This window comes from Antechinus flavipes, chromosome 4, assembly GCF_016432865.1.
Source record: "Antechinus flavipes isolate AdamAnt ecotype Samford, QLD, Australia chromosome 4, AdamAnt_v2, whole genome shotgun sequence".
Classification (NCBI taxonomy): domain Eukaryota; kingdom Metazoa; phylum Chordata; class Mammalia; order Dasyuromorphia; family Dasyuridae; genus Antechinus; species Antechinus flavipes.
This window is the reverse complement of record NC_067401.1, coordinates 420,532,975-420,677,153: the sequence shown is the minus strand read 5'-3', so window position 1 is coordinate 420,677,153 and position 144,179 is coordinate 420,532,975. Positions and strand designations below refer to the sequence as shown.

Genomic DNA, 144,179 nt, shown 5'->3' with positions numbered 1-144,179 from the left:
CTCCTTTCTTCCCTCTCTCTTCCTTTTCACTCTATTAATCTTTCCCTCACTTTAAACAATCTATTGTGTACTTTCTGTCCCTCTTTGAAATATAAAATCCTTTTTCACACCCTTTATAAAGGTACATATGAACTCTGAAAATCAATGGCACTCCAATGCAATGAAGTTATTCACTCTCTCACTGAGGAGAGAAGGGACCTTTAGCATGGAAAGAGAGAAAGACTCAAGCACACTTTACAGAATACCAGATGTTGAATTTATGTGGAAAACTATGGCTTTTACCATCACATTCAGACATTTACTTCATACCAGTGAACAGGAATCTAAAATATTGGGACTAACCTAAAGCCTCTGTCATAACTTATATCTAAATCTAAATCTATATCTAAATCTAAAAAGGTTAGATTAGAAGGCTGGGATGGACAGAGCCAAAAGAGAGACAAGTGGAGAGTATCATGGCCAGAGTGCTGGTGCTGAAAGAAAAAGAAAAATCTTTGATCAGGATGCATTTATAAGGGAGTTGAGAGGGAAGGGGAAGAGAAACCAAGAATGAAGGTGATATCAGGTAACATAATCCAGTCCTAGCATTTAACCTCCAGTTAGGTCAAATTTCCACACACAACTTCTATTGAAAGAGTTTTGGAAGATCTAATCTGGTAGCAAGAACAAAATGAGTTGAATTCAGTATAAGTTGACCTCTGAGGTCTCCTTCAACTCTTTGGAGTTCTATGACTCTTAATTTGCCAGGACTCTAGATCTTCATCCACACAGAAAGCATAATGATACATTATAAGGTGTACAAAATAATCAGACAGCCTCCCTCCAGCATGGGCCCGCTGGGAGACATAGAATAAAGACAACCCCTAGTTAGAGAATAAATCAACAACTCTATGGGGACCAACATCTGGCACTTCCTTGGCAAAGAAGCAGGCATTTTTTCCTAGTCATTTCTTTGGCAGATGAGCCAGTAGTCATTTCAGCCACCTTGTCACAGTAAGATACTTTCCCAACTTCTACATACTTTTGTAAGGAAGAGAGAAGAGGTTAGACTCCTCGTTTATGATTGAAACCAGCTCTGCAAAAATGTCTTATGGCATGGATGTTAAGAGATCAAACACTGAAAGCTAGAAGGGACTTTAAAATTCATCAAGTACAATCCCTTCTTTTACAGATAAGGAAACTGAGGCCCAGAGGTAAAGTGATTTACTCAGGATCATACAGCTGTGCCAGGATTCAAGCCCACACTACAAAATCAGAGGGCCAGAGGTGGAAAGAACTTCAGAAACTGTATAGCACAACCTTCTCAGTTTATAGAAGAGAAAACTGAGAACTATAGTGGTAAGGAGGCTTGCCAAGTGCCACACAGGTAGGAAGTGGCAAAATTGAGATTCAAATATAAGTCTTCTGGCTCCAAATGCAGGGCTCTTTGCATTATTCTTTATACAGATGTCTTGGGATTATTCATCCCAGAACTGGAAGAAATACAGTTCAGAAATTACGGCAGAGGGAGACGTAGTTCCAGAAGATTTGAAACTAAAGTTAAGGCCTATAAAACAGATGGGCACTCTGGATTTAGGCTGGGAAATGTTCCACCTCACAGAAAGGTCAGTCTGGGAATAGCCACTTGGCTAGATCATGGGTATTCACATGTCCCTTGGGATGAGCAGGACCAAATTCTGCATAAGCACTGGTGAGCCAAGATTTTACAGTGAAGTCCAAAGTCGCTGATGTTGATCACGATAATGATGATGATAGGTTTTATATGGCATTGCAAAGGTACTTTGCAAATATCTCATTTTATTCTCATAAAAGCCTCGCAAGAAAAGTGCTATTATTATCCCTATTTTAAGATGAGTAAACTGAGTCAGATAGAGGTTGAATGACTTGCCATTGGTCACATAGGTAGGGAGTGAAGAAGACTAGATCTGAACTCAGGTTTCCTTAACTTCCGGTTGTACTTGAGTACAAGGAATAGTGTGATATAAAGATTTGAAGTCAAGTGATCTAGCTTTGAGTCCTCCTCCTACTGCTTATTTCCCAGGAGTTTTTGAGAGAAAGAATATCTATATATTTGGTCCAGACCTTTGATTTCATCACAGTGTGAAAGCTCTTTCTACCAAGATAAATACTCTCTAACTAATAGTCTTAAAGTATTACCTGGAGCTATGAGAGGTTAAATGGTCATTCAGCTAATATGTGTCACAGGAAGGTCAAAAACCTTAAGCCTTTTTCACTCTAAGGCTACTCTTCCACCATGAGCCACTAGGTAGACAATGCAAATAAAACATCAATAGAATGAAACATTAAAATGCTCCCTGAAAAATGATGGGAATTCCCACTTGCCTCTAAACATCTCCCTAGCCTAGATATTACAAAGTCTGAAAGTCTGACAGTAGATATTTATTCGTAGTTACTTTCAGTGTCTTCCATTAAAATTTAAATACTCCCAGAAAGGGATAATACGTTAAGCTCTTAAGGAAGCATCATGTTCAGTTTCTGGGATTTGAAGGAACTTTACAGAAGAATTAGATGAGACAGATTAGACTGCTTTCAGGGATGAAACCCATAGGCCCTTTTATTTGTCATATTTAAGAGAATATCTCCTAGCTTAATTAGAGATACCTAAAAAAGAATGCAGGGAGAGGAAGGGATAACAAGAAAAAGATATTAGGACATCATCCATCCCACCCCACCCAAATAGGACAGCAGATGACATCTCCCAACCTGGAAAAGGAGTACAAACAGAGATCTCTACTGGAGGACTGCAAACATGATGTTTTTAAGGACTCTTAAATAGGAAGGGGAAATCCTATAAGAATCTATTTGCAGACCTTGTACATCATTAAGCCAAACCGGACACAGATGACAACTCTCAAGCTGTAAGAGAAAAAAATACAATCAGAGATGTCACTGGAGGACCTCAGGCAAGATGTTCATATTCCAAGTTCATACTCTAACGGATGGGCCTCTTTAATCCATCAAAACTTTCTATGTTGGGGCCACTCAGGAGTTCTGAAAAATTATCATAAGTTTTATAGAGAGGAGTAGAATCTTCCTCAAGCACATCTAATTGATTTTCTACCTTAGATATGAGAACAAATTATCAAGGAAACTTTATTCCTAGCTTGGAAATGTCCAGACATAGGAGATAACTCAAATATAAAGAGTTTGAAAAAAAGAGATAGCAGGGCAAGAAGGAGATGGTACCAGACAAGAGGGGAGGACATGGTTAGAGCAGTGGCAATTCACCAGATTGGGAAATCCTAGGTGTGAAAAATCAGAGATTTCCTGGACAATAAGGAAGCAGTATAGTGGGTAAAAAGAGGTTAGATTGAGAACTGGAGAACCTGAGTTCAGATCCTGTTTGTAGATTATTACTTGTGTGAACTACTCCTTCAACCTCTCTGGGCCTCAGTTTGTTCATTTACAAATTGAGGAGTGTGAACATGGTAATCTCTAAGGTCCCTGTGAGCTCTAAATCTATGATATTAAATTAGAATTAGTTGACATCTAGCCTAGAGCAAGGTGAAATTGATGTAGAAGAGAGGAAAGGTACTGGAAGGGAGAGTGGAAGTCCAACCAAACCAAACTTTCCTTGTTTGCCAGTTTTGCGAAAGTCTGGCCGTATTGACCAGGCTCTTGGAATGAAATACTCTCTTCCAAGTTAAGATCCAACAGAAGAAAAAAATCTGGGAAAAATAATATTGATTGAATTGTAGCATCACTGAATGGATCATCTTATAAAAAAGCTTTGATCTGTAAAGTTACCTGTGCTCTCTGGACATTGTACTTAATGGTCTGGCATAACAGGGTATCTCCCCAGAATGCCTCATAGAAGTGATCTGTCCCTGGATAAGAGTAAAGGTCCATGATCACCTTTGGAGCCTTAAAGGTAAATCCAAGCCATTAACTATATCCACCGCCTATTCTCAGTGACTCTCAATGCCAGCGTGCTGCTCAGCCCCATGCCATCACCACCTTGACCTTTGCTTAGCTGGCGAACTGAAGGAGGGAGCTGTTCTCTCAGCACAGCTGGCACAGAGGGCTTACAGAGCAGAGTCATCCTATTTTGGGAAGTGGCAGAGCAGTGCCCACGTGAATACACCCTAGCCTCCCCATCTCCTTCTGAGGAAGGCACCCACCTCCTCCTTCCCTATCCCGTGCTTTTCCTGGGGTGGTACAGAAAGATTCCAGCTGCAAGGGACCCAGGAACACTCTCCCAATTGCAGGCAATATTGCCAGTAAAATGCAAGGGACTAAAAAGAACTGGGTGGATGTCCCAGGCTGAGGCTTGGCCCTGCCACTGGGGATCATTATCTGTGTATCTGAGAGTGAACTAGCCTTCCCAGACTGAATTAGCAGAAAATAAAGCATGTGTCTCCATTCACAGCACTAAAGGATTCGATGTGGATCCATTCTACCTCCTTACCCTTCAGTTACAGACAAGGGCAAAATGCAGTCTGCTTCAGCAAACCCAGAAAGCCATGCCCTGTCCTTTCCATGCTCCAGCCCCTTAACCCAGACTTTCTGGATTCAGAATCTAAGCCTGAACCCTATCCCTTCTCCTCTGCTGGTTCTCCAGTGTCTGGACATTGAAAAGCACTGAGGCAAGATTTCTTCCCTTACCCCCTTACTTCCTTTCTACCCTCACCTTCATTCCATTTTAAGAAGATCCTAGAAAGCTTTCCTCAGTCCAGTATCCATAACTCCAGTTTCCAAGACAAGAAAAGGCAGACCCAGCCACCTTCCTCACCTTTTCTTGGTTGTGAACCCCCTTTGACAATCTGATGGAGTCTATGGACCCTTTCTCAAAATAATGTTTCCAAGTTCATATAATAAAATATGTGGGATTTCAAAAGAAATCATTTTTCTTGAAAAACAGTGATAAAATATATAGTAATATATGTACATATATCTTTATACACATACACACATACATATAGACAACCTTTTAATTCCAAGTTAATGTCCTAGGATTTATGAATTTGGTAACATATTATTGCAAATGTCTATATGTAACAAAATTCATATACATAACAAATTCATGAACTCTGGGTTAGTAATTCTTGCATGAGGAACCTACATATATATATTTTGTTACATATGTGCATATAACAAGTTATTGCATAAACATGCATAAAATATATGTGTGTGTCTCTCTGTGTATAAGAAATTCATGAACCTTTGATTAGTAACCCTTGCATAAGTAACTAACATAGATACATTTTGTTACATATGTGTATATAACAAGTTATTACATAAACATATATAAAATAAGCATGTCTCTGTGTATAACAAATTCACAAACCTTAGATTAGTAACTCGAGTTAGTAATTTACATATATTTTATTACATATATAATTACAATTTTTACATACACACATATGTATAAATGTCTGTGCATGTGTGTATATAACAAATGCTGAGTGAGGTAAGCAGAACTAAGAGAACATTATATGTTAAGGACCATGCCCAGGTGAAGGGGCAGGTCAATTCTCCGAGAGCCTCCATAGCTGTGGATCCTAACACCTGAAGGAGGTGCAAAGCAGCCTTTACTGACACAGGTGTTGCTTGTAGATTGGGAATGAAATAAATTGAAGGCAGAAGAAAGAGGAGAGAGGTCAGAGAACACAACTGCCTCTCAGTCTCTTTGTATCATCATCATCATCATCATCATCCTCCTCTCACATGAAGAGATCCATTCTATAGGTCTGAGTTAGACCTCCAGCAGCCACTGGCAGGTGGCTCCAGTATCACAACAAACTCTAGATCAGTAAAGCTTGAGTTAAAACATTTTATGTCCTCTTCTGGTAACCTTATGTCAACCCTCATTCTCCAAGTGCTTCTATAACAAATAGGACCCCAGTAATATTCTCTACTCAATAAACTTATATCCTGCCCAACTTTCCAATTCAATTCAACAAGTATGTATTAAATGTCCATTATATCCCTGATGCTGTTCCAAGAACTAGAGGTAGAAAGACAAAAACTAAATAGTCCTTGCCCCTTAAAATGCTCACTGGGAGAAAAGAATGTACACAAAAATAAGAAAATACAAAATAAATACAAAGTCACGGGGGACAGGGGACATGACCAGATGAAGAAATCAAGAAAGGCCTCTTGCAACTAGAGGTCAAGGTCAGGAGGAAGAGTGTTCAATGTACTGGGTATGACCTAAATAAAGGCAACAGAGAGGAGAAACAATATCAGGCACAGAGAATAGCAAATGGGACAATTGGACTGGAATTTATTGAGCACAAGGAAGAGTCATGGGTAATCAGCCTAGAAAGGGATAATGCAACTGGATTGTGAAGGACTTTAAATACCAAATAGAGTACATACATGGACACACATACACAGACAGACATACGACCTTCCTCTGGACATGGCATTTCTCTCTTTCCCCTGTGTAAGAGAAGTCCTCTCTTCCTGGTATAGGACCTGGTTCATTCCCTTCTAAGACCTCTCTGATATCTCCTCTGTGCTTAGCATCTTAAAAAATAAAGTCTCTTTTCACCAGTTTTGCTGCTTAAAATTTACCAGCCTGCCATAGAATCCTGGAAGTCTGACAGAACTCTCAAGTCAATCTTTCCTTTCCAATCCAGGCAAGATTTTAATCACTCCCATGATACTCTGCTTCTGGGAATGACCTCTTCTTTTGATAGATCCATTCTTTGATTCTCTTATTAATACTTCCTCCCCTACCTATTGACTCTGGGTTTCTTAGTTTTCCTTATTATTATTGTTTACCCTTCGTTCTGGAAGAGGATCATGACATCAGGGAGGTGATGCCATGACATGCAAGTGAATTGGATGTGAATGAGGGAGAACTGGTCAAGGTCCCCTGCCTCACTTTCCCCTTGAGCCACTGTGTTCAGTGGCAAGATATAGATCAGGATGACTGGAGATGGCCCTTGATGCAGTGGGAGACGCTGGCCTTTTTAAACTAAAGTCTTCAACAGATTTCAGTTTAACTGAGGCTATACCCATTCAGTGATTAAGGCTAGGTAGCAATTCAGTAAAAGAACCTCCTCTTTTATCTAGCCTAAAACTATCTAAAGAATGAATGAATGAATCTGGAAGGGGAAGGCTCTCAGGGTTTTTGGACAAAGCAGAAATGACTGCTATTTACATTCAGCCTGAGTCAATCAGGACTCAAACAATGACTAAATAGGGCTTGGCCTAGGAGATATTAGTGCCTAATAAGAATCAGATTGGTTTTGACTTAAGACCTGGTCCTTAAGAGAAAAATCTAGACAAAATATCCTGGGAGGCTTCAGAGATGCAAAACAGAGTGAGGAGGGTCTGTGGAGAAAGCAAAAGCCTTTTTTTAACCTAGTTAAAAAAAAAAAAACTAAATGAATGAATCTAATGAGACTGTCCAAAAATGAGACATGCCTCCTCTCCTGCCTATTGATCTTAGCTCCTTTCAAGGTTCATTTCAACTCTATCTCCTTTAAGTAAACTTTCTTGATTGCCTCCACCCTCCATCCCTGGGGAGAAAGTCATTCCATTTTATGTATGTCATGCACTTATATGTGTACCTGTATTCCCCAGAAGAATGTAAGCTCCTCATTGGCAGGCACTCTCATTCCTAGTTGTGCAATGCCTACTTCATCATTCTTAGTGAAAGCAGGTTGGTTGTTAATTGCTAGATAACTTGTGGCCCAGTTTTGTCCTCTGACTCTTCAACCTAAATGTGTCCCACCAATTCAGTATTCTGAATTCAGTTTAATTAAGTTCTTCTATCTGCAAGCTCAACACTGGCCCATGACCCATTCCCATTCTTGGATCACCTCCGAGTTTCCCATCCATTCATTACATTATCATAGTTTTTTTTTTTTTTTTCAAGCAGGGATTGCTTTATTTTATCTTTATATCCACAGTATTCCACTCCCTTGAGCTTAATAGGTAGTTCTTGAATTGAAATTTCCTGTTACATAGCTCCAATTCCACAACTCCAAACTGAACTCATTACTCAATTCCTATTAAAGAGGCAGCTAGATGATGCAATGAACAGAGTATTGGGCCTAGACTCAGGAACAACCTGAGTTCAAATCCAACCTCAGACTTCATTAGCTATGTGACTTTGGACAAATCATTTAACTTCTCTCAGTCTTAGTTTTCTCAACTATGAATGGGAATATAATAATATCCACCTCATAGGGTTATTGTAAAGATAAAATGAGATGATATATGCAAACTGTTCTGCAAACCTTAAAACACTACATAAATGCTAGTTGTTATATAATATTATAACGGTATAGTAAAAAGGCACTAAATGAAGAGTCAAGTGAGCTGGGTTCTGGTCACTGACCTGTCATTTAACTATGTGAACTTAGGAAAGTCATTTCATCCTCTGCCTCAGTTCCCTCATCTGTAAAATGAGGGTATTGGATAAGAGATGATCTCTCAGATCCCTTTTAGCTCACTTCCTTCCCCTTGTAATCCTATTTCTGTGATCCTAGTTAGTCCAAGTTTTATAAACCAATGCCATTTTTACATTGAAGCATTGATTTAGGATATACCTCTCTTAGGTTTGACACCCATCAGCTCAATTTTTTTTTCCTTATGCTCATCAGCCACTCTACTTCCTGACATCCTAATCCACCTCTCCTCCAATTTCCTCCTCCCTCCTTTCATTTCCCTTCCCCAGGCTGGCACTCTGAGAGGCCTGCTAATCCTTCAGCCACAGGGCATCTGTCTTCCTGACCTCCTGCTGGCACTGGTAACCTGGATCAGCTCTGAAGTTATTACCCTTTAAAGCAGAGGGTCAGCTGCTACTTTTGCTCAAAAGGCACAAAAAAACAGAATAAATTTTGCCAGAGGCACTAAGTGACCCAAGGTACATTTTTTTCAATTTTTGGACAGATTTCACCACTGTGCACTAATATCTTGGCATTAGATTTTCTGTATCTCCCTAATACATTATTTTCCACTGTCATTCCTTTATAGCTTTTGTCCTCTCTATTTAAATCTTCAATCAACATTTTAGTAGTATAAGCAGCTAATGTATTATATATAATATTAAATATAATATATTAATAAATAACATAATATATAATATTAAATATAAATATATATTGTGTACACATATGATTTTAATTAATCAAAAATCTAATTAATTAATTTATATAATATAAATATTATTTACACACACATATATAATTTTAAAATTTTCAAAACACTTTATATGTTATCTCCTCTTAACCCCTCAAAAACCCTGTGAGATGAGCTTTATTACCCTCACTCTCATTTTACAGATGAGGCAACTGAGGCTGACAGAAATTAAGAAACTTGCACAGGTCACACAACTAATAAGCATTTGATGATATAATACTATTCTCTATCAGGTCAATCAGTGCCAAACATTGAGCCAGTACAGTTCAGCTAGAGTCTAATCACAAGCCTATCCCCACTGTACCCAAAGAGGAGTTCCAAAAAAGAACAGGAGTAAAAGATATCATCAGATAAATGCCTAAGAAGAGAATATGGACTATTCATATGGTTAGGGTTAGTCTAAGCTTGAATATTCCACTATTATCCTTGATATTTCCAGAGACAAGGAAGTCACTATATTGGGTGAGTCTCCTGTGGCAAATGCTAGGGAGGACGTGGACCTGCCTCTCTCCTGGAAATTCCTACAAACCTTAATTCTCATTTTCTGCCATGTTAGCCAATCTGGTGGGTGTAAGGTGATATCTCTAGAGTTGTTTTAATGTATATTTCTTCAATTATTACTTATTTAATTTTTTTCATATGACTGTTGATAGCTTTGATTTCTTCTGAAAACTGTTCATATCTCAGATGACCTTTTATCTTGTCCTTTGGGGGATGGATGTCTCTTATTCTTGTAAATTTGGCTCAGTTCCCTATGTGACAGAAAAAAAAAGACCATTATCAGAGAAATTAATGGCAAAGTTTTCTTTTCCCTCACATTTCCTGCTTTTCTTCTTACCTTAGCTGTATTATTGGTATTGTTTGTGAAGGGGAAAGCTTTTTAGGTTTTATGTAATAAAATTAATGAAATAACATTTGTAAAGTGCCTATCCTACTGCCTGATACATACGAGGTGCTCAATAAGTAGCCTTCCAATATTCACCCTGTGCTTCTCCATTGCATTCTGATAAGCATCTCAATTTTTTCACACACTGGGCTGTTCCATATCAGGCAGTCAGTCATCTTATAATACCTATAGAACACTGATGTTAAGAACATGGGCTCTTATTTGGAGTCATTAAAGAAGCTTTTTAGTTTCCTAAAGTCAATCCAATATACTCTCCTCCTTTTGTTTAATTCTTAGACCAAGTTGATGTCCCAAGTAAACATAATCATGAAACAAATTCTATATACTACTTATTCAAATGCATGTCATAATCTGTCCAATAGATATTATTTATGTCAAACTCATCCAGTAGACTTTGCAATGGTCCAGGATTTGATGCAAATGGCATTATCACCTACACACAAAAAGAACATTTGAAAAAATCTAACTATTCACAAGGAATTTATCTTCAACTCAGCTAGATTTCTGAGGAGTCATAAGGTTTTCGAGAAAGATTCAAGATACAAAGATCCATACTAGGGGCAAGAACCATGTCATATAATTCTGTAATTGTCATGGCAAGTGACTTACCACCCTCCCTCCCTTCTCTTACCCCCCCCCCAATAGAGGTGCCTGGGAAAGCGGAGTATATACTCTATCAGATAGATAGATGGATGGCTATATTAATACATTGATATACTGATACACAGAGATAACAATAGATATCATATCTATAAACATATATGATATATGCATATCGTACATAGAATTATTCCCTTATTACTGGGAAACAGTACAAAAAAAAGATCAGGTCCCCATGAAGTCAGAAGCTGGATAAATTAAGAGAATAAAAGTTCCAAGAGACAAAGCCATGATATTATTCTAAAGTTCATGAAAAGAGTAAGCAATGAAGAAACCTCTAATACCTGACAGGGCAGCATATGTCAAGTAGTCAAAAGGTCATGAAAGCAATTGGACACATGGGATAGGCAGAAACTGGGGAATCAAGAAAAAGTAGGCAGATGAACAGATGTAGGTCATCAAGACAAAGATCCTGATAGTGAATTCTTTTACTCAGCTGCTTTTCTTCCTTTCTCACTGTGATGAGAGCCAACCCCAATTCTAGAAACTTGCAGCTCATCAGGGAATAATGTTTTAAAAATTAGACCTAAGAAGGACACTGTTTTCTTGGTCCAGAACTGTATTTTCATAAGTAAAGATGAGGACCTTCTCCCAATGCAGACTAATACCTAACAGGCAATTTAGAATCTGAGAAATCTGCCTTGGAACAATGAGAGATAAGGCAACTTGTCTGAGGTACACAGCTAGTATGTATCAACAGTATTTTTTTTTTCCAAATATATGTAAAGTTAGTTTTCAACATTCATTTTTGTAAGATTTTGTGTTCCAAATTTTTCTCCCTCCCTTACTATTTCCTTCCCAAGACAGAAATCAATCTGATATAGGTTAAATATGTGTAATTCTTTTAAACATATTTCAATATTTGTCATGTTGTATAAGAAAAAGCAGATTAAGGGGGGAAATGAGAAAGAATAACCAAACAAGCAAACAATAACAACAAAGATGAAAATATTGTGTTGTGATCCATATTCAGTACTCACAGACCTCTTTCTGGATGCAGATAGTTCTCTCCATCACAAGTCTATTGGAATTGTCCTGAGTCACCTCATTGTTGAAAAGAACCAAGTCCATCACAGTTGATCATCACATAATTTTGTTTCTATGTACAATGTTCTCCTGGTTATACTACTTCACTTACCATCAGTTAATAGAAGTCTTTCCAGGCCTTTCTGAAATCATCCTGTTCATCATTTCATAAAAAACAATAATATTCCATTACACTCATACATAACTTAATCAGCTAATCCCCAACTGAAGGGCATCCATTCAGTTTCCAGTCCCTTCCACCACAAAAAGGGCTGCTACAAACATTTTTGCCCATGTGGATCCTCTTCCCTTTTTTATGATCTCAGACTAAGTAGTGAGACTGCTGGATCAAAGAATATGCACAGCTTTAGAGCCCTTTGGACATACTTGCAAACTGCTCTCCAGAATGGCTGGGTCATTTCACAATTCCACCAACAATACAGTTAGTATGTGTCAAAACAGGACTTAAAGTGAGGTGAACAAGGCTACCTTTTTTTTTTTTAAATCTGAGATAGCTAGAAGGCTTAGTAAATAAAATTCTGGATTTGGAGTCAGGAAGACCTGAGTTTAAATTCTGTCTCAAAAACTTACTAGCTGTGTGACCCTGGGCAAGCCATTTAACATCTCTCTGATAGGCAAAGTGGCAAAGATGGTGACGGAATATCAAGTTCACATCATAGAGTACATCACTTGAAAACACTATGAATGCTTCACTTGGGGAAAAGAAGAATGGGGAGTGAATAGGAGTCTTCATGTATTTAAGGCTATTAGGCAAAAAAGGGATTAGATTCTTTTGTTTAGCTTCAAAGTCAAAAATAGGAATAATGGGAAGAAGTTCCACAGAAAAAAATGCAGGCTTCATGTTAAAAAAAAAGTTTCCTAATAGTAAAAACTAACCAATTATAGAATTGGCTACTTTCAGAAGAAACATATTCCCCTCACTGGAAATCTTCAAGCAAAAAATAGATGATGACCATTTTTTTTTCTTTTGATGTGTTGAAGATACGGATGCAATGTTTCTTCCTATTTCTGTAATTCAGTTTTATCCTATGTAAAAGGGTATATCCCAGGCATCCTTGTAGAAGGAGACTTCAGAAGTCACTAGATGAAGTTCACCACATTCCCTTGCTACTAACATTGATGGATGGAAGAGGGGAGAGGTATCAAGATTACATTTATATGTAAGCTTAAGGGCATCCCGGAGGCAGAGGGAGAAATCCCAGACTTGAAACTCAGAGATCAAGACCTTCCTAAATTGAAATACCATAGCTGAATGTGAGCTTAACAGCCATCAATATATATATATGTGTATATATATAAATATATTTATATGTATATATACACACACATAAACATAAAACCTATATACACACATACAAATGTACATACACATATGTGTATGTATACATTATTATTTTGTATACATATACATATATACATATTTAGTCTTGCTGCTTTCTAGTTGCATCAAGGGTAATAAAATTCCATTTCACTCCCAACATGTATTTAATGAACTGAAGTGAGGTGAGAATTATCTTTCCCCTTTTTAGACTTGGACCCTCAAGAATTGGACATGGGGTTTGTGTCTGTTTTTTTTGTTTGTTTTTTTTTGTTTGTTTTTCAGTCTTTCTCAGTTCTAGATGTAAGCAGAAGAGTCTCTGCCATAGCTGGAGTTATGGTAACATTGGAGTCAGGATTCTAGGCCACATGTTACTTTTGGCCTATTAGGAAAGCCAGAGAGCTTAGTATATGAGCCAAGGGGGTTTCAGTCACTTTGGATTTAGAACTATGCTATAGAGAAATTAGGTGAAGTTGTGACCTTAATCATCCCTCCTTCCCCAAACCCTAAAGTGGTATAGGTGGGGGAGATAGAGATGCTATGTCCCCCTGATTTTGAAGAGGATATTTGCTCTTGATTTATATTTAAAGTAAATATATCTTTGTCAAAGATACTCTGATTGTTAAATGGTTAAATGGAAGTAGAGTGCAGGGGACCCTAAGAATTGGGGAAATGCTACAGGTAAAGTTAAGGCCAGTGGTAGAAACTAGAACCAGTTTCCCTATATGGGGCTCTCAAGTAGTGAAGGCTAGAATAAGCACTATAACACATGTAACAGAAAATCCCTCTCTTCATTGAATCAGATGGATTCTGTGTTGGCTTCTAGGTAATAATAGCTCACATTTACATAGAAATTTAATATTCCTTTATAAATATATTAATCCTTTTGATCTTCACAACAATCCTGTGAGACAGGAATTATTCTTATCTCTATTTTACAGAAGAGGAAACTGAGACTGAGTTTAAATGGCTTTTTCCAAAGTCACGCAGCTAGTAATTATTTTAAGGCAGGATTTGAACTTGAGTTTTTTTGACTCCTTACCCCTTTGCTCTACTTATTGGGCCATTTGGTAAAAACCTAGTCCCCATTCTTCATAATGAAGGAAACTGGATGCTGAACCCCAAATAAGAGTTCATAAAAAAGGCCCCATGTGGGAAAAGTCAATTTCTCTCTTGCATGGTGGAGATCTAAGAAGATATACTGACATGGTTAGGGATAGTTCCCACTTTCCTCACTCAGGTTGACACCTGGCCATGAGCACATAGGTTTCCTGTTTTTTGCCTCTTCATATTTATTCTTTTCAGATCTCAGTGCAAATGTAAGAAACAGAATAACCTTGTAAACTTCAAAAGGATTGAAAAGCCAGTAGCTGAGCTCAGTAAATAATCAATCCTGACAATCAACCTATTTGACCCAAAGCATATAGAAGATGCCAGTCCTGTAATCAAGGGAGTGTCTCATCTATTGGTGAGGTTGTATCTGGAAATGAATTCAGTGATAGAAGGAATGTCTGGATTAGCCGTTTTAAGTTTCAGATCTTCTCAAAGACCAATGGGATAGATAAGAAAGTATAGTCTCAAATATAGGGAGGGGGGGAAGGCAGTTAATATGTTCGTATTTCTGTTCTTGCTATATTTTCTCAGCAAATATCAATTTGTGAAAGCTAATTGGTTTAAATTGTTTATCAATGATATCAAGGAAGATAGCATCTGGTTAAATGATACTTAGAAGATACTAACTGGCACTGACAAATGATATTGGTAAAGTAATCATTGGTGATTGATGCTGAAAACATCCCAGAACTGTGGCTCAAACCAAATGCATTAGAAAAACCTCATTGTCCTTCTAAGGATACCCCTGGAAACTTGAAGGTGAAATGAAGCTAGATGGATCTAGGAACCTAACATTATAGTGCGTATGTGGTTGGGAAATTAACTCCAGACTTGCTAGATGAATGACATGGAGTCAGAAAGATACAAATTTTGCCTTTAACCCTTTCTCTCTAGGTAGCCACTAGGTTCTCCTCGTCTCTCTGAGCCTGTTTACTCTTCATCAAGATAATGGGAATAGATTGGCCCTAAGTTAGTTAAACTAAAACTGATTTCAGGGATAAAATATTATATAAAGTAGAAAGAAGTTTTATTTTGTAGAACAACATTAAAAAAAATGGAAGATAACACAACCTTAGCAATTATAACTTTAAATGTGAATGGGTCACACCATACATTAAAGTGAAAGAGTGGAACAATAGAAAATAAAGTTTAACTCTCTATATTTTTCAATAAATGTCTAAAATACATATAGGAAAATTTCTATTCATTTAGTGAATCTAGAAAAATCAGAAGTTGCAATCATGCCATTAGTCAAAGCAAAAATTTTAAATATATATATATATAACATTAAAAGAAATAAACAAAGAAATCATATTATGCTTAAAAATAACCCATTAGATAATGAAACAGCAACAATATTAAACATTCTTGCACCCAATGGGAATTAGGTGAATTGAATAGAAAAAACCAAATGAATTGCAGAGATAGACACAGAAACATAATGATAGTAGTAGATAGCCTAAACTGAACAAATTTAACAGAAAGATAAGTAAAAGGGCAAATATAAAGTTTAAGCAATTGCTAGAGAATTTGGAGCTGAATGATTTATGGCATCTTCTGAATGGGAATATTAAAGAATATACCTTTTCTCAGTGCTAAATTGTACTTTACAAAATTTTCTAGGATGCAAAAAAATTAAAAACAAATTTCCAAAAAGTAGAAATATTAAATAAATTTTTAAGAAACTATAATGCAATTTTGAAAATGATAATTAATTCAGGGCATACCAGTAAGGAGTATTACTTAAAAGAAGTCTTAATTATGATGCTCTTGAATGAGTAGGTAAAAGAACAAATTATACAAACAATAACTATATGAAAGGAAATGACGATTAGACAATGTACCAAAAATTTTAGGGTCCATTAATCAATTCTCAGAGAACAAGTGATATCCCTAATAATTTACATATGTTAACAAAATAAAAAGAGACACATAATTAACTGTGTCCAATCTTTTAAAGTTAGAAAATCTTCATCTTGTACAATATAGAAAGAATCCCTTAATTACCTCTATAATGAGGTTGTTACAAAGGTCAAATGCAAGAATACATATGAAATAATTTACACACTTTAAATTATGATATAAAATACAAGTTGTTATTGTCTGATTTCTAAAAAATACATTCAATCTCCTATGACTGAAAATGAAGGCAGAGGCTTAGTCTTTGACAGCTTATGACACCCGAGATACTTACTGCCTTTGACATATATACTTGAAAGTCTTGTATATATGTACAGAAGTGTGTATTTACATGCATGTATCATACGTATGCCATACTTTGCATAGCCAATGGATTGTGGAAAATTGCTTTTCAGTTAATTAGAGAGGTCTTTCTATCTCTTCCTTCAAAGACTGGTGATTATAAGATTAGAAAATGAAAGTTAAAGAAGACAAGAGCCTGGGCTAGATGAAGTTGGAGAAGACAATTTTGAAAACAAACTTCTTAGGGTGGCAAGAAAAGATCCTTCTCAGGTAGCAAGAAAAAGGATGTTGGTCTCAGAATAGCTTACACCTGGACTTCAAGACAGAGGTATCTATATTTGGGGCAAATTATATACTCAATGGAAGATCAAAGTTGGAAGGAACTTGAAATCTTCTGGTCTGGCCTCATATCCTTTTTACAGGTGGGAAAACTACCCAGAGTAGAAAAATAACCAATCCAATGTCACCTGGCCAATCATTGGCAAAATCAAGACCAGAAATCAGATCTCCTGATGGTCTATCCATCCAGTGTTATTTCCATTAGGGACAGTAGGGTATCCTATGAAAAAAAAATCAATATGCTTCTTTAAACATGAGTGAGGGTGTTCATACATATTCTTTGAATTTATAAGTGTCCGTTTTAGTTACAAAAATAATTCAAGGTATTGGGTTTAAGAATGTGCGGTATAGCCAAACAAGACAATTCTAAGTTGTCTTAAATTTCTGTGGCAATGATCTAATCATATGGATCTACTAACAAAAAGACACTGAAAAGATTCCAGGTTTCTGATACCTAGACTTTAAAAGTAAAGGATTTTGTTTTCAGTTTCTATCTAGTCTCCAGAGTACCTTCTCAGTCAACAATCTCAAAGTAAAACCTATATTCAATACCTTCATTAGAATGTTCTCTAGCTCTTTATGGATTCTAGAATAAAATACAAACTATTCACTCAGCATTTGAAACGTTCACAATCATCTTCTACCCTTTTATCAGATTATCCCCTTTTGTTCTACATTTCAGGCAAACATTTACTTTATTTTGCTTGCTCCTGGTCTTAACACTATGCCCCATGTCTGAAATATGTTCCTTTCTTGGCTCTGCCACTTAGGATTTCTGGCTTTTTTGGTTGGTTGCTCTTCATTTTTGAAGAAGATCATGACATCAGAGTGGTGCTGCCATGACATACAAGTAAATTAGATTTTAAGTGCCAGAGAGCTGTGCAAGGTCACCTGACTCACTTCCCCTCCAGACCTAAGGCTCAGCTGATGCCTCTCTATCAGTTGTTTTTTTCTGAGTCTCCCACTTGATGACATTTACTCCCTCCTCAAACTCTTATGGAAGAATTCAAAGCCCTATAGTTTAGTCTTCATCCTATCACTTTCCAAGTGTGTGATACAGGATAAATCAGTTCACAGAGTCTCAGTTTCTTCATCTGTCAATGAGGGTAATGAGACTTAACTCCATCTGCTCCATCAGATTTGTCAAAGCAAAGTGTTTTGTTTCTGCTAGGACAACACGAAGGCTTCTCGCAGGGGTCCTCAAACTTTTAAAATAGGGGGCCAGTTTAAATGGAGGGCCAGACTATAGTAAAAACAAGAACTTTGTTTCATGGGCCTTTAAACAAAGAAACTTCATAGCCCTGGTTGAGGAGGATAATCGTCCTCAGCTGCTGCATCTGGCCCCGGGCTGTAGTTTGAGGACTATAGTCAGGTGTAACCAAACCAATTGGAGTTGAAAATCTGTCCCTGACACTCACTAGCAATATGTGAGGGGCACTGAGAGTCATTTTATTTTTCAGTCTTGTTTTCTTCATCTATGAAACAGGTTTTGGCCATTTCACAAGATTATTAGAGGAATCAAAAATGAAACTACATGTAAAGTGACTTGTCAGCTTTCAAACATCATATACATGTGAGCTCTTATTATCATGTTAATTCCTATTCCAGAGGTCTACTCCCCTGCAATGCCTCATTACAAAACCCTATGACACAATTACTTAATATAAAGTCTTTTTCCAAAGCTCCCTTATGGCATCTCTCAGTGCCCCTCCCCTAGTAAACATTGCTGCTGCTTCTCCCCATCCCCCATTCCATTAATCTTGATGAGTTCTGAACCCCTGAGCCAGAAGCAAAAGGCCCTCCAAATACCTTATCATTTTCTGCAATCATCAAGTGCCTCCTGTCTTGAGCTTAATAATGGTAACAGAAACCAAAAAGGAAGGGAATTTGAGGGCTGTAGCATTTTACTTGCTTGAGAAAACTGTGATATATGAACAGGATATCAACATGAGACAGTACTTATTAGGATGTGCAAAGTACGTGGGCACGATGCTGCCAAACCCTGTCTATGTCACATCCAGTAGTCTGCCGGAGTGCTGAGCTAGAAGGCAAGACCAGTAATCGTTACGATTGCCTCCAGAGGCAGACCTTGAGAATCTTCAAGTCCAGGGGCTCACAGATATATGGGTAAGAAGCGTGACTGTGCTATAAAGTGAGTGATATTAAGAGGGTTTGACTGTAATCTAGAAAGCAATAAACTGAAATCTTTAAATCCATCTAATGCCCTACAATCAAAAACCAAATTATCTGGTATCAAGAACAACTGAATAGACTGTAAGTACAGACATGGAGGGGTGGGTGGGAGAGTGAGTCTATTGAGGAAAAGAAGATGTCAGTCAATGGGTGGAAAAGAGAGCAGAGTAAACAGGAGATTTGCCAGGAAGCCCAGGAGAGAACAAAAGATATTTAAACAGAGTGGAGGTGAGGAGTGGGGGAAGGGTAGTTGGCATTTCCTGCCCTAATATAACATGGAAAGGGAGCTTGAACATTTTTAAAGAGATCTGGATACTGTAGAAATGAGCAGGGCTGGCTGGGTCTATGATTGTAAAACACAGAATGTCCTAGTGAAGGAGTTCAAACTTAGAGCCTCAGGAGAGTCATAATAGGAGGTTAAAGAAGATCATCAGATTTAGAACTAAAGTGGGCCATAGAGTCCACAACACTTCCTCCATTTTACTGATGAGAAGATTAAAGTATAGAGAAAATAAATGATTTTTTTCAGATTCATGAAACTGGCAACTGTCAAAGGTAGCTCTTCCTGATTCTAAGTCTAGCCCTCCATTTCCTATAACATAACATAAGTGATCAACAAAGAATACTAAATATAAAAAATATCTTGTCCCTATATTCCTCAAAGATGCACCAACGTCTTTGTCTCCCACCCCCATTTTACACTATTGCTCCATGAGGAACCTTCAAATCTCTCAAAACCTCAAGTCCCTCTGCATATGAACTATTGTTCAGCCATACCTTTCTCATTTTACTCTTTTTTCTTTTAAAAGTAACAGAGTAGTAATTGAATGTTTTTTTTTTAAGAGACATTTCAAACTGGAACAATAAAAATATCAGACTGAGATAAAAATGTCCATGAAACTAATTTACTGGTTCACTGTGAAGGAAAGAAAGAAAGAGGAGCTGAGATGAGGCAGGACTCATGAAAAAAAAATCCAACTCATAATGAGTCTTGGATTTTAAAAGGTTCCCTTCCTAAATTTATCACAAAGCACTTTTTACTTTGAGTGCCTATGTTATAAAGTTTGGAGCCTTAAACAAGTGTGGAAGGGGAAAAGGGTTAGATTTGTGCCACTGGTGCATTCAGAAGTCTTCATGCCTCAGTTACTTCCAAAGTTATTAGTGAAGAACCTTCAGGAGATCTAAGAGAGTTACTAGCTTCTAGATTCGGGCAGTCTAAAGTATCTAGAATTAGAAATAACAGTTTGAAATCATCTGTCTGAAAACCCTGATTTAAATGAGTACCAAGATGCAGAAAGAGGAAATTACTTTTTTCAGATCACACAGGGAGCAAGTAACAGAAGTGGAACATAAAACTGGTCTTCTGATTCAATTCAATGAACAAATATTTATTAAATGCCTACTATATAAAGACCGATGTCTTTGAAGATTGTCCTTAAAGACCTTAGAATCTTGCAGGTAGAGATAACACATACATATATATGTCTATATAAAAGAGATACAGCCTAATTTGAAGGGAAGGGTGCTAGTATCTAGGGAGCACCAGAAAGGTTCTAAATGTTTTTACTCTGCCATATATCTTCTCATATGCATGTAATGTGTTGAGGGCACATGCATATAGGAAAATACCAGGCACTCTCAGTACACATACCAAGAATGAAACCGTTCATATTCTCCAAGGTAGAGCTAGAATAGTGGATAATCCATAGCTAAATTCAATGTCCCAAAGGCCATCTAATCTAACCAATAATTTCCTCTACAACATGGCTGTAAGATGTGGCACAGTATCTAGTTGAGGGCTTCTAGTAATGAAAATCCCACAAACACATCAATGTAGCTAATTCCAATTTTGGACAGGTCTTGGTACTAGGAATTTTTTTTTCCATTGAAACAAACCCTGCCTCTCTGCAGTCTTGCCCAAGTTGTCCTTGTTCTGCCCTCTAGGATCAAAGAGAACAAATCCAAATCCATTTCTATAATTTAGTCTTTCAAATACAGCCATTAAGTCTGGCCTATGTCTTTCCAGTATAAGAATCCTTAGGTTTTTTTTTTGCAAGTCATCATCTCCAATCTTCTCACCTTTCTAGTCCCTTTTTCTCTGGAACTGTTTGTCAATATCCCCCCCAAAGCCTGGTATCTAAAAGTGAACACACTACTCTAGATTCAATCCTACCTAGATTCAAATCAAGTAGAAAGTTTTGGGATCATAACTTCTCTTTTTCTGGACACCATACCTACTCCAAGATTGTCCAAAATTATACCAACACCCCAACCACCAGCCACCACTTTTTGATACTAACTCACATGGAACTTTAAGTCCATCAAAAAACTGATATTTGTCTAGGTTTCTCCCTTCCCATCCCTCTTCCCCACAATCCTAAACTTCATTCATTTTCTTTTACAGAAACTGCTCATAGCTTCCTTTTACCATGTTCTTTGGTATACATTTCCAAGTTATGTTCCTCTCCCCCAACACACATACACCTATTTCCTGAGGTAAATTTAGTTGTTTGTTTTTTAGAGATATTTCAAATAGGAAAACTTTGATTTCCAGCTTGATTTAAGCAGATTTTTTAATTGATGTTGTCATTGTTGTCATTTCAGTTTTGTCCAACACTCTACGATCTCATTTTGGCCAAGGTACTGCAGTGGTTTGCAAAGTTTACCAATAAAAAAATTGGGACAAATATGGTTAAGTGGCTTGCTCAAGATCATACAGCTAGGAAATGTCTGAGGTTAGATTTGAATTCAGGAAGATGACCAGCACTTTATTCCCTGTACCACTTAGCTGCACCTAAATAGGTTTCTAAATCTACCCTAATTTTATGTTAGAGCCAATTCTGGCTTTACACAATATTCTTTCTGCAGGGTTGTAAATTCAACTCTTGCCCAACATGTATAATTAATATAGCATGAAAATAAGCATAAACCTGAAACCTAAAAGAAATCTAGGTGTACCTAATGGGTATATATATCTCATGGGAATCAGGTGGTAGGCTGAGAGGAAATTTTGATTCCACTTCCTTTTCCCTGATTGGTTTTCATAAAACTCCTTAATGTGTTTCCTATAGACAGATGCTTGTCCTCTGGGAAATAACCAGGAACAGGAGTGGGTATCACTGATTAATTTGAGGGTAAAACAAGTTTTATTGTATGAGACAAAGGTGGAAATATGGGATGCCTAATCATTTTATCTGTAATTAAGGATCATAATAGCAAGTCAATGCACACAGCAATTTACCAATGTGCTTTATATATATTATTTCATTGATCACTATGACATCTATGTTATAGTTATTTTTGTATTTTACTTATGAAGAAATTAAGATTCAGAGAATTTCAATGACCAACCCATGGTCATACAACTAGTACCCATAAGATGTGGGATAGAGAACAAGACCTCTTGACTCCAAGTTAAGCACTTTTTAAAAGTGCACTACCAAGCCATTATTAGGATAAAGATAGACTCAATCAGTGAATAAGTATAGGCTCTTTTGTCAATCTTAAGTTCTTCAAATCCTTCAAATCTGGCCTTTTGCTTCACATAATAGCAAAGGGTTCATGAGAAGCAGTATTCCAACTTCTCTTGAGTAAAGTAAATGTAAAACTCTCCTTAGTTGTCTCTGAAAGCATATCTCTATGCAACAAGTCTAAACTTCCTTAGGCCAAGAGATCTAGCTAATAATAGACTTCAAGACATCTCAAAACTCTCAAGTGCCAAAGAAGTGCAGAATAGTAACCAAAATGAAAACTAGCAGCAATAGTAAGAGATGTGACACTTCTTTCTCAAGTACTATAGAAGAGATGAAGGAATCATGGTAGATATACTCAGAAGGAGACAATGAGTTCTCTAGTCTGATGATGTTCAATCACCTGCTCACAGATTATGGGATGTTGAGTCACAAGTGAAAAGAGTGCTATCAAGAAGGAGTGACTTAGGAAAAGGAAAAGGAAAAGATTTTAAATCAATAATTAGTTGATAATTATATAATCAATAAATGTTGATAAACAAATAGTAATCAATAATTAATCAACCAAATAGTTACTCCACTTTTAATATACAGATGACACTAAAGTAGCCACTCTGGGGAATAAAAAAAATATAAAAACATGGTCTATATCCTTAGCAGGTCAATTATTTGAAGAATAAATTCTATGAGTTACCTACATAGGATTATTCAATTCAAGTACATCTAAATTAATTTGACACTTAAGTGCCTACTAGCCTCAAGACACTATATATATATTTTTTGGTGCAGAAGATATCGATACAAAAACCAAAAGTCTGTAGCACACTTATGAATAAGTTAACTCACAATATAAAAATATGTGCAATTATACAAAATAATTTTAAGAGAGAAGATATGATAAAAATAAGAAAGAGTAGATATGGTCTTCCCCAAATTCATCTTCTACTCTAATTAATGTAATCACAATCCATAATCATAAATTAAAAGGTCTTTTCTAGTTAAAAAGGTGTTTAAACACACTATTTTTTTATGAGACACAAATGCATGACTCAAGAACGAAACAGGATTTGTTGAGCAAACATTTTAAAACCACCTCTGAGGTCTTTAAATAGCTAAACCCTGGACAGATCCAAGCCAGGAGCCAAAAGTGGAGAAAGAATTGGGTCCCTGCAAGAGACCTGGGAACTACTCAATGAGTAGAAAATAGTGTATACAGCAGGGACCAAAGATATATATCAGAAAGACACATACACAGAGTCTGCTCTATACTAGCATGGCAGTTTTGTGAAAGAAGAGAAGGGAAAATATACGAGAGATGTAAAGATCAAAATGACAAGATTTGACAAGTGAGAAGCTGAGGATAACACTAAAGTTCTAAGCCCGGGTAATTGGGAGAGTGGTAGTGCTCTTAACAATAATAGGAAAATTGGGAAGGGTTAGGATTAGAAGGGAAATACTTAGTTCTGCTTTAGACATGTTGAATTTGAGATACTGAAAAGACATCTAGTTCAGAATGTCTAAAAGGCAACTAGTGATATATGACTAGAACTCATGAGAGAGACTAGGGTTGGATATACAGATCTGGGAATCATCTGTATATATTATCATAGATAAATTAATTTCATAAAACTGATGAGATCAAATGAAATAGTAGCAAGAAATTAGAAAAAAGGACCCAAAAAAGGTTTAGGGAACAACCACAGTGAATAGACATGACTTGGTTAAAGATCTAGCAAAGGAAACTGAAAAGTGATTAGATAAATATGAGAATGAGGAGAAAGCAACATCACAAAAAACCTAATTAGAAGAACTTCTAGGAGAAGAAGATCATCAACAGCATCAAATGCTTCCAAAAGGTCAAAAATGGTGAGACTTAATTTAAAAGACCACTATATTTGGGAATTAGGAAATCACTGATAACTTTGGAGAAAATGATTTCAATTCAATGACCAAAAACTAGATTGCAAAGAAAATAGAACAGAGAAAATAGAGGTATCTAACATGAATAGATTTATCAAAAAATCGGAGGAAAGATATAGGAAGATAATTAATGAGAAGAGTCAGATTCCATGTTAGGTTTTCCAAGTAATTGGAATCAGGGAGGAACATAAATAAATTTATATAGGCACCAAGAAAGAACCAGTAGAGAGAGAAATTTTTAAGATTAGAGAGTGTAAAGATGTCAATAAGGGGAATCTGTTGGGGAAGGTGGGAGAAGATAAGATCAATGTAGAGAAAATGATTTTAGCTACTAGAAGAACTCTCTTCATCTGAAACCGTAATAAAGGAAGAAATGGTGAGAGAAGATTTCTGAGTGACATGAGAAGAGGAAAGAATAGGCAAATGATTTCACTTTTTTCAATGAAATATATTCCTTATTTACAAAGGTTGAAGAAAGATTACTGTGGAAGGCTTGAAGGAAAAAAAAAAGTTGGAGAAAGGGTGCTGTGAAATTCTTCAAGAGCCACTGTAAAAAATATTTAAATGATTAGAGAATAGATGCTCTATTACTGCTGCATAAGCCAGTTGATATTAGAAAACAAAGTTGTAATGGACTCAAGAAACTTGGATTTGTGATTCTTCTCTTTCAAGTAGCATTTGAATAGGAGTGAAGAAGATGGATGATATGAATAAACCAGAGTTAGGGTTTGACAAAGCATGATCATTAATAAGACAAAAGAGTAAGAGATTCAAGAATAGAAAATACTGTAGAATTAAACAGATTCAATAAATGGTTGAGATAAGAAAGGGAAGATAGTGTAACCAGTACAGAGTTAATGGGAACAAACTGAAGAATGGATAGAATGAAGGCTATGGTGACATGAGGAGCAGGGTAAGAGATCATAAACCATAAGGAAAGACATAATCAATTATTATTATGAAAGTAAAATACTTATGGATGAAAGAAAAAACCAAAAGTATGACTAAATATATATACAACTGAGATGGAGTGGAGAAGGTCATTGAAACTGAGTGAATTTGAGAATGAAGAAACTGGAGTATATGAGGGTATATATATGTTGAAGTTCCCTAATACAAAGGCAAGAATTGGGATAGAAAAAAACAACGTAAACAAGCCACTGACCTCATTGAGAAAGGAAGACAAATGCCATTAAACGTGTGGGGGGAAGAGAAGGTGAGAAAGAAAGAGAGAAAGGTAGGGGGGAAGGGAGGGAAGGGGAGAGAAAAGGAGGGAGGGAGAGAGGTGAGGAGGGAGGAAAGGATGGAAGAAGAGAAAGAGAGAGAAAGACAGAGACAGAGACTGAGGGAAAGACTGACAGACTGCGGGGTGGGGGGGGGGAGGGGGGAGAAGGGTAAGAGAAGAAAGAGAGAGAGAACAATCACCAGGATCTAGATAGAGTGATAAATGTAGATAGTATCAACCTTGATGAATTTGATGAATGATAGTAATAGGAAGAGAATATCAAAGTGGCAATAGGAACAAAGATTATTCCAGCTTTTCCACACAATCAGTGAGGTAGGGGATTTGTGAGAAATGCAGTAATAGAAAGGGTAGCAAGGGGTGCATTATCATTAAAAGGAATCCAGGTTTATCAAGAGTGACATAAAGTGGAAGGAGTAAGAATGGAAAAGTGTGAATTTTATGAAAGTTTGTTAATTATAGAGCAGACATTCCAGAGGATACAATGGACAGAGGTAGGAAGATCTCAAGCAGAACACAGAAGAAATAAGGTTGGGTCGTTGGCAGCTTTTCTATATTTCAGTTTATGATAAATATTGAAGGTGATTGTAGATGATATAGGACTCATACACCAAAGTCACTATTTGATTTTGCAAATTGAAATTGATGGGACACATTCACTATTGGTAGAATTGTGAACTGATCCAATTGTTTGGAGAGTCTTAGATCTGTTTTCAAGGTAAATAGCAGAAAAATTAAAAAAATCATATGTTCTAAAATATTTATAGCAGTTCTCTTTGTGATGGCAAAGAACTAGAAACTAAAAAAATCCTGCCAATTACGGAATGGCTAAACAATTTGTGGTATCTGATTATAAAAGAAATGATGAGCTGATTGATTTAAGTAAAACATGGAAAGACTTGTATGAAATATTGTAGATGAAATGATTTTAAATACTCAAAATTAATTACAAAGAACCTATGAAGGAGGATGGTATCCAAACCCAGGGGAAGAACTGATAAGTACAAGTATATATCCCATGGTTTTACATGTATACATATATTTGCATCTAATGATCGTCTTCTCAGAACAATAAGAGATGGAGCAAGGAAAGGGGATTAAAAAAGCATACAGCAGAGAACAAAAGAAAAGTTAGAAGGAAACAAAAAAAAATCAAGGTAGTTTTGAAAATGATGTACACAATAGTTTTTTTTTTTAAGCAAATGGGTTTTTTTTTAAAGCAAAATGGAGATTTATGATTTTATATTGTGTTCTCTTTTTACATTTTACTGTGTTCATGGAATTTTTTTTTACTTTTTGAACTTAAGTTCAAACTGAAATTTAAAAAAAAAATGAAATTTGGGATTGAGAGCTAGGAGTCCGTTTTGAGCAGTTTGTCTTCAAAGCATTCTAAATATTCTTTTTTACTCTGAATTTTAATGGATCTATGGCTCACTGATATGGATATTGCTTCTAATGGTCCATATCATAGCTCATCTATGCCTACCAGTATTGAGAAACTTGTATTCATGTTGTTTCATAAATCTGCCACAAGTTACATACCTACCATGATGGGAACTCATTAGAAAGATATCAGTGTAGTACATAGGGTATCCATCAGCATTTATACCTCAGTTCACCTTGGGTTTGACCCGTCTCTTCTCCCACTCATACAAATTTATAATAATATCCTTCATATCATTTTTTCTGTCTAATGTTCTTAAAGAATATATTGGAGTCTCCTCACCCACAAACACACCATATGCTTCTTCATTAACCTTCAGTAAGCTTCAACTTCATTTCTTCAGAGACTATTGTATTCCATACTTTGCTGCCATGCAATATAACTAGCTCAAATTTGGTGGTAGGAAAAGTTAAACATTAGTTAAAAAAATAAAGAAAAGCCATCTAGCCTTCCAAGTTCTGGTTGAAATTGAAAAGATAAATAAATTTGGAAAAGAGAATGCAATCCATCCTGGAATAATCACATGATTGAGGACACTATATCTAAGATCCAAACCAATTTTCAGCTATGCAGAACAAATTCACAGGATTTGAAACAGGTACTTCCTAAGGAGAGTGAAACCCAAGGAGAATACAGATCTTCAATGGCTTACTTTAGTTTAATCTCAGTTTTTAAGTGGTGCTGACCAAAGAAATTCATGACACTAAGGGAGGTGCATATGGATGTAAGAAGTCTGGGCTCCCCAAAGTAAAATAGAATTTCCATTAAGGGAAAGAAGAGAAAATACCTGGTTACCCGATAAGCATTGATTCTAGAAGGCAATTTAAAAAACAGGGAAAAAAATAGAAGATGGTCAAAGTTCAGGACAAGCTGACTGAATAAAAATAGTTCTTAGTGCTCAGAATCATTCTAGGACAGGATGTACTTATTTTCTCTTCAATTTATATCTGCCTCATTAAAAATCCCTGAAACTCACTGATATTTCTACTAAGAATTTTAGATATTTCAGATCACTTTCATATGACCCAGCCTCTCTTGTTGGAACACAAAAGAGAAAGCATAAGTTTGGAAAAGGAAAAGCTCAGAGGCTCTGCCATCAAACTCTGCTAGAAGTAGAGAACCTGCTGCTTAAGGATAATAAAGACATATCATATTAAAAAACACACACCATATAATGTAGAGGAAGTATTAGTCATAGGTAGTCTGAGGCATCATCTTATCCAACTCATCCATTTTACAGATGAGAAAATCTCCAGATGGAATGTGAGTGACTTTAAGAACTTTACTCATATGTCTAGAATCTGGAAACTGAAATTCAAGGTTTAAATAATATATTTTCTCACTGGTGTACTAATGCATTGTTGGTGTACTTGTGAAATGATCCAACCATTTTGGAAAGCAGTTTGGAACTATCAAATTGTGTATACCCTTTGATCCAGCAATGTCACTATTACAAAGGGATTATTTAAAAAAGGGGAAGGGTCCATATATGCAAAAGTGGTTTTAGCAATCTTTTTTGTAGTGTCAAGGAATTGGAAGTTGAGTGGATGTCCATTAATTAAATGAATAAGGTATATGAATATAATGGAATATTATTGTTCTAGAAGAAATAATGAAAAGGCTGATTTCAGAAAAACCTAGAAAGATTTACATGAACTGATTCGGAGTGAAGTGAGCAGAACCAGAACACTATATACAGAACCAATAAGATTATGTGATGATAAACTATGATAGACTTGGCTTTTCCTAGCAATATATTTATCCAAGACAATTCTAATAGACTTTGGAAGGGAAATGCCATCCATAGCCACAGAGAAATTGAATGTAGATGAGGCTTAGTATTTTCACTTTTTTTGTTTGCTTTTTCTCTTATTTTTCCCTTTTGATCTGATTTTTCTTGCATAAAATGATAAATATGGAAATATGTTTAAAAGGATTGTATATGTATAACCTATATCAGATTGCTTGCTGTCTTGGGGAGAAAGAGTGTAACAGAAGGAGAATGAAAAAATTAGAATACAAAATCTTACAAAAATAAATGTTGAAAACTATCTTTGTATGTAACTAAAAAATAAAATACTATTGAGGAAAAAATAATATATTTCCCCTCATAGTATGTCTCCCTTCAAGTATAATAGATGGAAAAAAGTCAAGAAAATAGCAATATAAATCAATCAACAGTTATTTATTAAATGCATACTGTGTTGCATGATCTTTAGAGAATGTCTATCTTTAGATCTTTAGATAAATGGGATAAAAGGCAAAGCAAGACTAGTCCCTTCCCACAAGCAACTTACATTCTCTGGAAGAGATAACATATATAAACTGGTATAAGTAGAATACATAGCAAGTAGATGAAAGGTAGCTTTAGAAAAGAAGGTATTGATAATAGAAGGGAAAAACAAACTTTCTACAAGAGGTGGTGAGTGAGGAGAGTCTTAAAGAAGTCAGATTCTAACCAAAGATGGGAAATAGACAGTATAAAGACAAGGAGATGGATCATCATGTGTGAGCCACAAGTGGGGCTACTATTTCTGGAGCATAAAGTATATGGAAGACAATGTACAATTAATTTTAAAAAATGGAAACACAATAATGGACATTGTTAATAGCTTCAAATACCAGAATAATTTCTATTTGATTCTAAAGTAAAAGAGTTTTTGAAGGGTGGAGGAAAGGTGATCTGGACAGATTTATGATTTAGGGAAATCTCCTTGGAAGCTGTGTGGTTGGATTGGAATAAGGAAAAACTTGAGGTAGGTAATCTAGTTAAAAGGCTCTTACAATGATCAAAGTGAGAAGTGAAAGAAATTTACACCAGGTTGAATAGAAAGACATAGCTATCCATGGAGAAGAAACTTACAAGACATTTTTAAAAATTTAAACATTTTTTATTAAAAATTTTGAGATTAAAAATTCTATTTCTTTCTTCTTGTTGTTCAGGTTATACATGTACAATTATGTAATACATCTTCATATTAGGCATTTTTGTGTTTTTTTATTTTTTATTTTATTATAGCTTTTTATTTACAAAACAAATGCATAGGCAATTTTTCAACATTGACCCTTGCAAAATCTTCTGTTCCAAATTGTCCTTTCCTTCTCCTATGCCCCTCCCCTAGCTGTCAGGTAGTCCAATACATGTTAAATATGTTAGTATATATATATATATATCTGTGTGTGTATACATACATATTTATACAGTTATCTTGCTACACACACACAAAAAAAAATGGATCTACCAAGAAAAAAAAAGCTAGGAAGGAAAAATAAAAATGCAAGCAAACAATAACAGAAAGAATGAAAATGCTATAGTCCACACTCAGTTATAGTCCCACTCTCTCTGGGTGTAGATAGCTCTCTTCTCTACTGAACAAGTGGAACTGGTTTAAATCATCTCATTGTTGAAGAGAGCTACTTCCATCAGAATTGATCATCATATAGTCTTCTTGTTTCCTTGTATAATGATCTCCTGGTTCTGCTCATTTTACTTAATATCAATTCATGGAAGTCTTTCCAGGCCTCTCTGAAATCATCCTGCTGATCATTTCTTATAGAACAATAATATTACATAATATTCATATACCATAACTTATTTAGCCATTCTCCCATTGATGGGCATCCATTCAGTTTTCAGTTTCTGGCCACTACAAAAAGGGCTGCCATACAAAATTTTTGCACATGTGGGTCCTTTTCCCTCATATTAGGCATTTTGAACAAGAAAATTCAAATAAAAGAAAAAAAATTAAAGCAAGAAAGTGAAAATAGCATGTTTCAGTATTCAATCAATATCAGCTTTTTCTCTGAAGGCAGTTAGTATTTTTCATCATTAGTCCTTTGGGATTGTCTTGAAATAAGAGATAGAGCTGGAAAGGTAGGTAAGCAACACATGGTGGAGAGCATTGAATGTCAAGAATAAGAGGTCTATCCTTACTTAGTAAGAATAGAATCACCAAAGCATCTTAAACAGGAAGGATTGTGATATAAGGAGATCCGTACAGAAGATAGGTTAGCCTGGTAGTGATTAAAGAGAGGAAATGGAGGCAGGAAGGTCTGTAAGAAGGCCATCACATCACTCTGGATAAGTGGCAACAAAGAACTGTAATGTAGATTTTAATATAACACAAAAATCTCCCATTTGGGCCATGGGTAGAAAATGAGATAGTCAAAAATGGCATAGCAACAGATAGATATAGCCTTGACCAATGATCCTAATCCCTTTCTTGCTGGATCAGTCTCACTGTATCTACTATTCAGCAAAAGCCAAACAGCCCTCCTGAAGTGTCTGAGCTCACAAGACAGCTTGTTTTCTTGCTGTCCTAAGGGAAAGGACCCCTGAGCGGGCTCAGGATTTACTAAGGAGCTTCCACTCTCCTCTCCAGCCCTCTACAGAACAGACAACCACAAATCCAGAGAAAGTTGCTGATTAATGCAGACTTTTGCAGACAAAAAGAAAAGGAAAAGTAATCAGGGTCATTGATCTCAAGTCATTAGAAAGTATAATTCATCATAGAAATTTGGAATCTCAGAGTAAGAAGAGACCTCAGAGGTCAACTAGTCCAAACCCTACTTGGTACCCTGCAGTATTATGGGATGATAGAGTCAAGACTGAAAGGAGCCATATATGTATCACGTGGTCTAATCCCCCTTATTTTACAGAATAAGAAACTGAGACCCACAGAAATTAAAATTTTCCCATGGATAGTGAGAAGCAAAGTTGGAATTCAAATCCATGACATCTGACTCTAAATATAATATCCATTGCACCACATTTTGTTTGAATACTTCTTTGGAAAACCCACAGCTTGTTGCCACAACCTGTTGTATTATTAAACTTTGGTTGTTAGTAGTTTTTCTCTATGTAGCTTTTCTGTGCTATTTCATACTTGAACACCCAGGAAAATTACCCAAGTTCAAGGCGTTTTGAAGTTAGTATCATGCCTCATAACTACATTGGTTCAAAACAAAAAGAATTTAAACAAACAGCAGGGCAAACGGAATGACACCTAGACAATCAACACATACTCATAGTTACCATCACACCAGTGGCAGAGGCAGAAAATGTGTGTGACCAAGAATCATATAAGAAACACATACAAGGAGCCATGTTGCCTGGATGCAAATGGCTAGAACTAGCATCGATGTTGCAGACTATGAATGACATTTGGGGATGTCATCACACTATTCTTTATTCTCTTCTGAATGCCAAATCTTAACTCGATACTACTCATTGTGCAATTTCCAATGAAAGCCATACTGTCTCTGATGATTACCCCGGTTGATTTTGTGATCAATTTATTTTCCCTGTTGCTATTTTCTATGCTTCCTGTTTTTAGGATCATTTGTTTATCTGTTCCTATCTAAAGGGATGAAGAGGTTAGGAAGTCTTGTCTTGCCAAAGATAGATTAAAGCTGAGTACATAACCAAAGCCATGAACCTCTTTATTCAACAACAGATCACCCCCAACCCTGAAAAAAGAAAACAAAATCAGCAGAATATCCTCAGGCTTAAATTAAATTCATTCTTTTGGCTGCCTTTGTCTGATGCTTAAGTTTCATGGGTCCCATAAAAATAGCTGATCTATGATTAAAATTCCTTTTACTTCCCATTTGATTCTTAATTGTGAACCTATGTCCTTAAAACCTAATTCAGAAAATATGTTCCAAAAAAATCTACAGGACTAGAGTGATAAGACATATTTTGATCCCAAGATCTTTCCAGATTAATACCAAAAGAAGCTAAAACAGTAATAAAATATAGTAATAAAAACACATAGTATTCGCATTTCTATCTAATTTATCCATATCTTCAAATAGCAAAACTAGTAGTCCTTTATATATCCTTCAGTCAAATTAACACACTGGTCTCCCTACACTTATATCTCTTCCTCTATCACCCTATTTCTTTATTTCTGTCATTCTAACTTCTTCTCACTGTTCCCAATTCTATCCTCTGGAGTTAAGCAGAACAAGTTTAGTTCTTTCCACATGATAAACCTCTAAAGATGGCTATCATGTCTCCCTGAAATCTTGTATAGATAAAGTATCTTTGGTTCCTTCAGTCATTCTTCAGATAAGATGATCAAAAACTTTTCCCACCCTTCTTTTGGGCATGCTCCAATTTATCAAGATTTTTCCTAAAATATGGTTCCTACAATTGAACACAATACAGATGAGATCAGTCAAGGACAGCTTTTGCGATTTTTGACAAAATATATGTAATCATTAATATGCTGGTAAAGTCAAAATGGGAAAATCTAGGACCTGGAGGAAATTTACTTGGGAAACAAAAGAACAGAGAATTTAGGCATTCCTCAAAGCCATTACCCCTGAATCTTTTACCAAGTGCCTGGAATATAGTAGATATCTAATAAATATTTTTTGATGAATTGATTGATTCCATAGTAGTTCCCAAGCAGTCCATCCTGGTTGAAGGCAGTCACTCCATTGTACTTGTCACCATCATGAGGCAAAGCTTTGGTCATATCATACTAATTACTAATCTGGATATAATTAAAAATTTTGGCCTCAATTTAATCTTAAAAAGAAAACAAACATTAGGACCAGCTCAAAGGACATGAGATACTGCTGGCTCTCAGTCTTACTAATGGTTCCTATCATTAGGACATTGGGGAAGCACCCGAGGCTTTTAGATCAGGGCCAGAAGTTCTGAGAAAAGATTGATAAACAGGTCCAACCACAACTCCTGATGTGACCCAGAAAGGAAGATAAGTCAACAGGGAACAGAATATGCCAAGTGATGCTTTTCATGATCTCTTTTCATCAAGGCGCCTTTCCTAATATGGTTCAATTGTGAATGTAGAAGGTGGGGAAGGAAGGGGAAAGGGAAAGACAATTCTGTTTTAGAGGTTATAAGAAAAGGAAGATTGTCAAAAATAGACTTTAAAGATATCCATAACCAAAACCAAATTGTAAATGATCAGAATTGGCAGCACAAAGGAAAAGCTCTCTCTTGACTTTTTTTTTCTTTTTTTTTTTTGCTGAGGTAATTGGAGTTAAGTGACTTTCCCAGGGTCACACAGCTAGGAAGTGTTAAATGTCTGAGATCACATTTGAACTCAGATCCTCCTGACTTTAGGGCTAGTGCTCTATCCACCTGCACCACCTAGCTGCCCCTCTCTCTTTATTTGTACTGAGACAGTCTGAATGCCCCCAAATTGTGCTAAAGTATGGAAAAATATAAACACACCAAAAAACTTACAAAGCAAACTTTAGGTAACTATTTTGGATGGCAAAATAAGGATAAATTTCAATTTCAAACAAAATATGATAAAATTTGGAAACTGAAAAAAAAGTGGATGGAATACTAAACTTTGTTTCAGGAAAGCCTGAATTCAAACCCTGCATCAGATACTTAATAGCTGTGTAATTCAAGTCAACCACTTTACCTCTTGTTTGTTTCCTCATCTCTTTTTAGTCATTTTGGTGAGGTCTAGATTTGGGGTACCCAAATGAAATTAGGGTTTAATTGAGGTCTAGTGGCAGGTTTGGGGTACAGGAAGTCAAATAGAGCTCCCCTGCAACTCCTTTGGATTCTGCACAAGGATATGGAGTTAAATGAAATCTAGTAGCGGTGCAAGAGTCCCCTGTAAAGGAATCTACAGACCCAAAAGCCTAGATTGATAAAAGACTGGGGCAAAAAGGATTAAGTGACTTTCTCAAAATCACACAGCCAGTGAAGTCTGAAGTCAAATTTGAATTTAGGAAAATATATCTTCCTAAGTGCTGTGCACTATGGTGCCACCTAGTTGCACTTTCTCATCTCTAAAACAGGGATAATAATAGCACCTACCTCCCAGAAGATTTTTATTAGGATTAAGATGAATAAAGAATGTAAAGTCTTTGAAAAGTTTAAAATATCATATTATTGTTAGCTGTGATTAACCCCACACATACAGCATCATAAGTGGAGTTCAGGTTTGGAATCTTTTTCATTTGCTTCTTCTCAATTCATTTCTAGCATATCAGGTTTGCCTAAATTTCCATTCCCAATTTGCTACTGCCAGCTGTGTGTCTCTGGGCCAGTAATTTGACCTCTCAACTTCGGTTCCTTCATCTATAAGGGGAAAAAAATGATACTTACTGAATGATTTCCTCATAATTCTGAGAGGTAGTGTAAGCCTTGAAGCACTAGATAAATGTAAATTATTATTAGCAGCAGCAATTAACCTACACACTCTCAGTATTTTAAAGGGAATTTGGAGTTTTGGGGGTATTGTTTGAGGGGGCTAATTGCTATTCATTTCCAAAAGAAAGAGCCTCAGTCTAATAGTATTTTCTTTTAAAGGCCTCCCTCTATATTCCCTTTAAAAACTTCCTCAATCATTTATCTGTTCCTCTTTCCTCCTATCTCCACCCCCACAAGATCATACACCACACTTAGTTTTACTAGACCAAATGAAAATGATGGGGGGTGGGAGGGGAGGAGAGAATTAACACAAAGGAGAATTAACACATCAGTCATTTTAGTTTCCCTGTTCCTAATTCTGCAATTCTGATTTCAGAAGAGTTTCATTTCCCATAGCTCCCATGCCCCAGCTCTACCAGATGGGTTTCCTAGGGCCATTCACCAATGATGGAAGGCTTCGTGACCAAACATTAAAGTCAGTGGTAAGCAGCACAACCTGGGAACTCTGATTCATCTCTCTCACTTACACACAGGGAAAAGGAAACTGCATTAGTAATTAGGCAAATGGCATTATTTATAGTCAGAGATTCAAAGATCAGGCTTCAAAAGCCTCTCAGGGATTCTGGAGGATCACAGGTTACAGACCCCCCAGAGATCATTTAATTTCACCTGCCACTGAGAAAAGACTACCTATGGAAGGGGGAGGGGGAAGGGAGAAACAGTTGCACCAGTTTGGGGATAGTAGCATAATTAAAGCAATTGCAGACTGTAAATTGAAGGGAAATGTAATTACAGTAGCCAAGAATAAGAGCCACAGTTAGACTCTACTAAAGGATTTGCTGGATAAAGGCAGGGGCTATGTCTTATCAAAAGTATACATCTCTCTAAGGGTTTAGGACAGTGCTTTGAATACAAAAAGTACTTAATAAATGTCTGTTTAAGAATGCATGGTTTGTGGAATTCCAGCAGGACTCAAGTCTATCTAGAGTAAATATTCCACCAATTTGAATATAGAGGTTCTCACCTCAAGAAAAGGATTATTTCCTGAAGAGATCCTCCTGGTCTTTGATGAGTTGAATTAGGAAGGGTAGATTTCCACAAGGGACTGGAGAGGCATAAGAGCAAATACTTGTGTGATAGAGCTGGGTTAGTTGGCAATGTGACTTGGAATCACAGAGTTCCCTTCAGATTTCATCTCAGGAGCTACCTCCTACAAAATGCCTTTCTTGATTCACTCAAACAATCAACATAGTGTTTGCTGTGTGCTAGGAACTATGTTAAAAGATAAATATATCAAGGAAAAAACACTACCCCCCCCCAAAAAAAAAAAAACCTGCCCTTGAGGAGTTTACATTCTAATGGGGGGCACCATATGAATACAAATATATATACAAGATAAGCAGATGATGCAGGTGAACTCTGAAATTGTGTCCCTTTTAATCTGTAAAAACTATGTTCCCTTTGATCTGTAAAAGAAGGGATATTTGAGGCCTCAGACTCCAGAGAATCAGGGAGGAGTCATATTTTCCAGACAAACCTTTTCCTAAGATAAGCAACATAATTTAATTGGAAATCTTGGACAAATCACCTCCCATTGATCTTTGGGTAGCCAGATCCCCATTCAGGAAACTCTAAATTCTGAAGAAAAAAAAGCCTTCAAAGTGATTTTCATTCAATTGGGAGATCCTGTCTGATAATCAGCTCAAATTGCCCGCCAAGATCTACTCATAAAATAGGTTTCTGTTAACTCATTCTTTCCAAATCTCCTCATCAAGAGATTTGTCAGCTAACAGAGCTTCTTAGTGAAAAATAAAAACTTCCTTTTGATGCGGGAAAGATTCCTTTCTAGATTCCCACCCTCTCCTACTTAATAATGTAAATTGCCCTTTACCTCACAAATCCTGGTCCCTTTGAATTCCAATAGAAGATCTGACCTGTTCCCAGCCCCACCCGGATATGAGCCAACTTTGGGGCTACACCCGAAAGCCCCTCGAGCTAAGTCTCCTATTATAAAAAGGCCACGCTGGGAACCCCTCTTTGCAGAGATTCCAAACATGGCTACCATGTTAGGACCCTCTGTCCACTGGACCCTCTGTCCAGTGCCCTCCTTATCTCTACCTTCGCCTATACTTGAACTTTTCTTATCTAATAATAAACCTCTTTTATCAATCTAGCTCTCCGGGCCAATAAATGCTTTTATTGGGAACTCCCGCCGCTACTAGACCCCCTTACGCCGAATCTGTATCCCAAACCTGCCACTAGACTTTAACCCTAATTTCATTTAGGTACCCCAAAGCTAGACCTCAACACTTTTTGCCAAAGACTTTGGGGGTTTGAAAATTCTTTTACATTTGGACCTGCATCTCTCCAAGCAGAGGGGATCTCTCCCTCTTCCCACACAGCATCACACAGAGTAGGTGGAAAATATTCTCAGAAAGGAAGGTGCTATTACTTTTCTAGCTTCCTAATAAGCTAGAATAATAAAGACTTCCTAACAGGTTCTCCCAATTGGTAGTGTTCTCTACTGCTATCTCAAATTTCTTTGTAGGTATTTTGTATTTGCTTTATGTGCACATTTCCCACTTCTTACCCCTGCCCCCATAAAATATGTCTCATTTTTGTGTTTGTAGCACATAGCATAGTGGCTGTCACATAATATTTGCTTAATAAATGCATGAATCCACCCTGCCATGTCTCATAAAAGAAAATTTATAATTTCACTTTATACAAGGTACCACAAAGAATCATCCTGAGTCATTGGGGAAAATATTGACTTTAGAGTTAGAGGACCTGTTGTGAAATCTTTACTCTGCTATTTCTTAGTTTGAATGACCTTGGAGGAGTCATTTCTTTATATGTGACTTTCCTTCTTTTGAAAATGTGGGTAGGCATTAGGTGATTAGATGATCTTTAAGATTCTCTGCAGCTCTAAACCCAAAGAAGACCCTTAACATGTTCCTCTTCATCAATTCTACTTCCTGACTGCCACCATTTCTGGCCTAAAATCTAGACCTTTTCAATAGAGAAAGAACAAAGTCCAAGAAATCTTAAGATCCAAAGGCACTTGCTACCCTTTTTGTATTCAGACTGCAGATTCAAGACAGAGGAGAGTGGGAAGTCAAAAGTGCTTATTCTTTACCAACCAACTGGAGATTTTCTTATAAACAGCATTGCCAATGGGTCACTAGTAGATTAAAAAATTAATGCTTCTGCAAGAAAATTAAAGGATGCCCTGATACACCATAGGTCAATCTGTTAGCTTTTTATCACCAGGAGCTAGGTTATAATGAGACACTACAACTCAGTTTAGTGCCCTCTGGACCTTCACCCCTTTCCTTCTGTGTTAGATGTATCTGGCCTTTGGCTGCCTAGTACCAACTGAGATTGTTCAAGCAGAAGGGACAAGACAAAGCTATTGTGGGTGGAAAGGAGCCATGATCAGAATCACTTGACTTGGGTGGGGGGGAGTAGAAAAGAAATTATATATACACACACACACGCATGTATGCACATATAGATATATATGCAAAAGAAAGAAAAAAAAACAAGGCAACCCCAGCTTTCAAGGAGCTCATCCTTTAATTGAAATAGCACATATAAGATATTGCATCTGAAGACAAAGGAAAGTCCTGGTACTCTTTAGTGCAGATTGAGGGGCTGGGGAAGTCTAAAGAGTGTTGTGGTGTAATGCCAGAGAAACTGAGGCAGGAGAGAGATTAGAGAGTTTTTAATAGTTTATTAATTGGAGAGCATAATTGACTGAGACCAAATGGATCCATGGTTGGTCCTAGGGCTGGACGAGACTATCATCTCTAAGTATCCAGCGATGAATGGGAGAAGCCCAAACCCCTAAATACCTTTTACAAACAAAGAAGGGGACAGAAGTGGGAACCTTTCTCCACAGACCTATTTGGTTCTGTCAGGATGGGGGGGAGGCCATAAATTCTTACTAAAAGCTAAAGTCAGGATGTCTGAATAAACAGAAGTAAAGATGTCAATGAGGTATCTGGGACAATCTTATCTCTTGGAATATTTTAGAGGGATAGTGTAAATTCTTGAGGACAGAAAGAGTCAGGAAGCCTGATCTTCCCCTCTTATCTTGAGTCTTACATTGACAATTTATAACCTTAGAGCAAATGGTCCTCAGTCTTAATGAACCAGGAGGGGTTTACAACTAAGCAGATGAGGCAGAACAGTTAAGGAAACTGAGTCAGGACAGTTAAAGAGAACTGTGGCACAACAGTGGTAGGATGAATGAGCAATCTCTCTCACTCCATCTTATCAGAAGGATTGGAGCTGGTTATTCCATCCTCAATTAAGTTTTATGACCAACTTTCTCTATCCCACAGTGGGGTAGGGGAGGAATTGAGAGTCCAGCCTATACCCATTGAAAAGGGGGAGTGACCTGAGGAGTAGAATGAAACAGAGGCTTTACATTTCTTCCTATGATTGTGGGGGTCAGCTTCCAGCTGAATTGGTATTGGCAAGAAAGTTGGAACAGGAGCACCTACATAGTATGTACTCTAAATTGGGATCAAGTACAGCATATAAAATAAGCATCATGAGAAGTGAGTTAACTCTTGCCAAATACAGGAGACCTTTCCAGCAATAAAACATTTCATAGAAAAGTGCCAGAACCTGAGTCCATGTTATTTACATTGAAGAAGAGGTAAGACCTGGTTCAGAGTCCCTCAGGCTTCTGCTCAGAGGAGCATCATAATCACCCAGATGAACATGGGCTCACCCAATTTGTTACTTTACCTAATCAATATGATCAGGCTAATGGCTAGCAGTGTCACCTAGTGATTATTTCCATAAGAGACTCCATATGGAATTTACATTTATGAGTAGACTGATCTTTGGATTTTAGTTCATGAAATCATAGGTTGAGAACTGGGATGTCTAGTCTGATCCCTTCACTTTACAGGTGAGGAAACTGAATCCCAGAGAGAAGTGACTTGCTCAAAATCATGAGAATTGTAGAAAAAGGATTCTAACTCAGGTCCTTTTAACTCCAAATATAACATTCTTTTCACTGAAGAGATGTTCTTGGTTGAAACTCCTGTCCTGTAATAAATTATATTGTTGAGGTTCACTATCTCCCTCACTGCCCTGCAATCTCCTAATCTACCTGAGAAAAACTATGTAATTCAATTTAATGCAATGCCATTGTTGTTTATTAAGTATTTACTGTGTGCAAGATCTTGACATTACCAACATATATGCTCACCCACACACACACATATACACACAGAGTCCCTACTCTCCAAGATCATAAATGCCAAGGGAATTCAACAAATAAACAAATGGAAAAATTCAAAATATATTCAAGTTATAGAAAGTGAACACAAAAGGAGAATATTACCACTTGAGGATGGTAGGGGAGGGAAAAATCAGAAGAGACTTCGGTTAGGAGATGCCAGCTGAGATGTGCTCTGAAGAAAACCAGAAATTCTCCGATAAAGATAAAGAATTGTTTTCCAAGCATGAAGGACCCACTGTGCAAAAATATAAAGGCAGGAGATTGGATTTCACGTATAGGAAATAGCTAGCAGACCAACTTGACTAGAACAGAGATTACATGAAGGGAAGGAATATGAAATAAAACTCCCCAAAAAGGTAGATGGGAATCATATTGTGAAGATTTTTAAATGCCAGGCTACAGATTTTGTATTTTATGCTAAAGATACTAGGCAAATTACTGGGCATATAGAAGTCCAAAGGTGCGAAGGTGATAATAATAACAATGGGAATAGTAACAAGCATTTATTATAATGCTTTAAGGTGTACAAAGCATTTTAGATATATTATCCCAGTTGGTCCTCAACAGCTCTGAAAGTTCTGAGTTAATTATCTTCATGTTGCAGATGAGGAAATGAAGGCATATTCCAGGGTTGCACACTAATGAATACGTGAGACTGAATTTGAACTTAGGTATTCCAAACTCCAGATGAAGTACTCTATCCATTGCATTCCTAGTTGCTTCAGCATACCAGAGCTGAGGTACCCAGATGGACCAACGTACATGCAATCATATAATTCTGTAACTGGCTCCCTATTACCTCTAGGATCAAATATCAACTCTATTGTTTGGCATTTAAAGCTTTTCATAACCTGGCTCCAACCTATGTTCCCAGCTTTATTACACACTGCTCCCTTTCCTATTATTCCATACTTCAGTTTAAAAAGTCTTCTTGTTCTCTCCCACACAAGATATTTTATTTCCCATCTCTGGATCTTTGCCCAGATTGCACTTATGCCTGAAATGCACTTCTTTTCAAGTCCAACTTTTAGAATCTTTGTTTTCTTTGAAGATTCAGTTCAAATACTACTTTTTACATTAATCTTTTCTAAATGCTCCCCAATTGCTAATGTCTCCCTGACAAAATTACCTTGTATACTCATATATATAAATATATAATGAATAAATGTATGTTATATGTATATAAACAAATTGGATCCATGAAATAATGAGAAAGAAAAGGTTCAAGATTCCAAGCATCTCAACTTATTAAGCAATATATGCCAATTGCTCAACAAATGGACCAGACTCCCTCCCCCAATTTAGACCCCAAACCCAAATACATAGGGAGACAGATTTTTATAGATTAAAAACAATGGACAAAATAAGGTCAATTAATTAAAAGGAAATAATACAACATTATATAATTTGATTCTGGATTGGATGAAAAATTAGGGACTTTTGAAGTTAGGAAGGGGAGAGTAAAGAGGTATGATTCCCTGAATCCAAAAGCAAAAGAGGTCCCATTCCCTCAGGTGTCTGTAAACAATGAAAGAAACATGGAAACAATAAATGATTGGTCAGTATGGGGACGTTTTTTGGATAAGACATATGCACTGATTAACATGTACAATTATGAGAGAACTCCTTGCAATGATCTTAAGCTCTAACCAGATTTCTGGTCAGCATAATCTAGGTCCTTAGTTAAGGGAATCCAAACAGCAAGTAGAAATAGTACAGTTTCCCAGTCATGTAAGGCTAGATTCAAACAATGCAATAAAGGTTTCTCCCAATTCCCACAACTGAATAAACTTTTCTCACAAGACAGAATTTGGACGAGATCCATAATTAAATAGAAAGGGAATTGAGCTACCCCAGAATTGAGTCACAAGATGGAGTTGTGTGGTTCACTGAATTCCCGTCACCATTTGCTTTTCTAACCCCTTCAATTCCCTCAATTTCTTCATACACATCTGATTACATCATCTATGTGTGTACATTATAGATAATATACACACATGAAGAATGTATACATAGATATACACATATGTATATGTCTACACACATACAAACTCACTGAAGATAGAGACTATCACTTTTTTGTTCTTCTTGTTGTTGCTGTTCAGTAATTCAGACATGTTCTGACTCTTCCATGAGACTGTGAACCCAAAGACACTGGAATGGTTTGCCATTTCTTTCTCCACTGATTAAGACCAGCCTTTTTATTTGCCCAGTGTCACACCATTAGTTAGGTGGTTCAGTGGATAAGAGTTTTAGTGTTGGAGTTAAAAAGATCCAAGTTCAAATCCAGCCTCAGGTGTGTGTGAGCCTGAGCAAGCCACTTAATTTCTGTTTCCCTTAATCCACTGGAGAAGTAAATGGCAAACAAAGTAAAAGGCAGCATCTTTGCCAAGAAAACCTCTGATCAGAATGGTCGTTTGATGGATGGATTGATAGGATGAAAAATAAAGCAAGAAGATTATTGCTACTATTTTAGAATAACACAGTAAGATGCAGAATAAATGTTTATGGGTTGAAAAGTATAAAGCAAGAAGATTATTGTAATTATTTCAGAGCAATGATCTCCAAAGTTAGAGCAAAGTCATTGACAAGATTGGAAAATAAGTCACATCTTATCTTCCTCTTGATAGACAATTTCCCATATAATCACATCTACCTTAGTTTTTCAACACTCTACTTTCTCCTAATATTCATCTTTTCAATTGCCTCACCTCTCCATTTAGGGATTGGTTCCTCAAGAGAATTTCCAGCCAATTTCTAGATACCTAACCTTTGTCATCCATTTCCCATCAGTTACTGCCAGGTGACTTTGGGGGAAATTTTGTAGCAAATGTCACTTGGAGGTAGGTAGACTCGTTGCTCAGGGCAGAGACAGATGAAAAAGGCTCATTCTTCTTCCTTTGCATTTTGGATAGGCTATTTTAAGTTGCACAAATGAGAAGGCTTAGATGAATTGAAATATCCATCAAAGATCTTATTCCATTACCTTTCTCCAAAAAAACTATCCTTTCTTCCAAATTTCCTTTTTTCTCTCAAAGATTTTATTACATTTCTGGTCAGCTATGTTTACAACTTCAACATTAACCACTCTCTCTAACCCATACTTGCCCTCATCTGATAAGGTGATGACTTATGGCACTTCTATCTCCATTGTTTATATCCATAATCTTCTTTCTTCTTTTGCTCTTTTCTTTGATTTGTTTTTTTTTAATTAAGCTCTATCTTCTTTCCTTACCACCCCTATTAAAAAGAAAAACAAAATCCTTGTTACATACATAGACACATAACATGTACAAAAATATATACCACTGTACACATGTACATATATAATATAAATACACGTATGTGTATATATGTGCATAGGTATATGTGTATGTATGATGTGTATACATTTATGTTGATACATATATATTTTCAAGCAAAACAAATTCCCAGATTGGTCATGCCCCCAAAATGTCATATTCTATATCCTGAGTTCACCACCTCACTTTCAAAAAGTAGGTAGCATGCTTCATCAATAATCCTCTGGAATTATGTTTGGTCCCTGAGATTCTCAAAGTTCTTTAGTCTTTCAAAGTTGTTTCAATTTACAATTTTGTTATTGCATAAATTATTCACTTTTCTTTAGGCACTAGCCTGATCCAGATGCTCATCATTTCTTAAATGTACTTTTGCAAAAGCACAACTCTTTCTCAAGATTCTTCCCACTCCATTCCATTCTTCATAAAGCTGTTAAATGTAGGTCTGACCATGTGACCCTCCCTAGATATTAAAGTCCAATGAGTCCATATTGATTGATCTACCAATTATCATTTCATTTTGATCTATCTTTTTAAAATTTCTCTTTTTGTGCAAGCTTTATAATGTATATAATAGTTAATACAGAGATAGACAGAGACAGACAGATAGGTGTGTGTGTGTGTATGTATGTATATATATATATATACATACATATGCATGCACACAGGAGATACAAACTCAAATTTTTTATTTATAGGAGTGTGATCAAAAAAGTTTAGAAATCATTGCTCCAGAAAAAGTTTACTGCTTTAAATGTTAATCAATCCTGTCTCCTTTTTCCTGCCCCATTCACTTTTTAAATTTCCATTTGCCTCCAAAGGAAAGAGTAAACATCTTTAACTCTAGAAAGAGTTAAAGATTCTAAACAAGTTCATCATAGCATGGTCCCTACCCTGTGGGAGATGATGGAGATAGGAAGGAGTACAGGAGTAGGGATTCCATTGATATCCAAAGAACCAGCAAACTTCAAAAGTCACTCCCTCTCACTGTCACAATGTCTCTATGCTATTTAAAAGGAGGTTTAGATTTCACCAGAAATTCTCAGAAGCCCCATTTCCTTCCTGTTTCACTGCAAGGAGCTGCATTAAGTACCTCAGAGCTGCCTACTTAAAGTGCGGCTCCTTCCATAAAACCTTACCTTTATGTCTCTTTGTTTCCCTCTTGGGGACGATGAGCAGATATTTACCCACTGCTTAGATTAACACATGATGGAACCATCTCTTTTTTCTTAAACAATATCCCATCTGAGACTCTGGCAGGTATCTTTTACATTCATCTGAAACCAAGGGGGCAGCTCTAGTCCAGTTGTAGGAGGAGGATGTGGAGAAATTGCAACCAGATAGACCCTTATTTCTACTGGTTGGTCACCTCCCAGGCAAGGAGATGATGGGAGGAAGAAATCACACCTTTCCTGTTCTCTAACATCTTCACTATTGATAAACCATTTATCTCTGCAGATTTTGGTTTTGGGGTAGAATTAGGAGATGTGATAGGGGACTATTATCACCCTCATAGAATCTAAGCCTGGAAAGGATCTTGAAGGTCACCTGGACAACCCAACATGCAAAGAAGGAACTTTGCTAGGAGCTGGGGAGACAAAAACCAGAAATGGAAAATAAATCCTGCTCTCTAAGAGTCTATATTTTGCTAGGGGATCCAGCATACAGAGAGATAAATAGATAGGAAATTATTTTTTTAAACTTAAGATTAGCACTTAATGGTTTTGCCATAGTTGTTTCTGCATATAATCATCCACATCTTTGTGGCACCTGAACTATATCCTAGAAAAAAATTATTTATTTAGCAATCCTAATTATGCCACAAGGTAGGTGAGTTCCAGCACATTCCAACTTTATTTTTTTTAAAAAGGGAAGAGAATAAGCTTTTATTAAGTGCCGGCTGTATGCCAGGAACATCATAGCAGGAATTTACAAATATTATATGATTTGAACCTCAAAACAATCTTGGGAGTTAGGTGCTCTTATCTCCATCTTAAAACTGAGGCAAGTTAAATGTCTGAAGCAGAATTCTTTTTTCAAGTTTTTGTGACTCTAGAGACAGTACTCTACCACTGTTAACACCTGGGACAGCAGGGAAAAATACTAATAATCAAGGAGAGCTTTGTTGTTTAATGAAAAAAAAAATAATGCTGAGTTTGGAGCTGGAAGACCTAACTGTTATAGTAGAGAGAGCACTGGACTTAAAGGAAGATACAAATCTTTTCTCATAATTAACTTAGTTTAAAATGTAATATTATCTGTTTTAGAGATATTTTTATTTATTTTGTTAAACCTTTCCCAGTGATGTTTAGGCCACCCAGGAGAGTTGTGAGCTTCAGATAGTGATGCATTTGACACCTCTGCCTTAAAGGGTGCTAGAGATTCTCAGAGGTAGAGGCAAATGAAGAGTGCATTCCAAATATAGGGAACCACCTGTGTAAAAGCAAAGGAGTCAGTGATGTGATACTAAATTCAGAGAAGCTAACCACAGGTAAACTGGTTTAGTTTTATAAAAGGGAATGATATGAAATAAGAATAGACTGGAATCAAATCATAAAAAATTGTAAATGCCAACCTAATTATTTTTTGTTTCATCCAAAAAGGAGCCAATGAAGATTCTCAAGTAGGAGAGAGAGATGGGGTCATATCTGTGATTTTTGGAGGATTCTTTTGGCAGTTTTCTAGAGGATGGACTGGAGAGAGAAGAAAGTGGAGTCAGAGAGACTTCTTAATGTACTTTTTCAATAATCGGGGCCATAAGTAATGAATGGTAGATAGATGGGTGAGAAAGGAGAGAGATGCCAAAAATGTTGAGAGACATAATAGAATAAATAAAACCTGCCAAATAGAATAGCATCATAATTCTTAAAGGAAAATTTAAATTAATTATGGGAGAAAATAGATAATGACACTATACTAGTAAGGGACCTTAACTTTCTTCTCTCAGAGTTATAAAACACATCCATAAAATAAGAAAAAAGTCAAAGAGGTAAATAGAAACTTCAAAAAGTTAGATACAATAGACCTCTGGAGAAAATTAAATGAAATAGGAAGGAACATACTTTTTCTTACTTATGCATAACAACTTGACAAAATTGACCATTTATGCAGAAAATCAGAAATATTAAATGCACTCTCAAAACCAGAATACATTAAAAGTTAAATTTAATAAAGGTCTATAGATTAAAAGCTATTTGGAAACTAAAAGAATTGGGTCAAAGAACTAATTATATAAAGCAGTCAGTAATTTCATTAAATAGAATGACAAGAGAAAACATTTCAAAAATTATAGGATGCAGTCAATATAGTAGTTAGGGGGAAATTTATATCTCTTAATGCACACAATAATAAAAGAGAGAAAGATCAGATCACCGAATTGAGCATACAACTAAAAAATCTAGAAAAAAATTAAAAATCCACAATTGAACAACAAAATGGAAATCCTGAAAGTCAAAGGAGAGATGAACAAAATTGAATGTAAAAATAAAAAAAACCCAATACTATACTAATAAAACTAGAAGCTAGTTTTATTTTTTAAAGCAAATAAAATAAACCATCAATTAATTTAATTCAAGAAAAAAAAACAATTTACTAATATTAAAAATGAAAAGGATGAGTTCATGAACAATGAAGATGAAATTAAGGTAATTATTTGGAGTTATTTTGTCTGATTATATGTCAGTAAAACTGACAGTTTAAGTGAAGATAGATGAACACCTACAGAAATATAAACTGTCCAAATTAACAGAAAAGGAAATAGAATACTAAATAACCTTATCTTAGAAAAAAAAATTGAACAAGCCATAGAATCACAACTGAATTCAATCAAATATTTAAAAAATAATTTAAAACAAAATAAACTTTTTGGGGAAAAAAACTAGGTAAAGAAGGGGTCCGACTAACATTATTTTATGGCACAAATATGGGTTTGGGCACTTAAATCAGGAAGAATAAAAACAGAAAAAGAATAGACTGATTTCCTTAATGAACATTAATACAAAAAATTTCAATGAAATAGAATGAACTCAAGTTCCCTGACTCAAAATCACTGTCTCTTATTTATGAAATATGGATAATAAGGTCTACCACCTACCTTGCAGGGTTGTTGCATGTATACAGTTAGAGAATGCATGAGTTTAGAAAGGAAATCAATCATTCAACATAGTCCCTTCAGGATCAGACTTGGAATCAGAAAGGCTTGAGTTCAAGTCCTACTTCAGAAACTATATGGAGGGAGGGGGTAGGTATCACAACCTCAGAATGTCATAGGAAATTCTAAGATTAAATTAGAGACAGTTGCTAAGCTCTATTAATGCAGGAAGTTTCCACATTGTAAATTCTTCACACCAACAAAATCACAATCATATACCAAAAAGCATAAGAGAACTAGGAAAAATAGCAAAGGAAACCATATAATTTTTATTCCTTTGTTTCGGGCCAGGACCTCCTATTCCATTGCTATATAGAAGACTATGAATGAAGAAACTTTTTTTCTTCAAGGAAGATTGCTACCTACCCTGCAGCTATGGTTCTTAAATGAGGGGATATTAATCTGGGATCTATGAACTTAGTTTTTGAAATATTTTTATGACTTCATTTCAATATGCATTTCTTTTGAAATACTTTGAATTTTATTTTACATATTAAAAAATACATTATTCTGAGAAGGGATCCATAAGGTTTGCCAGACTGCCAAAGAGTTCCATCACAAACACACACACACCACACACACACACACACACACACACACACACACACCATCTTAGAGAGCTCAAAAGGCAAGAGATTGTGAATAACATGGTATTTTCACTTTTTTGTTGTTATTGCTTGAATTTTGTTTCCTTCTCATCTTTTTTTTCCCTTTTTGATCTGATTATTTTTGTGCAGCATGATAATTTGGAAATATGTATAGAGAAATTGCACATGCTTAATATATATTGGATTTCTTGCTGTCTAGGGGAGAAGGTGGGGAGAAAGATAGGGAAAAAACTGGAACACAAGTTTTTGCAAGGGTGAATGTTGAAAATTATGCGTGTTTTGAAAATAAAAAGTTTTAATAAGAAGATTATGTGACTTGCCTATGCTCACATATATGTTAGTTAAAAGACTGGCCCAGAAATGCCAGTGTTACACAATTCTGTCTCTCTGCTATTTATTATAGAATTATTATAGAACAACTTGTTTTATTAACTTGGTTTTCATACTGTGTCTCCCTTCAGATTCTGTCCTTATTATGCCCCCTCAAACTCAAAATTTGAGAAAAATAGAATATATATATATATATATATATATATAGTTTCCATATAAATTTCCCCCTAATAAGCTGCCATTATCAGTAGCCCATAATTTTGAAAGTGTGAGCAATTGTAAGAAAGTAAGAGCAATTGAAGAGCTCTGAACTGTGTTTAATTAAATCCTGTTTGCTAAAATAAATGAAATCTGCCCTGGTCAGACCACATCTGAGGAATTGGGTTTAGTTCTGGGACCCAAATTTTAGAAGGGGCATTGACAAGCTAGGGGACACCAGAGGAAGCTGGCTAGCTTAGTAAGGGAATTTGAAACTATGCCATACAAGAATCAATTGATACTGAGGCAGGAAAAAGAAAAAAAAAAAAAGAATGATAAAAGCATCAATGAAGCATTTTTTAAAAGTGCATTGAGCAGAAGAGGAGGTTCTGAGGGAAACAGACAAGCAGTACAGTTTAAGAGCTAAAGCACTGAATGTATTATATCCTTTTAAAAAACTGCATATAACAGCTTCATTGTTTCAAGTACAATCCTCTTTTTCTATTCTCTTTGTATATGGATATGTTCATATTTGTGAGTGCCAAGTTCAGAATAAGGGTGGAGGATGGTTTAGAGTTTTTAAAGAATCTGTTGAAAGAACTGGGAAAAACTAGACTGGGGGGGGGATTTAGGAAGGGCTATGATAACAGTAGAATATAAATTTCTTCAGGGAAAAAATATTATTTTTTTTATCCCAGCACATAACACAATGCCTTGAAGAAAAGATGCTGAATTGAAGTATTTCGGGAATTGATATTATTAGGATCCTATGACCACTGTCTTTGATGTTCTCACATCTTCTCCCCCCATAAATACCTTAGGGAAAAGGTGATGGCTTAGGAGAACTTGTCAGAGATACAGCATCTTTGATGTTCTCATATCCTCTCCCCCATATATACTTTAGGGAAAAGGTGATGGCTTAGGAGAACTTGTCAGAGATACAGCATCATCACTGCCCAAATTCTGTAGATTAGGTTATGATTTAAGACTTACAGAAATTTGCAGAACTCTCTGGATGAACTCTTCCCAGGGATATCTGGCACATAGAACACAAACACAGCCTCACAAGGCAATTCACCCAGTAAGCTGGCTCCTCAGAGCTTCACTGCTCTGCCCCATGAGGAGAGCTCACCTGAAGTTCTAGGTGTCTGTCAAGATAACACCATGAGCTCTGCAATGTGAGAGCAGATTTTAAAACACCAGCCCTGAATGGAGGTGAGAGGTGGGGGGAAGGGGAATAGTTTGGCTCAAAACAGCCTGAGAATGGGAGAGAGGCTGGTGCCCTAAGGAGATTATTGGCAACAGCTGCTGTCTCCTAGCTTCACAGATCAATTATTTTCTTGAGTGCCAACAGCTATGCATGTGGAAGACAAAATAGTCTTTTTCATTTTTTTTTTCAGTTTGGATCCCAAAGGCAAAACTAAAGGTAATGAGTGGAAGTTACAGGGAGATAGAATTCAGCTCACTATAAAGAAAAGCTTCCTAATGATAAGAGTTTTCCCAGAGTCTATTGTTGGGTAATGAGCTCCTTTTCACTGGAGATCTTCAAGTAAATGTTAAAGCAGATGGGTGGCTCAGTGGATAGACTGGAGAAGCTGGAGAAAGAAAGATGAGATTTTGAATCCTGGCTCAGACATTTAACTAGCTATATGTCTTTGGGCAAATCACTTAATCTCTGCCTCAGTTTCCTCATTAGGGAAAATTAATAGCACCATCTTCCAGAGTTGTCAGGACAAATGAGATATGTGTAAAGTCTTGTATAAATCTTCCAGAATTGTCAGAAGGAATTGAGATATTTATAAGGTTTTATATGAATGCTGGCTGTTATTACTTCTTTTGAAGATGAAGGCAGGATTGTGATATGAGTGAGTGTAGGACAAGATGAACTCAGAGAACTCTTCTATAAGGACCTGAGCCTGACTCAGGCTGGTCCCCTGATGGTTTAACTAGACACTGGAAGAAATAGAAAATAATTGGTAATTCATCAGTTCACATCAGGAGATGTACTTAGCCCTAGCATAGAAAAGATATTCAGCAAATATACATTAGGACCACCTCCCCCTTTCAACATACAAACTTCTGTGACCAATAGAGAAACTCACATAACTTTGGGATATTTACTGAGTCTTCAAACTTCAAACTTCAGTTAGCTGGCTTGGGCTTTCATCCTCTGAACCAATCAAATCTTAGTGATAGCTTTCTTGCCTTTTAAGGAAAGAACTAGCCTGAATTACATGAAAAAAGGGAAAATTCTGGTAAATGTTTATCCTATCATACCTCCCAACTCTAAGATTCATTTCATTGCTCTCAAACTGTTTCATAATATGTTAATTTGTTCTTCTAGATCAGTCCTGATTATTAAGATGGGATATAAGTGAGACATTCATGGATCACATAACATTTAACAAAAATTTGATAAAATCCTTCAAATTGTATCCACTGTTTCAACTCCACACAAGGTCTAAACTCATATATTTTAACTTTTATTAATGCAAGCCTTGATTGATTCCACCTTCCTCAGTCTCCTTAGCCCTCTCTTTGGAGGACTGGAGGGCAGAGAACTCTTAATGCCTTCCCTTATAGAGAATGGAAACAGGCCACTTTATATCTATTCCTCTTTAAAGCAGCATATCCAATCAGAAGGGCACCTTAACTTTCAGGGGAGCAAGGAGTTATTTAAGTATAAGAAACCTTTCTTGAAATTCTTTATGCCTTAGACAATGGGAAAGTTATATCAACAGCATGAGTCTTGGTCTTCTGAACCAATGACTTCAGTCAATGACTCCCTAGAAAAGAAGGAAACCACTCAACCTGACTTTCAGATTATCCTATATGTAGCCAGTGTGACTTTCAAATCATCAGATCTCGGAGGAGCTCTGGAGTTCAAGGGACCAATTTTAGATCTCCCCCCAGATTCCCAAAAATGATAGAAGGAGGAATAGGTCCCTTCCCCATCACTCAGTTAGAAATTTCTATGGCCTAGAATCTGGGGATACAGACGAGTATTTGTTATGACAAGTTTAGCTCAAACCCTAGCCTTCTAAATCCTTGTCCCAAAACTACCAGTTGGGTAGTGGCCAGAAAAATGCCTTGTCACTGTAGTCTTAACTCATGGAATCAACAAGAATATTTCCCAAGTTAAGTGAACCAGCCAGAGTAAAGACTAGAGGAATGCACCCAAGAGCCATTGCTTAGCATGCATGTCCCACAATCAGTAGGGATCATCAACCATGTTTACCTACCAAGTCACAGACTCAAGATTAGGGGAGGCAATTTAAAGTAAAGGATAGTAATTTCTATAAAATGGCTGATTCAGGAAGGAATAAAGCAGACCTAATCCATAAAACTCAGGACAGCACTGAAGATAAATGCAATCTTCATAAAAAGCCAAAAGTTTGGGGGAACTGGTTGAGTCTTACAAATATTCCTCTTCCTAGTATTCTAATCTATCTACTTTATCTGATATTGATCTCCCCAGGAAAACTCTATTCTTGCAATTAAGCTATTGCTTCCATATTAATCTCTTACATTTTGACATTCTGTAAAAAATAAAAAGCAAAAATTCTGTACTTATTCAGCGTAGGATGTAGTAACTTGACACAGTAGAGTGAAACCCTTTATGCTTTTAGATGATCAGGAAATTTCATCAACATAGCCATGTGCCACTCAGAAGCTGGTTCTAGGAAAGCATAACTTGAGCCTTACTTAAAACTCTAAACAAGTTCTATTGCCTTTTAAGTAAAGTCTAACCTAATTAACATGGGAAGGGTGAGGGAAAATTTTTGTTAAATATTTAACCTCTCAAACCTCTGTTAAGCTTTAAAATAAAGTATGCTACTCACCAATACAAAAGAGGAGTAGAGAAGAGAGAAGGGGGGAGGAAGAGGATATAATAATAGCATAATTGTGAAGGATATTATAAAAGAACATTGACATGTGAGACAAGAAAATCACCATTTATATTTCAGAAGAAGAGAAATATTGTATTATAAGGCATCCTATAATACGGCCATTTGTTCCTACCCATAGTACAAGGTTTATACCCTACTTCCTAGTTACTATCTCCAAATCATGCAGCTATAAGCTGTTCCTTCAATTTGCTTTCTTGCTCACTTTTGACTGTTACCTCCCCCAACTAAAAGATAAACTTTTTGGACTCAAGGACTGTCTTCTTTGCTTATATTTGCATCTCCACAATTTAGCACAATGCCTGGCATCTAAAGATTTGATAAATGCTTTGACTGTTTATCAGAATGTAAAAGGCAGCCCTGAAGCAATCAAAAAGAAAGAATCATTATGAATTGAACTGATACTGAGATTAAAAGATATAAAGATATCAGAGATGAGATATAAAGATAAAAACATATTCTTTTTGAGACGTTGAAATTACATTACAGTGTAGACACATAAGAGGTTTTTAATCTATCTGCAAGAGGAAAAATGTCTTCCTTCTTTCCTTCTCTTTCCTTTTTTCTGCTCCCCTCTTTTTCTTTCCCCCACAATTATTAATTGTGATCCTTTTTTCAGTAACTGAATTCTGTCACTGAAATGTGAATTCGGCAAATGGGGTGCAATAGAGAAGCATGGACTTTGGAGTGGGAAGATGAGTTCAAGTACTGATTCTGCCACTTGCAAGCTATGTGCCTTTGGGTAAAGCTTTATAACAGAGCATCTTGACCCCTTCTCAGAATAATATTTTTGAATGCATAAAATAAAATAGATAGGATTACAAAGGAAGCCAATTATATTGAAATGAAGATGTAATATTTTTCCCATCTGAGGTCAAACTTTAAAAACAATCTGTGAACTCTAGGATTTTTGCTCTATATCATTATTATGTTGATCCAAGAGTTTGTCTTCAGGAAACCTAATTTGCCTGGTAGGCTAACCAAGTCTACCCAATATTAAACCTTAGGTCTAGAACAAATGAGGTTGTTCAAGGTGATTTATAGGAAATAAATTAGACTATGTTTGGGTAATGTATTCTTTGTTCTCAGATCAAGATGGGAAAGGTCCTTGCTCTCCTTTTTGCTGTAACCTGGCTAATTTCTCCTTATACAAACTGCTGGGAGATGAGTCTCATCAACCCAAAACACTAGTCATGTGAGGTCTTCTCTTTCCCTAATTTTCTTCCTCCCTCCCTTCTTCCCCCTCTTTTCTCTCTGTCTCTCTCCCCCTCCCCATTTCTTTCCCCCTCACCTCCTCTGTTTTTAAGTCCCTACCAGATTCCTTTTCTGACTTACTCAGCTGAACCGTTCAATATCCCTAAAGACCTGCACTTGCCATAAGATAGTCCTCAAGGGACCACATTGAAAAAGTTATGGAGGGGAGTACTCTTTCTGCCCCTAGGCTTGTGCTTGCTCCAGCTGTGATAAGGTCTCTTGCTTCTAATGGGCCAGGGACTGGGTCTGGGAATGATTTCAGGCTAAATTTTAGTTTTACTTTATGAAAAAAACCAAGCACTAAATTTAGAATCTAGACTACAACAAATTCTCTAGGGAGTCCTTGCCCTTTACATAAAAATTGAGAGAAATATCTCTCCTATTGGGAGAAATCTACCCATGGGAGGGGAGATGAGGAATTGCATCCCATCTTTCTTCCTCAACAAGGAGCTATCTGATACATTAGGGGGTCATTAATCTAATAAAACTTCCTCAGCCCTTGTCTTCTTCTTTTCCTCCTACCTAGATACCCATTATACACATTAAGATATAATGTCATTAACATAATATTCATCAATCTATACAATCTAATCCCATCCTTCCATTCCACTCTTACCTGTATTTTTTCCTACAAAATGCCCTCCTTCTACTGAACTGTCCCCCCAAGGAGGTGTCAAACATTCCAATCTGCTCCTTTGCTCAACACTTATTCCTATACTAGGAATAACCCACTGCTTTCCTCATTGGTTTCCCAAATCTTGGCCATCTTTCAAGAGCCTACTGAAATTTTAACTGCGTTGTGAAACTTCCCCTGATCAGAGTAATCAAAGATAAGAATAGGGTCAGATTCTATCCCCTGCAATCACTCTGAATCATGGGTGATAAAACTCATGTCTGAATTTCCTTTTCCAATGGAGGGACCTCAGGAGGACACTAGACAGCCTTACAACAAGACTAGGTGAAGTTTTGAGAGAATGCCCTTCCTTTGCTACCAAGAGGCACCATACTCAAATCACCTTAGGAAAGATAGGAATACACTCTCTCTATAAAGCCTTTTGTATATTACACAGTCCACTCCAAGGCATAATAGCTTTCCCTACATCTAATTTACAACCTATCCTTTAGTTTTAGCTCACTTTTTTTTCTATGTCATCATAGAAAACCAGAGATGGATAGCCTTCTTTCCCCATGCTTCAGGAAACATGTTCCTCCACAAAGGTCTAACCTCTTTAATATTTCAAAAAATTGTTATATTATTATGTATTATGAGCTGCTTTTTGCTTCTTGTTTCTCTCTTTTGAATGACTACTTTGTTGTCTTGTGATCTTGAGAAAGGCAACCTATAAATGAGAGTAGGAGATAAGAAGAAAAAAAAACTGTAAAAACTACAGGAAATCAAAGGTCATCAAAATACCTGGACATGGAATTCTTCCTTTCTACATACTATGAAGGTGTCTCCTACATTAATTTAGGGTTCAAGTGACAGAGTCCCTAAGTCAATAGCTCCATGGGGCTAGTTTTTATGAAGAATCACTGTCATAAGATTTTTTTTTTACAGGATCACTTTGTACTAGCAACATTCAATTAATCTTGATGAAAAGAGGAAACGTGAAGAGAGGTTCCTAAAGGAAAGATTAAGTTGATTCTAGCTATTCTCTAGATTATTATTTTCCATGGGTCCCAGTCTAGAGGAAATGGAAATAATGAAGATGGAAACACAACACAGTAAATAGCTCAGATTCTACTACTATACCTCAAAATTTGTGATTGCAGGAGAAGATGCTTAAAATAATCTTCCAGTGAATAATGTGCTTTTAAATACTCTGGAGTGTGGTTCTTTTTAAAGGGTCCATTTGCATACCAATAATTTATAAGTGGATTACAGATAATTCTTATCTAGTCATTAAAGTGGACCCCCTATTGATCCAACCTTTTTGGAAAGCAATTTGAAATTAAGCTTTAAAATAAGTGTGAAAATATCCATTTCCTTTGACCTAGCAATATCACTGCTAGGCATAAACCCTAAAGAGATGAAAGAACAGAAAGAAGCTCTCTTGTATATCAAAATATTCATAGCAGAACTTTCTAATAGAACTAGAAACGGGCCAGATGGCCTTTGATTGGGGAATAGCTTAACAAGCTATGGTATGTGAATGTAACAGAATATCATTGTGCCCTAAGAAAGGATAAACATGAAGAATTCAGAGATGCATGGAGAAAAAAACAACAACAAAGAAACTAATGTAGAGTGAGCTAGGAGATCCTGTGAATATACACTATGTATAATTAAAACAATATATATTGGAAGAACAAAAGATAAAGCAAAAGCTATCAATTTATTTTGGTGAGCCCCCTCATGGTAACTGATTTGCTTTGCTGTTTCTATTCAATTTGTTTTAAAAACTAAAATCTCATTTCATTTAAAATTCTCTATAATTCATATGTTTCAGGAATTCACAAAGATTTTTCCTCTGGGACCCAGAAGTCTGAATTAGGGAAATTTTACTGAGCTGCTTTAGCTTCTTTTTCTATCTCACCTAGAAGTTAATTCATTGGAGGATCTCAAAGTTCCTATACTCCTGTTTTCTATGTTTGTCAGTTATGGGAGAGATAAATAAGTATGCAGAGTTACAGCTAAAAAAGGGTCAGAGATGTCAGGCAAGAAATATCATCAAGCTACAGCAGCTATAGGGTCAATAACAGAAAGAAGCTTTGTATAACCTCAGCAACTCATAGTGACAAGGCAACCCAGGAGACGTTATCATCAGCAATCTTGCTCACTCCAAGGCCAAGAATCAACCATTCTGAAAGATTGGAAGAGCCTGGGGAAGAGCTGGAGGGCTCAATCTGACCATTCTCATTTTCAGGAGAGGCAACTTTGGTACAGAGAGGATGACTGAATTAGAAGAGGAAGCTTTTAAAGCTCTAAGGCCGTCAGTCAATGTCTTTCCTCTGTTGATTATTTCCTATCTAATCTGTATATAACTTGTTTGTGCATATTTATTTGTATGTTGTCTCTTCCAATAGACTGTAAACTCCTGGAGGGAAAGATCACTTGATCTTTGGCTCCTTACCTTATATTCAGAATAGCAGCCTGTAGAGCCCATTCCAATATCCCACAACACCTCTCTTCTCCCTCAATGCTTTGCACATCATAGCATGTCATTAGAAACTGCTTCCAAGCATGTCCCATCCCTGAGAGCTCAAGCCATGGCCGTAGCTGTCACCCTCAACAAAGGGGAAGCTCCGGTATCCACCTGCCAACCCTACCTCCTCTTGGGAAATGGATAGGGCAGAGGGATCCATCAGTGCTGTGAATGGGAGAGAGAGAACCTGGGTGCCTTTACCTTCATTCACAGGTATTTTGTCCTTCTTTACATCCCCAGCATTGTTCCTGGCACATAGTAGGCTTACTAATTATTGCCAGATACTACATGCTTATTAAATATTTCTCTGGGACATTAAAAGGATAAATGAGTTTGACTATGGAAAAACAGTCAGATATTTCAGATTAGGATTATAAATTCTCTTTCCCATGCCAAAGCTGATCTTTTGTCCACTAGACCAGGATTTTCTTCATGTGATTAAAAAAAAATTGCCCACTTAGTGAAAAATCAATACAGTGAGAGAGACAAGCTGAGAGATGATAACTGGGAAATAAGAATGAGAGGAAAGATAAAGACAAAAAGGGATAACAGAGAAAAAGAAGAGATAGAAATAGAGATATAGAGTAATGAAAAGATCCAGAAAACCATGGACCAAAAGGGAGATTGAGAAATGCAGTCTTGATCAGCAGAATGATTTGAGAAAGGCCTGGAGACTTACATGAACTGATGGCTAAGGGAAGTGAATAGAATCACGAGAATATTGTACACAGCAACAACATTATAAGATGATCAATTCTGATAGAAGAGGCTCTTTTCAACAGTAAGGTGATTCAGGCCATTTCTAAAAGATTTGAGATGGAGAGAGTCATCTGCAACCGGAGAGAAGATAATGGGAATTGAGTGTGAATCATAGCACAGTATTTTCACTTTTGTTGTTACTGTTAGCTTGCATTTTGTTTTGTTTCTCATTTTTTATCTGATTTCTCTTGTGCCTCATGATAATTGTGGAAATACATGGGAGTTGCACATGTTTAACATATATTAGATTACTTACTGTCTAGAGGAAAGGGAAGGGAGGGAGAAAAAAATTTAAAACATAAGGTTTTTCAAGGGTGAATGTTGAAAACTATGCATGTGTTTTGAAAATAAAAATGGTTTATAAAAAAAGAGAAATGCCGTCTTGGGAAATATGGGAGATATTGATTGGAAAAGGGAGAAAGTGAGGAGGAAGTGGGTAAGTTGGGAAGAAACAAGAGAGGGAGAAAGAAATCAGAAGGGGAGAGGAGTAATAAGTCAGGGTGGAAAGAAAAATGAGAAAGAAAAAGGAGGGAAGGAGAGAGGGAGGATAGAACAGGAAAAGGGAGAGGTGAGAGAAATTAAAATGGAAGAAAAAGAAGCAGGAAAGGGGGAGGTAAGAAAAGGAAGATGAAGAGGTAGAAAAGAGGGAAAAGGGTGAGAGCAAAAGGGGAAAAAGGAAAAAGTGAGGAGAGAGGAAGAAAATAAAGGAAAGGACAGAAGGATGGAGGGTGGAGAAAGCCTAGATATGAAATTACGGAACTCTACATCTTTAGTAAAAACAGCAACAACGATCCCAAACCTGAAGCTGTTTAGAAAGCAAGTGAGCCACACCAGACTGTACGCTCACAAGCCATTTGCAAGGCAACATAAATGTCAAGAGTGGAAGAGTCTGATTAAGTTTACTCCCAGGGGTCTCCATGCCCTAGCTTGGCCCAATACTTTCCAAAGCTTTGTCTGATGCTGTTTAAAAACACAGGCAAAAAAAAAAAAATGTAATACAAGATTTTGCAAGGGTGAATGTTGAAAATTATCGATACATAAGTTTTGAATATAAAAAAGCTTTAATAAAATTAATAAAATAATAGCGACTGAGCTCAGTGAAGACTCCTCATCCCATGTCCAATTTATAGAACAGTTCGCTGAGTCTACTTCATCCCATTAAGTCAGCAGCAACCGCTTTGGATTAAGCAAATAGGCCCATTTCCCCACTATGTATTCATTGCTACTCTGAGCCCCGTGAAGTGTCGCCCTGACCCCCATCCCGTCCTCTCCAAGCGAGGACTTGTGAACGAAAGTAAAGGCACCCGGGATCTCCCTCCTACTGACAGCACTGATGGGTGCCTCTGCTCTATCCGTTCCCCAGATACGTCCAACAGGAAGGTCCCCGAGCTCAGGAGGAGGTAGGGTTGGCAGGTGGATGCCGGCGGCCTCCCCTTCGCTAGAGGTGCCAGCTGCGGCCGGGGCTGGGCTCTCTGGGGGACAGGAGAGTGGAGAGACTTGCTTGAAAGCAGTTCCTTAATGAGGCGCTAAAATGCGCAAGGCAGCGGGGGAAAGGAGTGTTGTGGGAGCTCAGAAAGCGCTCTTTGGGCTGCTATTCTGAATAGAAGGCACAGAGCCAAAGATCAAGTGACTTTAGCCAGCCGAGACCGGGAATAATTACCCCCAAATAGCTGATTGCTTAATTACGAGCTGGGATGTAAACATATAAATATGGAAAACAGTGCGCTGGGAGGGGAGAGGGTAGCGGGGGACCTCTGCGGAATCTCTCTGTGCACCCAAAGCCCAGCTGCTTACGCTGTGGTTCTAGTTCAGGAAATCCAGCTCCTAGCTGCCGCTCACCGCGGGGCTTGATGGGGTGTTTTAACAACGCTAAATTATTCCGAGGTTCCCAGAGCTGGTTTTAGATTGGGGTAATTTCTCCCTAGAGGTCAAGAATCTGAGTGTGGGCCAGCCTTGGCTGAGAGGTCCAGCAGATAAATGAATGGATTGAAGAAGGGAGAGAGACGGAGACAGATAAAAAAAGGACACTTATTAAGCACTTACTGTGTGCCGGGCAGTATCTAGCATGCTGAATTTAGAGGCAAGAAAATGGGCTTGAATTTTGCTTTTAGGTACTTACCACACACTTCGGGTGTAAACATGGACAAACTTCTGTAAATTGGAGATTGTTGGGAGGATCCATCAGCTAGCATTTATCAAGGCAGGATGGTTCATTGTGGGCATGCGCGCGCACACACACACATACACACACACACACACACCACAAACCTGCTCTCATGAAGTTTACATGTTATTGAAAGAAACCATATTTTCATTTACAAGTATTTTCAAATAATTCAGAGTGATTCGAAAAAAGGGGGCACAAAAATCAGAGCTGAGCTTTGAAGGAAGCCAGGGATTCTAAGAAATAGGAATGAGGAGGATACATTCTAGAATTGGGGTGCGGGTGCCACAAAGGCACATATTTTCCAGACTTTCAAATACTATATAAATGTGAGTTGTGATTGCGGTGATTGTTGTTCCTGGGAGGAAAATGAAGTTTTAAGAAACTGAAGAACTTGGTTAGGATATTGAACCTGTATTGGTTATTATTGCTGGTTCTGAATCCCTTATAATACAGTCGAGGACTTTTCCTGTGGCATATGGTGGAGGGGGATGGATGAGGTAAGGAAAAGAGGAATATTGCACAGGCACATTAAAAGCAGTTGATGAGGGTATCTTTCCGGATATAAAAAACTATTCCTAACATAGTTGACTAGAAGAGGTTTCCTGGTTTTGTAATAAGGATAAGAGATATAGACCACTAGGTCCTAATTAGGGCAAATCATGGATTCCCTTGAAATGGTTGCAAGGATTCAAATTCACACTAGTCAAGTTATAATTATGTAAAATACAGCCATTTGTTCCATATCAGTGGAAATATGCAGGATGAATACCAATACTTTAACCACTTGAGAGAATACATTGAAATATTTGGGAGGCATTACTATGTAACAGATTGGCAGAATGGTGAAGTGGTAGATGGATCTATATGAGTGGCCACACCTGTACCCATGAGCTCACTCTGGGCTCCAAGTAAGCCAATACAAGTCCTTGATGCATGTTTATGAAGTTGCCTGATTGGTTTTATCACTTTTTCATTCAATTGGAAAAGTTAACAGAACTCTGAGAGGAAGGTATTTTCAAATTTCAAATCATATAGTCCAAATATCCCATTTTAGAGATGCAGAAGTAGAGGCCCAGAGAAATGAAGGTCACATCTATAGAAAACAAGAGACCCAGCATTTGACTAGAAGATAAGAAAAGCATAGATTCAGAGCTTAGGAATTGATGAGAGTACTTATTGTACATTTAGAAAGTTGACAGGGTATCCTTATCCTATTTTCAATTCATAGAGAGTTGGAAATTCATAGTGTTTAGACCTAAAAGAGATCCTAGAGATTAGACCACATCTCCCATGTAACAGATGGAAAAAATGAAATATATATAGATGAAGTGTCTTGCCCCAAAGTCACTTAGCTGATAAATGGCAGAAGTGGAATGCTAACCCAAACTCTCTGACACTATACAAGTTACCTACATCTCTAGGCCACAGTTTCATCATTTGTAAAAATAAAAAATAAAAAAATAAATGATAAGGTTGGATATCCTCTGAGGCATTTCCAACTCTATATTGATAATGCAAATCAGCACTCTTTTCACCATGTCCTTCTATCCAGCAATGTCTATTTACAAAACCTCGAATGCTCATCATGATTTGGTGACAGAAGAAAAACAGAAAGCATAATCCCTGCCCTCAAGAAGTTTACGATAAAACTGAGAAAACAAAACATTCAAAAGTAAAACATCAAAATAACACAGCAGCAGATGACTAAATGCCAAAATGAGTTCTATGCATGTAATGAATGAAACCATTGCTCAGTCCTTGACAATCCTTGAGGTCTATAATTAACTTGGGAAGGATTTGAGTGGGGTGTGGATAGGGGAAGAAAAAAAGGACATTTATCTCTAGGGAATAGTAGGAGCAAAAACTGAGGGAGATGAGCATGAATATGATTCATTTAGGGATGGTGTAGAAACTGGTCAGATTGGAATAGTAGCAGAAGATTCCTCTGGGGAAGGGTGAGGAAAAAGTGGGGGGAGGTAGGGAAAGAGGGTAGGACATTATTCACAAAAGCCCTTACACATAGATGATCTTTGGGATATCTCAGAGTATGGAGAAGGAAAGATTTGAAAGCTGGCCACAGGAACATAGACTTTATTTTCTGAAAGGTGATAGGGAATTGTTGATAACTGAGTAAAAATAAATCACATAATTATAACCCATTTAAATTCAAAGGGAACTTAAAAATCATCCAATGATAACCCATCATTATACAGATGAAAGAACTAAACTAAGACCCACAGAGATTTTTTTTTTACTGGCAAAACTGGGACTACCACCTAGATTTCTTGATAAACAGTACAGAGATTTTCCCACTGTGGACATGTTACCAGCCTTCAATTTAAGTCCCTACAGGAAAGAAAGGTGATGTGTTAGGTTTATGAATGCTTTTCTAACAATGATGATCTTGATAGCAACAAAGGAGCCCTAACTTAAGGCCATCGTTGTTCAAAATCAATAATTGTAATTTTAGAAAGGTGCTCAAGGGTTTTCAAAATGCCATTCCTCACCTAGAAGCCTTGTTTGCACTGGGAAAATTAAAACTGAAGACTCATTAGTCATTTCTACTTTAGTATAAGTTAATTGATAATCAGCTTGTCTCCTGTGAGAATGTTCTGATGGAAGCTAAAGTTATGAAGGCACCAGATACCCAGACGTGGTTGGGAGTTATTGTGGGAAAGCTCAGAGAAAGAGACGCTTGGGAGTGTCAGATTCAAATTTGGCCTATACCACAAATTGAAAGAGTTACAACCAAACTTTTATCTCAGGCCAGCTTGTGTAACCTTTCTTGCCTCTAACACGTTTCCAGGCTTCCTTGAAACTTATTCTAGGTCCCTCTAGCTCCTATTCATATGAATTTCATAGGTTCATGGGCTTTCATGTGGGAAGCAATATCAGAAAAAAAAATCACATCCAACCCTTTCATTTTCTAGTCTTGGTTTGGTAAAGTGATTTGTTGGCATTCACCCAGATAATAAAGACCAAAGCTAGAATTCAGACCCAAATGCTTGGACCCTCAATCTAATTCCCTTTAGACTACCTAGAACTCTTTAGATGGAGATGTCTGGTTTTTATCTATTTCCTGAATGAAAAGGACACTCAATTCCTGCAAGAAGGAATTGCTGCCCCATTAACAATCCCATTCTTGCTAATAGAACAATTATGACCATTGGCATGGAATGGAACACTTTAATCAGGGACTTATGAGAGGAGGGAGAACTACCCCTTTACAAATACCAGAGCTGTATAACTTCACAAGGTAATAAATCAAAGAATCAGAGGATGTCAGAGTTGGAAAGGACTCCAGAGACCATCTGGTTCAATCCATTTCTACAAAGATTCTATCTCTTCCCTGACAAGTGGCCATCCAGCCATTACTGGAAGATGTGACGATATCAGGAGACTCAGAAACCACAGGGCAGAACTGCTCAGCAGGAAGCTCTGGACATGCTGAGTCAGATTTCAAAGTGTGTCTCCAGTGCTTATACTTCTCAGCTATGGCATTGTGGCCCCACAGGACAGATTTGGGAGCAGTCAATCAACAAGAATTAATTAAACATCTATGTACCTGGCACTGGGAATATAAAGACAAAAAAGAACAATTCTTGTCCTCACAAAGCTTACAATGTATCAGAAAAAAAAAACAGGAATATACAAAATAAAGCAGGTAGATGGTACAGTGGATAGCGTGCCAGGGCTGGAGTCAAAAAGACTCATCTTCCTGAATTCAGATTTACCCTCAAATACTTATTAGCATAAAGGACTGCTTGCCATCTGGGGGAGGGGGTGGAGGGAGGGAGGGGAAAAATCGGAACAGAAGTGAATGCAAGGGATAATGTTGTTAAAAATTACCCTGGCATGAGTTCTATCAATAAAAAGTTATTTAAAAAATACTTATTAGCTGTGTAACCCTAGACAAGCCAGTTAATCCTGTTTACCCCAGTTTCCTCATCTGTAAAATGAGCTAGAGAAAGAAATGGCAAATCACTCCAGTATCTTTGCCATGAAAACTCCAAATGAGGTCATGAAGAGTTGGACATGACTGAAAAATATTCAACAACATTATGTAACATATAAGTATATATTATGTATGTATATATACACAAATGTAGATATCTGATCATATTAGCTTCTTTGCCTGCCAAATCACATTGCTGATTCCTATTGACTTTGCCATCCACTAAAATCCCCTTTGTCGTTTTCACTTGAGCTGTTGTTCTCTAATCATATGTCCCCTATACGCTCTTCTGGACAAAGTCAGATTTCCCTGCAGAGGACTTTTAGGGACGTATTTAGTTAGTGACCTGAATTGAGTAAGCTCACTTTTAAGGGGGAGAAAGAAGTGAGATACTGAGGGCCAGGAAAAGTTCTAACTGTGCTCTTAGTAACTAATAACGTAATAACTTACATGTATGTGTGTGTAAGTTATTAAATTACAATTTATCTTACTGAGTTCAATCCAGCTTCAGATACTTGTGAGCTGTGTGATCCTGAGCAAGTCACTAAATCTTGATTGCCTCAGTTTACTTATGTGTAAGATGAGCTGGAAAAGGAAATGGCAAACCACTCTAGTGTCTTTGCCAAGAAGGTCCTAACTGGGGTTACAAAGAGATGGACAGGACTGAAATGACTCCAGATGTTTTTGAGTCTCTTCATCACTCTAGCTGTTCTTTTCTGGATTCCTTCCAGCTTGTCAATATCTCCCTTCAATTATGGTGCTCAGAATTAAACATAATCCTCTAAATAGGCTCTGACTAGGGCAAAGTACAGAGGAACTCATGCCTCCCTTGCTTTGGGCACTATTTTGCCATTAATTCAGGCCTGATCATATTAGCTTGTTTGCCTGCCACATCACCCTGCTGATTCCTATTGACTTTGCCGTCCACTAAAACCCCTTTGGTCTTTTTCACATGAGCTGTTCTCTAGCTGTATGTCCCCTAAATGCTCTTCTGTACAAGGTCAGATTTTTCCTGCAGAGGACTATTAGGGATGTATTTAGCTAGTGACCTGAATTGAGTAAGCCCGCTTTTTAGGGGGATAAAGAAACCAGATACTGAGGGCCTGGAAAAGCTCTAACTATTCTCTCAGTAACTGATAACTTAGGAATTAGTGACTGTAGTAACCACTCTGCTTTTGTGGAAGATATCTTCAGGAGAATGATAAGCCAATAAAAAAGTGGAATAATAACGTTGAAAATCCACCTTCTCTTTGTTTTTCCTTGCCTTATGAACGTTGTCAGGTCAAACATGGATGAATAATAATAATTATTATTATTTAAATCAATTCGTATTTATGTAGCACTTTAATGTTTGCAAAGTGATTTACACAGGTCCACTCGTTTGATCCTCACAACAACTCTATGAGGCAGGAGCTAGTATTATTTCCATTTCACAGATAAAGAAACTGAGGCACAAAGGACCATGGCCCAGGATCATGGCTAGGAAGTTTCTGGGAAAGGATTTGAACAAAGTCTTCTTGAGACCTCAAGCTTGTACTTTATTCATTATGCCATCTAGCTGCCTAAGTAGAGAGGTATCTAGGCAAGAGTTGAATTTTTCATTTCATCCTAAAAGAAAGACTTGCTATGAGGCTTTTGGATATCTCATGAAGTATACACCAAGAACAAATGGATACCAGTATTCAGATGTGGGATGTGTACTGACAGAAGCAGCTTCAGGGGTGAGGGAGCCAAATTTAATAAACCATTTTTAGAAAACTAAAAAGGACTTTTCTTAAGTTGGGGAAAAGATGAAGAGAAGAAAAAAGAAACATCTAAAGAAAGAATTCAGTCGATGATACGATAGTTTAAGAAACCACCCAGTGGAATTTCCTTTTTATTTCTTTTTACTAGAATAAGCTCAATGGTTTAGTAAAGGGAATACTGGACTTGGAATCAAGATCAGAGTTCAAATTATGCCTCATACACTTGCAAACTATGTGATCTTGAGTTCTGGTCTCTTGACCATTCTCAACTTCTTCACTTTCCTCATTTGTAAAACTAAAGGGCTCAATAGCCTCTACGACTTCTTCCACTTCTAGATCAAAATTCCTGCAAACCCAGTTTTATGAAATTCCTCCACATTACCAATGGCAATACATGTTATTCTGATGAATAGCTCTAGCTCTGACCTATAGTCTGGAGACCTGGGATCCAGACAGAGCTCTGTAAAACCTTGTTTGGACAAGCATATGGAAAAATTTGATTTGTCTGTATCTCGTGTCCCCCCTCCACCTCTATGACAGCACTGTCCTGTGTTCTTCATAGGGTTCCTATAAATAATAATGATACATAATTAATATAAAAGTACTGGAGAGAATGGAAAGTATGTAATGCATGAGATTCTTGGTGGCGATAGGTTTGGGATTTCATTTGATGAGGGAGATTGCATATATTATTTTATCAGTGTGGAGAATTCTAGGCATGGAAACTCCACCAATGCAGATCAGCAACCTTCTGGAACTTCACAGTCTAAAAAAGGTGCCTGGGACACAGATTATGTGGGTTACCTACTTACATGTTAGAGGAGGGGCCTGAAGCTCACCAAAGCAGACCTCTGTCACTACTTGCCTTTTGCTGTTATTATCAGAGGGAATAGAGAAATCTTGAGCATCAAGGATATGGGGGAACTGAATAGTGAGGGAGGGCAGCAGCCTCCATGCAGAAGGAAGCCTGAGGGAGATAAGCAGGGGAGGAAAGTTTTGCAAACTTCAATGGGTGGCTGAGGGCTGAGCTCCTATTCCCTTAACAACCTGGCTGCTCTGCTCATCCACCCATGGGGAAGGATACTCAGCAGAAGAGAAATGGATGGACTTTGCACAGCTGGAGCTAATCTAAGATTAAAGTCAAATCCCTGCTGGGCTCCTCCTGCCACAAACTCCCATCTTCTTCTGAAGTGAACAAACCGATATGTTCACAGCAGGTCTGGGGGGAGAGGGACACTTGCCAGTTAAACTCCCAGCCCCAAGTGAACACAGTCTGCCTGGACTAACTCTTTCTAGTCCAAACTGCTTTTCCTCATCACGGCCCCAGGGAGCTCTGATGACCACAATGCAAAATGTGAGGGATCTTTTTTTTTTTTTTAATCAAGTGAGAGACAATGTGTTTCCATGGAAAATGAGCTGACTATGGAATCAAAATGTATTCAAAACTATCCTCTGATACTTATTGTGTCTGTATGGCCTGGGCAAAATACTTAACCTTTCCTGGTCTCAGTTTCCTCACCTGTAAAATAAGTGAATGGGATCAGATGGCCTCTGAGGTCTAGAGTGGGGATTGAAATGGATTTTATTTCCCTTAAGTGAGCAGGGCATATAAGAATTTAAGACGTCGTGAACGAGAGAGAGACACACAGAGAGAAACAGAGACAGAGACAGAGACAAAGACACAGAGAGACAGAGATAGAGACAGATGGAGATAGAAATATGAAGGACAGAAATAGATACAAAGACAGAGGCAAAAAGTATATAAAATCATGCTACTCATGTGAATATAGGTTCATATCACAGTCATGTATTACACATATGTTGGTGCTATGAGAGATGAAATCTGAAATGACTGAGGGAATAAAGGCTCAAGGTCCCAAGCTATCGACTTATTAGGCAATATATTGCAATTGTATAATAAATTGGGAGCAGGCCTCCTTATTTTGAGACTGGATCCCAATTACAGGAAGAGAGATTTTTATGCATCAAAAGACAACAATAAGCAGGATACATGGCAGGTAATCTGATTTCTAATTGAAGAAAAGATTAGGGACTTTTCAAGTTGAAAGGGGAACAGCAAATAGTTACATTTCCCTGAAATCAGAAAAATAATTGTTCAGTCATCTCTACTCCCCAAGCGTCTCTATTCAGTTTAAGGAAAAAGGAAATGATAACTGATTAAACAGTGTTCGGTCAGTTTTCAGATAAGACATATGGGTTGCTTAAGGTATATAATTGTGAGAAAACTTCTTGCCTGAATCTTTGGATCTGACTGACTATCGGGTCAGCATAACCCAAGTCTTTAGTTAAAGAAGTCTAAGAACAGGTAGAGATGGTCTAGCTTCCCAGTCATTCTAGGGCTATGTTCCAACAATGCAATAAAATTTTCTCAGAAGGTAGAAATTGGACTAGACCTAAAGTTAAATAGAAAGGGCACTGAGCTAGCTCCAGAATTGAGTCACAAAATAGAGTTAGTGTAGTTCATTCAATTTCCTTGGTATTGACTTGGTATGTATGATACGGTTTTCCTTCCTCTAATTAACCAATCAACAAACATCTATTAAGTGTTTATTATGTTTCAGGGGCTTTGAGAAGCACTAAGAGTAAAAATATTTATACACTGGAAAATATCTTGATATAATATCCAGAGATAGCAAAGCCATAGTTCATAACTGGTACTCATTGGGCTACTTACAGAGCCTCAACTTATGGTGATAATATAACAGAAAATAGCTGCTAACAATAATTTTCATAAAGGACAAATGAACTTTGTAACTCCCCTTACTCAAGAATCCTCAGTAGCTCCTTATTATCTCTACCATAGATATAAATTCTTCCCAAGATATTTAAAGCTTTGGACAATCTGGCTCCAGGAAACATTTCCTATTATACTGCTTTCCACAATTTGCCTTTCAGCCAAACTGGCTTATTGACTGTCCCCTAAACTTGATCTGCCTGAGATACCCCACAGTGAAAAGGAAAGCAGCTCTTTTGTGCAATAGTATCTGTGACCTAACACTAAAGATTAGTAAAAAAAGAATATTTGCATTTTTAAGCAGATTCCAGAGAGCAGAATATCTAACTTAAATTAATCTCTAAAATGGTAAAAATAGAGCCCCTAAATTTTAAAAAATTCCATTTAATATATTCATTTCCCATAAAGACATTGTTCATGCCTTTGTACAGGTGTTGCTCATACCCCGCAAAACCGCTTTCTCTTCCCCTTTAGTTCTTAAAAAATCTTTAACTGCCTTTAAGGTTCAAATAACATGCCCCCTGCCACAGAAATCCTTTTCTTAATCTCCTTTTTAGCATCATCTCCCTTCTCAAACTGTCATGTATACCTCTTTTTTAACATACTGAATTCCACTAGTACAATTGGCTTTCCTTATGGAAAGAGACAGCTTTTCATTTTCTCTTAATATTTTCCAAACCAAACACAGTATTTTCTCTTGTTTTCAGCAGTGTCCGATTCTTTGTGATCCCATTTGGGATATTTTTTTTAAGATATTGGAGTAGTTTGCCATGTTCTTTTCTAGCTCATTTTACAGATGAGGAAACCGAGGCAGATAAGATGAAGCAACTTGCCCAGAATCACACAGTTAATCAGTGTCTCATGTCAGATTTGAACTCAGGGAGATGAATTTTCCTGACTGCAGATCTGACATTTTATCCACTGTGCTATCTAGCTGCCTTACAAATAAGCATTTAATAAATATTTATTAGATCAAATTGGATTCCTTTCTTTATAAAGAAAAAAAAACCAATTGTTTAGAGACTAGCAGCACTAATAAATGTGTCATAAACGCTAAACTAACATTAAATTCCCCTGATATCTATGGAAATGTACATATAAACCCCTCTCTCAAAATGGATCAAAATCAATATTCTTTTCTAAACCCTCCAGGAAAAAGAAATCAAAAAATTCTGCAACCCTGCCCATCCTAACCTGAAAATAACAACTCACAGTTAGGTAGCACTTTCAGATTTCCAAAACACTTTTCTGATGCCATCTCTCCAGGTATCTAGAATATATAAGATTATCCACATTTTACGGAACCAAGATTCAAAGATGTATATACAATAACTTGTACAAAGTGTCAAGTTGAGTACATTATTTGAACCCAGGTCTCCTGACTCCACATTGTCAAATATAGACCGTTTTTTTGGATTCCCATGATGAAGTGAAAAAGAGGATTTGAGAAAAGAATAACACTTGGACTCCAGCAAGTGCCCAGGACAGAATAGAATTGTTTGTTCCTGATTTCCTGACCTGCTCTAAAGAAAGGAATGGGGAAAAGTAAGGAATCGCAAGGGCATGAGTTTAGGGGAGTCATGAGACAATCTCAGTGGCTATTTAGCATGGGGTTACAGTTAATCCTTCAATTTCTAGATTTTTTTCCCCATATAAGTTTTAATATATTACAGGTTGGCATATAAAATTATGGGATTTTAGAGGGAGTTTCTAGAAACTGTAGATAACACACGGAACACAACACCTATGACTAAATACTTAAACCAAACTATACGATACAATTGCATAATAAAGGAGGGAGAAAATTAGATTCCTTCTCCCGTACTAAGAGAGGGCCAATTTTTAAATTTAAATTTTCTAAATTTATTTAAAACAAGTACAAAAGGAAAAAACATTCATATGTACAGCAGAATATAAGAGAAGATTGAAAATATGAAACAATAAATTTCCATTTCAAAGAAGTCTATATAATAAATACCGCATATTGTGTACAGAGAAGTCCATTTTTTCCTTTGCTTCCTTGTAGGTTTTTCTTTTGCTCTGCACAGAGCCAAAAAACCTTATATGAATTTTCTAGATCATGGGGGTATTGCACCCCTAACCCCTGTGATGTGGAAGAAATAATTATACATTCATTCTCAGTTTTCTTTAATTGTTGTTCATGGATGTTTCCCAAGCAAGATTGTAAGGCTCTTGAGAGAAGTCATTCAATCATAGTTTTTAAAATTCCTTTATGAATAGCATAGTTTCTGGACAAGTTGAACTCAGTAAACATTTAATAAAGGATCTCCCCTTTTAGTTAAAAGACTTCTGTGGCCTAGGAGAAAAGAGTGAAGACAAAAATGGGTTGATTTGTCTCTGCCAGCAACATCACAATAAAAGTATCTTATTGACATCATCTAACATGATTCCAAATCAGATCAAACTGTGACAATAGGGAGATTTGTGTCTAGTACTAAACCATCTCCCTTCCCTGTGTAATCCCTGCCCCCATCCATTCCAAGGTGTCCAATGCCATCTGGATGCCTACCTAGGCATCTTTTCTCTCAGCAGCCTTGTTTACTTTCTACCCACAATCAAAAATTGGTAACACCATTATACCAAAGTGATAGCCAGCTAATCTGATAAAATAATATGTATTTATCTATATCAATGGTTTCTCTTATAGGTCTCTTTCCAAATATTATAAACCAGCTAGGAAGACAGATAAGTGGTACAGTGGATAGAATGTTATACTTCTAGTCAGAAAGGCCTGACTTTGAATCCTGAGTGAGATACTTACTAGCAGGATGACCACAGACAAATCAATTAATTTTTCTCAGCCTCAGTTTTTTTCATCTATAAAATGGGGATAATAATTAGTATTTTTCAGTGTCATGCACTAAGTGCTTTATAAATATAAATATTTATTTATTTAAAACTTAAATACAAAAGAAAAAATATTGCCATGTGTATAGCAGAACATAAGAGAAGATGGAAAATATGGAACAATACATTTCCATTTCAATGAAAGCCTCATTTGATCCTTATTACATAATAGCACCGAATTAAGATAGATTGTGAAGATCAAATGAGAGAACAGATGTAAAGTATTTTGCAAATCTCAAACAGAAGTGTTGTATAAATGTGTATATTAATTGAACGGTATCTTAATTTAACAGAGATGACTCTAAGGATGGCAGTCTCCAGCCTTGTGACAAGCAGAAGAGAAGATATTAAGAGATAAGCAAGTTCCTGGGGGAACTTCTCAGATTATACCCAGTAAACCAAGCCACAGTTCTTCCCTAATTCCAGCTTCTTATAGGAAAGAGAAAGAGGGAGCAAGAGGACGATTGGGGAGGCTGATGAAGTCAGTTCTCTGTGGCAGAGACAGACCTACTGCTGGGTTTTGTTGTTCACAATCTTCCAGCTCAGATCTTGGACCAACTGATTAAGTGCTCAGCAAAAATAGCTATGTAAGTGCCGGGACAGCGACAGAATTTTAAATAGCCACTAAATAAAAAGCAAAGCCTCTTACATCATTGTCTGTTCCAGAAAAAATAATAGAGGGGGCTGCAATGACCCACTGGCAAATAGAGAGTTATTTCGTAATATGTATACTAGTGTTATGTGGTGAGTTCAATATTAGCACAGTGAACACCTATGTCTGTTTTGATCCATTAAGCTCCCAAGCCTAAGAAACCTTTTCTGGAATGCAATATGCTCTCATTCTCTTTCCAGATACTACTTAACACTGATCTTCAGCTAGAAAATGAGATCCCAGGATGACTTCTGTCCATGTTAGCCTATCCATAGCATATCCCAAGAATTGTTGATGTGGGAGAAGGGTTTCTAGCACAAAATGCATTAGCTCAGTTTATGTCTTTCCCAGTATCTAGAATGATCTGGAACCATAGCAATAAATCCCTATCTTACATCAGGTAGCTGATGTGCCTTGGGAAAAGGACCAGTGGCTCTAACTCAGCTGGGATTGCAGATAATTGTAACTTACTTGGATAGTTTGCTGTACATTTTGCACAGCACTTTATCTCCAGAAGTTTTGTGCAGCAGGGCAATCATTAATATGTCCATTTTTATAGATAATCAGAATATGGCTATAAGACATGTGACCAGGATTTGGTCTAAGGTAGGATTTGAACTCATGTCTCCTGATTTCAACTCTAGCACATTATCTCTGCATAATGCCCATATCATACAAGACATTATCATGTTCGACTCTGCCACATCCTCTCTCAACTGATATGTTCCCATTTGTTGGTTATCTGAAGACAAGTTGTATCCTTCTTTTAATGGGCATTGAGGATAAGGAACTTTCTCCAGGCCCTTATACATTTGTGGATGTCTTTCAACACCCATTTTTGATCCCATCTGCTCCAAGGCATATTGCTCCCTTTTCTGAACTTCCATTTGCAATCTATTGAGTCTTTCATATTCCCCAATTGTTTTTTTTACCTATTTAATTTTGTGTTCCCAAAAAGTAGATTATATGCTTCCTGAAAGTAAGACCTGAGTCTTATATTTTGTATCTGTAATCAGAGCTATCCCTGAGGTTAGTGGGGAAAAAACTCTTGACACTAGACTTATATAGACAGGGTCATTGGGAATGTTGGCAAATCTTTGGGAGACTCAGAACACATAATGAATGACCTCAGTCTACTCAGAAAAGGAAGAATTAAGGTCATCTACTAAATAAAAATGAAGAATGGGGGCTGGGAACTCACAGTGAGTGGAAAAGATTTGGAACAACTGCTATGGGGAATTTGAAAAGATTTCAACAAGAGATGAAGAAAAAGATTGCTAAGAAGGAGTGACAGTCCTGCTGAGGTTAGATAGCTGGCATTTACAGCGAATCTAATCAGTATAGGTCCTCCAGCAATGTTCAGTAGTCTGGGAAGAGAAGAGATAAAGAAGATGAAGTTAGGGTGTGTTACCTTAGCTTGGGTTTTGTCTTTTTTTAAAAAATAGAAAAGTAAGGTAGAGGTCAGGAGGATGAAGGATCTTGTAGTGTTAGTACAAATATTGTTAAATTGGTTGACTTTAGGGAAGGGAAGGAGCTATGGGAGGCTAAAAGAGAGTTGATGAACTGAAAAAAAAGAGAAAGAGGAAGAGAGAAGAAAATTATGAGGAGGACAAAGAGCGTGGTGAGGGGATAGGAAAATTTAAGAGAAGTGAAAAAATTGGCAGGTTGGTCCAAAGAGGTAATTCCAAGAGAAGATGAGGCCCAAGGGCGGACCCTACTTGGTTTGGGGATCCAAGATAAGTGATGTGGGTAAAAATTAAGGTTATTCAATTGGAGACTAGGCGGGAAGTAGAAAGTCAGGTTGTTGGAAGTATGACATCCATTCTGCTGAGATCACCTAAGATCGCAGTTTGGAGTAAAGAAGAGAAATGGGCACAACAGGGACTAAAGTCAAAGATAGAAGTGGGCTGCCATCCCAGGAATCAGGAGATGATAACTGCACATAAGCAGATACATTTGAATACAAATGGCAGGAGGAAAAGTTGTTGGTGATGCTTCAAGAGAAGGAATCTGGAAGCTAGAATAAAATAATGCACATTTATGATGCCCTTTACAGAACAACCCTATAAAGTAGGTCATTATTACTCTCTCCATTATACATCTGGGGAAATTAAGTTGGGATAAATGATGAGATTTTCCCAAAGTCCCACACATAGTAAGTGACAGAGCTGAGGATCAGATTCAATTCTTCTGATGCAACATTGCCTACCATAATGAGTACAAAATATAGTTGTCACCCACTATCCTGGAGAATAGTTTTCATGTGACCTTTTTAGCTTGAATTTCAATGAAGTGTACCCTTCTTTGGACATTCCATTTCTTCTCCTCATGATTTTCCTTCCTATTCGAGGCAACTAGGTGGCATACTGGAGAAAGCATTGGGCCTGGAATCAAGAAGACTTGAATTCAAATCCAGTCTCAGATACTTACTAGCTGCATGACCCTAGTTATGTCATTTAACCATTCTCTGCCTCAGTTTCCTCAACTGTTAAAAGGAGATAATAATAGTATCTATGTTTCATGGTTATTGTGAGGCTAAAGTGTTCTATAATCTGAAGTACTGAATAAATGCTAGTTATTATTATACTGTCATTAGGGGGATTAATCCCAATTATTGTAAAGGTGCTTTCAGCTGAAAATGTGATGTTGACTCTGAGAGAAACAATGATATAATAGATAGAGTGTCATTCTCGGAGCCAAGATCATCCAACTTCAAGTTCTGATTCTAACACTGCTGGCTGTGTGATCTTAGTGAGGTCCTCAATATCTCAATGTCTTGGACAGCTCTCTGAGGGTTCTTAATCTTGGGATGCCTCCTATAGAGGGAATTAGAGGCTCCATGAATAGAACACAAAGATATTTTTACTAATCTTGAGTTTCTTTTGTAATCCTGGCATTTCATTTTATACATTTAAAAATTTTATTCTGAGAATGAGTCCATAGGTTTCAATAGACTTTCAAAGGGGTTCATAACACACAAAAAAAGCTCAAGAAGAACAGGTACTGACTTGCAGAGAGAAATGAGCTTCATCACCTAGAAGCTCCTCCTCTGATGAAACCTTAGGATCATAAGATCATAAATTTAAAACTAGAATGTTTCTTTGAGGCCATCAATTTACTTGTCTGATATGTGAGAAAATTGGGGCATATAGCAGTGAAGTGACTTGCCTGGGGTCACACTAAATGTCTGAAGCAGATTGTGAACTTGAGTGTCCTGACTCCAAGCCCAACATTCTATAAGAAAAAAAATTCTCTGATTATAATTTCACTTCCCCAAAATATGTCAGAAGGCAGTCCTTAATATAATGTACTCTAGCATGTGGTACTTCTCACTAAATAGCTTTTCAAGAGGAAGAAATCCAAGATACTTAGAGATCTCTGTGGAAGAGTCAAATGAAGAAAAATGGAGATCTCCAGTACTTCCTTTTGCTCCCCCTCTTCTTTTCTTTACAAATGCTTAAATAGAATCTTCTAATTTAGATGACATTTTAGGTTATTCCTTATTTTCTACTGCTCTCCAGATACATCAAGAGCATCAGCAAAGTGATTTGTGGGTAAAAGGATGGGAGGATTGAGGAATGCAGGTACCCCAATGATGGAGATGGGTTGACTGGTGTGTCTTTGATGTTACAATCTCATTAGAGAAAAATCCCAATACTGTCACCCTGCTCCTCCACTTTACAAAGCTGAAACTACAGGATAAAGAGGAAGGGGACAAAGTGACCCTCAGATGTAGTGACTAGTTCATTTTTTTCAATTCAGCAAAGATGTTGGATGAGCCATTGATGCCCTCCAGCAAAGCTTTTTCTTATCTGGAAATGAGAAGAATTCTCACTGCTGGAATTCCTCCTTACCATTCACTCCTTCCAACATTCAATCTGCCAGGGACACGGGCATCATTCAGAATAGTTGACATCTGTGTGTATGGAGGAAGCAGGGAAGGATGTTTGATGGGGGTTGTTATAGGTTCTTTGCCTTTATTCTGACTCATAAGGAACAACTCACTTTTCTGCATCTCTGAGTCAGAACCTGTGGGGCACAGTTCTGAAAGTAGAAACAGCAGCAGTGGGAAAGGGGGAGGGAAGCCAAAAGAAAAGAGGGGGAGGAAGAGAAGAGAGAAGTTGAACTTGAGAGAAAAAGAGAGGCTCCTGAAAGATCAGTAATTGATGGATCTGATAATATCACCTCGGTTCTCTCAACCTTGACAGGCAACATTCCTTAGTACATGGAACATTGCAGCCCCTTGGTTGTGTGGAATCCATTTCTGTTTCTCTCCTTACAGGTTTATTTGTCCTAGAAGCCAGGGTGAGGGTGAGGAGGAAGGCAGAGGGAGAAGACTGGAGGGAGAGCAACCCCAAGGCAGCTGTGACAAAGGGACTGCACCATCAGCAGTCCCTCCCGGAACATTTCTGAAATAGCACAGATGCTCCAGTCCCCCTGTCTGTCACCCCCAAGCTCCAGAATAGCCAGCCATAGGCAATGGCCCCAATGAGACGCAAAGTTACTCAGGTTAAGGAAAAGACAGACAAGGATTCTTCAATGATAAGGAGTCTTAAAGGATCCCATTTATCCAAAGGATAATGACCATTTTCTCTATCACAAGTAACTGCTATGGGACCACTAAGAACAAACATATTTCCTTCCCTTTCTCTTCTGCTTTGAATTCCCCCTTAAGATCTGGACAGTCTTTTTAGATAGTCTAATATGTTATATCACCCTAAATAAATCATTTAGCCTCTCTATTGCTTCCATTTCCTTATTTGTAAAATAAAGGGAGGTAGACCTGATGACCTCTAAGGTCCCTTCTGGTTTCAAATCTATGACCTTATATCTTGTGAATATAAGAAGTCTCTGCAATTTCAATTAATTTTCCCATTTTCTTTTCTCCTTCCTTTTCCTAAGACCCTTATTATAAGGAATTCCAGGCTTTCTCTCCTCATGGGTCCCTTGGTCCAAGCAACATGGTGAGGAACAGGGATACGTCAGAGACACATGGATTGATTGTGCATTTTCCCAAGGCCTTCCGATGCTATGACTATGCACCTTCCACTTTTCTTCTCCTTAAGCTTTTACAAATATGGCTAGGTCTGTATTCCTGCATCTTGGAACATGGGTAAAGTTATTGCCACATCATCATTTTAAGGGGTCAACCATGGGATGGCCCCGAGCTCAAGAGTAAGAAGTTGTGCTGATAAAATGGATCTGAGTCAGGATGTGTAGAACTGTCAGAGGACAACAGAGCCTTAATGATTATGCAAACATGCCCCCTGAAGAACCCTAGCTCATCAGAGAAAATGAGCCAAGGCAGGTTGATGCTGGATAGCACTGAGAAGAAAGGCAACTCATCCATGATTTCTTCACAACAGTGACACTCTAGGCCGCATTCTTCCACATCTCAGGGATATCAGGGAGCAACTTCAGCTAGTGTATACAGTATATGTTGTACTGTATATGCCATAGTATATGGTGCATATATAGTACCACATATATGATAGTATATGCAATATATGTTGTACCATACACATCATAGTATGTACAATATATCATGTATTATATATACTGCATGTCTATGCACATATATGTGCACGTGTATATGTGTGTGTGTGTATAGACATACTTTGCTTTGCAAGCTGCAAAATCATCATTCTGGCTCTTCAAGATTATCTCCAATTTATCCTGTCTATATAGCTATCCACAAATTGTCTCTACCATTAAACTGTGAGGTTCTTGAGAGCGGGGCCTGCTTTTTCTGCCTTTCTTTGTATCCCCAAAACTTAGTGCAGTGCCAGGAACATGATAAGTGGCTAATAAAATACCTGTTCATTTGACTTGACTTCAGTTTCCTATTTTTAAAAATATTTATATTATATTATATTCCTATAAAAATGATCTCTAAGTTTCTTGCCAGTCTTAAAATCTGTGATCCCATGATGAGGGCTCCCATCTAAAATTGTCTAGGCAAATGTTTTCCTCTCCTTTTGTAGTTGTGATCTATCTAGGGATACTTGACATGATAAAAGTTACACTTGTATGATAAAATAAATTTAAAACAAATTCTTCTTGGAATCAAATTATTTGGAAATGCAGGCAAGTAGATGATACATTATATCAAAAATTAAATACAATCATGAGATTTAAAATCCTAGTCCCATCTCAGACTGTTTTAACTAATTGTTTGCTTTTCATCTCTCCCCCCTTCTAAAACTTGATTAAAGAAATGGTGATGGTAATGAAAACACCATCTGTGCCCATAATGTCTTAATTTTCCTGCCCAGGACTTCAATAGTCCCTAGAGATGATTTTCAGGTTCACTCTATCATTTATTGCCACATGAATCATGACCAGAAGTGGGTAGGACTCATAAGATTTCATAAGACTCAGGAGATCCTCCACTATGTCCCAGAGAGAAAGAGTATCTTTCAAACATTCATGTCAGTTTGAAGAAAACAAACTTGTGAATGGAGCCACAGGCAACCATCTCCTTTTGCCAGGATTACTCATTTTCTCTTTTGCTCATATCTGTAGGGGTTAATTGGCATTTCATGGAGCATGGGAAACTTCTACTGCTTTAGAGGGCCCTAGTCCACTCCCTGTGTGAATGGCCTTGAACCCGTTACATTCCCCCAAAGTCCAATATTTTTCTTATAGGAAACTGAAGTCAAGATAAGGTGTTATAGCTCCTAGAATAGATACAGCCATCTAATAATAGTCTCTTAGAGACAATGGCTTAACTTAAAATATTGTCTGTAATAATAGTGATTTCAGAGTTTGACAGGTTAGTAGAGAGGGGAAGGAGGAGGGAAATACTCATTTATATAGTATAGTATATACTATATATAGTATATATATAGTACCTACTATGTGCCAGGTACTATGTTAAGCACTTTTGACAAATATTATGTCATTTGATCCTTACAATAACCCTAGGAGATGGCTGTTATTTTTTCCATTTTCTAGTTGAAGAAACTAAGGATGAAAGACGTAAATTAAGTTGACCAGGGTCACACAGCTAATATGTATCTGAAACTGGATTTGAACTCAAGTTTTCCTGACTCTATGCACAGCACTTTATCCACTCCATCACCAGCTGCCTTTATTTGCGGTCTCTGAGTTTCCCAAATATCATCTTGTAACTACTTATTCCTATTTTCCTTGTATACATCAATATATTTAAAATCATGCAATTATATTAATGTATCTCTTTATATATCATTTATATACATATATAAATGCATTTATTATAGCAACATGTATTGGTATAATCAAAAACATGTGATAAGTATATATTAATGTAATTAATCATGGTGATATGAACATATATGTTTATATACCACCTTTGCATATATATGTACATTTGTTATATTAACATGTCTTTACAGGATTAATTATACATGTTAATGTATGACATATTAATATGTCAATCAGCAAACCATGAAATTTTAGTAATTCAAACCACATCTGACCCATATACATTGTCATTGTGGTACTCATTAAAATTACTTTGAAATTTCTGGAACAATCTCTAATGGATGTTGGAGATATAAGAGAGGGTCTATATGTGCGAAAGTCATCTGTAGTAAGCATCTATAGTGAAGGAAGTAAGAATTAGTACATATTTTATACACTGTAGATTTGGGATGGAGAGAGAAGGGAAGGAAGCTGCCTTTGAGACTTGGGATTTCATTTCATGAAAATGTCTTTCATCTATTCAGATTGGCAACTTTTCTGTAATTTATACTTTTAGACAGTTACTTGAGACAGCAAGATGATAAATGACAACAAATGTGACTTTCCATGGTCACCAAGCCAGAATGTGTCAGAGGTAGGACTGAAATCTGGGTCTTATTGAACCTGAAGGCCAAACACTTCCAGATTTCATCCATAATGCATAAAATTAAAATCCAAAGAAATCTCCTGGCTCTTTTATGCATAGTAGCTAATACTTATTTGTTAGGTTTATTTTTTAAATGTGTTATTTTACAGAGTGAAATATGAAATGACTAGTTAACAAAAATCAGATGTGTTGCAGACTTGGGAATTATTCTGGGAAGCAGAATGGCATATAGAGAGTTGACCTTGGAGTCATAGGATTTGAGTTTAAATCCCAATTCCATTTACTTCTTTTGTGACCTCAAACCAGTTATTTAATTTCCATAGCCATTGCTTCTTCAACTGTAAAATGAGGGGGCTGAATTAAATGGCTTCTTGGGGGTCCCTTCCAGCTCCAAAACTATGCTCTCATGATCCTATGAATCACTTCCTAAAAATTAGATCTGTACAAAAATAGAAAAGTTTGTCTCAGGAGCTGGTGAATTTCCCAATGCTAAGATTTATTCAGCAGACCACATGACTTCCTCACTTATTAGAGATGTTGCAAAGAGGACAGGCATGACATTGGACCAGATGACCATTAAAATCCCTTTTAACTCTAGGATTCTATGATGCTTTAACAGTGATTCTTAAATGAGCCCCTGTATATTGCAGTTCACTAATAAAAGAAATAAAGAAGGAGATAGTGGCAAGTTTATCAGTATTCAAGGAGAATAGATGGATTTTTCAATAAATCTCATAGGATGTTACCAATTCCCATTTGTCTAAAGAAAAGATCCTTTTCAATGAGGTAATTCAAGGTAATTCCAATAGACTTGTGATGGAAAGAGCCATCTACATCCAGAGAGAGAACTATGGAGACTGAATGTGGATCAAAGAATATTATTTTTCCCTTGTTTGCTTTCCTTTTTTCCTCTTTTTACTTCATCTTTTGATCTGATTTTTCTTGTAGAACATGATGAATATGTTTAGAAGAATTGTATATGGCTAACCTATATTGGATTGCTTGCTATCTATGGGTAGGGGGAGGAAAAAAATTGGAACACAAGGTTTTGTAAAAGTGAATGTTGAAAACTATTTTTCTATGTATTTTGAAAAATAAAAAGCAATTTAAAAAAGATTCTTTTGCAAAATGACCTTGGTCCTGATCCATTGCACAAAAATGGGATTTTATTAAGAGTTTCATTTCCAAAAAAGTATATCTAAAAAACATGTATCATTAAAGCCATATTAAAGATAGCCACAATTTTTTTTTTATTTTAGCTACACACCAATAATGGCTAAAAAAAGGAAGGTAATGCTATGCCTAAAGATATTTGCAAACCAATTGGACAATCATTTTATTGAATCAGATTGGATCATTTTAATCTGTTGGTACTGTACTGATGGCTTGGGCATCAAGTCTGGAAGCACTTTTCTAAATTCACGCCCCAACACATATACACTCTTTTTCATAGATGGTGCTTGTCACCAAAACATTGGCCTGCCTCCCTGTCACTATTTCTACAAGATAAGTCTAAGGGACAATTTCCTGAAAAAGATAGATACCAGGTACAAACAGCCACATGCTGCCCAAACATCTTGATAATACCCTTCTGGTTTTCAATGCTCTCACTGCCAAACTCACCAATTAAGCAAGATACTTTCTTGGAAAAACAAAATAAAATAAGAATGTTTCTGTTTCTCCTGTAGACCTATATTGACAAATGATTGTTTGAAGTTCATAAGATTATAGATAGAGAGAAGAAAGAGGCTTTGATTTAAATTCAACATCTCTCTTATTTTATGAGGCAACAAAAATCCAGAGAATTTTGTATGTTGACCAAGTTCACATAGCGAGTAAATTATCTGAGGCAGGATATGAGATTTGGGTCTCCCTGCCTCCAAATCCAGTATTCTATCCACTTTACCAAAACCAATATGATTCTCATTGGTCACCAGTAGGTCATAGGCCAAGTCCCATTTAGTCACTGTTTGGGTCCTGGTTGACTCAGATTGAATATAATTAGCAGTCATTTCTGCTTGGGTCAGAAACCTTGAAGGTCTTTCCCTTCCAGGTTCATTCATTCATTCATTCATTTAGATTTTTTTGGATTAGATAAAAGGGCAGATTCTTGGCTTCTATTGCTATGTACCCTTCAACACTGTGTGGGTACAGCCTCACTCAAATTGAAACCTGTTGAATATTTAATTTAAAAAGGTCAAAGTTTCCCATTTCATCCAGGGCCATCTCAAATCATTCTGAGTTATATCTGGCCACTGGATCCAGATGGCTCTGGAGGGGAAAGTGAGGTAGGTGACTTTACATAACTCTCCCTCACTTCAATCCAATTCATTCACACATTATGGCATCATCTGCCTGATGTCATGGCCCTCTTCGAGAAGAAAGAACAAATAACAACAATCCAATGCACCATGCTGCCTGCCTCTGATGAATGGCTTCTCAAAGAGTTTAGAACTGGATGTTACCGTGAAGATTCCCTCATTCCATCATCTTATTTTACTAAGGAAGAACTGAGATCAAAGTAAGGGAAGTGATTTGCCCAAAGACACATAGGAAATGGATAGCAGAATGGAGATTGGGACTCATAATCTCAGACTTCAAATGTTTTGAATCATGCTACCTTCAAAACCATTGATCATTTTCTTTGAGGTAAGCACACAAATATACAGACCAACCTATTGTTCTGATCTTGCTAGTTATCTTATTCTGATCACACTTGACTTACCATCCACTTGATTTTTTATTTTTTTTTCAAATACCAATTGGAAAATAAGATCTAATATCTTTTCTATGTACAAAAAGCCAAAATGCTTGGAAGACTCAAAGGTGTGAATATTATTTTTGGCCAAGTAGAATGTGTGGTATAATGAAAAGAACTGAAAATTCGGCAAACCTGGATTTGAGTCCTGACAACAATACTTTCTACCTGTGTGACTTCAGTCAAGTCTCTCCCCCAACTGGGTCTCGGTTTTCCCATCTGTAAAATTAATGCATTAGACTAGATTTGCTCCAAGGTCCCTCAAAGCGCAAAGTCATTTGGAAAAAAATAACAATTCCTAATGATACAAAAATCTCTTATGGTAGTGTCAGGTACAGAATAATCTACTCTCAGTTTTGGTGGCACAATAGATAGAACATTGGACCTGGAGTCAAGAAATTCCGAGTTGAAATATGACCTCAGACATTAGTTAGATGGCATAGAGCAAATCATTTAATTTCTATTTATCTCATTTTTCTCAATTGCAAAATGGGGATTATAATAGCATTTATTTCTGAAAGTTATTATGAGGATCAAATAACATAATATTTATAAAGTCCTTCCTTGCTCCCTTCTTTATCTCCTTCCTCCCTCTCTTTTCTATCTTATTTTCTTCCTTCCTTCCCTCCTTTCTCCCTTCTTTCCCTGCTTCCTTTTTTTAATCTTCCATTTTTTGCTCCTTCCCTTTTCCTTTGTACATGTCTTTTCAGGTCAGGGGAAAACATCACAAAATACATTGAGACAAGCAGCAAAAAATGGGGGCCTTCAAATCAATTAAGATAACGTCAGTTGAAAATAGTAGGCAGAAACTCAGAGAGTCTTCCATAAGGTGGAGAGCACGCTCACCTGGGAGGCAGTAGCCAGGGGGAGGAACTGCATGTCACTTAGATGTTTCAGCTTTAATTATTAATTATTGCTAACTCGATGCTCAGTTATTTCTGCATTATTAAAATCGAGTAAAAGCTGTCAGCACTCTACTACAATATAGCCTTATTCACCCTTCCATAGTTATAGCAATGAGTTGATGCATTTCTAATGATCATGTCATACTCATCATATACAAAGATAGATTTCCTGATTCCACTACCAAGTTTCTTTTTTATAGTGAGAATTGGTTTGCACTGAGCTATCCACACTCACAGAACTCATTCTCCTCATTAACCCTTACAAGTATTTGTAAGACAGCTGACCCAAATCAGGGGAGAACGATGGAGTCATGGACCAGATGAAGTAAATTTTATCCTACCAGAAGACAAAACCAATGACCCCATTATATCATATTCTAACCAAATAACACCCAGCTGCCATTTTCCCCAAAAGGTAACCTGAGAAAAACTGCCTAATATATTAAAAAGTCCAACATGCAAGTCTATGGACCAAAAATATAGAAAACCAACTAGAGAGCACCATAGATTGAGAGCTAGAAGGGAATTTAGAAGCCATTCAGTCCATTTTATAAATGAGAAAATAAGGCTTAAGGAGATTCAGGGATTTGGTTAAAGCCATGAGTCCAATATTCTTTCCATAGAATCATTCAGATAGAATAATACAGGCAACATGGTATGGTGGAAAGACTCCTGGATTTAGAACCAAAGGACCCATGTTCAAATTCTGCTTCTGCTATTTTCTATATTTGTGGTACAGAGAAAGTCAATTTAGCACTCTGGACCTTGGTTTTCTCCTCTGTGAAAGGGGCAATTGGGTTGAATTCTAGTGTTGCCCTAGTATCTCTCCCTTACTGTACCAATATACAATGCTGTTCCTTAGCACTATGCCTAGTTTGTAGTAAATATTTAGTGATTGTTCAGTGACTCATACTTCCTCCTTGTTAGCTTGTGTGCTAACAAAACTCCAAAGATCTTTCCTTAAAGAGTCCAAGAACTACTTTGGCTTTGACTACTTTTGATTCTTCTGCAAAGCCCCTTTAGTCCCAGTAGGAGATACCAACTCTGAGATACCTGAGTTGAAAAGTATAGTCTGACAGAGGACGTTTTTCTGATCTGTGAATGGAAAAAAATTAGGTGCCATTGGGATTTTTCTCAGAAAAATCTATAGATGACAATGGAGGACAAACAACATACAGTCCTCTAAGGTTTTAAAAGGAGGTTATTAAGAGTAGGAGAGTTAAAAACACTTCATAACAAAGACACTACCATCATCCCCAATAGAGTATTTAGTGTAATTTATCTTGTTTAAAGAATCTCCCATTTTTAATAACCATTTGTGGGAGCCCTCCAGGCCCTCAATTGAGTTGTGAGCATTTTAGCAGTATCCACATGGGGCTATGTATGCTGCAGCAACTCACAAAATCTCTTCAGCCTTTTCCTAGCACAGACTAGACTGGAGCTCAGCTCAAGAGATCAGTCATTCCTTTACTAAATAAATAAAAAGCACCTAGAATCAGATTAGATCAACAAGTGAACTAGCATATATTAATTGCTTACAGTGTGCCAGGCATAGTGCTATGTGCTGAAGATATAAAGAAAAATAAAAAATAGACCCTGACCTCAAAGAGCTCACATTCTAATGGAGCAGTCACATAAATAGTTACTTGTGCAAGTAAGATATCTAAAGTATAAAGAAAAAGGATTTTATTGGATAGATAGATGTCCTCAATCTCTCCAACATCAATGGCATTGTTTGCTTAAGAACTTTTGGATTGTGTGTGTGAGAAAGACAACAAAAGAGAGAGAGACAGAGACAGAGACAGAGACAGAGAGAGGGAGAGAGAAAGAGAGAGAGACAGAGACACAGAGACACAGAGAGAGAGACAGACAGAGACAGAGAGACAGAGAAAGTCAGAGAGAGGCGGGGAGGGGATGGGAATGGGAGGGAGGGAGAGGGAGAGAGAAGAAGAAGGAGGAAGAGGGAGAGGGAGAGGGGGAAGGGAAAAGGAGAGGAAGAGGGAAGGAGAGAGAGAAAAGGCGGAGGAAGGAGAGGGAGAAGAAGAAGGAGAGGGAGAGGAGGAGGGAGAGAGGGAAGGAGAGAGAGGGAGAGTGGGAGGGGGAAGGAGAGAGAGAGAGAAGGAGAGGGGGAAGGAGAGGGACAAGGAGAGGTGGAGGGGGAGGGAGAGGAAGAGGGAAAAAGAGATGGAGGGGGGAGAAAGAGAGAGAGAGAGAGAGAGAGAGAGAGAGAGAGAGAGAGAGAGAGAGAGAGAGAGAGAGAGAGAGAGAGAATCCTTCAAACAGAGAGCAAGGGAAACCCTTCTGTTTACTACATTAAGGTCTTTTCTCTATGTCTTTTCTGACAATGTAGTAGTTATGTATGTTTCCCAATTGACCCCCCCATGGGTGTTTTTGGGTTTTTTTTGTTTGTTTGTTTTTGTTTTTTTTTTTAGTTTTTGTATGTTTTTTTCTTGCAACATCTGTAAAATAAGCATTTCTTTGCAGAGTTCAATTGACATTGAATGACATAGGAGATACTAGTCACTATTCTCCTAAAAATGGGGAAGAATAGTAATAGGGACTCAAATTAATAACAAAAAAGATAAATGCCCTAGATCCTAATCTCTTGGAATCCTAAGGGTCAAAACCTGGCTGAATTTGTAAAAGGATGCTAGAGCATACATACACATTAGAAATTCTAGATTCTCTAATAAGCAATTGAAGGTAAAAGTCAAAAGCTTGAAACAATATAGGAAATCAAAGCAGCACAAAGAACAAGACAAACCATTCAGTATCAATCAAAAGCTTCAATACAAAGGCTTGAGAAGTGAAGAAATCAGCTGTCACAAAGACTTCCAAAAGGAGGAGTATATTGAACACATATGGGCATTATTATATAGCAAGAAATTCAACTCGATGAAGGCTAACGTTGGGATCAAGCAAGAAATAGAAAATAAGCACATCCATTGAAGAACTCAATTGTATTAGAAATAACTACAAACTTGGAAATTTGGAAAACTTGGTCTGGTCTGGGGTCTAGGGCCAGCTATATAGTAGCCTAGGTAAGCTTGCATTCAGCCCTTAATTAAAATAACTGCAGTACAGGTCAGAAACGCTGAAAGAAAATATCTAAAACATGAAAGTAAGATGAGAGTCAGCAAGATGCAGGGGTAGAGGGTCAGCCTTGGAATAATGATGACCTTCAGAGCCTTCTCTGACTTGTCTAAGTTTATGGCACTCAGCAAGTCATATAATATCTTCATGCCCAAGTAACTCTCAAAGACAGTTATTGATAGATTGAATATCCTTGGAGGCAGATTCTACAACACAAGGAATGAACAAAATCACCCTTACCTACTCTCCCCCAGAAGAACTTTATTTAGTCTTTTAACCAACTCTGTGAGTTGACCATTATAAGCATTTTCCTCTCTTTTGCAAATGTGGAAACTGGGGTTCAGAGGGTTAAATAATTTACCCTGGGTCATATAGCTATTAAATGTCAGGAAGAAGATTTAAACCCAGGTAATTTAAGTATACATCCAGCATCCTACATGTTATAAGAAATTCTCTTGGATAGAAAGGGATCAGGGAAAGATAGACTCAAGACCAAGGGACAGAACAGAGCTAAGTCAAGTTCTTGGCAGACAAAGATGAAGTCACCATTTGCTAAGAATGGAGATGATGGGAAGGGAAGTCAACTTATCTTCTCCATGATTTTGTCCAGAAACAGCTTGTCTTCCCCTGGCAGGCCACATCCCATTCTCAGAGCAGGTGCAGAATTGCTCAGGTTTTGCTCAGGTGTTAGCCACTTTGCTGAAGTTAGTATAAACACAGCAAACTGTAAACAGAGATGTCACTCTAGAGTACCTACTGTTGAGTGCAAGTTAATTAGGGCCTCCTGGGGTGAAAGAACAGAAGCACCACTTGCAACTCAGTTAAGAAAAATTGTAATTAAGAAAAGAAATATAATAAAGTTCAGCTGCCTCTCAAACTGCCTCTTCAAGTCAAATATCCATCTGCTCTTCGGGTCTGAAGTTGGGAGCACAGAGAGCTCATCTCCCTAATACAACTACCTTACAGACTACTGCTTTGAAACCTGTGGGCTAACAGATGATCCTATGGGTCTCCAAATCATTTTCTGTATGAAGAGCAGATTTTGGTTATAGAAGAACCGGGAGAAGTAGAAAATCAATAAATTCTGGTCAGATAAGGGGATCTGTAATTCATGAACATGGAACTGATACCTTTATGGGTGGTTAAAATATCAACAGCAGGTGCATCTTTGTGTATGGCTGAAGCGTGTGGAAGAAGAGGTCATAAGAAGTGAGGAGATTGAAAAACTGAGTGGGTTAAAGTGTTTGAGGGAAGCTAAATTTTCATGTTAAAATCCCTAGTGAAAGGGTAGAAGTTGGAGAGAAATTGTGAGCTAAATACCAATCGCATTGAGGCAAAGTGAATGACTTGAAAAGGTATACAGAGAATAGCAGCTAGGATTTTGATGGATAGTAGACAGAAATTGCATGAGCCTTAGGAGGAGAGGTTACTAAGTGATGGAGATAAGGAAAGAACCTTGTAGTGTTAAGGGGAAGCAAACCAATGAAAAACATTCCTCAACTGTTGGACATTCTCTTAGTTTACAGGAGGAGTTTTCGATATCACTAAAAGAGCTCTCATAAATATTTTCATACATAAAGAACCTTTTCCTCTTTGATCACTTTGAGTAGAGGTCTAGCAGTGGAATAGATAGTTCAAAAGGCATGTGATATTGGTAACTTTTTTGTGTTTGACTACACATTCCTTTCCAAAATGGTTACACATTCACAAGTAACAATGCATTAATGTCCCACATTTCAACACATATCAAATTTCTTTTTGTAATCTTTGCCATTTAATGGGTACAAAGTACAATCTCAGAGCTGCTTTAATTGGCATTTCTCTAATAAGTAGTAATTTGAAAGAATTTTCATATGATTATTCCTCCCTTGAGAATTATTCATCCTTAGACCATTTATAAATTAGAGAATGATTCTTTTTCTTATAAATTTGAATCATTTTCTTACAAATCATGGAAATGAGACTTTTATCAGAAATTTGCTGCCAAGATTTCCCCTAAGTTAATTGTTTCTATTTTAATCCAACTTTATTAGATTTGTTGTGCAGAAACCTTTTTTTAATTTTATGTAATCAAAATTATTCTTAACTAGTTCCTGAATCCACTTGATCGTACTTGAGATGCTATCTACTGTAGACTATAATGGAAAAACTGCTGGACTTGGAATTAAATGAAACCAAAATTTGAATCTTCCCTCAACTGTGGTCTAGCTTTTTTTCTCGATGTAAAATGGAGATAGTAATATTTAATTCACAGAATTATTGAGAAGATCAAATATATGTGGAGTGACTCATATACCTTGTTACTATCCAGTCCACTTCTCTCTTCTGTCTTTGTAGACACTTACAAAGAAATGGACAGAATTAATTTTTTTTTCTGAAATCCAGGTCCATGACATTTCCATGATCTGCCAGTTAAACAACTCTATCAAAAAAGGGAACTGAGGTTGAACTGGCAAGACTTTGTGTTTAATGAAATTGTGTTAGTTTATGGGAAATTGTGTTTCCTGTCTAAATGCTTTAAAATTATCCTTTTGATAATACTTTCTTGAAAGTTGTGAGGAATCAATATAAAGCTTACTGGTTTATATTCAAATATCTACCACCTTTGGAAAATGGAGGAAACATTAACTCATTTCTAGTCCTGCCATCCCTCAGGGGTTCTCCATGATTCTGCCAAGATAACTGATAGTGGTTCAACAATCCTATTCACAAGTCATTTGAATGACATGAGATTGAGTTCACCCAGGCCAATTGATTTGAATTCCTGGAAGATTAAAGGGTGGATCAGAAAAGCCTTCCTGAAGGACGTATCATTTGAACAAGGACTTAAAAAACAAATAGGATTGTAAAGTCTAGGGATAGTGAAGAAAACCAATTTTAACAGAAGGAGGGAATGTAGTAAGCAATAGCATAGAAGCTAAAAAGTGCTGGACATATCCAGAAAACAAAAAGTAGAAATAATTAAATTAATTATTAAAACTTAATTTTCTGAAACTATAATGGCCAAAGTTGGCCCCAAAATAGAGATGTGAGAAGATATCCTTGCATCTTTGTAGAAGTGTGGGTGTGGAAGATTTTGCATCAAGATTTTTAAGTATGTTGGTTAGTATTACTAAACTGTTTTCTTCTCTTTAATAAAAAAAAATCTTTATTATAAGTGTTAGCTTTTGAGTGGGGGTGGAAGTGGGCATGTTTCCCCAGAGATAGTGAGAAATGTAAATGAGGTAAAAAATTCTAATCAACAAATATTTACTAAGCACTTACTATGTGCTAGGCATTATACTAAGTGTTGAGAACATAAATTCAGAAAAGATTATAGTCATTGCCTTCAAAAGCTTGCATTCTAATATGAGACACGGCAACAAATAAAAAGGAAGCCAAAAAGTCAGGGAAGGCAAGAAGGTATTCAAGAAAAGACATAGTGGAGAAATGAGTATGAGTAGTTGGGAAAAGATCTGGTAAATGAGTAAAATAAACATGACCAGCTTAGGAACTTCCTTAAAATGGAACTTCCAGGTAGAACTCACCAACATAAGAGAAGGCTACAGAGGCAGAGGGATCTTCCAAGGTTGTAAAGATACAGGAACAGAGGTATCATCCAGAGATAGAAGGCTGCTGGGACATGGTGACAAGAGCATCTTTCTGGGAGAGAAGGCAACTTCCTTCTATGATTCACATGTGGTCTTGATACCCACAGAGTCAACAATCTCTATTTTCTGTCATAGCTCAGTCCCTCCATTTATTCCTCAAAAGTATACCAGAGATGTTCCCTTCCAGAAATATTTTCCTAGAAATGCTTGCTCCAACTTTTCAAATCCAGAAGATATAAAAAAAATTCTTAAGACAGACAGTATACCAGTTTGACTGCTCAACAGTATTCATGGCAGAGAGAAGGGAGAATTAAGGCCAGTTCCAAGTTGTGATTAAGGAAACTGGGTAAAGAATGTTCAGTTTATGCCATATTAGAATCAGTTAAAGGAAGTAGAGGTGCTTAGCCTAGAGAAGAAAGGACTTAGGGAGACATGATAGATATCTTCAAGTATCTGAAGAACTGCCATAATAGGAAAAAAGCATCAGACTTAGTCTGCTTGACACTCTAAAGCAACACTAGAAGCACTGTGTGACAGCTGTACATGGGTAAATTTAGTACTAGTTAGGAGGCTATAATAATAGTTCCAGTTAATGGTAGTGAGGGACCTGTGTTACGAAAGAGGAAAGAAAAAATGAAAGAAGTTATGAATGGTTGAAATATGGTAAAGATAAAATCAACAGGGCTTGATAATTTCTTGGATTTCGTATCCTTTTCATACAAAAGTCCACTGTTCTAGTTCAAGCCTTCAAACCTCTCATTTAGAAACTTACAAAAGCTATTGTTGATTTTACTTCCACTCTCTCCCCTCCCCAATCAATGGATTCAGCCACCAAAATCATCTTTATAAAGCACAAGTTTGGTCATATGAATCACCTGGTCAAGAACTTTCAGTGACTCCCTATTTCCTTAGTATAAAAATAGAAAATTCCTCAGTATTGTTCCTAAAGCCCAGGACAATGTCTCTAACCTGAGTTTCCAGACATACTCCTCTTTGCTGTTTAGTTGTTTTCAGTCATGTGCAATTCCTTATATTCCCACCTGAGGTTTTCTTGACAAAGATGGTGTACTGGATCATCCTTTTCCACTCGTTTTGCTGGTGAGGAAACTGAGGCAAATTGGATTAAGTGACTTGCTGAGCATCACATAGTAAGTGTCTGAGACCAGATTTGAATTTGAAAGTGAGTCTTCTTGGCGGCAGGTCTGCCACTCTATCCATTGTTCAACCTCGGTCCCTCACTCCCTTTTACCTACTCTGTTCCAGATCATTGTCAACTTGCTATTGTGAAAATTCAGTATTCCATTTATTATCATTGTACCTTTCCATAGGTTGTATCCCCTGCCTAGAATATACTTCCTCTTCATCTGCATCTCATAGAACCCTTGGAATTTTTGCAGGGTCTTATAGGATCTGCTAAGATGCCACCACCTATGGGCAGATTTTTTCCCCCAATCTCTTTAGCTGACAGTGTTTTTTACCTCCTCAACTAATTTTTAAAATCCTTGTAAAATCTCAACTCCTTAAGCAGACAAGGATAATTTTTGCTTCTCATACTCTTCATGGTATCTGAACATAGAATGTTATTTAACAACGTTATTGAATTGAATGGTATGAGGAAGATAAGGGAGAAGGAGGAGTTAATGGTAGTTTTGAGACAGCTTGACTGGGTGATACACTTCACAGAAATAAGGGAGTCAGGGAAATAAATGTTTAGAGCAAAAGATATTAAGACATGTTTTGGGCATAGTAAATTTGGAGATCTGCTAGGACATCCAAGGGGATTTCGACTAACTCCCGGTAGCTATAAATACTGGTATAGAAAGAAATTCAAGAATCATGTGAATAAAAGTGGCAGTTGAAAAGGCAATATTTACACATTAAAAAAAAACTTTTTTCATCAAGGAATAGAAATCATTCTATAATTTAATTCTTATTTATTAAATATGAATTATGTTTTAGACACTGTATGAAGCATTAGGAATATAAGAATACATATAAGAATATTTTACCATATATGTTACCATTGGGGCAGAAGAAGAATCAGGACCTTATTGATATTGATGAATTTGGGACTCCTTCAGGAAGTTGTGCTGCTTAGGCTGGAGGATTTCATGCTTGATAATAATGTGACAAAGGTGAGCTCACAGAGGAGGTGTTGGACAGAGGAGGAAGAGATGGCTCAAACCTCTGTTCTATAGCACCTTATCATCTTCCATTGGAATGATATCCCGGGGATTTCATGAGTAGTTCCAAGGGGATCACAAAGGCTAGATTTGTTCATCTAGATGAGTTCAGTCAATCACAAGATCTTTATTCCACAAATGCACTTGTGTTTATGGTCATTTTTCATTATATATATGTGTGTGTGTGTGTGTGTGTGTGTGTGTGTGTATTCAATCTGAAGAGTTACAATAGTGAAGAATAATTCTCTCCCTCTGAATCATAGATTTATCTACACTGGGGAGATTTCTAGGATCTTCTTTTTGAAGAAGCAAGGTAGAAGATACCAATGTGAAGATTTTCTCTTTTGTTTGGGGCCAGATCCATATCAATACTCTTAAATGATGGAAGTTGCCTAGATCCCTAGCTTGGAAAGCTGATACAGTAGGTGGAGAAAAATAATTCTTGATATACAATGGATTGGAAAGTGAGTGTTTTCTGTTTTTTTCTATTTATAAATTGTTTTGTGTTTCAAAGCAGAGAATCAGACTATTCAAAAGTGAAAGAAAGCTCAGAGCCATCTAGCACCATCTATACTTGAGTTATAATCTCCTGCACAACAAACCCAACAAGTGGCTATCCAGTCTTTTCTTGGAGGACTGGAGGGAGGGGAAACCCACTATCTCCTAAGGTAAGCTTTTCCACTTTGACTGACATAGCTCTAATTATTAAGAAGTTTTTCTTTATATCAATCAAATGCACTGCACTCTAGCCATCTCTCTCAATTCTCAAACTTGCTAAATTGATTTGTTTTTAAAATTAAATATATACTCTAACTTTTATCCCTATTAAACTTCATTTTATTCCATTTAAGTAAAAGTTCTAGTCTTATTTTTTTTTTCTGGGGAGGAAGGGAGGATGAGTTTCTATTATTCAAAATGTTAGCTCTCTCTCTTAGTTTTGTGTCATCTAATAAGCAGGCCATCTGGGCCTTTATCCTAGTTATTAATTAAAATGGTAAATAGTACAAGGTCAATGATAGATTTTCAGGACATAATACCAGATACTTTCTCCTAAGGTGACAATGAACTACTAATAGATTATTCTTTGGGTCCCATCATTCAATTATACCATTGTCTAGCTCACATTATTATAATTTGTCCACAATAATAGCATGAGAAACGAGCAAATATGTCATTAAAATCTGGCTAAGTTATATGTGTATATACATAAACTCACATCCATTTATAATATATACATATTATATATATATATATATTTGCATATAATGAAGCATATATACATATATATGTACATGTATTTCTAGATAATCTATAGAATACACCAAAGAGAAAGACAATATAGTTTTCTTTCTTTTTCTTTTTGCCAAAATGATTTTCACCATGCTTTCCCTTTCTGATGTCTGTGTTTTCTCATACAATTGTAATTTCTTTTTAAAATAATATTTTATTAAAAAGCTAACAGAGGCTTCTATTAGAAAGTTAATATAGAGCTAAATCTAAGAGATAATACATTGTAATGGATACAGGACTTGGAATCAGAATGTGGTTTCAGGTTCCATTTCAGACAAATACTGATTTTGTGACTCTGGGAAAATCATTTAACCTCTCAGTGCCCCAGGATACTCTCTAAAACTATAAATTGTGGAGAAGGGACCAGTTGTATTGGCAGTGAGGATTTCCTCATCAAGTGTTCCTTGTGGTAATAAAGTCACAGGTCCATTCCCATTTCACTGTAAACCTGATATTGAACAGTACAAGCAACTAAAGTTGCGTAGTAATTATTTATAGGACTGGAACTTTTAGAGGATATAGAAAGCTGTCATATTTTATGCATGTGTAACCATTGTGTGGTGTGCCTGACATGACATACCTTCATGGATAAGCCCCTTTGATGAGGTATGTTCACCTACTCTCTCTGCGTTGCCTCAATCACAGCAATTTGCCTTCTCCTTGGAAAATTTGGAAAAATTTCCCAGAGTCCTAAGGGAAATTCTATTATAAGGGAGTATACTGTTCATAGTTTCCTTGACTATTTAGCTTATGAATCCCCAGCAGCATATTTCCCATCAATACAAAACCATTCTTAATGATGATATCATTAACTCTTCAATATAAAGTAATTACTTAATAAATATTAATCAATCACTAACAATGATCAATATATTACAGTTATGCAATATAAAATAAACAACAATAAAATGATAACAAATAATTAATCCATTAATCCATACCTAAGTCTAGATCATACTTTTCTACCAATACAATATTATTTATGAGGAAGAGTTAAAGAAACTTAGGAGGGAGATAAATAAATAAGGAAAACTCATATGCTGAAAGAAACTCACAAATATGGGCTAAAGGCTTTTATGTCTAGTTCCTTTATGAACCACTTGGACCACACAAAGATGTTGCTCAGCTAATTACTTTCCTTCTGGTCCTCACCAAGGTAAATTTGCTCCTTTTCTGCTTTAGAACTGATGAAGCAGTGACAAGTTATTTTAGTCACAATCACCCTTAAAAGGCTAAGTTTGTGCTATAAAATTTTGATGATAAGCACTTCTATTAAGCCAGAGGATTATAAAAACTCAAATGACTTTCTGTGTAATACTGACAAGTCCAGGCATCTGTTCACTCAATGAGATGCTGCATCATCCAATCAACTTCATCTAATAAAAGACAAAGCCTATTGTAAAACTCCTCAGCTTGACTCTCTGGGTAATGCAGACAAGCCTAGCTTGATGTTCACTCAACGGGATTCCATATTGTCCAATCAGCATCTAATGACCTATGCTTATAGCACAGCCATATACTTTCCCCACCTCAAGTCAGAGGGGAAACCAGAATACATCCAAAGAACTTCTTAGAAGTTCCCCTTCTCTCAACCTGAAGATGGTGCTAAAAGGCAATTCAGCTGTTTCCCAATAAGTTTCTGCTTTTCTCCAGCCAATTAGCACAACAATGAATCCTTCTGGTTAAGGAACTATATTGCTGCCATATTCACCCAGCTCCTGATTTCTTAATTCCTCTCCAGCTGGTTTCTTCAACATTCTCAATAGCTCAGACCAGAATCTTCTGATGTTATAGCTCATCTGTTTCTTATGAAGTAAAACTCACAAAATTCATTTTCCTAGTAATTATGCAATCAACAATTCTTCATTATCCTTATGGTCTCCAAAGAATTATTTGATTTATTACATCATGACTTCTAACTTTTCAAAATCTTAAAATGTTACATGCAAATGAATTCATGGACCACAATGCCCTATACCCTATTTCTCTTCCTCAAATAAGCCGTCAGATCTCTACTCAGTTCTTCTGTGTCTGTTCTCATATTTAACAGAAAAACTATTTCTTTACACTTGGATTTCATCACTTTTCGTAAACAAATATTTTTGTTCTTTCTGTTTTCACAACCAAAATTATAATAAACAAATGAAAAGGCAGTATTTACAATCTCCAGAAGTTTCATTCCTTTTCATTCTTTTTTTTTTCTTTACGTGGCAATTCATTTATTACTCCAAAAGTTCATTTTTTTGTTCCTTTCAAAAACCAAACTTCTTACATATGAAAGGGGTAGTACAGTACCACTTTAACTGCTTACAACTTTTACCTATTCTGTTCCATTTAAATAAAGTATGGCCTTCTAGAAGTATATTCCTGGAGCCTTGGAAAGCTATTTTCTTCCTCACTATATTTTCAGCAAAAAGTGCTACCTTTTCCTTCTAGAAGAAAAATAAATGACCTGAAAAGGCAGAGAGGAAACTTGACCTGTATTGGTAGATTGGGGGAGGAGGGATGTGGTAAAGATGAGAAAGGGAAGATGAACTTCCCACTTGGAGGTTTTTCACAAAGAAGAGAGAGTTAACCTATATGAGCAGGAAACATCTACTTATATTCCAAGAAATGATGATGTAGATTTACAGGTACTATCAGGTGTGAAATCAGCCATTAAGAGTCAAAGATTGAAAATGAGGTGGGGTTAATATTAAATGATCTTCAAGCTCTCTTCCAAATCTAACATTCAGTAATTCAATACTGTGTTCCTAGGATAATAATCAGTGCCATGAACCATTTTTAGAAGAGGACTTGTGAATGTATATAGGGGTGAGTTTTCTCTCCAACTTTTTCTCAGGGCCATCTAGATAAATCCAACAACTGAATAATAAATCAATCTTATCTGCTTGATGGATGCCGCCCGATTTGGAGAATACATTTTCCTGGAAATCAAATTAAGTGGCCATTCGTGTTGAGCTCATCTTACATGTCACTGTAGGTCAGATGCATCAGCACAGAGAGAAGCTGCAGGAATGGAAAAAAACAAAAGGCCCAGCTGGGTTTTAAATGCCTAGTTTGATTTTAATACTTGGAAACTGCTCATCATTAGGAAATGAAATCCTGACAACCAACAGATTTCAGCATATCATCTTCCAGTTTGGATTATTCCCAGACATCAAACAGACTTCTGACAGCTGAAGACCATTGGTCCAAGAGCCTCTGCACAATAACTGTGAACCACTCCCTATGAGACATGAATGGAATGGGGGAAGGGAACTGTCAGTGGCTGTTACCATTCATTCTTGATTATCTGTGCTAAAGGAGAGATTAATGACATAGATAACCACAAATGGAAGATAATAAACCTAAAATTTATATTTGGTATGATATGACTTATTTTTTCCAGCAATCATCCTTCTAATTGTTAACCTAATTGTTGATTACACTAACATTTAAATTCATTTGCATTACTTAAGCTATTCAGTAGCCAAGTAGGCTTGAGGTGGTGAGATGAGCCTAGGTTTTTAAAAGTGTTGTGGATAATTCCCTTCCTGAAAGTCCCCTTTGATGCCACATCACAGAGATGAGATTATCCTGGATTCTTGAAAGAGATTACAATAGAGCTCAAAAACTGACTTTTAAAAACTAAACTGAGAAGCCTTACCAACAAGTTGCCAGTTTGAGGGTGCTGTATGTGATTCTTTGTGACCCACATTTTCTGAACCTTAGTTCACCAATCAGTCCATAGGGCTTTCTTGGCAAAGACATTAGAGTGGTTTACCATTTCCTTCTTCAGTAAATTAAGGTAAACAGAGGTAAGGTGACTTGCCGAGGGTCGCATAGATAATGTCTCAGGCCAAATTGAACTCAGGGTATTCTGCTTTCAGGCTCAGCTCTCTATCCACTGAGCTGTCTAGCTACTTAGCTAGATTTCATTAACCTCCATAGGATTTCTCAAATACTTCCTTTTCTTTCTGTTCTCACAACCACCATTCCAGTTCAGAGCCCCTTCCCCTTGAAGATGAACTATTGCAATAATCTAACTGGATTTCTTGCCTCAAGTCTCTCCCCATTCCACAAATCCACAAATTATTATTCTGACTAGAAATTCAATAGATGCCTCTCAGTTGGAGAATGGCTGAATAAATTATGGCATATGATTGTAATGGAATATTATTATTCTATAAGAAACAATCATCAGGCTGATTTCAGAAAAGCCTAGAAAGAATTAGATAAACTGGTGCTAAGTGAGCCAAGTGAACATTTTATATAGTAAGATCAAGGGGGAAACACTTGCCCACTATCACCATTACTATTCAATATGGTTTAGAATTGTTAGCTTTGGCAATAACAGAAGAAAAGGATATTAAAGGAATTACAGTAGGTAATGAGGACACAAATTATCACAGATGATATGATGGCATACTTAGAGAGCCCTAGAGAATCAACTAAAAAACTACTAGAAACAATTCACAACTTTAGCAAAGTTTCAGGATAGAAAATAAATCCACATTTAATGGACAATGTATTAGTGTCTGAGTTTTCCCACATCCCCTCAAACATTCATCAATATCTTTTCCTGTCATTTTAGTCAATCTGAGAGATGCTTAGTAGTACCTCAGAGTTGTCTTAATTTGCATTTCTCTGATCAAGAGTGAGTTAGAGCACCTTTTCATATGATTTTAAATGGTTTCAATTTCTTCATCTGTTCATATTCTTTGATCATTTATCAATTGGAGAATGGCTTGAAGTCTTATAAATTTGAGCCAATGCTCTATATATTTTAGAAATGAGGCCTTTGTCAGAACCCTTGAATGTAAAAATGTTTTCCCAATCTATTGCTTCCCTTCTAATCTTGTCTTCATTAGTTTTGTTTGTACAAAAACTTTTTTAAACTTAATATAATCAAAATTATTTAGTTGGTGTTCAATAATGAGCTCCAGTTTTATTTTGGTCACAAATTCCTTCCTTCTCCACAGATCTGAGAGATAAACTATTCTATGGTCTTCTAATTTGCTCATAATATCACTCTTTATGTCTAAATTATGAATCCATTTTGATCTTATCTTGGTATATGGTGGTAGGTGTGGGTCAATGCCTAGTTTCTGCCATACCAGTTTCCAATTTTCCCAGCAGTTTTTGTCAAATAGTGAATTTTTATCCCAAAAGCTGGAGGTTTGGGGTTTATCAAACATTAGATTGATATAATCATTTAAGATTTTGTCCTGTGAACCTAAGTTATTCCATTGATCAACTAGCCAGTACCAAATGGTTTTGATGACCACTGCTTTATAATACAGTTTATAATATAGTTAGGCCACTTTCATTGGCATTTTTTTCATTAATTCCCTTAAAATTCTTCACCTTTTGTTCTTCCACATAAACTTTGTTATTATTTTTTCTAGATCTGTAAAATAATTTCTTGGGAGTTTGATTAGTATGGCACTAAATAAAGTAGGTTAATTTAGGTAGTATTATCATTTTTATTATATTCACTCAGCATACCCATAAGCACATGATATTTTTCCAATTGATTAAATCTGACTTTATTTGTGTGGAAAGTGTTTTGTAGTTATATTCATATAGTTCCTGACTTTCCCTTGGAAGATAGATTCCCAAATATTTTATACTATTGACAGGTATTTTAAATGGAATTTCTTTTTGTATCTCTTGCTGCTGGACTTTATTGGTAACTTGTTAAAATGCTGATGATTTATATGGATTTATTGTGTATCCTGAAACTTTACTAAAGTTGTGAATTGTTTCTAGGAGTTTTTTAGTTGATTATCTAGGATTCTTTAAGAATACCATCTTATCATCTGCAAAGAATAATAATTTGGTTTTCTCATGACGTACTCTAATTCTTTTAATCTATTTTTCTTCTCTTATTGACAAAGCTAGCATTTCTAATACAATATTGAATTGTAATGGTGATAGCGGGTAATCTTGTTTCACCCCTGATCTTATGGGGATTGGTTCTAGTTTGTCCCCATTACTTATGATGCTTGATGATGATTTTAAACAAATTCTACTGATCATTTTAAGGAAAACTCCATTTATTCCAGTACTCCAGTGTTTTTAATAGGAATGGGTGTTGGATTTATTCAAATGCTTTTACAGCATCTATTGGGATAATCATATGATTTTTCTTAGTTTGGTTATTGATATAGTCAATTATGCTAATAGTTTTCCTAATATTGAACCAGCTATGCATTCCTGGAATAAATCCTATATGGTTTTGATGTTTTATCCTGGGAATGACTTTCTGTAATCTTTTTGCTAATATTTTATTTAAGATTTTTGCATCAATATTCATTAGGGAAATTGGTCTATAATTTTCTTTCTCTGTTTTCACCCTACCTGATTTAGGTATCAGCATCATATCTGTGTCATAAATGGAATTTAGTAGGACTCATTCTTTTCCCACTTTTTCAAATAGTTTGCTTATAATTGGAATTAATTTTTCTTTAAATGTTTGATAGAATTCATATATAAATCCATCTGGCTCTGGAGATTTTTTTCTTAGGGAGCTGATTAATAGCTTGTCCTATTTCTTTTTCTAAAATGGGACTATTTAAATACTTTACTTCCTCTTCTGCTAACCTGGGCAATCTATATTTTGTAGAGTATGAAATTTATTGACATATAGTTGGGCAAAATAGCTCCTAATTATTGCTCTAATTTCATTTTCACTGATACAAAGTTCTTCCTTTTCATTTTTTGAGACTAATAATTTGACTTTCTTCTTTTTTTCTAATCAAATTAACAAAGGTTTATCCATTTTGTTGGTTTTTTCATAAAACTAACTCAGTTTTACTTATTAATTCAATAGTTTCCTTACTCTCAATTTTAATAATTTCCATTTTTATTTTTTATTTTTAGAATTTCAAATTTGGTATTTAATTGGGAGGTTTTAATTTATTCTTTTTCTAGGTTTTTTTTTTTTAGTTGCAAGCTCAATTCATTGATCTTCTCTTTCTCTATTTTATGCAAGTAAGCATCTAGAGATATAAAATTTCCCATAATTACCACTTTGGCTTCATCTTACAAATGTTGATATGTTGTCTCATTATTGCCATTCTTTTGAATGAAATTATTGATTGCATCTATGATTTGTTGTTTCATTCATTCATTCTTTAGGATTAAATTATTATTTTACAATTAATTTTTGGTCTATTTTCCCCTGTCCTTTTATTGCATCATGATCTGAAAAAAAAATGTAATTACTATTTCTGTCTTTCAGCATCTGATTTTGAGATCTTTATACCCTAATATATGGTCAATTTTTGCATAGATTCCATGAACCACCAAGAAAAAATGTACTCTTTCTGCCTCCATTCAATTTTTTCCAAAGATCTATCATACCTAATTTTTCTAAAGTTCCTTTTTTTTCCTGCTAAGGCAATTGAGGTTTATTAATTGACTTGCCCAGAGTCACACCCCTAGGAAGTATTAAGTGCCTGAGGCCAGATTTGAAGTCAGAACCTCCTGACTTCAAGGTTGGTGCTCTATCCACTATGCCACCTAGTTATGGTTTATTTTGTGGTTAAATCTATATAGTTCTGAGAGAGCAAAGTTGAGATGCCCCACTATTATACTTTTGCTGTCTATTTGTTCTTGAAGCTCTCAACTTCTCCTTTACGAATTTAGATGTTATACCACTTGGTGCATATATGTTTAGTATTGATATTGCTTCATTATCTATGGTACCCTTTAGCAAGATATAATTTCCTTCCTTATCTGTTTTAATTAGATATATTTTTGCTTTAGCTTGATCTGAGATCAGGAACAGTGCCCCAGCATTTTTTACTTCACCTGAAACATTATAGATTCTGCTCCAGTCTTTTACCTTTACTCTAAATGTATCACTCTGCTTTAAATATGTTTCTTGTAAACAACATATTGTAGGATTTTAACTTTTAATCCAGTCTTCTATCTGCTTCTGTTTTATGAGAGAGTTCATCCTATTCACATTCACAGTTAAAATGACTAATTCTGTATTTCCCACCAACTTATTTACCCCAAATTATGCTTTTCTTTTTCCTTTCCCCCTTTCCTTCCTCCTCAGTATTTTGTTTCTGACCACCACTTTCCTCAAACAGCCCTCCTTCTCTACAGCTACTCTCTCTTTCTTATACCTTTCCCCTACTACTTCTGTTTTCTCTTCTATTAGCCACCCCCCCTTTTCTTTCCCCTTTCTCCTCCCACATCCCTATAAGGCAAGAAGTTTCTCTGTGAAACCAAATATGTCTAATATTCTTTCTTTGAGCCAAGTCTGAAGAGAGTAAAATTCACACATTGTTCATCCCCCTCCCTTCTTTCCCTCAATTATAATAGGTCTTCTTTGCCTCTTCATGAGATGTAATTTCTATCATTTTACCTTCATTTTCCTCTTTTACCACCTCTAGTTTCTTTTTTTTTTATTATCACAGTAAAATCAAATTATACCTGCATCCTCTAAGTATACCCATAACAGAGATATAGTTTTCAAGAGTTCTTTTCCTTTTCACCCTTACATGCTTCTCTCAAATTCTGTATTTGAAGGTCAAATTTTTTGTTCAGCTCTGGTCTTTTTGTCATAAATAAATGTAATTTACCTGTATTGAATGTCTATCTTCTTCCCTGAAAGATAATGGATAGTTTATTCTTGGCTGCATTCCAAGTTCCTTTGCCTTTGAGAATATCAGATTCCAGGTACTTTGATCCTTTAAGGTGGAAGCTGCTAGGTCCTGGGTAATCCTGAGTGTGGTTCCTTGGTATTTTGAATTGTTTTTCCTTGGTCCCATAGTTCTGAAATTTAGCTATGATATTCCATGAAGTTTTCATTTTGCAGTCTCAGGAGATGATCAGTGAATTCTTTCAATGGCTATTTTATTTTCTGATTCTAGGATATCAGGAAAGTTTTCCTCAAAGATAATGTCTAGACTCTTTTTTTCATCATGGTTTTTAGAAAGCTGAATAATCCTTAGATTGCCTCTCTGGATCTATTTTCTAGGTCAGTTGTTTTTCTAATGAGGTATTTTACATTTTCTTCTATTTTTTTTTCATTTTTTGGTTTTGCTTGTCTGATTCTTGATGTCTCATTGAGTCATTCATTTCCATTTGTTCAGTTCTAATTTTTAGTGAATTATTTTCTTCAGTTACCTTTTTAGTTCCTTCTGTATTTGGCCAATTGAATTTTTAAATGAGTTGTTTTGTTCTATGGATTTTTTTTCCATTTCACAAATTATGTTTTTCAAGTTGTTTTCTTTTTCCATTTCACAAATTCTGTTTTTCAAGTTGTTTTCTTTTTCCATTTCACAAATTCTGTTCTTCAGGGAGTCGGTTCTTTTTTTTTCCATTTTGTCAATCAATTTTGTAGGAATTATTTGCTTCTATTTCACTAAATACATTTTGTAAGGAGTTTTCTTCAGATAATTTCTGTGTTTCCTTTTCCAAACCCTCTTGCAAAGTTTTTATTTCCTTTCCCCATTTCTTTTAAGATCCTTTTTTTTTTTAATTCTTCCAAGAGAATTTTTGTAAGATGGGGACCAATTCATAACATCTTTTAAGGCTTCATCTGGAGATGATCTGCTTTTAATGTCCTCAAGGTTTGAAACCTTTTCTTCTCTTTCTCCATGAAAACTACGGTCAGAGTTCTTTTTGCTTTTTGTTCATTTAAGATTGAGGTCTGGTTTAAAGGTAAAGGGGAGATTATCCAAGCTTCCTCTACAGGCAACAATGGGTGGCTGGGTCAATGCTGATTAACTTCCATTTCTGGGTGGGCATGGTTAAGTTCCATGATATTCTGGGGTTTAAGGACTCACTATTTGCCTTTTGTATTTGTGTTGTGTCTTACAGCTAATCTGCTAATCTATTGGCTTGTTACCAGGACAGAGAAGCCAACACTGTTGTAAATTCCTCCTGCTAGATTCTCTGGTAAAGCTAAGCCCATATCACCCTGGGTTCCTGTACTTGCCTGCGCTTAGCCTGCCTCCCTCTGTGTTGAAACAGATCATTTTCTGGAGATCTTCCAAATTATTTTCTGCTGGAAATTTATTACATTCCAAATATTTGTTGATTCTGTTACTCAAAAACCAGTTCATAGGCTGGATTTGCTGTTAATTTGAGGGACATAGGGAGAATTCAGGAAAAAAAATGTGCCTTCTCTCTGCCATCTTGGCTCCACCTCCCATTACTGAAAATTTTTAAGGAGAAATGACATTATCAGACCAGTGGTTTATGACTATTAATTTAGCCACTACATAGAGGATAAAATGGAGAGCTTAGAGGAATCAGGAAAGCTTTTATGGAGGTATTGTAATAATCCTGCAAGTGGTGGATTGGGTGGATCAATTCTGTTTTTTTAATAGTATTTTATTTTTCCAATGATGTATAAATATAAATTTCAATATTCATTTTTGTAACATATTGTGATCCAGATTTTTTCTCCCTTCTTTCCTTACCTCCCTCTTGCCCAATACAGCTAGAAATTTGATATCAATTATACTTGTGCAATATTTTAAAACATATTTCCATATTTGTCATGTTGTGCAAGAAAAATTAGACTAAAAAGGGAAAAAAACTATGACAAAAGCAAAAAAAAAATCCCTTTCCCCAAAGAAAGGTGAAAATATTGTGCTTCAATCCATATTCAGTCTCCAGAGTGCTTTCTCTGGATGTGAATAACATTTTTTGCAAGTCAAGTCTATTGGAATTGTCTTAGATTAATGTATTGCTAAGAAGAGCCAAGTCTATTATAGTTGATCATCATATAATCTTAATGTAACTGTGTACAATGTTCTCCTGGTTCTGCTCACTTCACTCATCATTAGTTCATGTAAGTCTTTCCAGGCTTTTCTGAAATCACCCTGCTAATAATTTCTTATAGAACAATAACATTCCATTACATTCATATACCATAATTTATTCAGCCATTCTACATTCTACAATAGCTAGATATCCATTCAATTTCCAATTTCTTGTCACCACAAAAACAACTGCTACCAATATTTTTGTATATGTGCATTCTTTCCTCTTTTTCATTATCTCTTTGGGATAATCAAAGGATATGTAGTTTTATAATTCTATAGACATCATTCCAAATTGCTCTCCAGAATGCTTGGATCATTTTGCAACTCCATCAATAATGCATTAGTGTCTCAGTTTTCCCTCCCTCATTCCCTCCAACATTTATTATGATTTTTTCCTGTCATCTTAGTCTGTCTAAGAGGAGTGAACTTGTTTCAATTTGCAAATTTCTAATCAATAGTGATTTAGAGAATTTTTTCACATGACTACAAATGGCTTTAATTTCTTCATCTGAAAATTGTTCATATCCTTTAAGCATTTATCAATGAAGGAATGATTTGCATTATTCTTTTTTTTTTTTTTTTTTTTTGCTGAGGCAATTGGGGTTAAGTGACTTTCCCCGAGTCACACAGCTAGGAAATATTAAGTGTCTGAGCCTGGATATAAACTCATGTTCTCCTGACTTCAAAGCCAGTGCTTTATCCACTGTGTCACCTAGCTGCCCCATGACTTGTATTCTTATAAATTTAACTCTGTTCTCTATATATTTTAGAAATGAAGCCTTTATCAGAATCATTGCTGTAAAAAATATTCTGTCTGCTTCCCTTCTAACCTTGACTGCATTTTTTTGTGTGTGTGCAAAACCTTTTTAATTTAATATAATCATAATCATCTATTTTTCATTTCACAATGTCCTCTAGTTCTTTTTTGGACATAAATTACCCAAAAATCTGACATGTAGATCAGGATTGATCAAGTTTTTAATAAAGATTTGAGAAATGATTGCAAAGGCAAAATCAAAAAGACTTGATAAGCTCTTGAATATACTGAGAAAGTGACACAGATGTGAAATAATTGAGGATTCTTCAAAGGTTTCAAGTCTATATGATTATAAAGATGCTGGTAGCCTCCACAAAAAGAGTGAGGTTTGGTGGAAAGGTGATTTTAGGAAGAAGATAATGAGTTGTGTTTTCAATATGTTGAGTTTAAGATGTCAAGGAGACAACCAACTGGATAGGAACACAGAGAGTTTAGGTCTAGCTATGTTTAGGAGTCATTTGTATGAATTTAAGAATTGAACCAAAGTGAGATGATATCAAGGAATGAAGGAGAGAGAGAAAAGACCAACCCTTATAAGTGAGCCCTATGGGATGATGGTCCAAGAAAAAAGAGGAAAGGTAAAAGGAAAACCAGGAAAGTACACAGAAGTCAAGGAAAGAGAGCATATTCAGGAAGAGGCCATGACTCTTTAAAAACTGGAAAGAACAAGATCAAAAGGATGAGGACAGAAAAAAAAATCTTGCCTTTATCAGTTGAGAAATCAGACTTGCCTTACAGAGAGTAGTTTCAGTAGAGCTGTAAGGTCAGATGACTATAAGTAAGTCAAAAGGTAAAGAGTATATACAGATAATATCTTGTAGAGGTTATATTTGATTTCTTGTCTCAAACTACTCTGCTACCATTAATGGCCTCTCTACAATCTTAAGTGATTTCTGTTCTCACTCTGGACAGAAATCTATGTCTGGGGGGCTAAAGAGGTCTTCTAGGAAAATGGCCCTTCAGAGAAGAAATTAAGGTTTCTTAAATGCCTGTAAATTCAAATAAAGTTCTTTATAGCCTTTATTTGTTTAATAAAGTCTGTTTTATGTTTCATACTTGAGAACTTGAGGAGACCTAATGATACTTTGAGGAAATTACATGTGCCATTCCCTATGTGGATGTGGACAGATGATCTTAGAGGATTTTCCATATGTTTTCATGATGAATTCTAGATAATGATATCTCCAGATTTCATCTGGGTAAATGTCTGATAAGTCAAAGGAAAAGTGAAAACCTATTCCCCCACTCCCCACAAAGTATACTGGGAGGAAAAATCAGAATTTAGCTATTTATTTATTTATTATTATTATTATATTCTATTATATATATATTCTATCATTATATATATTATTATTATTATTATTTATTATTTTTGCTGAAACAATTGAGGTTAAGGTTAAGTGACTTGCCCAAGGTCACATAGCCAGGAAGTGTTAAGTGAGGCCAGAGATCAGGTTCTACTGATTTCAGGGCTAGTGCTCTATCCACTACACCAACTAGCTGCCCTATGGATTTGATAGAAGCTATATATGTGTACACACACACACACACACACACACACACACACACTTGCTGCTCTTTTTCTTTTTTTGACTTTTTATTTGTTTTTTGCTGAGGCAATTGGGGTTAAGTGACTTCCCCAGGGTCACACAGCTAGGGAGTGTTAAATGTCTGAGATCAGATTTGAACTCAGGTCCTCCTGACTTCAGGCCTGGTGCTCTATCACTGCACCACCTAGCTGCCCCAGAATTTAGCTTTTAACAAAAGGAGTACAGTGCTTTGGATTTGGGAGTATGAAAGTTTTTGAGTCAAGAAGTCTCTCTTATTCATAGATACAGTACCTTAAGATTATGTTAGCTGAAGATAAAGAGGTTCTTGGAGAATAGGATACAATTCCTTGGATCTTGAGAGGTCCTTTCCAGAGATAAATAAAATCTTCTGACTTTTTATTACTTGAGGTAATTCTTCTTCTCTATGAGAAAGAGAGGTTGGAACTCAGGTTCAGAAGGAGATGAGATACCTCTATCTCCTTCCAGTGTGTCAAACCTCTTTTACATTATCTATGTAGAAAGTACTACATAACTCTGGATGGGGCTATACAGGAGAAAGGTGCACATTTGTTGCTCCCCGTGTTAGACCACTAATCTTTCATTACTCCTCAGTCAGCCTCACCTGCAATCATTGTTTGATCATTCTGTTTGATAACGTGGCCTATTTCAATATCTCACTGCTGCCATTTTCCATTGTCAACAGGTCTTAAGGAATTTATTATCACTATTTGGGTCTTTCCTTTACCTTACCGCCTTAGCTCAGAAGTGCTCACCATCCGGTTGTTCTCCATGGTTAAGCTTCTAATCACTACTATTACTGTTTCCTGCTTCTTCTTTCTTCCCCCAAGAGATAGTGCCAGCTCTCCAGGGCAGAGGGATTACTGCTTTAATCCATTTTATAGCACTTCAGAATGAAATCGCTGACAAAAATGCCTCAGGGCTATTGGAAACATTTAGTCCTTTCAGGCAAGACCAGGTACACTTGGGTGTTTAAGACTTTTTGGTCTTTCCCTACGTGAAAGACTTTTCAAATGGCTGACCAACTAAAAATCAAGTACTCCGAGCTATTTTCTGCTTCACACCAAATTAGTTCTATATGGACATGTATGTATGTATGTATATGGGTTGTTATTCTTGTTGTTTCAATAGAAGCAAGAAAAAATAAGAAAAAATTCAAAGACTATGCATGTGAGAGTGAGCACATAAGCATTAGCTTATGTCCCACACCCAGGACAGCTCCATCCCTCCCCCCCAAAAAAAAATTTCTTTGTGTGTGTTTGTGGAATCCTCCTGGCCACCATTAGATAGCTTTTTGGCACAGTGCATAAAATGGCAGTCTTGGAACCAGGAAGGTTGGAATACAAATCCATATTGAGACACTTACTAGCTCTAGGCAAACTACTTAACTTTCCTCTGCCTCAGTTATTTCATCTGTAAAATGGAGATAATAATGGCAGCTATCTCCCAGAATCATCTCTATCAAATGACATATTTGTAAAAAAACCTATAACTTTTAAACACTATATAAATGCCAGCTATTATCATCATCATTACTGTTAGTATTATGACCTGATCTTAGGTAAATCAATGAATTTCTCTGGGCCACAGTTTACTTAAAAATAGAGGAGGATGGAAGAGAAGGACTGATTTTATAATATTTCCATTTTCAGGATGGAGAGAAGAAAGAGGAAATAAGGAGATTATTTTTTTAAAAAGGAAAAGGAAATAGGAGACAAAGAATAAGGGAGAAGAAAAGCAGAAAGAGTAAGGAGAGAAAATAAGAATAGTTGCCAACTATATAGCCTTGATCCTCACAACAATACTATAAAGTAGGTATTATTATTTCTATTTTACAAAATGAGGAAACTCTTGAGAGAGCTTAAGCAATTTGTCAGTCATACAGCCAATCAGTGTCCGAGGTAAGATTCCACCTCAAGTTTTTTTTTTTTTTTTTTTTTTTTTTTTTTTTTTTTTTTTTTTTTTTTTTTTTGTCTCTAAATCTATCTGATAGATAGGCTTAGAAGCAAGAAGGAAACATGAAGGGAGAAGAGGAGAAGGTGGAATATGAGAAAAGGAGAAGATGGGAGAAATATAGAGGAGGGGAAGAAGTATGAGAGAAAGGGGAGGGAGGCAGGGAGGAAAAGGACAGGAGAGGGGAAGAGAAGAGTGGAGAGCAGAAAAAAGAAGAGGAAAGAAGAGAAAAGAAAAGAAAATAGCGAAGGGAAGGGAAGGGAGAAAAGAAAAAGAAAAAAGAAAGAAAAAGGAGAGGATTCTACACTGCTATCACCCAACCCCTCTCTCATTAGCAAAATACACAGGAGGAAGTGTGGGAAGAGACGGGTTTCTAGGTGGCACAACAGATAAAACATTAAGACTGAAGTCAAGATCTGAGTTCAAATTTGACCTCAGATCATTAGTCTGATCCTAGGCAAGTCACTTAGCTTTTCTTTATTTCAGTTTTCTCATCCATAAAATAGAGGTGATAATTATAGCATCTGCCTCCCAATTTGTTGTAAGCACCAAATGAGATAAGATTTCTAAAGCATTTAGCACATAGCAGGTGCCATATAAATATTAGCTATTATTTTAATTATTAGGAGTAGAAGCAGTAGACAGCAAGTCAAAAGATATAAATATTGGTACTATTACTGTAAGATATCATATGTACCTTGGAAATCCACCCAGGAAAACCCTAGATATATTTTTAACGTATCTTCCCCTCTCCCCCCCCCCCACTTCTCTTTAACCCTAAAGCTCCACAGAGCTAATCAATACAAGTCCTTTAATAAGATCTGTTCACTGGCTGAGATTAAATCGAGTTCCATTTGCCCTCTCTTACCAGGTCACTCGCCAGAGACAATTTCTGCTACAATAACAGTGCCCTGAGGTCCTCCTGTGTTGACCAGAGCTCCAAGAAAGTTCTATTTCAATCTTCCACCTTGAAAACTGAGGTATGGAAGGACTACAGGTTTCTCTTCCTCCCCCAAAGAAAATTCTTCATTAGACAGAGTCTGTGCAAAGGGAAATAACCTTGTCATGACTGGAAATGCTGCTTTGCTGCTTCAGGGACCAGGGGTGTGTGGGAGGGGAGGAGGCAGAGATGTTATACAACATCATTCCTGGGCCCTGAGAATTGGGCACCTCTGGTATTTTGCTGATAAGAGGGATTCTGAGCAGGGATACATGGAATAAATGGTAAATGGTAAATGAAAGAAGAGTTTTAATATTTAAAGGTAAAATGACAAAGTCACTTGTGCTTACTCAGTGTCCTTCCCTAAAAAACCCAAAGATACCAATTAACATTTAATCAACCCACAGTTTTACAGGTTGGAAAACAGATGCAGATAGAAGTTTAAGTCATTATGAGATCAAAAATCTATCTAGTCCAAATATTATCTAATCCAACCCTCTCATTTTACAGATGAGGAAGTTGAGAAAGAGAGAGATTAATTTGCCCAAGGTCACACAGGTGGTAAATGTCAGAAATAAAATCTGAACATGGATCATAAGTTCTGGAACCTCTTCTCTTGGAGATGGAAATGATTTCTTCTAGTAACTGTGACTTGATTTTCATTAAAGTTTTTTGCCATCTCTAGAGGTTCTGCCTTTCTCTTCCCTCCATGGCTTTCATTGGATAAGTCCAGGATCTCCAGAAAGCCAAGCCCAAAATATGATTTTATTTTTTATTTTATTATTAAATCATTTATTTGAGGCTCATAGAGATTTCCAGTGGGAAGGAGAGCTTTGCTAGCTACCTCCTATCCCTGTAGAAATATCAAGACTTAAGGAAATGAGAAGAAATTCCTTAATAGGAGAAGTTATGAGACTACTTAATTAAACTGATTATCCAAATTCCATGATGCAATGGATACTCAGGTGCAGTCATCAGGTTCCTTGGATTCTGCTGTACTTTCATCAGAGTAACATCATAGTTATTTCAGTAAATAAGTTTCCTTTGGGATGTGCAAAACCTAATGCCAGTATGAGAAAAGGCCTTGCCCTCATATAACAATTCAATTCAACTCATCAAGCATTTAGTAAGTACCTGCTGATTGCAGTACCCTATACTTGGATACCAGGGAAGAGGCAAAGTTTATATAAGACACAATCCCTGCCTTTATGAAATGTAATCATGAAACAAGGCATAGATGCGCATATATATATATAATGCTTGTTACAGAATAATTGGAGCATTACAGGATAATTACAGGGGCATTAGAGTGTTGTAAAAGAAAGAACTATGTGAAATCCAAGGGAAAGACTTTTATAGGCAGGGGCATCAGGGAAGACTTCTTGGAAGAAATAGTGTTTGAGATAGATTTAAAAGAACATGCAGAAATTCAACTAGCAAAGGCAAAGTGAGGAATTCTAGATATGGGGGAGACAGGATGCTACCAAGAAGGCTGGCTATATTCAGAAAGAGAATTCTCCACACATGAAGGAGGAGTAATATTAGACAAGATTCAAGAGAAGACAGTGTTCATAGAGGGCTTTGAATATTTAGCAAAGAAATTTAGATTTTATTCATTAGAAATTAGGGAGCCATTGAAGATTTTGAATACAAGAGCAACATACCCATATTAATAATTCATATGTATAACACTTTATAGTTCACAAAGCAGCATCCCCCTGCCCTCCCAAAAGTTCTAAGTATCTATACTCCCAATAAACAGATGAGAAAAGCAAGACTTGGACAAATGTAATAGTAAATAGTGTACAGTTCTTAGAGTCAGGATGTCCTGAGTTCTCTTTAATACATCTTAGCTATATAATCCAAGATAAATCACTTTCCTTCTCAGTGTCCCAGTTACTCTAGAAAAATAGGTTACAGATGGGCCACTAGTTTGTATTGGTAAAAGGTTTCTAACCCTATAATTCTGGATGAAATTCAATGTCCAGATCCAATAAATAAATGGGTAGAATTATCAGCTATTATTATCATGTGACTTGTTCATTATCACAGTGATGACTTCTCTTCCTACAACCATATTGAACAGCAAGATGCTTTAATATTTACTACTCTTTTTTTTCTGAATCAACAAGAATGAAAACCAGAGAGAGACAAAGATGTCATATGATGCAACAATTAATGTAGAGATTAACATTTCTCCTGTTCCTAGATGTCATTTTGTGAACCTGTCCTCTATCCCCACATTTTTCAAAGAGGGAAGCTAGATTCCAGAAGTGAATTGACTTATTCAAGATCACAGCTAGTCATTGGTGGTATGGGATTAGAAATCCTGGTTCCAGATTTAGTGGAATCTTTGAGATAAACTTGACTGTCTCTAGTATTGTTAATCCAACCACCCATCTAAAGTAGAACTCCTTTTAGATAGTCACCTGAGAAGGGATGGGAAACTCAACACTTCTTGGGGTAGTCCATTCCATTTTCCTTACATTAACCTTAAGTCTTAGTCATGATTTACACTCAGTGGTCCTCTAGAAGCTTTGCCCTCTACTTTATCTAATTCATATAATTCAAACAGTTATTATATCTCTCTTTATTTAGGGTAGAGAGGGGTTCTCAAACTTTTGTTTTCAATATCTTTTTCCTATTAAAAATTAATGAGGATCTCTCCAAAGCATTTTTTGTTTATCTGGGTTATATTTATAGACATCTATCATATTGGAAATAAAAGCTATTTTTGAATTTGTAGACATTCTAAAAGGATTTCAGAGATCTCCAGGATTCTCTAGACCATACTTTGAGAACCACTTATACTTTATTATACTATAGATGATCTCTGAGATCTCTTCTAAATCTGAGATCATGTGATTCTAAGACACAAAATCTAAACTTGGTAGAGACCTTAAAGACTATAAAGTACAATCTCCTCATTTTACACATGGGAAAACTGAGGCTCAGAGAAATTGGTGACTTGTCCAAGATGATTCTAATAGTAAGCATCAGAGGTGCAATTTGAATTCAGCTCTTCTGACTTCAGAACCAACCAGTGCTTATTTCACTCAACTATAATCTACCAAAATAGAAAAAGCCACAAGGATCATCTAGTTCATTCTCCTCATTTTTACAGATGAGGAAACTGAGGCCCAGGAAAGATAAATGGCTTATCCAAGGTCACACAGTATTCCTCAGCAGAACCAAGACTAGAACTGGTTAGCTCTCCTGGTTCAATAGTAATCTTTCAACTCTGACACAGATCTAAGAAAGGATACATTTTCATCGAGTTTTACACAAGGCAGTTTTATTTTTAATTCTCTAGTTATTGTGATGTTAAAGTAGGCCCTCAGAGAAGAGATGGGGATAAAGGGTAGAAAAGGAGGCTTCCCTTGGGGAACAAACCCTGGGAGTCTGGCATTAAATTTTAGGTTCTCTTCTCATGCAAATAACCTTTTTGATAATTATGAAAAGAAAAGCTATGGGGGACACAGAGCCAGATAAAACCTAACCCAAGAACTGACTCAGAATAGAATGATCTAGCCTTTCCAAATGCTTGGTAAAAGAACAGCCTCATTTAAAGCAGGTGCCCTTTAGGGAGTTGCTTAAGAAGTCAGACTGTAGGTCCCAGAAGACAAGTGACTGCTCCATGGGGTCTGTTCCATATGGCAGGGGAAGGTATTGGAGAAAACGCATCTACATTCTACCTAACGTATTACACCCACAGGAAAAGGAACTTTGCTGACAGGTAGTCTCAGATGAGAGCTGTTTATCCTTCCCAGGGACCATCACCTTGGATGTTGTTAAGTCAGAATGCAATCTTAGAAATGAGAAGGCTCAGAAAGGTGGTGATGGGGAGGGAATGGTACTGACTCTCATGGTCCAGCAGCCCATTTTCACCAACCAAAGATCTCAGGCAAAGAAGTCTTTGTTCTGTGTTTTGGTGAAAGTCAAAAAGCAGGAGAATCACAAAAAATATCAGCACACATTTACATAGCATCTTTTAAAAAATACCTAGAGGAAACCTTTTCCAACTCTTCTTAATTCTAGTAGGGTGGTTCAGTGAACAGAGTATGGGACCTGAAGTCCAGAAGATTCATCTTTGTGAGTTCAAATCTGGCCTCAGACATTTACTAGCTGTGTGAACTTGGTAAAGTCAAAGTTTTCTCATCTATAAAATAAGCTGGAAATGAAAAACCACTCCAGTATCTCTGCTAAGAAAACCCTAAATAAAATCACAAAGAGTTAGATACAATTGAAAAACAACAACCAAAAATCCTACCTGTAAAGGCTTTTTGTTGCTCACAATCCTATGAAATGAATAGGATGATGTCATTATTCCCAATTTGTTGTAATTGTTCTTTATGGGATTTCTTCAAGAAAGATTCTGGACATCCGGCCAAGATGGTGGCGAGGAGGCACACAGCTGTGTAAGCTCCATGTTTTCTCTCAGAATCCATTTTATGACAAGCCTCTAAATTAATACTTGACTGAAAAAAAAGCCCACAAATAGTTATCAAGAGAAGACATCCTTGAAATTCACCAGGAAAGGTCTGTTTTTACTCGAGCGCTGGGATGGTTTTAGATCAGGCAAAGGTTGAGGGAAGGCAGCTCACAGCCCAGCAAACTGGAGTGGGGTGGGATGTGATCTCAGCCATCTCTGTGGGGAGAGCTTTGCTACAAGATTGGATACTTTGCCCTGACAGCAAGCCAGCAGACAAGCAGAGAAGCTAAAAACACAGGGAGTGAAGAACAGAACCCCGAACAGCTAGAGTCTCAGTCTTAGAGTCTCAGCACGCTCTCAGAGTCTCAGAGCGCCATTGCTGTCCTGCCAGTGCCTCGCTGCTACTCCCACAGTCTATAGAGGAAGCTCGGTAACACCACCCAACCCTGACCCCCCAAAAGCAGATTCCATTTGAGGTTTTTTTTTCTTTTTTTCTTTGCTAGTTTGCCTTTGATTCTTCTCTGACAAAATGAGCAAAAAACTGAAAAGGACCTTAACCATTGACAGCTTCTATATGGATAGAGAGCAGATTCTAAACCCTGAGGAAACTAAAAACAGACTGTCTCCAGGTGTATCCCCAAAGGAGGAGATCATCTGGCCCTCACCACAGATTAATCTCATAGAAGAAATTAAAAAGACTCTCACAAGAGAGCTAGAAGAAAAATGGGAAAAGGAGAGGGAACCTTGGCAAGAGAGTCTGGAGAAGTCATCCCACTTATTTAAAGACAGAGTGGATAAAGAAATCAAATCCTTGAAAAATAGGATTAGTGAACTGGAAACAGAAAATATCTCTCTAAACAATGAAATTGGCAAAATGGAAAAAAATTCCATAGAACAAAACACCTCAATTGGACAATTAGAAAAAGATATTTAAAAATGAATGAAGAAAATACTTTATTGAAAATCAGAATTGAACAAATGGAATTGAATGACTCGAGGAGACAAGAAGAATCAGTCAAGTAAAAGCAAAAAAAAATCAAACAATGGAAAAAATGTGAAATACCTTCTTGGGAAAATAACAGACCTGGAAAATAGATCCAGGAGAGACAATCTGAGAATTATTGGACTCCCAGAAAAATATGATGAAAAAAAGAGCCTGGACACTATTTTCCAGGAAATTATCGAAGAGAACTGCCCAGAAGTCATAGAAACAGAGGGTAAAATAGACATTGAAAGAATTCATCGATCACCTACTGAAAGGGATCCTAAAATCAAAACACCAAGAAATATAGTGGCCAAATGCCAGAACCTTCAGACGAAGGAAAAAATACTGCAAGCAGCTAGAAAAAACCAATTCAAATATAGAGGAGCCACAATAAGGATTACCCAGGATCTAGCAGTGTCCACATTGAAAGATCGAAGGGCCTGGAATATGATATTCTGAAAGGCTAAGGAACTCGATATGCAACCAAAAATAACTTACCCAGCCAGAATGACCATCTTTTTCCAGGGAAGAAGATGGTCATTCAATGAAATAAGTGAATTTCACCTATTTTTGATGAAAAAACCAGAACTTAACAAAAAGTTTGATCTACAAATATAGAACTCAAGAGAAACCTAAAAAGGTAAAAGGAAATCTTGGGAACTATATTTCTGTTATAAAGATGTATAAAGAATATATGTATATCTTATTCTAGAAACTAGAGGTGGAAAAGACATTGTACCAGAAAAAAGGGTAAAATGGGGGTACTACATCTCTCAAAGAGGCAAAGGAAACCTATTGTATCTAAGAAAAAGAATGGAGAGGGGATGAATATAGTGGGTATCTTACTGCCATCAGAACTGGCTCTAAGAGAAAAATTTTAGACATATTAAATTTATGGTAAAACTTCTCCCACCTCATTGAAAAGTGAAAAGGAAAAAGTGAAAAGGGAAAAGTGAAAAGGGAAGGAATAAGCTAAGTCGAAGGGAATACGGAAATTGGGAGGGAAAGGAGGAACTCTAAGGTGGGGGGAGGGATACTAAAAAGAGAGGGCTGTGAGAAGCAAGTGGTGCTCACAAGTTTAATACTGGGGAGGAGGGTAATAGGAAAAAAAGGGAGAAAAGCATAAGCAGGCATTAACAAGATGGCAAGTAATACAGAATTGGTCATTTTAACCATAAATGTGAACCGGATAAACTCCCCCATAAAGAGGAAGCAGTTAGCAGAATGGATTAAAAGCCAGAATCCTACAATATGTTGTCTACAGGAAACACACCTGAATCAGGGAGATATATGCAGAGTAAAGGTAAAAGGTTGGAGCAAAATCTACCATGCTTCAGGTTAAGTCAAAAAAGCAGGGGTAGCCATCCTGATCTCAGATCAAACAAAAGCAAAAATTGATCTAATTAAAAGAGATAAGGAAGGGTACTATATCTTGCTAAAGGGTAGCATAGATAATGAAGCAATATCAATATTAAACATATATGCACCAAGTGGTGTAACATCTAAATTCTTAAAAGAGAAATTAAGAGAGCTGCAAGAAGAAATAGACAGCAAAACTATAATAGTGGGAGATCTCAACTTTGCACTCTTAGAATTAGATAAATCAAATCACAAAATAAATAAGAAAGAAGTCAAAGAGGTAAATAGAATACTAGAAAAGTTAGATATGATAGATTTCTGGAGAAAACTAAATGGAAACAGAAAGGAGTACACTTTCTTTTCAGTAGTTTATTGTTAGAGTTCAAATGTTGGAGTTTGTTCTTCTCAGAGCGCAGCCGGTTTAGAGGCTTGGAGCCCTTCGGATGTCTCCAAATCTAAAGGTTCTGTCCTTCAGCCTCTGCCTCTGCTTTCTTCTGCCTCCAACCAAGACAGAGATGGAAGGTCTCTCTTATCTCCCTCTGGGGAGCCCAGCCACCAACTTGCCGCGGAGAGAGGGCTTCTGGCGTCCAGCCACCAACTTGCCGCGGAGAGAGGGCTTCTGGCATAGCTCCCCTGGAATCCGTCAAAAGTGTTCTCTGCACCAGAGTTGTTCCTCTCGAGTCCAGCGCGATCAGCCAGCCAAGAGGAAAAAGTGTATTCTGGAATGGCTGTCTCGCCTTATATGTGAACCTTCTGAAAGAATGGGAATATGGGCTTTCTCCCATAGTGCTTTCTGGCCCAAAGAGCTTTAAGGTGTGGACTCTCTTGAAGTTAGAAAGTGTACTTTGTGAAGCTAGCATACTTGTGGACTCCAATGAGTAAAGGTGGGAACACAAGCCTTGTCTTGATTAGTTCTACTTAGTACCTTGTTTCAGGTTCTGGCCAAAACAACTTCTTGTAAGATTAGATCAACTCTAATTACTTAGCAGTTAGTAAGGATTCCAACATCTCCCCCTTTCTTTTGTTTTAAAACATAGGGGGTTTCTGAGGGGGTACACATAAATCCATCAATATGGGAGGCATTATACAAAATACATATTTTACATGAGCACATAGCAATATAACACAGGCTAGTAGTAATGTAACAAATAACAAGAATCAATCTGAAAATTTACACATGTCCATAAGTCCTAGAAACAGTCCAATAGGATTCCATTGTCCATTAGTTCATGTGCCAGGAATCTAATAATTCTTGTGAGTACAATCAGCAACAGAACCACCCGATATTTCTTGGGTGTTCTCCTTTGTTTCAAGGGTCTGCTCCATCTTTCTGCGATGGACAAGGCAAATGCGGCTCGTAGGCACCCATCTGATTCCTTCTCCACCTGTAGAGATGCAAGCAAATCCTCTCCCCCAAGCAGTTAGCCTATCTGGTCCCTTCCATTCACCACTTTCTGGGTCTCTCCACATCACCTGGCGATTATCTAAAGATAGTGGAGCTGCTCGCACTGGACACTGCTCTTCTGGTGGGTTATAAAACCTGTCTGCTGGAGCCAGTGCATCTTTATCAAAGATTAAAAAATTAATGGTATAGAGAACTAAATTTAGAAGTTCTCTAGGGTTACCCGTGGCTCCCCCTTTCTTTTGTTTTTGGAGGAGTGTCTTAATGTCTCTGTTTCTTCTTTCTACTATTGCTTGACCTTGAGGATTGAAGGGTATGCCAGTAGTGTGTAAAATCTTATACTGTGCACAAAAGTGTTCAAAATGTTTGGAGGTATATGCCGGTCCATTATCTGTTTTTATTTCTTGTGGCACACCCATAATTGCGAATGCTTGAATGAGGAATTCAGTGACCACTCGGGCTGTCTCTTTTGCTGCTGGTATGGCAAAAGTGAATCCTGAAAAGGTGTCTACCACAACGTGGATAAAAGACAGACGACCAAAAGATTTATAATGAGTCACATCCATTTGCCAGATTTCATTGGGTCTCAAACCATGAGGATTCTTCCCTGGAGGCAGTGTAGGAGCTTGGAAGGGAAGGCAAGCTGTACAGCTTTTCACTATGCTCCTAGCTTCTTCTTTTGTAATCCCAAACTGTAAACGCAAAGCTCGAGCAGCCTGATGGTATTTAGAATGGGATTCCTGGGCCTCTTGAAATAAAGGCGTACTGGCCAACATAGTTAAAAGGCTATCTGCCTTTGAATTTCCATCAAAAATAGGACCTGGAAGTCCACTATGTGAATGGACATGCAGGATATAAATCTTTCCTGGATGCTTTCTCACTTGCTCTTGAAGTTCCTTAAAGAGCTGATATATATTAGAAGCTGCAAATTTTATTTAGGCTGTGGCAATTCTTTGTACCACACCTACTGAATAGGCTGAATCAGATATTATATTTATGTCGCCTGGGTAATAAGTGAGAGCTAGCATGATCGCATATAATTCGTTCTGCTGAGTGGACTGAAAAGGAGTTCTGACTACTCTTTTTATGGTTAGATCATGAGAGTATACAGCACAAATATTTTGTTTGGCTGCATCTGTAAAAATGGTTGGTCCTTCAAGAGGAACCTTAGAAACCTTCTCCTCAAAAATCCATTGCCAATTATGCAGTAGTCTGGTTATCTTTAATGGAGATCCATGTGCAAAATTTGGAGCCATGGCCAATAAAATCTGCCACTCTGGGATGGTTTCACAGCATACATTAATTTGTGCATTTGTATAGAAGGTATATATCTTGTCAGGTCTTGTCCCAGATAATTGTACTGCTCGCTTAATGCCTTTAATAGAATTCTAGCCACAAGTACTGGGTAAGGCGTAAGGCTTTGTTCTGGTTGTGCTGGGAGGTTCACCCACTCTATCACACTGTCTCCTTGATGAAGGACTGCTGTGGGTGCTTCTTTCGTAGCAAAAACCGATATTTCCAAGGGTTTTTGAGTTACTCTCTCAACTACATTGGATAAAGCCAGTTCAACTTCTCTCAAGGTCTCTTGAGCTTCTTTTGTAAGCCGGCGTGGTGAATTTAAAGCAGTGTCTCCCCTTAAAATGTCATATAGGGGTTGCAATTGATTGGTAGTTAAACCTAATACTGGACGCATCCATTGGATATCTCCTATTAATTTTTGGAAATCATTTAAGGTGTTCAACCTCTCTGTTCTTAAAGACAGTTTTTGTAGTGTAAGTGCCTTAGGATATATTTCATATCCTAAATATTGAAAAGGAGCATGTCTGAATTTTTTCTGTAGCGATATGAAGTTTGTAGTATCTTAGTGTTTCTATGGTTTTTTGTAGACATGCTTCTAGAATTTGTTCCTCCGGTGCACATCCCAATATATCATCCATATAATGTAATAGCATAACTTTTGGAAATGCTTTTCTTATTGGAGCAAGAGCAGCAGCAACATACATTTGACACATAGTGGGGCTGTTCTTCATACCCTGTGGCAAAACCGTCCATTCATATCTTTTATAAGGCTCAGCTAAATTGACACTGGGCACCGAAAAGGCAAATCTCTTCATATCCTCCTTATCCAGAGGAATGGAATAGAAACAATCCTTGATGTCTATAACCCAAAGAGGCCATTCTCTAGGAAGCTGAGTAGGAGATGGAAGTCCAGGCTGAAGAGTTCCCATAGTTTCCATCTGTTCGTTCACTTTTCTTAAATCAGTGAGCATCCTCCATTTTCCCGATTTCTTTTTTACAACGAACACTGGTGAATTCCAAGGACTTAGAGAAGGTTGTAAATGCCCTTGTTCAAGCTGCTCCTGTACTATATCTAATAAGGCCTGAATTTTATCGCTACTTAAGGGCCACTGTTCTATCCACACTGGTGTATCAGTTTTCCATTGGATAGGAATAGGTGAAAGTGTTGGCAGGCCTTCAACAGCAGCCCTGCTTAAAAAACCGAAGTACTCATTTTTAACCCCAATTGTTGTAAAACGTCTCTTCCCCACAGATTGATGGGGATTTTTTCAACTATAAAAGGAGTAAAAACTCCTGTTTTGCCTTCAAAAGTCCATCTCATAGGGGCAGCACTAACTTCAGCTGCTATTGATCCTCCTACTCCAGACATATAGGTATCTGCTTTAATCTTTGGCCAGTGACTGGGCCAACTGGCACCTCTAATAACTGTACGATCCGCACCTGTGTCTACCAATCCTTCCAATGGTAGGCCATTTATATAGATAGTGAGCATAGGTCGGTCAGCCGTTACTGCTGCTGTCCAGTATATTTCTGGTTTTTGTGGTCTGGAGTCAGAACCTGGGTGACTATCACGAGGCTGCTTATTAGGATTCTGTATGAGTAAACCTGATGCTACTACGTCTCCTGGGTGATAAGTCACACATTGTCTACCTGTATTAGTGACTGGGATATTATCTACACATTCCCCAGTTTCCCACATCAGTGTGTGGATGGACACTGTTTTGTACATACAAAAAGGAGGTGAAATGGTCAAGCCTACTGTGCCTGGAGGTAGGGGATCCATAGGCTGGAGAGGAACAGATTTCACCTCTCCAGGGGGTATCTCAGTTGTTCCAGCTGCATACAGCTCTATTCTCCCCAATTGTAATTCCCTTCTGCCATCAGGTTGCTTCCTGGCTGGTTGACTGTGTAATCCCCTTCTCCCATCATATGGCTTTCTGGCTGATTGGTCATGTCTGGGTACTGGACTTCTAAGCACTCTCTGGGTGCACCATTGGCTGCCATCATGCCCCAAGTGTTTTTTGCCTTGGGCCCTGGGGCTGGGCCCCTCATCCCGTTTCCCTGAATCTGTCTGCATTCTGAGGCCCAATGGAAGCCTCTGTTGCATTTTGGACATGGGGTTTGGGGTCTTGTTCTCCCACCTTGTCTTCCCATTCTATCTCTATACCAACATTGAGCTTTCAGATGTCCTACTTTTCCACACTGAAAGCATCTACGAGTCTCTCTGGAAGTCCCTTGCCAAGAGGGACTCTGTCTTCTCATGTTTGGATTTTGGGAAGTCTGCATCATAGCCTGGCTATAAAAGGCACCTGTGCCCACTGTGGCACAGCGTCTTATGAGTTCCTCTAAAGGAGCATCCTTGCGCAGTCCTAGTATAATTCTTCTGCAAACCTCATTAGCATTTTCCTTAGCAAGTTGCCTTATCAAGATGTCTGTTATTGCATTTTCTCCATTTGTTCTTATGATAGCTGTCTGCAAGCGTCCCACAAAGTCAGCGAAGGGTTCATTTGGCCCTTGTGTTATTTTTGTGAAGGCCCCCCCCTTGTCGTCTTTATTGTGAAGAGAAGCCCATGCTTTGATAGCATTATCAGCAATTTGCTGATATGCTGCTACAGAATAACTAATTTGTGCTGTGACATCTGCATAAGGACCTGTACCTGTTAGTAGGTCACAGGTGATTGCAGTATGAACTCCACTTTGAATATTTTGTTGGGCTTGTATCCTACAGAGCTCACTATATTCAGAAAGCCACAAGTAGTTCTGTCCAGGTTCTAGGCATATTTTTGCTATCGATTTCCAGTCATTAGGGGTCAAGATTTCAAAAGACAAATTTTGTAATAGCATCTTAACATAAGCTGATGTAGCCCCATAAAGAGTGCAAGCTTTTTTCAGGTCTTTGAGGATTTCTATATCAAAGGGTGAGTATCTTCTACTTTCTTGACCTGAAGAATTAAACTGTTGAATTACAGGAAAAATGTGGTGTTGAAATTCTGATACATTTTTCCGTTCTTCTCTGGCCTTAATTAGTCCCTTTTGCAATCTACTCATAGGAGGAGGTGCTGGATGCTGGGGGGAGGTGCTAGATGCTGGGGGGAGGTGCTGGTGCTGTCACTGCCCCCCCCCCCCCACTACCCCTCCTCCCTCCATCCCGGAGGGTGGAGTTGATGAAGGAGAGTCAATTACCTGCTCCTCAGGTGGGGCTGAGGCTGCCTCAGATTCACCCCACCCTTGAGCCTTACTTAAGTCTCCCTGCCCTGTGGGGATATGGCCATTAATCTGTTCTTTGTCTTCCTCCTTTATCTCAGGCTTCCCCCTTTGGCTATTCCTAGAGTTTTTTCCTTTTCTCCTAGAACAAATACTGTATTTTAAGGCCATCTGTATCGTATTATATAAAAAGAATACTTCAATGGAAACTGAACGAGAACCGTTTTCATTGTTATATGCAGAGATCTGTTGACCAACCAATGCCCAGTTTTTTAGAGAGATTTGCTTTTCCTCTAAGAACCAAGGGGAGGTGCGTTTTAATGTAGCCAGAAGTCTAGCTGTCTGTCCCCAAGTTACAAGTAGCCCTTGATCTTCTATCAGCTTAAGCAGGCTTTCTATAGCACCACTCCTGGGTGGGTCTGGGGTTGGGGGGGGTTGGGATGGGGGATGGAGAATCTTTACCTAGGATCTGTCCCATTTCAGCCAAAAAAGGTTGTACTCACTCAGTTCCTGGTCACTGGAGACTTCTTCAGTGAAAGTAGGGTCCTTGGTTCCCACGCTTGGGCGCCAAATGTTAAGAGTTCAAATGTTGGAGTTTGTTCTTCTCAGAGCGCAGCCGGTTTAGAGGCTTGGAGCCCTTCGGATGTCTCCAAATCCAAAGGTTCTGTCCTTCAGCCTCTGCCTCTGCTTTCTTCTGCCTCCAACCAAGACAGAGATGGAAGGTCTCTCTTATCTCCCTCTGGGAAGCCCAGCCACCAACTTGCCGCGGAGAGAGGGCTTCTGGCGTCCAGCCACCAACTTGCCGCGGAGAGAGGGCTTCTGGCGTAGCTCCCCTGGAATCCGTCAAAAGTGTTCTCTGCACCAGAGTCGTTCCTCTCGAGTCCAGCGCGATCAGCCAGCCAAGAGGAAAAAGTGTATTCTGGAATGGCTGTCTCGCCTTATATGTGAACCTTCTGAAAGAATGGGATTATGGGTTTTCTCCCATAGTGCTCTCTGGCCCAAAGAGCTTTAAGGTGTGGACTCTCTTGAAGTTAGAAAGTGTACTTTGTGAAGCTAGCATACTTGTGGACTCCAATGAGTAAAGGTGGGAACACAAGCCTTGTCTTGATTAGTTCTACTTAGTACCTTGTTTCAGGTTCTGGCCAAAACAACTTCTTGTAAGATTAGATCAACTCTAATTACTTAGCAGTTAGTAAGGATTCCAACAGTTTATGGAACCTATACAAAAATTGACCATATATTAGGATATAAAAACCTCAAACTCAAATGCAGTAAGGCAGAAATAGTAAATGCATCCTTTTCAGACCACAATACAATGAAAATTGCATTCAACAAAAAGCCAGGGGAAAACAGACCTAAAAATAATTGGAAACTAAATAATCTCATACTAAAGAATGATTGGGTGAAACAGCAAATCATAGATATAATTAATAACTTCATCCAAGAAAACGATAATAATGAGACATCATACCAAAATGTGTGGGATGCAGCCAAAGCAGTAATAAGGGGAAATTTCATATCTCTAGAGGCCTACTTGCACAAAATAGAGAAAGAGAAGGTCAATGAATTGGGCTTGCAACTAAAAATGCTAGAAAAGGAACAAATTAAAAACCCCCAGTCAAACACTAAACTTGAAATTCTAAAAATAAAAGGAGAGATCAATAAAATTGGAAGTAAAAAAACCTATTGAATTAATTAATAAAACTAAGAGTTGGTTCTATGAAAAAACCAACAAAATAGACAAACCCTTAGTAAATCTGATTTAAAAAAGGAAAAAGGAAAATCAAATTGTTAGTCTTAAAAATGAAAAGGGAGAACTCACCACTAATGAAGAGGAAATTAGAGCAATAATTAGCAGTTACTTTGCCCAACTTTATGCCAATAAATTCGACAACTTAAATGAAATGGAAGAATACCTTCAAAAATATAGCTTGCCCAGATTAATAGAAGAAGAAGTACATATCCTAAACAGTCCCATTTTAGAAAAAGAAATAGAACAAGCTATTAACCAACTCCCTAAGAAAAAAATCCCCAGGACCAGATGGATTTACATGTGAACCAAACATTTAAAGAACAATTAACTCCAAATGCTATATAAACTATTTGAAAAAAATAGGGATTGAAGGAGTCCTACCAAACTCCTTTTACGACACAGACATGGTATTGATACCTAAACCAGGTAGGCTGAAAACAGAAAAAGAAAATTATAGACCAATCTCCCTAATGAATATTGATGCTAAAATCTTAAATAAAATATTAGCAAAAAGATTACAGAAAATCATCCCCAGGATAATACACTATGACCAAGTAGGATTTATACCAGGAATGCAGGGCTGATTCAATATTAGGAAAACTATTAGCATAATTGACTATATCAATAACCAAACTAAGAAAAACCATATGATCATCTCAATAGATGCAGAAAAAGCATTTGATAAAATCCAAGATCCATTCCTAATAAAAACATTTGAGAGTAAAGGAATAAAAAGACTTTTCCTTAAAATAGTCAGGGGCATATATTTAAAATCGTTAGTAAGCATCATATGCAATGGGGAAAAACTGGAACCTTTCCCAGTAAGATCTGGAGTGAAGCAAGGTTGCCCACTATCACCATTATTATTCAATATTATATTAGAAACGCTAGCCTCTGCAATAAGAGTCGAGAAAGAGATTAAAGGAATTAGAATAGGCAATGAGGAAACCAAACTATCACTCTTTTTAGACGATATGATGGTATATTTAAAGAACTCCAGAGATTCTACTAAAAAGCTATTAGAAATAATTCACAACTTTAGCAAGTTGCAGGATACAAAAAAAATCCCCATAAATCTTCAGCATTTTTATACATCACCAACAAAATCCAACAGCAAGAGATACAAAGAGAAATTCCATTCAAAATAACTGTTGACAGCATAAAATATTTGGGAATCTATCTACCAAAGGAAAGCCAGGAATTATATGAGCAAAATTACAAAAAACTTTCCACACAAATAAAGTCAGACTTAAATAATTGGAAAAATATTAAGTGCTCTTGGATAGGCTGAGCGAACATAATAAAGATGACAATACTCCCTGAACTAATCTATTTATTTAGTGCTATACCAATCAGACTTCCAAGAAAATATTTTAACGATCTAGAAAAAATAACAACAAAATTCATATGGAAGAATAAAAAGTCAAGAATCTCAAGGGAATTAATGAAAAAAAATCAAATGAAGATGGCCTAGCTACCTGATCTAAAACTATATTATAAAGCAGCAGTCACCAAAACCATTTGGTATTGGCTAAGAAATAGATTAGTTGATCAGTGGAATAGGTTAGGTTCACAAGAAAGAATAGTCAACTATAACAATCTAATGTTTGACAAACCCAAAGATCCTAACTTTTGGGATAAGAATTCATTATTTGATAAAAACTGCTGGGATAACTGGAAATTAGTATGGCAGAAATTCGGCATGGACCCACACTTAACACCATATACCAAGATAAGATCAAAATGGGTCCATGATTTAAGCATAAAGAATGATATTATAAATAAATTAGAGGAACATAGAATAGTTTATCTCTCAGATTTGTGGAGGAGGAAGAAATTTGTGACCAAAGATGAACTAGAGACCATTATTGATCACAAAATAGAAAATTTTGATTACATCAAATTAAAAAGCCTTTATACAAACAAAACTAATGCAAACAAGATTAGAAGGGAAGCAACAAACTGGGAAAACATCTTCACAGTTAAAGGTTCTGATAAAGGCCTCATTTCCAAAATATATAGAGAATTGACTCTAATTTATAAGAAATCAAGCCATTCTCCAATTGATAAATGGTCAAAGGATATGAACAGACAATTTTCAGAGGATGAAATTGAAACTATTTCCACTCATATGAAAGAGTGTTCCAAATCACTATTGTTCAGAGAAATGCAAATTAAGACAACTCTGAGACACCATTATACACCTGTCAGATTGGCTAAGATGACAGGAAAAAATAATGATGAATGTTGGAGGGGATGCGGGAAAACTGAGACATTGATGCATTGTTGGTGGAGTTGTGAATGAATCCAACCATTCTAGAGAGCAATCTGGAATTATGGCAAAAAGTTATCAAACTGTGCATATCCTTTGATCCAGCAATGCTACTACTGGGCTTATATCCTAAAAAAATACTAAAGAAGGGAAAGGGTCCTGTATGTGCCAAAAATGTGTGTGGTGGCCCTTTTTGTGGTGTCTAGAAACTGGAAAATGAATGGATGCCCATCAATTGGAGAATGGCTGGGTAAATTGTGGTATATTAATGTGATGGAATATTATAATTCTGTAAGAAATGACCAGCAGGATGAATACAAAGAGGCTTGGAGAGACTTATATGAACTGATGCTAAGTGAAATGAGAAGAACCAGGAGATCATTATATTCTTCAACAATGATACTGTATGAGGATGTATTCTGATGGAAGTGGATTTCTTTGACAAAGAGAAGATCTAACTCAGTTCCAACTGATCAATGATGGACAGAAGCAGCTACACCCAAAGAAAGAACGCTGGGAAATGAATATAAACTGCTTGCATTTTTGTTTTTCTTCCTGGGTTATTTCTACCTTCTGAATCCAATTCTCCCTGTGCAACAAGAGAATTGAACATGTATAGGACTGCTTGCCATCTAGGGGAGAGGGTGGAGGGAGGGAGGGGAAAAATTGGAACAGAAGTGAGTGCAAGGGATAATGTTGTAAAAAATTACCCTGGCATGGGTTCTGTCAATAAAAAGTTATAATAATAATAATAATAAAAAGAAAGATTCTGGAGTAGTTTGCTATTTTCTTCTCTAGTTCATTTTATAGATGAGGAAACTGAGGTAAACAGGGTTAAGTGACTTATCCAGGGTCACTTAGTTCTGCAGTATTTGAGCTTAGATTTGAACTTGAGAAGATAAATCATCCTGATTTCAAGCCCTGTGCTCTACCCCCTATGTCACCTAGCTGCCCCTACTAGAATTAAAGGGAGTTGAGAAAGGCTCCTACAGAAGATTGAGTCTTTTTTGAGATTTAAAGGAAGCCAGGAAGACCAGTATAAATTGCAAACAAGATGCTGAGTTATTTAAGAAGAAGATGTATCCTTCCTGTATTTCCCTAAACTAGTCGTTCTCAAAGTGAGGTCTGTGGACCCTATATGCCTCTGACAGTCTTTTGGGAAATCCAAAAGATCAAGATTATTCTCATAATAATACTAAGGGATAATTTGCCTGTCAATATTCTCCTCCCTTTTCCAACTATGTATCTGTATGAGGGCAGCTTTTCTTCAAAGACTTCAATCAAAATGACATATCAAAATAGATTGAGGCAAAAGCAGATATGAGAATACAGCTATATGTATGAAGCTGGACATTAAAGAGATTTTCAAAACTATGTAAAATAATATCATTCCTCTCATTAATTTTTTCTTGGAGAAATTATAATTATTTTTCCTTTTAAAGGTTACTTATATTAACATGAAGTGGGTTTATTATTGTTATTTTAAATGAATTAATGTCTTAAAATGTAAACTAGTTTTAATTTAAAATATGGTAACCATAAAGAGATATAAACAGGGATATGTTAGCAGATGTTTAACAACTGGCTCTTTAGAGGGAAAAAATGTATATACCACATATCTTGAAGTTTAGTTTGCATTATGAATATTCCTCCATCACTTTCCTAAATCTATATAATCAACGAAACAAATCAAGCCCTGATCTGCAGTCTTTTCTGTTTGTTTCCAAGATGTAAATTTGTACACACACACACACACACACCAAATTTAATAATTGATTCAAGCTGCTTCCAGGCCATCTATGAAATAATTCATACAAACAAAAGCACTTTAGAATCCTAAGTAATTTTGAAGACTTTAAAGAGGTCTTTAGACCAAAAAGTTTAAGAATTGCTGCTCTGGGCCAGTGAAATCATGGGTTCCATTAGAAGATATCTCAAAATTCAAAGGTTCATTTAGTACACCTTCCCAGTCCATGTAGAATGTCATAGTGTGTGGCTCAGATTGGTGAGTGATCATTATTTAATAAAAAGCTGGAGATATTTCTAGGAGCAAAATGAAAGTTTATTATACCTTCTCACGAGAAGTGGGCGTCCCTCCAGTAGAGCAAGCAATCAAAAGGAGGAGGCACTTTTTGGGACAAGTTTGTCCCTAATGCAATTTACCTTTAAATAGTTCCTAACGCAAACACCCCTCCCCACTGACCATCATCCTCATTGGCTGAGGGTCTTACATTCGAAATGTAGGAACTACCCAGGAAATTGAATTTTGGCCAATAGGTACATAGCTGCCCATGTCTGATTGAGGGAGGAAGAAAATGATGTCATGGGAGAACAGCAAGAAGGGGAGTTAGGTAAGTCCTTGAGTCAATGTCCAAGGACTACCCTCAGGCCCACTCCAACTCTGGGATAGAGGAAGCCTTACTTGATTTTAACAACTGTCTTGAAAGATCTTGCTCTATTTCATACAATAGTATAAAGTAATGGACCTAGAGTTAGGAAGACCATGGGTCAGCTCCATCTCAGAACCTTTATTTTCTTCTATGTATTTCTTCTTTAAAATGGGGTTATGTTTAAAGTGCTTATCTCAAATATTGCCATGTAAGTTATTATTATTTCTCTCTTCCCTCCACCCAAATTCTTACTCCTCTGACAAGGGATATCTATCCTCTGAATACTTTTTGAGGAAGATATAGTATATCTTCTCAAGGTCTTCTAGGAGTCCAAGACCATTCTACTCTACCTTGGTCCCATCCTATTGCATTCTATACTATCTTTGCAAGAAAGTCTTGCACTTGGAGCTACAAAGACAAAACAGGCAAGATACTTGGAAAACAGTTAGTCTTCAAAAAAAAAGTAAAGGTTGGATTCTTTTTCTCTTACATCATAGGTTGCAATGGAAACAATAGAGACTTCCCAGTTAATTCAACCCAATGAAAGACTCTAGAGAATGCATTGTGAGCTACCTTCTTTATGAGCTCAAGAGCATCCAAGCATTCTCCCTGGGGACATGGAAGAACACTGATTTTGGGAACCAGCCCAATGACTGAGGTAGCAGCCCTTTCCTCACCATCTGTGGGCAGAACAGAATCACTGGCTCTTGTGGGGATATATTGTCTACTTCTTGGACACAGGTTTGGAAAATAGGACTTTGCTGACAAAGTCAAATCTGACTTCTCAGAGGTGAAGAAGTTACAGTCTTAGTGGCTGTTTTCCTCCCATTTTGCTTGATTTTTTAACCTTATAGTCCTACATTTTCCTCCTTTTTATAATTTTAGCTTTTGGAAACTATTGTTCTGAAAGGACACAGTTTGGCATGGTGGGAAGAGAGTTTATTTGGACATGAAACAGCTAAGTTCAAATTCCAGTCTGGCATTTTAATGTCTTTAAGACTTTGGGCAATTTCTTCATCTATAACTAAAGAGAGTAGACTAAATCACCGTAAGATCTTTTCCAGCGCCAAATCTCTGGTTTCAATTCAATAAATATCGACTGAGCACCTACTAGAGTAGAAGGATATAAAAATTAATCATTCAATTCAATAAACATTTATGAAGTGCCTACCATGTGCAAAGCTTCATGCTAGGCCCTAGAGATACAAGACATATAGATCCTGCTCCCGAAGAGCTTACACTGTAATCAAATGAGATGAGGAACAGACTCACCAACAACTGTGCAACAAAGGAAAGCACACTAAGTATGAGTGAATGTGGCATTGGGAAAATAAAGCTGGATTTGGAATTAGAAGGACTGGATTCAAATCTAAATTCTACTACTTAAGCTGTTAGGAAATTAATTTCATTTATGTAGGCTTCAGTTTTCCCATCTATAACACTGAGTAGACCATTTCTAAAGTCTCTTCCAGTTCTGTCTTATCGTTCTAAGCTCATTATAGACAAAAACAAAGTATAGTTTTGAACTTGAGGAGGGAAAGAAACTGCTTTCATCTAAAATTAAAGCAGCGATTGCTTTTTTTTTCTTTTTAAGTTTGGACCTATGACTCATTGGCATATGGAATTCCCAGTGAGGAAATTTTCTTTACCAATATAGATTAGTACCTTTCACTGCAATATATGGGTTCAGACAATTGCCTACGATTAAATCACTTGCCCAGTGTTGCATAGTCATAGTCAAAAGCACACCTTGAAATCAGGGCATCTTGACTCTGTAATGAGCTCTCTATTGATCCTACTATGTTTTCTCAAAGATGTAATCCATGGGGAGAAATAAATGGTCTCTGCATGCAAGGAATGTAAGCCAAGATAGAGAAAATAGCTCAATTTCAGGGATTATTCTAGTATGCTTGAAAGATGATAATTAGTGGAGATTTCTTCTTTTTATTCTTCTTCTTCTCTCTTCTTCCTCTTCCTCCTCTGCTTCATCCTTCTCTTCTTTTTCTTCTTCCTTTTCTTTCTCCTTCTCTTCTTTTTCTTCCTTTTTTCTTTCTTCTTATCTCCTTTCTCTTCCTCCTCCTCCCCTTCATCCTGTTCTTTTCTTCCTCTTTTCCTCTTCCTTTTTCTTTTCTTTTTTTCTCTACTATTACTTTCTTCTCTCCAGCACCTTTAAAGTGAAGAATGAAAGCAAAGGAGATATATATCAATGAATAGAGGGTTAAACTTGGGGGCAAGAAGATCTGGATAGTTTTGTCTTGATAATCAACCAATCAATAAGTAAACTTTTATTAACCACCTGTTATATGTCAGGTACTGTGCTAACTTTTAGGAATATAAAAAGAGGTAAATATCTTAAGAGATAAACTCTTAAGGAGTTTATAATCTAATGGTAATTAAATTCACTTAGCATATATGATATGTAAATGCTTGTCTTTGTTGTCACTCCATCACATCTGATGCTTTGTGATCTCATGGACCAAAGCACACCATTACTGTCCATGGGGTTTTTTTTGGCAAAGATACTGGTCTGGTTTGCCATTTTCTTCTCCAGTGAATTAAAAGAGGTGATTTTCCCAGAGCTAGTAAGTGTCTGAGGCTGCATTTGATCTCAAGTCTTCCTAAGTCCAGTCCAAGTGCTCTATCTACCAAATCACCAAATTGCCTATGAAATCCTATTTATTATTATCACCATTGTTCCTATTAAACTGAAGATCATAACCATTTATTAAGCACTTATTATGTGCCACATACTGTACTAAGCATTTTACAAATATCTTTCATTTGATCCTCACAACTACCTGGGGAAGTGGGTTCTATTATTATGCCCATTTTAGAGATGAGCAAATTAAGGCAAACAGACATTAAATGATTTGCCTGAGGTCACATAGCTAGTAAGTATCTGTGGTCAGATTTGAACTCAGGAAGAGGAATCTTCCTGACTCTCAGTCCAGATAGGGAATCTTATCATAAGGAATAGGGAATAGCTTATCATAACCCTATGGGAAAGTTAAAATGAGGTAGATTAGGATTTTGGACAAAGGAAGAATCTGAATAGGGACATAGGGAATAGAGTATTTGTTCATGAGAGACTCCCAAGAGATTAATCCAAGTTCACATCAGTCCAGAGCTGCATTTCTGGGAGATAGATAATAAATACAAGGTGACAGTAAGTTAGGCACAATGAGCCCTGGGGTGTGAGGGGAGTAAGGCAGCACATTGGGTTGGGAGCCTCTGGGAAGGCTTCATGAGACAGAGAACTCCTGAGCTGGGTTTCAAAAAGTGGATAAGATCCTGATAACTCCTTGGTTTCTTTCCCCTTGGCTGAGATGAAGCAGCCTGGGGTTACAGCATTCTGGGGAGCTACTGGGTCATATGATTGTCATGTTCCAGTCAGAGGATTCCAATTTTCAACCAGGAAAACCACCATCAGGAGCTGATGAACTCAGATCCAAATGAACTCAAACCTCTCCTGCACACAGAGCTGATGCCAGCAAAGGAAAAAAAAAGAATTATTGACCCAATAATTCCCAAATGGACTGTTCAGCAATGCTCTTTTTTCTTAAAGGTGACATCAGTGGTTTTTTAAGTAACAAAGTGCCTGTTTTATGCAAATGTCCCCCGAGTGGCTTTCATTAACATTTTCACATTTATCTTGTCACAATATCTACCTTATTACAGTGAGTCATGGTCTTTTCTTGTTCTCCGGGTAAAACATCTTTATAAAATAAACTCTATGGGCCAAGATTAAGAGCCTACTTTTTAATGAAACCCCACTGTGATAATTCTGAAGCAGAGAGTGGGAGGTAAAGATTCTTCCAGTGAAGTCAGACTATGAGGGGTGGATTGAGAAACTTGCCTGTGATGGAAATGGAAATTTGTCTAGAGATGATTCAATTCCTAGTCAATCATTTACATATCTCTGGAGCAGAGTACCTCCATACAAGCCTATTTTGCTGTTCCCTACACTGAATGTTTTGCATTCTATCTCTGTGTCTTTTTCCCAGTTGTCCCCCATCTCTAGGTTTTTTTTTTTTTTTGAGGTAATCAGAGTTAAGTATTGCCCAGGGTCCCACAGCTAATAAGTGACTGAGGCTGCATTTGAATTCAGATCCTCCTGACTCCAGGGCCAGTGAGCTATCCATGGTGCCACCTGTCTGGAGGGATGCCTTTCCTCACTTCCACCTCTAAGAATCTTTCCTGATTACCTAGCAGCCAGTACCCCTCCTCTAACATTGTTTTGTTTCTGATTTACATACATTTTGAATTTACCTATTCATTTATATGTAGTCTGCCCTATTAGAAGATGAATTTCTTGAAGATAGGGTTATTACTTTTAAATTTTTCTTTGTTTCTTTGGCACATAGCATAATGCCTGGCTCATGGTAAATGCCTAATAGATGTTTGTTGATTGATTAATGGATCCAGAACACAATCACCTCATTTCCAGCACCAAATGATATCCAGCCAATTTTCCAGTACTAGACTGGGTTTCCCCCTCCAATCCAGTTCTCTCCTATAGTTTTTGATATGAATGGATATAAATCTCTCTTGGCCTTTTCTTTTTTCTTCTTTGGTGAACATTACTGGCCAGCTTAACTGGCTTGAGCTGATCACTAATAAAGCCAAAACCACAAATTTCATGTAAAACAATTATCTTCACAATATTCCATGGCCGCAGACTAAATATTAAGCAGTCATCTCAAGAAAATTAAAGACGGTAGCTAATAATAGCTAAGAGTTATACAGCACTTTAAAGTCTGCAAAGCATAAATATTATCTCATTTGAAACTGCAAACAATTCAAGGAGGTAGGTGCTTTATCATTATCCCCATTTGATAGATGGGAAAGCCGACTCTGAAAAAAGGCTAAATAACTTGTTCAGTGTCACACAGCCAGGAAGTATGTGAGGCAGGATCCAATTCTATCCATTGTCCCACTGGGTTGTCTCATGAGGTTATGTCTGGAGAGCAGAGGACCAGATGAAGTAGAGTTTTGAGAAACTCTCATCATAAAAGAGTTAGTCATGAGTGGGACAAGATAATAAACGCTTTTAGTTTTCATGGGATCGAGTTCAGCTTTGAAGCATTAGGACAATGGAGACAGGGAGGATGTTTTCTATTCATATCATCAAAAGAAGAGAGCTATTATTGGGAGCTAGATCTAGATATTATTAGGAAACTTAGACAAAAATGAAAGCTTCAATGTAATATGGAGAAGGAACTTCCAAAGCCTTCTTTCGTGCCTACTATGGAGGGAAGTAATTGGCAAGAGCAAACATTTATAATGACCTACACAATTGCCCCAAAGGCTTCAAGATCAGATTACCAAAGTGGCTGTAACGTGAGAGACTTTTGAACCTTAGAAAATATTAAGAGTAAGCCTGAATCTTCTGCCTGAAGTTCAGGTAACTAAGTGAGCTCCATGATATTTGCATTTCTTAAAACATTACTCCATGTAACACCCCATTTTTATGGATTTCTTGTTAGAGCCCTCAGCCACTGAGATGCATCTCTGCTAACAAACTATGCCAAAAAGTCTCAGACTTAGTTTCCCAATGGACAAATTGACTCCATAGTAATCACAATCCTGTTTAGTTTCTTTATGATACTGATCCAGAATATACTCATGTTTACCTTTTATTTCTCTCTCTTGACTTTTGTCTTCTGTGTCATCTCCTCTCCTTTCCAAGAATAATTCAGGGTTTTATAAACCCAGGTAAAAATAATGTCAATTCTGCATTCTTTTGTCACTCTCTATCTACTTTTGCAATGTTAATCCTCATTAATTCTCACTAATCTATACCACCAAAAAATGGGTATCAAGTATTCTCATCTCTCTATACAGAGAAAGGCAATTGATGATATAGGAAGGGTAGAGAATAATGAAGACAATTAGTTGGAGGCCATGACTGGGGAACTCTCTTCAAGGAAAATCCTGAAAGAGTTCCTGTTCTCTGAGTCTTTGATCCTGTCTTAAGTAATGCAGCATAGAGGAAAAAGGACTACCCCCAAGTTCAAGGGAGACCTAGATTGGAATCTTGCCTCTACTACTTAATAATTGTGCAACCATGGATAGATTACTTTAGTCTTGATTTCCTCTTCTGTAAAATAAACTTTCTATAGCTACTGATCCTGTGACCCACATCACAGGCCTGTTTTAAAGTTCAAATAAGATAAATAAATTATAAATTTATTAGCTAGTAGTATGTTGATTTCCCATACCTATCTATCTATCTATTAACATTCAGTTAACATGAGGGTAATTCATCTCCTGGCTACTGTCCCTATCAAAATAGCCTTGGTTTACATATCTAAGATGTAACTCAGATCATGGAATCATTGCTTTCCAGCTGAGAGTAACTTTAGATTTTGTTGAATCTGAGTTATCTCATTTTGTTGAGGAAAACTAAGGAAACTATGGCTCAGAGTGATCAAGTGATTTGCCTAGTGTCATACACTATTAATTTGCGGATTAGAATCCAGGTAGATAGGTGTCAAAGTGGATAGAGTGCTGGGTCTGGAGTCAGCAGGGCATGAGTTCAAAAATACTCTCAAGGGCAACTAAGGTAGTGCAGTAGATAGAGTGCCAGCCCTGAAGTCAGGAGGATCTGAGTTCAAATCTGACCTCAGACACTTAACACTTCTTAGGTGTGTGACCCTGGGCAAGTCACTTAACCCTAATTGTATCAGCAAAATGAATGGTCTCAGGTACTTACTAGCTGTCTGACCCTAAGCAAGTCACTTAACTCTGAAAAATCAGATGTGACTAATCAACAAAATAGCACAACTTTTTTTTTTATTAAAGCTTTTTATTTTCAAAACATATGCATGGATAATTCTTCAACATTAATTCTGGCAAAACCCTGTGTTCCAATTTCCCCCCTTTTCCCCATCCCCTCCCCTAGATAGCAAGTAGTTCAATATATGTTAAACACAGTAGACATATATGTTAAATCCAAAATATGAATACATATTTATATAGTTATCTTGTGGCATAAGAAAAATCAGATCAAAAAAGAAAAAAGTGAAAATAAACAAAATGCAAGCAAACAACAATAAAAAGAGTAAAAATGCTATGTTGTGATTCACATGCAGTTCCCACAGTCTTATCTCTGGGTGCAGATAACTCTCTTCATCACAAGACCATTGGAACTGGCCTGAATCATCTTATTGTTGAAGAGAGCCACATCCATCAGAATTAATCATCCTTTAATCTTGTTGTAACACCAGCTATTTGATCCCAAGTATAACATTATATCCCACCTCAGATCTAACTTTACAACAATGAGTGGAGAGACCCTTTAAGATATAGATTGTACTTTACCTTGCTGGGCTTGGTTGGTGTGGATTAGGCTAAGTGGGAGAATTATAGGGATTTGGGCAAAATTCAATTCAATTCAGCATTTAGGACCCATGGGCTCCAAAATAGACATAGACATAGACATCAATTCTCAAGAGTCTCCCAGTCTCCATGGGACATCTACTGACTTCCTTCTCAGGAAGATGAAGACTTAGAAAATGAAATATGCACCTCACTGTAGGAAGTTCTTGAGCACACAGATTTGTCTCAGAAGGGACACATCCCTCCCATCAGTGACAACAAGCTCCACAGCGGAGAGCCAGGTGAGGAAAGAGAAAAGAAAGAGTACCTAATCTAGAAAGAACAAGGGCAGTGGATCATGTGGTTCCCGGTGATCCTGCCACGGGAGACATTCTTCTATTAATGATACAGGTAAGTCCCCACTATCAAGTAGGCAGGCAGACAAACCTCTGATAATTCAGCTGGAGGAAGGAAAGTGGTGGATCTGACACCAGTAAACGGAAGATGTCAGTTCAACATCTGCTCCTGACACTTCAGCAACTAATTATTTGGCAGCACACTATAGTTGGCTGGGTGGGAGAGCCAGGGGGCTGGCACAGCCCTATCAATAAACATGGGTTTGACTGGGAAAATATAGAAACAAATCAAAACAGGGCACAACATTACTCCCCTTCCCCTTTTCCCAATTAATAACCAGGCTAGAAAACAATCTCCTCCCCCTGCCAGATCCATTGAACTTGGACAAAGTCATCCATACCACTTTGGGGGGAGGGATGGCTGCACAACTACTAGTCCCCAGCATTCACTGTAGAACCGTTTTTTCTTCAGTTGCTTAAAGTTTCAAACCTGTCAGCCAGCCATCATTCCACCCAATTACTTCCATTTCTGAGACATGGAAGAAAAAGATTGACATTTCATTGGTCAATATCCCCCTGAAAGACTAGCCCTGGACAAAATAGTGGAGAAGAGTGGATTCCTCATGAATGGTTCATGGCTCTTCTTCCCTCCCTCCAAACACTTAGGGTGTCTGTGGCACCATAGGGCATCTGGCATCTCTTTGTACTAAGGCCCCTGTGATTTAGTGCATTAGCCTTGCAAAAATTATTTGCATTTTTAAAAGAGGATTCCACAGAGGGCAATGTCAGAGGTAAAGTAATTAATCTCTCATTTCAGGCTCTGTGATTCATGAATTCAAAATATGTTGCTTCTCATTCACAAGCTTCTATCTGCCATTTTCTTGCTTTCTATTGCCCGCCCCTCTCTTTCTCATGTTTGGTATCTTCTTCCTCCTTACTTCCACTTTTTGGGTCCAGTTTTGTTAGATTGAGCCAAAATGTTGCCTATTGAAGGCTTCTGCTGATTATGCTATCATTTGGTGTAGATTCTGTTTTCCTTATCTTGTCGTCCCCTTGACCCTTTGTATTAGAAAGTAAGCTCCCTGAGGTCAGAGACTGCTTCATTTCCATCTTGTCTCAAACTCCTAGCAAAATGTCTGGCACATAGAAGGTGCTTAAAAAATCCTTGTTGAACAAAATTGAATAGTATCAGATGCTGTAGTAGGTAGAACACAGACTCTAGAGTCAGGAAAATGAGTTCAAATCCAATCCCAGAAACTTACTAGCTGCTTGACCAGACCCCACTTTTTTTTTTTTAGTTTACTCATTTGTATAATAATCCATGAATGATAATATTCTGATCCACTTACCTCCAATAGTTGTTGTAAGCTTCTATTGGGAGAATATGTATAAAGAGTAAAGAACAAGTTATCATTGAGTAGTTTTCAGTCATGTCTAACTCTCCATGGTCTTACTGGGATTTTCTTGGTGAAGATAGTGGAGTGGTTTGCTATTTCTTTCACCAGATCATTTTACAGGTGAGGAAACTGAGTTAAGTGGCATTAAGTGACTTGTACAGTTATCACATAGCTAGCAAGTATCTTAGGCAAAATTTGAACTTAGGCCCATAAACTTAAAATAAAATAAATAAATGTGGAAAAAAACCCCGCAGGTTCTCTTGACTCTGTGACTGGTGTTCTATATACTGTACCACTTAGCTGCTCTTTCCTTGTTCTTCTTTTAGCACTTAGAAAGTATATCTGGCATATACTATTTGCTATATAAATACTTATTTCCTTCTCCTTTATTTGTGCTTTTCCAAATATTCAATAAACATTTATTACTATATGCAAGACACTGTGCTAAGACACAGAGTTTCAAATTTGGAGTTTTTTTTTTAAGATATGATTCCTATCTTTAAAGAGTCTGTATTCTACTGAGGCACAACAAGTACACAATTAAATCTAACATAAGGCAAGGAAGAACAAAAGAGTGTGCAAACAAAAAGATGTAGGAAAATTCAAGAAGGGAGAAAGTATTCTCAGGTAAAGTCAGAGAAAACTTCACAAGAAGGTAGCATGGCCTTCAAGGAAACAAAGGCTCCAGGAAAATGGAGCAAGAAGGGTGTGTAGGAATGGTGGATGACCTGAATATCATTGTTCAGAGATGGGGCATGACATACATTTCCCTCCCTGTAATGGGAGTCCTGATGCCTGGGTTAAGGATTCACTGGCAGCTTTTTATATATTTAGAACTGTCTTCTAGCTCCTTCCTCCCACAAAACCTAAACTCCTTACCTGTGCTTCCAAGACATTCATTCACAAATCATAATCATCCCCTACTTTACGAGGCTCTCATGGCCTCCAAAAACAACTTTCTTATCTCTACTCATATAAATGGTTAGAAAATGGTCCATGTGTGTCCACACACCACGGGGCAAACTTTACTGCTGGCTCCTTCCCTAAACAAAACTATTCTCTGTATTCCATGTGAGAATACCAATCTCTCTCTCTCCCTCTTCCTCATAGGTGGGAAGTGCTGTGGATAGAAACCACAGCAAATAGATTACTAGATTTAAACTGGGAAAAACGAGTTTGATCCCATTTCAAATATTGAATTTGTGAACATCTGAACAAAGTCTATATGGCTTTGTTCACCTCAATTTCTTCATCTATAATATGCATTTAATAACTCCTATCTCCCTAGGTTGCTATGAGGATCCAATGAGATAACATTTGTAAATAACTTTGTGAACCTTAAAGCATTATGCTATAATGCAAGTTATTATTAATATTAATATTATTAACATAATTAATATTAATATTAATAATACTAATCTTTCCATTCTCCAAAACTCTAATGATAACTTGTATTTTTGAGAAGCTTCTCAATGCTACAAGCTACATATGGTATGTCTATTCCATCCGGCATGCCCAAAGCCCTTTTAAATGCACTTCCAAACAGCTCTGTAGATAGCACTTATTTAGGGATCATTGCTATGTCTTATACTCTTGGAATACTTTCCCTAATTTAATAACAAGCTCCTTAGAAGGAATAATGGAAAGAGTGTATATTTGGAGCCAGATAAAATAAATTTGAATTCACACTTTGCCACTTGAAGCTTGTGTGACACTAGACAAGCTTCAGTTTCCTTATCTGTAAAATGAAGAAGTTGGACCAAATAATCTCTAAGTTCCCTTCTAGCTCACTGGCTATGACTCTAACCAAGAAGGCATTGCCAGAGAAGCTTCTGATTCAAATACACGGTATAAGGAGATAAGCTTCATGTGATCCTAAAAGACTCAATGACATTATATTTCTCTTACTGCCTTTATATTTATATTTTCCAGAATAAGTGTGCCATAGGCAGAATAAGTCCAAGCCTGGAGTCAGGAAGGAAATGGGTTTGAATACTGGTAGGGACACTTGCTAGCTATATAAACATGAAATTGAAAAAACTTAAGTCTGAGAACCTTCTTGGTTATTTACAGGATACAAGATCCTGGTCAAGTCACGTCAATTCTCTGAGGGTCAGTTTTCTCATCTCTACTCTTTAAAATATGGGTATTGATTCTTTTTAACTCCATTGTGCTTTATAAGCTATAAAGTGCTATATAGTACCTAATAACTCACATTTATAATTCTTCAGTTTCCAAAAACTCCCTTCCCCCATCCTATAAGGGTTATAGGCAATGCTAATATCACCATCCTCATTTTCCACATAAGGAAATAGTTTGGGGAGGAAATAAATTACTCTTGGTCCCCTAATCAATCAGATCAGGGAGTCAAACCCAAATCTTGAATTCAAGTCCAATTGATTTCCACTAAACCTAACTTAACGATTATTGCGGTTGTTGCTGCTTTTGTTGTTACTACTACCATAATTATCTTTATCACTGAACTCTTCAGGTTGAAATCTGCATTTGTATCTTGGATTAAATTTCATATATGTTTTTTTCATTTCAATCTTTGACAATCATTGTCTCTGGGGCAGTTGAGAACTAAGAGTCTTCCCTTAAGGTCTAAGTAAAGCCTTTCAATACAAGATAGGTGGTTAGAAAGCAAGGGAGAGGGAGGAAGGTGTTCCTTATTTGGTCATTGCTAGTGTGATAGAAATGCAAAGAGGCTGTGAATCCTAGCTGTCATAATGGAGAAGTGACATGTGATCTTCTGTCCAGCCTATTGGGAAGAAAAAGGATTAGAACCCTTCAATTCATCTGACATATTTATACATCACCTCCTACATTCATTGTTCTAATGTCCAGTGCTAGTTACCAGGGACACAAAATTTAGATGAGACAGCCTCATCCTTCATGAAGTTTTAAATCAAAGGGATACGTGCTAACAATATATTTGAGACATAGAAATAGTTAGAGTTGGAGTGGGGCTTTAGAGAGCAGCTGGTCCAACCTCTTCATTTCAGCAAACATTTGTTAAACAACTAATAATAGCTAGCATTTATATGGCACTTTAAAGTTTGCAAAGTGCTTTTGTAAATATTATCTCACTTTATCCTCACAACAACTTAAGAAGTTAGATGCTATCTTTATCCCTATTTTATAATTGATGAAAGTGAGACAGCAACATCGGGGGTCACACAGCTAGTAAGTGTCTGAGGTTGGATTTTTACTCAGTTAGTCCTAACTTCAGGTCCAGATTTATATCTCTCACACCACCTATCTGCTCACTACAGGCAAGGGATTATGCTAAGTGCTGGAAATATAAATGAGAAAACCGATGCAAGGAAATTGTCACTGTATCCAAAGACACCTAAATAGAAAGTAAGCAGAAGCCAGGTTAGGATACCTTGAGCTTCTTAAATTATGGATTATGACCTCACGAATGTAGGAGTCTCCCAAAATTTGATAGAAGTAAAAAGTATCAATACTTCACCAAAATGTAACTTTTTTATGTAACAATAAACACATTCATTTTATTATTATGCAAATTTGTTCTCATCTTTAATAAATGATAAAATTATATATATACCCAAGAATTATTTTAAAATAAGTTTCTTTAATATTTATTATCAGTAAATGTTTGATTTGTATACCTATTTTATATACCCATATACCTGGGGTGGTGTAATACCTTTTTGGGGAAAAAGAAGTTGCCAATGGAAAAAGTTTTAGGAGACCTTATTTGAGTAATTCAAAGAGTTCCAAAAATGCAAGTGAGTGCTCAGTAAATATTGTCCCACTGAGTCACATCGCTTAAAACCCAGATGTCAAAAGTAATTTTGATACCAGTAACTCCTCAGTACCGTTGGCCTAATCATTCTGCTTTTGACTGGAATTAGTGCCAAATTTCAACCCCTGCCTAGAGAAAGAGAAAAGGGCCAATATGTTTGGCTTGGTTCTGTATGATTTCAGAAACATCGTCTCATAAGTAAAACCATTAGTCTGATATTTTTTACTGAGTATTTTCAGAAGCCGGATGATTTATATAAATGAAATTAGATAAAGTTTGTTCTGGAAAGGGGTGTTTGTACTTTTTGAAAAGGGAAGCAATGGGGGTTAAGTCACTTGCCCAGGGACACACAACTAGTAAGTGAAGTCAAATTTGAATTCAGGGTTAATCTAAAGTGTTTATGGTCGAGGGATTTCCAAGAGAAAATAGTTTATGCAATAATAACACTAAAAGGGAACTTAGTGACCTTCTCCACCCATCCCCTCAATTATTAAATGTGAGTAAACCGGGACCCTATGAGGGATCATACAGCTAGTTAGTGGCCACGAGAAGACTAGAATTTACCTAGTTATCTCCACACTCTAGCCCCTGTTATTCCATCATCATTCTTATCTTCCTCTTACTAGAATTGTGGATTCTATCCCTATGTCCCTGGCCCAAATCATGAGTTTTCGCCTTATCTTGCCAGGTTTCACAGCTCCCTAGATCTCTCCCTGGCTGTCTCTTTAACATGGCTCCAAGCATACCTCCATTTTCCACTACCCCTTTCTCTATTGTCTTTCCCTATTTGGAACATAAACCTCTTGAGGGCAGTGATTATCTAGCTTGCTTTTATTTGTTCTCTCTCATCTTAGCACTGTGCTTAACATATAACAGGTACTTAATAAGAACCTGATCTATTTACTTATAAAAGAAAATGATTAAAGAACATTTACTGAGCAGGTTGCCAATTAAAAGAGAGATAGCTGTGGAAGGGGCAGATAAAAGGAGCAGAGCTATTCGGCACGGGCTTCCTGGAGGAGCAATGTTTTGCTAGTTATCATCAAGAAATACTGAACTTCAAATCAAATGAGCCAGGACTCACCTATTAGACTTTGGAATGAAAGATGTTAGGCAGATGTGAGATAAGTCTTGGTTAAGACTTTGACAAAGTCAAAGACAAAAAAAAAATTGCGTTTTTGTTTGTTTAGTCCACAGCCTGGCTTCTCCTGGTCCCAGTCTGATTTCTTTCATGCCCTGGGACTGCTGATCTGGATGACTGTATCGAGAGCTGTTACGAAATGAAGGATTGTCATTTTTGATGTATTCCCTTGGAAAACGACTTATTATGCATTGAGAGAGCTGTGAGCTATAAACTTTTATATGCCAGCGTTTGAGATGGCTCTTCTTTTTCCTAGTGGCAGAGCTGCAAGTGACTTATTCCCGTCTTCTCAAATATGGGGCAATAAAGTTTATGGCAACACATACCATCAACTAGAGCTTTGTGACATCTCAGGTTCTAAGCCCATCTTCTTTTGCCTTCTTTGCCACATTCTGGGGCCCCAGAACCAGAGGTTATTTTGACTTTCGACATTCTAGGGGCTGTGGCCACCGCTCCGAGAAGTGCCATGTAAATCTTGGGTTTATGTTGCTACTGGAAAATGGAAATGCTTATGTGGGGATTACTTTGAGCAGTGAGCCAGAGAATAGTTAATGGAGTCTGGAGGCAAGCTAGGAAAGTTAACAACAGAGTTTGTGAGTTTGAGCTAAAAGTATATGAGCATTTGGAGAGGAAGAAGAAAACGATCCTAATGAGTTTTCTCTCCACCTGCCTAAAAGACCATGGAAAGAAATGTTCATTGAAATTGGAAGACTTCCATTCTTATCCTGTCTTTAACACTTTGTAGCAGGGTAACAATTAGATAATCATTTCATTTTTTCTGAGCTTTGGTTGACTTGTGTTATTGTGAGGCTTCCTTAAGAAACCCTATATAAAGTGCTTCACAAGTGTTCTACAAATATCGGCTCTAGTTGTCCTATTTCACAAGATAGAGAACTCATTACTACCTCCAGAGGATCTAAGTTTAGAGTTTTTCAATCTTCTCCCTCTTCTTCAAAGAAGAGCCACAGATGGCTCTGTAGAAGAATTAACTAGAGCCTAGAGAGTGCTAATACGGGAATATTGGCAAATATGGTAATAACTGGTCAGAAAAATAACATGCATATATCACTGAGATTTACAAAGCATTTTACATGTATTAAATTCTTTGATTTCACTTTAGTCCTTTGAAATAGGTGCTATTATTATCCCCATTTTACAGATGAGGAATCTAAGGCTGAAAGAGATTAATAACATGCTCAAAGTCAC

At 37.0% G+C, this 144,179-nt stretch overlaps 1 long non-coding RNA gene across 1 annotated transcript; it reads left to right on the top strand.

The window, feature by feature from the left end:
• The first annotated feature begins 82,421 nt into the window (after positions 1-82,421).
• LOC127562870 (uncharacterized) lies at positions 82,422-130,131 on the top strand. The gene is made up of 5 exons (XR_007953834.1): positions 82,422-82,665; positions 92,809-92,966; positions 93,060-93,213; positions 109,823-109,931; positions 129,485-130,131. It is a non-coding gene; the product is annotated as an uncharacterized LOC127562870 (long non-coding RNA).
• The last annotated feature ends 14,048 nt before the right edge of the window (positions 130,132-144,179 follow it).